General features: G+C 40.9%; 4 protein-coding genes and 1 long non-coding RNA gene across 10 annotated transcripts; 3 read left to right on the forward strand and 2 right to left on the reverse strand.

The window, feature by feature from the left end:
- Nucleotides 1-6,584: 6,584 nt before the first annotated feature.
- Nucleotides 6,585-28,806, forward strand: LOC129864899 (uncharacterized; the record flags this gene model as incomplete). The annotated part of the gene is given in 7 exon segments (XM_055937213.1): nt 6,585-6,644; nt 10,088-10,137; nt 10,609-10,790; nt 11,510-11,623; nt 25,992-26,278; nt 26,404-26,502; nt 28,724-28,806. Coding segments are annotated over 7 exon segments (859 nt in total), but the record flags the coding sequence as incomplete, so codon positions are not given.
- Nucleotides 28,807-37,155: 8,349 nt separating this feature from the next.
- LOC129864905 (uncharacterized) lies at nt 37,156-39,014 on the reverse strand. The gene is made up of 2 exons (XR_008761283.1): nt 38,893-39,014; nt 37,156-37,309 (listed from the first exon to the last, which is right to left on the reverse strand). It is a non-coding gene; the product is annotated as an uncharacterized LOC129864905 (long non-coding RNA).
- Nucleotides 39,015-41,780: 2,766 nt separating this feature from the next.
- LOC129864896 (globoside alpha-1,3-N-acetylgalactosaminyltransferase 1-like) lies at nt 41,781-66,458 on the forward strand. 4 transcript variants are annotated; one of them, XM_055937206.1, is made up of 7 exons: nt 41,783-42,140; nt 51,962-52,000; nt 52,085-52,144; nt 58,334-58,387; nt 61,940-61,972; nt 64,015-64,149; nt 65,414-66,458. In XM_055937206.1, the coding sequence occupies exons 1-7, from the start codon at nt 42,073-42,075 to the stop codon at nt 66,102-66,104; spliced, it is 1,080 nt and encodes a 359-aa protein (XP_055793181.1). In that variant the 5' UTR covers nt 41,783-42,072; the 3' UTR covers nt 66,105-66,458. The 4 variants fall into 4 exon arrangements, with proteins under 4 accessions (XP_055793183.1, XP_055793182.1, XP_055793185.1 ...); XM_055937208.1 differs by lacking the exon at nt 58,334-58,387 and having other exon boundaries at nt 41,781-42,140; XM_055937207.1 differs by lacking the exon at nt 61,940-61,972 and having other exon boundaries at nt 41,782-42,140.
- Nucleotides 66,459-72,199: 5,741 nt separating this feature from the next.
- Nucleotides 72,200-93,022, forward strand: LOC129864894 (uncharacterized). The gene is made up of 14 exons (XM_055937203.1): nt 72,200-73,403; nt 73,672-73,710; nt 73,816-73,877; nt 74,405-74,547; nt 74,737-74,865; nt 75,016-75,127; nt 75,345-75,411; nt 75,509-75,555; nt 81,843-82,024; nt 82,159-82,272; nt 88,375-88,661; nt 88,787-88,885; nt 91,698-91,776; nt 92,099-93,022. The coding sequence occupies exons 2-14, from the start codon at nt 73,682-73,684 to the stop codon at nt 92,108-92,110; spliced, it is 1,362 nt and encodes a 453-aa protein (XP_055793178.1). The 5' UTR covers nt 72,200-73,403; nt 73,672-73,681; the 3' UTR covers nt 92,111-93,022.
- A 35,689-nt stretch (nt 93,023-128,711) lies between these two features.
- On the reverse strand, nt 128,712-141,246 carry LOC129864893 (uncharacterized). 3 transcript variants are annotated; one of them, XM_055937200.1, is made up of 14 exons: nt 141,063-141,246; nt 140,621-140,659; nt 140,454-140,515; nt 139,796-139,938; nt 139,478-139,606; nt 139,217-139,328; nt 139,007-139,073; nt 138,863-138,909; nt 137,308-137,489; nt 137,060-137,173; nt 132,066-132,352; nt 131,836-131,940; nt 129,777-129,855; nt 128,712-128,999 (listed from the first exon to the last, which is right to left on the reverse strand). In XM_055937200.1, exons 2-14 carry the CDS (start codon nt 140,647-140,649, stop codon nt 128,988-128,990), a joined length of 1,368 nt encoding a protein of 455 aa, XP_055793175.1. In that variant the 5' UTR covers nt 140,650-140,659; nt 141,063-141,246; the 3' UTR covers nt 128,712-128,987. The 3 variants fall into 3 exon arrangements, with proteins under 3 accessions (XP_055793175.1, XP_055793177.1, XP_055793176.1); XM_055937202.1 differs by lacking the exon at nt 140,621-140,659 and having other exon boundaries at nt 140,454-140,503; XM_055937201.1 differs by lacking the exon at nt 140,621-140,659.
- Nucleotides 141,247-144,179: the final 2,933 nt, after the last annotated feature.

A 144,179-nucleotide genomic window follows, 5' to 3' on the forward strand; every position in this document is an offset into this window, starting at 1 on the left:
ACAGTTGAAGTCGGAAGTTTACACACACCTTAGCCAAATACATTTAAACTCAGTTTTTAAATAATTCCTGACATTTAATGCTAGTAAAAATGTCCTGTCTTTGGTCAGTTAGGATCACCATTTTATTTTAAGAATGTGAAATGTCAGAAAAATAGTTGAGAGAATTATTTATTTCAGCTTTTATTTATTTCATCACATTCCCAGTGGGTCAGATGTTCACATACACTCAATTAGTATTTGGTAGCATTGCCTTTAAATTATTTAACTTGGGTCAAACGTTTTGGGTAGCCTTCCACAAGCTTCCCACAATAAGTTGGGTGAATTTTGGTCCATTCCTCCTGACAGAGCTGGTGTAACTGAGTCAGGTTTGTAGGCCTCCTTGCTCACACACACTTTTTTCAGTTCTGCCCACAACTTTTCTCTGGGATTGAGGTCAGGGCTTTGTGATGGCCACTCCAATACCTTGACTTTGTTGTCCTTAAGCCATTTTGCCACAACTTTGGAAGTATGCTTGGGGTCATTGTCCATTTGGAAGACCCATTTGCGACCAAGCTTTAACTTCCTGACTGATGTCTTGAGATGTTGCTTCAATATATCCACATCATTTTCCTACCTCATGATGCCATCTATTTTGTGAAGTGTACCGGTTCCTCCTGCAGTAAACCATCCCCACAACATGATGCTGCCACCCCCTTGCTTAACGGTTGGGATGGTGCTCTCCGGCTTGCAAGCATCCCCCTTTTTCCTCCAAACATAACGATGGTCATTATGGACAAACAGTTCTATTTTTGTTTCATCAGACCAGAGGACATTTCTTCAAAAAGTACGATCTTTGTCCCCATGTGCAGTTGCAAACCGTAGTCTGTTTTTTTTATTGCGGTTTTGGAGCAGTGGCTTCTTCCTTGCTGAGCGGCCTTTCAGGTTATGTCGATATAGGACTAGTTTTACTGTGGATATAGATACTTTTCTACCTGTTTCCTCCAGCATCTTCACAAGGTCCTTTGCTGTTGTTCTGGGATTGATTTGCACTTTTCGCACCAAAGTACGTTCATCTCTAGGAGACAGAACGCGTGTCCTTCCTGAGTGGTATTACATTTACATTTAAGTCATTTAGCAGACGCTCTTATCCAGAGCGACTTACAAATTGGTGCATTCACCTTATGACATCCGGCTGTGTGGTTCCATGGTGTTTATACTTGCATACTATTGTTTGTACAGATGAACGTGGTACTTTCAGGCGTTTGGAAATTACTCCCAAGGATGAACTGGATTTGTGGAGGTCTAGATCTTCCTTCCTGAGGTCTTGGCTGATTTCTTTTGATTTTCCCATGATGTCAAGCAAAGAGGCACTGAGTTTGAGGGTAAGCCTTGAAAAACATCCACAGGTGCACCTCGAATTGACTCAAATGATGTCAAATAGCCTATCAGAAGCTTCTAAAGCCATTACATAATTTTCTGGAATGTTCCAAGTTGTTTAAAGGCACAGTCAACTTAGTGTATGTGAACTTCTGACCCACTGGAATTGTGATACACTGAATTATAAGTGAAATAATCTGTCTGTAAACAATTGTTGGAAAAGTTACTTGTGTCATGCACAAAGTAGATGTCCTAACCAACTTGCCAAAACTATAGCCAAGTCATTTGTGGAGTGGTTGAAAAGCGAGTTTTAATGACTCCAACCTAAGTGTATGAAAACTTCTGACTTCAACTATATACATATATATATATATATATATATGGGATGGTGTTCTTCTCCTCCTGATGAGGTATATATATAATATATATATACACTGCTCAAAAAAATTAAGGGAACACTAAAATAACACATCCTAGATCTGAATGAATGAAATATTCTTATTAAATACTTTTTTGTTTACATAATTGAATGTGCTGACAACAAAATCACACAAAAATTATCAATGGAAATCAAATTTATCAACCCATGGAGGTCTGGATTTGGAGTCACACTCAAAATTAAAGTGGAAAACCACACTACAGGCTGATCCAACTTTGATATAATGTCAAGAAAACAATTCAAAATGAGGCTCAGTAGTGTGTGTGGCCTCCACGTGCCTGTATGACCTCCCTACAACGCCTGGGCATGCTCCTGATGAGGTGGCGGATGGTCTCCTGAGGCATCTCCTCCCAGACCTGGACTAAAGCATCCGCCAACTCCTGGACAGTCTGTGGTGCAACGTGGCGTTGGTGGATGGAGCGAGACATGATGTCCCAGATGTGCTCAATTGGATTCAGGTCTGGGGAACGGGCGGGCCAATCCATAGCATCAATGCCTTCCTCTTGCAGGAACTGCTGACACACTCCAGCCACATGAGGTCTAGCATTGTCTTGCATTAGGAGGAACCCAGGGCCAACCGCACCAGTATATGGTCTCACAAGGGGTCTGAGGATCTCATCTCGGTACCTAATGGCAGTCAGGCTACCTCTGGCGAGCACATGGAGGGCTGTGCGGCCCCCCAAAGAAATGCCACCCCACACCATGACTGACCCACCACCAAACTGGTCATGCTGGAGGATGTTGCAGGCAGCAGAACGTTCTCCACGGCGTCTCCAGAATCTGTCACGTCTGTCACGTGCTCAGTGTGAACCTGCTTTCATCTGTGAAGAGCACAGGGCGCCAGTGGCGAATTTACCAATCTTGGTGTTCTCTGGCAAATGCCAAACGTCCTGCACGGTGTTGGGCTGTAAGCACAACCCCCACCTGTGGACGTCGTGCCCTCATACCACCCTCATGGAGTCTGTTTCTGACCGTTTGAGCAGACACATGCACATTTGTGGCCTGCTGGAGGTCATTTTGCAGGGCTCTGGCAGTGCTCCTCCTGCTCAAAGGCGGAGGTAGCGGTCCTGCTGCTGGGTTGTTGCCCTCCTACGGCCTCCTCCACGTCTCCTGATGTACTGGCCTGTCTCCTGGTAGCGCCTCCGTGCTCTGGACACTACGCTGACAGACACAGCAAACCTTCTTGCCACAGCTTGCATTGATGTGCCATCCTGGATGAGTTGCACTACCTGAGCCACTTGTGTGGGTTGTAGACTCCGTCTCATGCTACCACTAGAGTGAAAGCACCGCCAGAATTCAAAAGTGACCAAAACATCAGCCAGGAAGCATAGGAACTGAGAAGTGGTCTTTGGTCACCACCTGCAGAACCACTCCTTTATTGGGGGTGTCTTGCTAATTGCCTTCAATTTCCACCTGTTGTCTATTCCATTTGCACAACAGCATGTGAAATTTATTGTCAATCAGTGTTGCTTGATAAGTGGACAGTTTGATTTCACAGAAGTGTGATTGACTTGGAGTTACATTGTGTTGTTTAAGTGTTCCCTTTATTTTTTTGAGCAGTGTATATAGTACCAGTCAAAAGTTTGGACACACCTACTCATTCATTGGTTTTCCTTTATTTTTACTATTTTCTACATTGTAGAATAATAGTGAAGGCATCAAAATTATAAAATAACACATATGGAATCATGTAGTAACCAAAAAAGCGTTAAACATATCTAAATATATTTTAGATTTTATATTCTTCAAAGTAACCACCCTTTGCCTTGATGACAGCTTTGCACACGCTTGGCATTCTCTCAACCAGCTTCACCTGGAATGCTTTTTCAACAGTCTTGAAAGAGTTCCCACATATGCTGAGCACTTGTTGGCTGCTTTTACATCACTCTGCTGTCAAACTCATCCCAAACCATCTCAATTGGGTTGAGGTTGGGTGATTGTGGAGACCAGGTCATCTGATGCAGTACTCCATCACTCTCCTACTTGGACAAATAGCCCTTACACAGCCTGGAGGTGTGTTGGGATCATTGTCCTGTTGAAAAACAAATGATAGTCCCACTAAGCGCAAACCAGATGGGATGGCGTATCGCTGCAGAATGCTGTGATAGCCATGCTGGTTAAGTGTGTCTTGAATTCTAAATACATCACAGACAGTGTCACCAGCAAAGCACCTCCACACCATCACACTTCCTCCTCCATGCTTCACGGTGGGAACCACACATGCAGAGATCATCCGTTCACCTACTCTCCGTCTCCCAAAGACACGGCGGATGGAACCAAAAATCTCACATTTGGACAAAATAACTGATTTCCACCAGTCTAATGTCCATTGCTCAAGTTTCTTGGCAGAATCAAGTCTCTTCCTCTTATTGGTGTCCTTTATTAGTGGTTTCTTTGCAGCAGTTTGATTATGAAGGCCTGATTCACGCAGTCTCCTCTGAACTGTTGATGTTGAGATGTGTCGATTACTTGAAATCTGTGAAGCATTTTTTGGGGGCTGCAATTTCTGAGGATGGTAACACTAATGAACTTATGCTTATGCTTTGCAGCACTAGTAACTCTGGGTCTTCCTTTCCTGTGGCGGTGCTCATGAGAGCCAGATTCATCATAGCGCTTGATAGTTTTTGTGACTTCAAAAGTTCTTGACATTTTCCACCTTGACAGACCTTCATGGCTTAAAGTAATGAAGAACTGTCGTTTCTTTTTGCTTATTTGAGCTGTTCTTGCCATAATATAGACATGGTATTTTACCAAATAGGGCCATCTTCTGTGTACCACTGCTACCTTGTCACAACACAACTGATTGGCTCAAAGAAATTCCACAAATTAACTTCTAACAAGGCACACCTTTTATTTGAAATGTATTCCTGGTGACTACTTTATGAAGCTGGTTGAGAGAATGCCAAGAATGTGCAAAGCTGTAATCAAGGCAAAGAGTGGCTAATTGGAAGAATCTCAAATATTAAATGTTTTTTGATTTGTTTAACACTTTTTTGGTTACAATTCCATATGTGTTATTTCATCGTTTTGATGTCTTCACTATTATTCTACAATGTACAAAATAGTACAAAAAAATAAAAACCCTGGAATGAGTAGGTGTGTTCAAACTTTTGACTGGTACTGTACATAAACCCCCCTGCCTTTGCTCAAAGCCAGTGGCATGTTGTTAGTAAAGTTTGAAAAAAGTAAGGGGCCTAGACAGCTGCCCTGGGGATTTCTGATTCTACCTTGATTATGTCGGAGAGGCTCCCATTAAAGATCCCCCTCTGTAATCTTATGCTATGAAACCACACACTACCGCAGAGACTTTGATATTACCAGCCACAATTGCTTTGGTGAAAACAATGTGCGGAAAGTCTCTCCCTCCCTGGGGCTCGAGGGCGCCAGGCTGCACAGCATTACGTACTCCTGCCACCATCATTACGCACACCTATTTACCTCATCACACGCATCAGACTGCACCTGCACTCTATCACCTGCTTTCATTACCTCCCCTATATCTGTCTGTTCTCGAGGTTGTTCTCCGCTTCCACATTACTGTCGTTTGTCATTTTGTTAGCTTATTCTGACGCAATTCCTGTCCTGTTCCATGTCCGTTCTTAAATAAATGTTCACTTCCTGTACCTACTTTTCATCATCAGCAGTGATTCTTACAGCCGCCATTTGAAGCATCAGGGAGTGCTGGCTTTTTGGTCTTGGTGGTGACGTCGGGTCCGGGGCCACTGCCTCAGCTGGCTCGTCAGGCTTCCACGCTCTAGCTGGCTCGAGAGATTTCCTTGCCCCAGTTGGCTCGGCAGGCTCCCATCCCACGTCATGCCTCAGCTGGATCGTCAGGGTTTTACGACTCCGCCAGGTCATCAGGCTCCCACGTCTCAGCGGGATCATATGGCTTCACTCCTCAACCGGATCGTCAGTCTCCCATGCCTCAGCCGGTTCGCCAGGCTCCCACGCCTCTGCCGGTTCGTCGGGCTTCTACGCCCCCCAGCCAGCTTGTCCAGCTCCCATGGCTCTGACGGCCCATCAGGCCCCCAGAGGGGGTGGGATACTGTCACGCCTGCCCCCGCTCTCCCTCCCTGGCGCTCGTGGGCATCATAAATAAAGACAATGTCTCTCCGAGGCCACGTGCCCGTGCAATAATTACACGTCATTGTTGTTGTAATAGCTTAAGCAAAAAACCCTTTAATAAAATGTCTTCACACTTTTTAATCATTGCGTTATTCAAGTGTTCAATGGTTTAGTTGAAAAGCTCTTGTATAGTTTAAATATTTTGTCTTCTTTTAAATACTACTATATACAATATGGTTTGCACTGTATGTCAATAGCTGCACACACAAATGCAGCATGAATGTGGCTTTGGCCACACCACATTCAAGGTGATGTAAGGATAGTGTAAAGCCTAATGTATATATATACCCTACGTAATACAATAGGATACGCAAACTTGTAACTCGACTCAACTACGCTGGATCACCATTTTCAGTAGCTAACTGCATTCTTGCGTTGTGTGTGGCCTAATTGTGTAGCGCACAAATTAGGCTTCAAAGACAAGCTGCACATCTGATGTGGAAGAAAAGCAGTGTGTCAGCTTCACATTTTGTGTAAAAAGGACTGAACTGTTTTCATGACAGACTTGAACTGATTCTCTCCTCTCTCCCCAAAGATATGTGGTCTTCAACCACGTCATTGAAAGGCAAAACATGTAAGCTCAAGTTTCTGTTCATTCCATTTTATTACACACTAATGATGCTATGATGTGATGTGGATTTTCTGATTTGATTCTTATTCACAGGGTTTGGTTTGAGGATTCCAACAGAGATATCCCAGTTGATGAGGACCAGAGGAACACCAGGTTAGTTGGCAGCTCTGGTTGACATTCTTGCAGTCAGCATGTAAATTGCACACTCCCTCAAAACTTGAGACATCTGTGGTATTATGTTGTGGGACAAAACTTAACGTTTTAGAGTGGCCTTTTAGTGTCCCCAGCACAAGGTGCACCTGTGTAATGATCATGTTGTTTAAATCAGCTTCTTGATATGCCACACCTGTCAGGTGGATGGAGTATATCTTGGCAAATGAGAAATGATCACCAATAAGGATATAAATGCATTTGAAAGAAATAAGCTTTTTGTGCGTATGGATCATTTCTGGGGAAAACAATTCAACTCATGAAACATGGGACCAACACTTAACATGTTGCGTTTACACACTGAGTGTACAAAACATTAAGGACACCGTGTCTTTCCATGACATAAACTGACAGGTGAATCCAGGTGAAACATATGATACTTTATTGATGTCACTTGCTAAATCCACTTCAATCAATGTAGATGAAGGAGAGGAGACGGGTTAAAGAAGGATTTTGAAGCCTTGAGACAATTGTACATGTATTGCATATGACAGCTTGATGAAAACCAGTCAATATTCAGGTCCCCAAGAAAGTAGATTCTCTGTTTACCGTCACATATACTATCAAGCATCTCACACACATTGTCTAGATACTGACTGTTAGCACTTGGTGACCTATATAAATACCCCTAAAAGGATTTAGATGATGCAAGGTAAACCTGCCACCTCTTCAATAACACTTGACATGAGATCTTATCTAAGCATTACAGGGAAATGGCTGTGAATATATACAGCAACACCTCCCCCATAAGCATTCCTGTCTCTTCTGTAGATGTTATTTCCTTATTGCTACTGCTGTATCATTAAAGGAATTATCTTAGTCTCATAAATGGCTACTATACAGAATATTATCTGATGTTAGCAAGTTATTGATGTAATAAATCTTATTTCTAAAGCTACTTATACAGTGCATTCAGGACGTATTCAGACCCTTTGACTTTAACACATTTTATTACATTACAGCCTCATTCTAAAATGGATTACACCCCCCCTCATCAATCTACACACAATACCCCATAATGACAAAGCAAAAAACAGATTATTGAAATTTGGATAAAAGTTATGCTGCTAGATAATTCACAGTTGTCCTAATGGGGAATCAGCATATAGCCATGGAGGTGAACAGACAACGAATCAGTGACACAGTTGTGTTACATGTTATTCCCAACTGATTGGCTGTTTTTCCGAAAACATCGGACTCCTCTATGCAGTAATATCTAACAATTCACAACAATACACACACATCTAAAAGTAAAATAATGGACTTAAGAAATATATGAATATTATAATTAGCATTATCAGTGGCATTGACTAAAATACAGTAGAATAGAATACAGTATATACATATGAGACGAGTAAAGCAGAATATAAACATTATTCAAGTGACTAGTGTTCCATTATTAAAGTGGCCAGTGATTCCATGTCTATGTATATAGGGCAGCAGCCTCTAAGGTACAGGGTTGAGTAACCGGGTGGTAGCTGGCTAGTGATGGCTATTTAACAGTCTGATGATCTATGTATATAAGGCAGCAGCCTCTAAGGTACAGGGTTGAGTAACCGGGTGGTAGCTGGCTAGTGATGGCTATTTAACCTCTTGGAAATAGGGGGCACCCTTTTCACTTCTGGATAAAATTGTGCCCAATTTAAATGGTCTCGTACTCTTTCCTAGATCATATGATATGCATATTATTATTACTATTGGATAGAAAACACTCTGAAGTTTCTAAAACTGTTTGAATTATATTTGTGAGTAAAACAGAACTCATTTGGCAGGCAAACTTCCAAACAGGAAGTGAAAATTCTGAAATGGGTCTCTGTGAAAGGCATTGCCTATTCAATTGTCTTGTATTTATGGATCTGTATGCACTTCATACGCCTTCCACTAGATGTCAACAAGCAGTAGAACGTGGAATGAAGTGTCCTTCTCTGGGACCGGATGGGAGTCGTTGGAGTGAGAGGTCAGCCATATTGGTAGTACCTGGCTACTAGGCACTTTAGGTTTGTCATATCGTTGTCTACAATGCGTTAGGTAGACACGAAGAAATGCTCCGTCTGGGACGTTATTGGATATATTTGTGAAAAACATCCTAAAGATGGATTCTCAACTGAGTTTGACTAGTTTCTTCAACTTTTATTATCACTTTTTGAATTTTTCGTTCATGCGTAAAATCTTCATGGACACGTGCGCTACACCATGCTAGCTAAAGTTGCTAATTTGACAGAAGAAATGGACATTCTAAAACTAAACAACGATTTATTGTGGAACTAGGATTCCTGGCACTGCATTCTGATGAAAGTTCATCAAAGGTAAGGGAATATTTATGATGTTATTTCGTATTTTTGTGGACTCTTTGGACTCCAACATGGCGGAGAATGGCTGAGCGCTCTCTCAGATTATTGCATGCTGTGCTTTGTACTAAAGTATTTTTTTTTAATCTAACACAGCGGTTGCATTAAGAACCAGTGTATCTTTAATTATATGTGCAACGTGTATTTTTCAGCAAAGTTTATGATGAGTTTTTCTGTTAGATTAACTTGGCTGTCTAAAATTTCTCCGGACATTTTGGTGCCATTTGTGACCATGGCTGCAATGTAAAACCCGATTTGTAGCTATAAATATGCACATTTTCGAACAAAACATAAATGTATTGTATAACATGATGTCATAAGACTGTCATCTGATGAAGTTGTTCAAAGGTTAGTGATTAATTTTATCTCTGTTTGTGGGTTTTATGAAAGCTATCTTTGCGGTGAAAAAATGGCGTTGTGTGTTGGGCTATTGTGATGAGCTAACATAAATATATGTTGTGTTTTCGTTGTAAAACATTTTAAAAATCGGACATGTTGGTTGGATTCACAAGATGTTTATCTTTCATTTGCTGTATTGGACTTGTGATTTCATTAAATTATATTATATGATATCCCTGTGGAGCTAGGCTAGGCTATGCTAGTCAGCTTTTCTGATGAGAATGATCCCGGATCCGGGATGGGTGGTCCGCAGTCTGATGGTCTATGTATATAGGGCAGCAGCCTCTAAGGTACAGGGTTGAGTAACTGGGTGGTATCTGGCTAGTGATGGCTGTTTAACAGTCTGATGGTCTATGTATATAGGGTAGCAGCCTCTAAGGTACAGGGTTGAGTAACCGGGTGGTAGCTGGCTAGTGATGGCTGTTTAACAGTCTGATGGTCTATGTATATAAGGCAGCAGCCTCTAAGGTACAGGGTTGAGTAACCGGGTGGTAGCTGGCTAGTGATGGCTGTTTAACAGTCTGATGGTCTATGTAGCTGGCATAGATAATAGTTACAATAGATACAGTATGTGTACTATGTATACTGTATAGCCATAGTTGTCATTAATCATTTTACTACGTCTTTCTATTCATACAGCATAAGCCCATATTCAGGAGCAGAGTACAGAACATCGTCTCTCCAGAAAGGTGGGTATCTGTATTTTACTGTGCCATCATTCACCATTTGACTGGCTGTCCAAACTCCATGCTCCTGTCCAAACTCCATGCTCCTGGCCAAACTCTACGCCACGCCCATGGACGTTTCTTCACTGCAATGAATCTGTCTCTGAGTACATCAGCAACAATTTCTAGAACAAAATAATTAGTGGAATTTCAATGTAGTTTTTTTATCCACGTGGTTTCATCATGGATGTAAACATGAAGTTTGTGGAGAGCTGATTTGGGGGGGGGGGGGGGGGGGACTGTATGATTGTATGTGTTATAATAGTCAATAAAAAATGTGCTTTGAGTTTTGAAACAACAGTCCTTTTGATTGTTTTGAGTTTTGTACAAAGCATTGGTAAAATGTACCACATACTTGTGAAAACTGCACCACAGCAATAAAACTATATATATTTCTCTCTCTCTCTCTCTCTCTCCCCCCTCTCCCTCCCCCAGAGCTGGTTGAAGAGGTGAGTATTTATGACGTCCTGTGGGAGACTGGTAAGAGAGTAGCAGATGAGACCCTCTACTCAGCCTTCCTCAGAGGGATGTATTCTAGACGTCTGCCTGCCCACTGCTACGCTGACTTCTGCCACCAGGAGGTGCTATACCTGGACAGAGTCATCACCATGCTGCAGGTGAAAAGAAAATACATGAAATAAAACGAATACCGTAAAGATTTACTTACTATGACTGTGATACTGTAGGAGTAATTGATACATATGTAGGTAGATATCACACTATTAAACAATAGACAGGTGTACACTAGAAAATAGGAGAAGAAGGCAGACGTGAGTGCATTTGCCATTCTGGTAAAATACAGGAAACCAAAGATTAGCAGATGGCCAAAGTCATACGTGCTTTAAAGTGCATGTATGGAAAAAGCAGGACACCATTATGAAGATAAAATTGACAGTAACAGCCATAAGTGCTTAAGGTAAAGGTCATAAGTGCTTAGGGCAAGATAGACATATATTCATTTTAGGGGACAAGGGGGTCCTTGCTCCATTATAATCTAATCAAGAGCGGATACAGGCGTTATTGGGTGTAGACAAGCAGGAAGCCTGAAATGAAGGATAATGGTGGCAGATGACCATAGGAGAAGTAATTTAATTAATGTATGTAATGATCTCATGTGTGTGGATGTGTATAAAGAGCGAACCAGTGCTCTGGGAAGAGGTGGGATCCGCGGATCGTTCCGGCTCTTGATACATAGTATTAAAAGTCTATTTGAATTTACAAGTTCTTGTAAGTGTTATGGTTTGAACCGATTTTCCACGACAATACGTGTTTGTCGTGCCTAGCTATCTTAAGATAAGTTGCTCTGTATAACAGTGTAAATGTGTGTGTGAAACAGGTGCTGATCAGAACAGTCCAGGGTCCTCCAGACATCATGCTGTTTCTCCAGAGAACACATCAACGCTACCGGGAGTCTCTGAAGGAGGCCCAGAACCAAACTCCACCACATCTGGTAAGAAGCTGTTATAACAATCACCCTTAAAATACAATTTAAAATAATATATCTAATTATACAATTTAAGATAATTTATCTAATTACACAATTTAAGAAAATATATCTTAATATATAATTTAAGATAATATATCTTCATATACAATTTAAGAAAATATATCTTGAATATATGATTTAAGATAACATATCTTAATATACAGTATTTTATGCAGTAGTGAAAGAGATTTGCGTCATTCCAAATCTGGCATCAGGACAAAATGTGATTCATAGTCACCGAATATATTTTAAGTATTTTAATTAAACTCAAACGATAAATGGTAAATGCAATTTTCGTATATACGGGTTCACTGGATCTCCGCGCAGGGTAGATCAGAGAACTGGCAGGAAGTACGTAAACAGCTGTTCTTATATCGTGATGACGTAGTTTCAACGCGTCTGTTAGCCTATCACAGTAGAGGCTGGGCTTGGTTTAGACTTTGCCCCCCCCTTTGCTGGCCCTTTGTCCAAGCCCCTTGGCGCGTTCCTTTGTCCACATCTGGTTGCTGGGTAGATCAGATCCGTCTTGTGTCTGTCGATTCCACACTGAAACAGTTCCTAATATGGTATTGTCCAGTATTCTAAACTCCTGGTTGGTCGAGAGAGATGCACCCCTCTCCTCTCCAGACTGTCCACAGCTTTTATGGCCTGTGGTGGTCAGTCCTTACACCAGGGGTGTCAAACTCATTTCGCATCGTGGGCCACATACGGCCTAGGGAGATGTCAAGTGGGCCGGACCATTAAAATTATACCATACTCTGCTATAAATAACCAAAATATCATGTCTTTCCTTTGTTTTGGTGTAAAGAAGCACAAGAACATTAGGAAAATATTGAAATTTAATGAACTATCCTTTTACAAAACATTTCATGAAACACCTCATATTTCCTTAGACAAATGTGCAATTTACTTTTATCATTCACAAATATGCATTGCAACTGATCCCACTGATTGTACAAAGGCACAAAACTTTAATTGGTGCTGAAAAATATAGTAATGCACTTTAAGATTAAATGAGACTTTTAAAGAAAGGAATTTTTAAACCACTTACACATACGCATATAAAATCAAAATGTAATCCCTGCGTACACCTTACAAACTAAGGAGAGTGATTTTAAATGTGTAATGAAGAAAGTGTTCGCCTGTCCTGTAAATCTGTAAACTTCATACATGAAACATACATACACATACAATACATACTGAAAATTTATGGAGTTGTATGAACAGTAGAATTCCATCACACAACTTTTGTTTTGAAGCTGCTGACTAACATTAAAGTGCACATTTTTTAAATCACCACAGTAAGGATTCATCTTCACAGAGCTGTATTCTTTCAATGCAAACAGTATCTAAGGCAGCATTTTAAAGGTGTTAGTCTAGTCTGGACTTGTATTTGTTCCTGAAACTTGGCATCTTTTGGCCTGTACAAGTGCATCAACACCAGGTGTCATGTCCTGACTAGCTGTCACTTTCAGAATGTCATTTAAGTGCTTGTTTGTGAGCCTTGAACGCATTTTTGTTTTATTGATATTCATCACTGAGAAAATTTGTTCACAAAGGTAGGTTGTCCCAAACATGCACAAAATTTTAGCAGCCAGGGCTGTTAATTTGGGGTACCCTGGTAGTAGATACTGATAAAATCTGTCCAGACCTACAGAGGCAAATTTGCCCTTCAAATCTGCATCACACTGCAAATCAATTATCTCTAGCTGAATTTCGACCGGCAGATCAGAAGCTTTAACTGTGAAAGGTGAGCGAAAAACTGAAAATTCTGTCTCAAGTTCACCAAATACCTGAAAACGTTTCTCAAACTCCCGCAGTAGTCCTGCAATTTTGTCTTTGTACCGTTTCATGTCCGCATCAGGTCTGGTCACACACACATCTCTCAGACAGGGGAAATGAGCAGGGTTGCCATTTGCCAGTTGCATCTCCCACAAAGTCAGCTTCAACTTAAATGCATGTATGTTGTCAGAAAACTGTGTGACAACTTTTTTGCGGCCTTGCAACATTTTGTTCAGATTGTTCAAGTGTTCAGTAATATCAACCAAGAATGCAAGGTCCCGTAGCCATTCCTGAGATTGTAATTCCAACACCGGTTTTCCTTTTTTCTCCATGAACTGTCCGATTTCCTCTCGTAGATCAAAGAAATGCCTCAGCACAGCGCCTCGGCTTAACCATCTCACTTCAGTGTGGTATGGCAGGCTGTGGGTAATGTTGCTGTCGCTGAGAAGTTTGTCAAACTGACGATGGTTCAGACCTCTGGACCGGATGAAATTTACAGTGCGAACAACCACCTCCATGAAGTGGTCCATTTTCAGCGACTTGCAACACAATGCCTCCTGGTGCAAAATACAGTGAAATGTCCAGAAACGATCTCCTCCATTAAGGGCTTGTACTTTGTCTTTGAACTTTGTCGCGACACCTGCTTTCTTTCCGACCATGGATGGCGCGCCGTCTGTAGCCAGGCTGACAGCGCGGGACCAGTCCACTCCAACTCTGTCCAATGCAGCAACGACAGAGCCGAAAATGTCCTCGGCTGTTGTGGTGTCCATCATTGGCACCAACTCAAGAAACTCTTCAGTAACAGTCAATGTCTCATCAACTCCTCGAATGAATATGGCCAGTTGGGCCACGTCTGTGATGTCAGTGCTCTCGTCAATTGCCACGGAAAATGCAATAAATGACTTGACTCTCTGTTTCAATTGACTGTCTAAATCTGCCGATAGTTCCGAAATCCTCTCTGCTATAGTATTCCTCGTCAGGCTAATATTGGCAAAAGCTTGTCGCTTCTCGGGACATACAAGTTCAGCCGCCTTCATCATGCATCGTTTAACAAAGTCACCGTCGGAATACGGCTTCGATGCTAATGCTATTTCGCTAGCAATTAGGTAGCTGGCTTTTACCGCTGCTTCACTGACTTCTCGGCTCTGGATGAAAGTTGACTGCTGTTTCCTCAGACCCGCCAGCAATTCGTTAATCTTATCTCTTCTCAGTTGTCCTTGCAAGCCGTCATATTTTTCGCTGTGATGAGTCTCGTAGTGGCGTCGAATATTATATTCCTTCAATACCGAAACTTGTTGCAAACACACCAAGCACGAAGGTTTTCCGTGCATCTCTGTAAATAAATAGGACGTGGTCCATTTTTCTTTGAAAATTCTACACTCCTTATCTACTTTTCTCCGTTTGGATAACGACATTTTGGCTAATGAGGGTGTAGCGGAGAGGTAGAGACCAAGGTATTAACCTGTCTAGGATCAGCGTGGCGCTAGCGGCACACCCCCCCCCCCCCCCACTGAAAAACCAGTGCCGCGAAATTCAAAAAAAATATTTTTTTTAAATATTTAACTTTCACACATTAAAGTCCAATACAGCTAATGAAAGACACAGATCTTGTGAATCCAGTCAACTTGTCCGATTTTTAAAATGTTTTACAGGGAAGACACAATATGTAAAGATGTACATCTATTACCTAAAAACACATTAGCATAATCCACCATCTTTTATTTGTCCACCAACACCAGTAGCCATCACCAATTCGGCTAAACTAAGATATTTATAGCCCCTAACCAAGAAAAAAACTCATCAGATGACAGTCTGATAACATATTTATGGTATGGGATAGGTTTTGTTAGAAAAAAGTGCATATTTCAGGTAGATGGCATAGGTTACAATTGCACCCACCGTCACAAATGGAATAGAAAAACTACTTAGAGCAACGTGTTTACCTACTTACTAATCATCAAACATTTCGTAAAAATACACAGCATACACGAATCGAAAGACACAGATCCTGTGAATACAGACAATATTTCAGATTTTCTAAGTGTCTTACAGCGAAAACACAATAAATCGTTATATTAGCATAGCACATAGCACATAGCAGCCCAGCATTGATTCTAGCCAAAGTGAGCGATAAAAGTCAACATCGCCAAAAGATATTAATTTTTTCACTAACCTTCTCAGAATTCTTCCGATGACACTCCTGTAACATCATATTACACAATCCATATAGAGTTTGATCGCAAATGTTTATATTTAGCCACCAAAATCATGGTTAGACAATGTGAAATGTAGACAAGCTGGTCAGAAAATGTCCTTGCGCCACTTAGACAGTGATCTACTCTTATACATAAATACTCATAAACGTGACTAAAAAATATAGGGTGGACAGGGATTGATAGACAATTTAATTCTTAATACAATTGCGGAATTACATTTTTTAATTTATCCTTACTTTTCAATACAGTTTGCGCCAAGCGAAGCTACGTCAAAAAACATGGCGTCCTAAGCCACTAAAATGTTTCGACAGAAACACGATTTATCATAATAAAAATGTCCTACCTTGAGCTGTTCTTCCATCAGTATCTTGGGCAAAGGATCCTTTCTTGGGAGAAATCGTCTTTTGGTGGAAAGCTGTCCTCTTGCCATGTGGAAATGCCAACTGCGTTCGGGATGAACTGAAAAGCGTGCCCAACTATTCACATCGTTTCAAAAATAAATGTCCCAAAATCGCACTAAACGGATATAAATTGCTATAAAACGCTTTAAATTAACTACCTTATGATGTTTTTAACTCCCATAACGAGTAGAAACATGACCCGAGTAATATTACCCCCTTCACTAATGCTTGGAACAGGAGAGGGCCGGTGTCCTCTAGGCGCATGACGCAGCTCCAAAAGAATGACTAGCCTCAGGGTTTTTTCATTTGTAGGGCCTGTGAACGCGCAATCGACCCCATTGGAATCGTCATCACGTAAAGGCATCCAGGGGAAGACGTAAGAAGTGTCCGTACAGTCATAGCAATAAGAATGCCCTTTTTTTTTTTTTTTTTTTTTTTAAATTTTATCCCCTTTTTCTCCCCAATTTTCGTGGTATCCAATCGCTAGTAATTACTATCTTGTCTCATCGCTACAACTCCCGTACGGGCTCGGGAGAGACGAAGGTCGAAAGTCATGCGTCCTCCGAAGCACAACCCAACCAAGCCGCACTGCTTCTTTAACACAGCGCGCCTCCAACCCGGAAGCCAGCCGCACCAATGTGTCGGAGGAAACACCGTGCACCTGGCCCCCTTGGCTAGCACGCACTGCGCCCAGCCCGCCACAGGAGTCGCTGGAGCGCGATGAGACAAGGAAATCCCTACCGGCCAAACCCTCCCTTACCCGGACGACGCTAGCCCAATTGTGCGTCGCCCCACGGACCTCCCGGTCGCGGCCGGCTGCGACAGAGCCTGGGGGCGAACCCAGAGACTCTGGTGGCGCAGTTAGCACTGCGATGCAGTGCTCTAGACCACTGCGCCACCCGGGAGGCTCAAGAGTGCCCTTTTAACTGACTTCAGAACAGTGGCCAACATTTCTGAAATCTGAATCCATGTCAGGGAAATTGCTGTAGAATGGGCTCTGTTCCACTTAGAGACAAAATTTCAACTCCTATAGAAACTATAGACTGTTTTCTATCCAATAATAATAATAATATGCATATTGTACGATCAAGGATTTTGTGGGAAGCCGTTTCAAAAATTACCCAATTAGCATAAATAGTCTAAACAGCGCCCCCATCCCCAACAGGTTAACAACGTCGTAACAAGCAGCAGATGGCGCATTGATACCGTCTGCTGTTTTCAGTCGGTCTCAGTGATGCGGCTTGTCTTCTACTCTGATGGAAAGAGTGCGCCCCTTAGCGGATAATCCATGAATTGCAGCGAATTAAAAATATTAATTCCATGTCTTTTATGCATTTTTTCCACTTTCAAATTATCCTGCGGGCCTGATCGAACCTCCTTGGGGGCCGGTTCCGGCCCGCGGGCCGTATGTTTGACACCCCTGCCTTACACCTACATACACACCCCACTATGTATTGTGTGTGTGTGTGTGTGTAACAAAACACTATTCATTTTCAACCTATATGCTACCCGGCTATAGTGCATAAACATAAATCCTAACAGTAGCTAAAGCTTAAAGCTTAGCCACACCATATCAAACCTTTACAAACGTTTCTTAACTTTATTAGGGTCATATCAAAAGTAAATCAAGCCATTGTTTATAGGGAAAACACGAGCAGAAGAGCGAATGTAAACCAGGGAAAAAACTCACTTCCCTCCCCTGTGCCCAATAAAATACCACACAACTCTTCCCAAAGCAAAAAGAAGTCTGACAACCCTGCCCTATTTTGGACCCCCCCCTCCCAACCAGAAGTAGGTGTTCTACGAATTTGTAGTCTCACTCAACCTCCCCACGTTTCCCACTGCTTTTCATAAACAGTTTCTGTAGCCCAAGTTTCCCTGTTTTCCTCAGAGAAAATGGCTCGATTCTACTGTACAAAAGACATGACCCATAACGCCGGAGCTACGTTTCTTTTTCCTTTTAGCGCTAGTTGCCCGCATTTTACGTTGATAAAGCATATCGCTGGTTCGTTCTAAAACTAGGCTACTTGTGGATCGGACCCGTTAACCATTTGTTTAGGCTACACCTTGTCCAGTCACGTTACCTCATTAGCTAGCTATAGTTCACAACATGGGGGTGCGTTCAGCAGGATCGAGAATAAACATGGCTCTCTGACGGTTGGAATAGGAATAACAGCGGTAATATTCATAGAATTTCTAGAATTCATAGAATTTCTGCAACGTTCCAGAACGTTTTTCAACTGAACGTGACCCTGGTAAATTTACCAGCAGCCTATATTGTTGTCTTAGATCTCTGTTTATGTACTGTCATGTTGTCTCTCTTGTCGTGATGTGTATATACTGTATAAATATGTTATCAGAATGTCATCTGATGAGGTTTTTTCTTGGTTAGTGGCTATCAATATCTTAGTTTAGCCGAATTGGTGATAGCTACTGGTGTTGAGAGAAAATGGTGGACAAGAAAAATGGTGATTTTTGCTAATGTGTTTAGCTAATAGATTTACATATTGTGTCTTCCCTGTAAAATATTTTAAAAATCTGAAATGGTAGCTTTATTCACAGGATCTGTATCTATCATTAGGTGTCTTGGACTTGTGATGTAATGATATTTAGATGCTACTATTTAATTGTGACGCTATGCTAGCGATTGGGGGGGGTGCTCCCGGATCCGGGGTTGAGGCTCGTTAGAGGTTAACGTCTCTTCTGGATTTTGATAATTAGTGGGTATCGGCCTAATTCTGCTCTGCATGCATTATTTGGTGTTCTACGTTGTACACAGAGGATATTTTTGCAGAATTCTGCATGCAGAGTCTCAATTTGGTGTTTGCCCCATTTTGTGAAATCTTGGTTGGTGAGCGGACCCCAGACCTCACAACCATAAAGGGCAATGGGCTCTATGACAGATTCAAGTATTTTTAGCCAGATCCTAATTGGTATGTTGAAATTTATGTTCATTTTGATGGCATAGAATGCCCTTCTTGCCTTGTCTCTCAGATTGTTCACAGCTTTGTGGAAGTTACCTGTGGCGCTGATGTTTAGGCCGAGGTATGTATAGTTTTTTGTGTGCTCTAGGGCAACGGTGTCTAGATGGAATTTGTGGTCCTGGCGACTGGACCTTTTTTGGAACACCATTATTTTGGTCTTACTGAGATTTACTGTCAGGGCCCAGGTCTGACAGAATCTGTGCAGAAGATCTAGGTGCTGCTGTAGGCCCTCCTTGGTTGGTGACAGAAGCACCAGATCATCAGCAAACAGTAGACAGTAGACTGTTCTAGTGCCCGCGCCAATTCGTTGATATATATGTTGAAGAGGGTGGGGCTTAAGCTGCATCCCTGTCTCACCCCACGACCCTGTGTGAAGAAATGTGTGTGTTTTTTGCCAATTTTAACCGCACACTTGTTGTTTGTGTACATGGATTTTATAATGTCGTATGTTTTACCCCCAACACCACTTTCCATCAATTTGTATAGCAGACCCTCATGCCAAATTGAGTCGAAGGCTTTTTTGAAACCAACAAAGCATGAGAAGACTTTGCCTTTGTTTTGGTTTGTTTGGTTGTCAATTAGGGTGTGTAGGGTGAATACATGGTCTGTTGTACGGTAATTTGGTAAAAAGCCAATTTGACATTTGCTCAGTACATTGTGTTCATTGAGGAAATGTACGAGTCTGCTGTTAATGATAATGCAGAGTATTTTACCAAGGTTACTGTTGACGCATATTCCACGGTAGTTATTGGGGTCAAATTTGTCTCCACTTTTGTGGATTGGGTGATTAGTCCTTGGTTCCAAATATTGGGGAAGATGCCAGAGCTAAGGACGATGTTAAAGAGTTTTAGTATAGCCAATTGGAATTTGTTGTCTGTATATTTGATCATTTCATTAAGGATACCATCAACACCACAGGCCTTTTGGGGTTGGAGGGTTTTTATTTTGTCCTGTAACTCATTCAAGGTAATTGGAGAATCCAGTGGGTTCTGGTAGTCTTTAATAGTTGATTCTAGGATTTGTATTTGATCATGTATATGTTTTTGCTCTTTATTCTTTGTTATAGAGCCAAAAAGATTGGAGAAGTGGTTTACCCATACATCTCCATTTTGGATAGATAACTCTTCGTGTTGTTGTTTGTTTAGTGTTTTCCAATTTTCCCAGAATTGGTTAGAGTCTATGGATTCTTCAATTACATTGAGCTGATTTCTGACATGCTGTTCCTTCTTTTTCCGTAGTGTATTTCTGTATTGTTTTAGTGATTCACCATAGTGAAGGCGTAGACTCAGGTTTTCCGGGTCTCTATGTTTTTGGTTGGACAGGTTTCTCAATTTATTTCTTAGATTTTTGCATTCTTCATCAAACCATTTGTCATTGTTGTTCATTTTCCTCGGTTTTCTATTTGAGATTTTTACTGTTAAGATTTTCTACTGCCAAGTTTACACCTTCACTATTGCAGTGGAACGTTTTAACCAGGAAGTTGTCTAAAAGGGATTGGATTTCCTGTTGCCTAATTGTTTTTTGGTAGGTTTCCAAACTGCATTCCTTCCATCTATAGCATTTCTTAATGTTACTCAGTTCCTTTGGCTTTGATGCCTCATGATTGAGTATTGCTCTGTTCAAGTAGACTGTAATTTTGCTGTGATCTGATAGGGGTGTCAGTGGGCTGACTGTGAACGCTCTGAGAGACTCTGGGTTGAGGTCAGTGATAAAGTAGTCTACAGTGCTACTGCCAAGAGATGAGCTATAGGTGTACCTACCATAGGAATCCCCTCGAAGCCTACCATTGACTATGTACATACCCAGCGTGCGACAGAGCTGCAGGAGTTGTGACCCGTTTTTGTTGGTTATGTTGTCATAGTTGTGTCTAGGGGGGCATATGGGGGAGGGAATGCTGTCACCTGCAGGCAGGTGTTTGTCCCCCTGTGTGCTGAGGGTGTCAGGTTCGTGTCCAGTTGTGGCATTTAGGTTGCCACAGACTAATACATGTCCCTGGGCCTGGAAATGATTGATTTCCCCCTCCAGGATGGAGAAACTGTCTTCATTAAAGTATGGGGATTCTAGTGGGGGGATATAGGTAGCACACAGGAGGACATTTTTCTCTGTTAAGATAATTTCCTTTTGAATTTCTAGCCAAATGTAAAATGTTCCTGTTTTGATTAATTTAATGGGGTGAGTTAGGTCTGCTCTATACCAAATTAGCATTCCCCCTGAGTCCCTTCCCTGTTTCACACCTGGTAGTTTGGTGGATGGGACTACCAGCTTTCTGTAACCTAGAGGGCAACCAGTGGGTCCGTCTCCTCTATACCATGTTTCTTGCAGGATGACAATGTCTGCATTACCGATTTCTTTGGTGAAGTTCGGGTTCCTGCTCTTTAGGCCAAAGGGAGATGACCTCAGGCCTTGGATATTCCAGGATGATATAGTGAAGGCTTTTTGTTCCATAAAGTGTCCAATGTTGTTGGTCGTGGTTTGGCCTCAGGCCAGTAAGTGTGAGAAGAGCCTGCTGAGCATCTGGTACATGCCGTTGGCTTGAGCGAGTGTAAGAGTGGGGGTTGGGCCTGTTTGCCCGCTCACTACCTGGGCGTATGTGTGACTTCCATGTTGACGCCCTCTTTGCAGGGGTGGGGTGCATGGGGTGGGCAGGAGTGGCATAGGTCTGATCTGAGGGGGCCTAAATTGGGTGTGGGCATGGTTGATGTGGGGGGGTGTTGATTGGCTGGGGTGGGGGTGTGGATGTGTCTGGGGGTTCTGTGGTCTGGATGTAAGTCCTCTTGGCGTGGGTCCTCTATGTGTAGGTCCAGGGGGGGTTCCTGAAGGTCTTGGAGGGTGTCTTGCTGGTCTGGGTGGGGTGTCTATTGATCTGTTGCTCCTGTGTGAATTGTTGGGGCTGCGTTTGAGAGCGATGTCTTTTAGAGTCCGGGCAAAGGTGGGCACTGCTGCCTTGTAGAGGTGGACCTGGTTATAGAGGCTGTTCAAGTCCAGGGTGGAGTGGTGGGCCAGAAAGACATTTGGTTTTGAGGCACAGTCACGGGAAATGCTTGCGTTTAGCCGCTGTATTGTAGCAGGGTGGAAGTCTTTTCGTGGTAGCAGGGTGGAGATAACCACTTGTGCGTTGAGGAAAGTAGAAGAAGCTTTTTCAATCACTCCCTTTAGTGCTGTGGCCACCCTTTCCTGCTGCGCTCTCAGGTCGTTTGTGCCTGTGTGTATTATTATGTGGCTAGGTGAGCCTAGTTTGTCCTCAGACAGAAGGTCTAGGGCGCGCTGGGTGTTTGGACACCAGAGTTTAGACACACTGTGTTTGGGAAAAAGTTTTATTTCTTCTATATATTTCCCATTTGAGTCCATAAGGAGGACAATCTGTGTCTTGTGTTTGTCCTCAGTGGGTGTGGGGGGGTTGTCAGGAGGGCTATCAGGGTGGCTGACAGGGGGGGTGCTCAGAGGGGGTGAGAGCTGCTGGGCTTAGGGTTTTTCTTTTGTCTCTTCTGCTGTGATGTCGACTCTATGGTCAGGGTCTGGTGTGGACTGTTCTGCTGTGTTATTGAGACTTTTGTCGGGTGCTGAGGTGGGCTGTTCTGCTGGCGTCTCTGTGGGGATGGCCACCTCCCTAGTGGGTTGTTCTCTGTCACATGCCATCCCCCTCCACCTCTCCTCCAGCAGTCTGATCCTCTCCTCCATCCCCCTCTCCCTCTCCTCCAGCAGTCTGATCCTCTCCTCTAGTGCTCTGTTCTGCTCCTGCTCCTGCTTCTGCTCTTTCTCCTGTTGAAGTTGTCTCACCACTGTCCAGAGAGCAGATATGTCTCTCTCCACCTCCAGCACTCTGGGTCTGGTTAAAGGGGTGTTATTGTGCTGGACTGTTGTCTGGGTCTGTGCTGACTGGAGTGTAATCACCTGCTGTTCCAGCTCCACCTGCCTTACCTCCAGCTGGGTGAATTTATCCTTCATTTCAATGAGGGGGAAGTACTCTGTGCTGGGAGGTTGACTGTCTGCTGAGGGTTGCTCGTCTGTGGGTCCTGATGAAGAGGTCTGGTCTGACCCGCTTGGGGTGGGGGTATCTTTATCAAGGGAGAGCTTCTCCTGCTGGGCTAATTCTTTGATTAGGTGAAAGTCCAGCTGAAACTGTTTGGGGTTGCCCTGTACCATTACTGTTCCAGACTTATAAAGATTTATGTTAGCTGACTCCTCGTCCTCGTTGTCAAGAATCCTGAGTTTCCACCCCTCGTTAACCCCCCCTCTCTTAACAGAGGGGTAGTGTGCTAATATAGCACTGTGCCATGCCAGGGGATGGTTTGTGTGGAAGATAAGGTTGCTGATGTTCCCATTTTTGTAATAGTCAGCAAAAAGTGTCTCTTGATTTTCCATAAGGAGCTTCATTTTGTGATCTTTTTTTGCCTTATCATTCTTTACACTCACCGGGTACTGTATTTTAATTACCTCTGAACAGCGGGAGGCAGCTTCTAAGGCCTCTCCATTTGTTTGGGGTAGACTATTCGACTCTCCTGCCATTGTTGGGCTAATGGGCTTTGACACCTCTCACTTGACACGTAAGTGCTAGTTGAAGATGTATCAAGCTTGGCAGAATTATGTTACCATTCAGTCCTTATAAAGTAATGTCATGTATTTTTCTTCTTGGCTTTTGGAAATAGAATATAGTTTCAGACTAAACATTACTCACTCAGTTCCAGGTTGGGTGGTGTTTTCAGGTTTCTGTTGTTTTCCAGAGAATTTATATAGAATTTATATAGAATTATAATCCTTGGTTGTTGTGAACTTTTCAGGTGATTCTGTAATTCCGTCCAAAATCAGGTTGTAGGTTTTGAGTTTTGATTTGAAGTGAGTGTTATGTTTTAGAGGGTAGCATCCTGTATGTGTTCCTGACAAAAAATCCAAGTTTATCTAACTCTAAATCTATATTTTTTAAAGAAAATGCTGAAAAATGCAGGAGCTCATCTGATCGTGACCTCTCTACCCACGTCTCTCTCTCTCTCTCTCTCTCTCTCTCTCTCTCTCTCTCTCTCTCTCTCTCTCTCTCGTGTCTGTTTGTTTTCCATGTAATGTGTAATTTCTATGTATGCTGAATTAGGAATTTACAAATAATTCTTATATATACCTTCTGCTGTTGGGAAGAGAATAGGATGTTATGGAGAAAAATCTGTTGTTAGAACAAGGCTATGTATGTTTGTGCACATGGAAGTCAGTAATGTATGTTTACTGTAGGTTAATGAGGCACAACAAATGTGATGTGATTAAAAAGGGCATTTAGTTGACTAAAAGGGGACACCTTTTTCGTCATTTTGACAATTAGACTAATTCATTATTCAAATGACAAAAATTTGACTTAATTACATTTTATTCAAAATGACTAAGACTAGACTAAATCTAAGAAAAGAGTGCCAAAATGAGCACAGGTAGAGTCCTGGTTATACAGGATGAGCCTGAACAAAGGTAGAGTCCTGGTTATACAGGATGAGCCTGAACAAAGGTAGAGTCCTGGTTATACAGGATGAGCCTGAACACTGGTAGAGTCCTGGTTATACAGGATGAGCCTGAACACAGGTAGAGTCCTGGTTATACAGGATGAGCCTGAACACAGGTAGAGTCCTGGTTATATAGGATGAGCCTGAACACAGGTAGAGTCCTGGTTATATAGGATGAGCCTGAACACAGGTAGAGTCCTGGTTATATAGGATGAGCCTGAACACAGGTAGAGTCCTGGTTATACAGGATGAGCCTGAACACAGGTAGAGTCCTGGTTATATAGGATGAGCCTGAACACAGGTAGAGTCCTGGTTATATAGGATGAGCCTGAACACAGGTAGAGTCCTGGTTATATAGGATGAGCCTGAACACAGGTAGAGTCCTGGTTATATAGGATGAGCCTGAACACAGGTAGAGTCCTGGTTATATAGGATGAGCCTGAACACAGGTAGAGTCCTGGTTATATAGGATGAGTCTTGACTGGAATACAGTCTACACAGAGCATTCAGAAAGTAATCAGACCCCTTGACTTTTCCACATTTTGTTATGTTACAGCCTTATTCTAATATTGATTTGAATATTTTTGGGCCACTCATCAATATAAACATAATGAACCACACACCACACCTGGTAACAAGCTCTGTCTCAGATCCATCAGAACAGAATAAATATCTTATTTACATAAGTGTTCAGACCCTTTCCTCAATACTTTGATGAAGCACAATTTGCAGTGATTCCAGCCTCGAGGCTTCTTGGGTATAACGCTACAAGCTTGGCACACCTTTAATTGGAGAGTTTCTCACATTCTTCTCTGCAGATCCTCTCTAGCTCTGTCTCAGAGCCATCAGTACGGAACCACACACCACCATAACTGTTAACACGCTCTCTCCTCCCAACAGAACCTCCCCATCTCAGCAGGCCACAGACTAAAACACCTGTCTCTCCTCTGAAACCTAATACATGTCTCCTCCTCTTTGTTAATACCAAGATGGCGCCGACGGAGAAGAGCGACATCTTACAAGTTGCAACCCAACTTTGTAGTCACTTTACCCTGCCTTCATGTACATATCTACCTCAAATACCATATTATTATCTATCCTGAGGCCTAGTCACTTTACCCTGCCTTCATGTACATATCTACCTCAAATACCGTATTATTATCTATCCTGATGCCTAGTCACTTTACCCTGCCTTCATGTACATATCTACCTCAAATACCTTATTATTATCTATCCTGATGCCTAGTCACTTTACCCTGCCTTCATGTACATATCTATCTCAAATACCTTATTATTATCTATCCTGATGTCTAGTCACTTTACCCTGCCTTCATGTACATATCTACCTCACATACCTTATTATTATCTATCCTGATGCCTAGTCCCTTCACCCTGCCTTCATGTACATATCTACCTCAAATACCTTATTATTATCTATCCTGATGCCTAGTCACTAGTCCTCCTGCCTACAGAACCGGTCCTCCATCCAGCCCTCGGCAGCCGTGCGTCAGTACCTCCAGAGCTTCCATGACATTGTGAATGAGGAGCCAATCTACTGGTTGGTGTCTCTGCTGCCCAGAGCCCTGCTCAGACCTTACCTGGCAAAGAACCTGCCCCTGGTTGAGAGGACCAGACCAGGCCCCAGCCCCTGCCTCTACCCCTGGCTAAGCCTCTTCCCCTGCCCCTGCTACCAGTGGGGGGGAGAGGACATGCATTCAGACCAGAGGAACCAGAAGGATGAGTCAGGGACATCTTACAGGTATATTGATGATATTGATTGCCTATGGAGGTTTATAGTGTCTCAAGTCCACATTGTTGTGTTTAATCCTGTCAAGTGTGGTGATATTGTGGAGTGACTCTTTTCTAACCTGTCTCTCTCTCCAGGCATCTACTGGAGAAGTACCAGGATGTGATAGACGTCTATAAGGCTGTCAACATCTTCAGAGTCCAGATGATCAATGAGAAGGCTCTCTTCACCTCCAGGTGCAGTTAGGTCTACAGTTAGCCTGACTTAGGTCTACAGTTAGCCTGACTTAGGTCTACAGTTAGCCTGACTTAGGTCTACAGTTAGCCTGACTTAAGTCTACAGTTAGCCTGACTTAGGTCTACAGTTAGCCTGACTTAGGTCTACAGTTAGCCTGACTTAGGTCTACAGTTAGCCTGACTTAGGTCTACAGTTAGCCTGACTTAGGTCTACAGTTAGCCTGACTTAGGTCTACAGTTAGCCTGACTTAGGTCTACAGTTAGCCTGACTTAGGTCTACAGTTAGCCTGACTTAGGTCTACAGTTAGCCTGACTTAGGTCTATAGTTAGCCTGACTTAGGTCTACAGTTAGCCTGGTCCTGCTATCCAAGTCTACAGTTAGCCAGGTCCTGCTATCTAATTCTACAGTTAGCCTGGTCCTGCTATCTAATTCTACAGTTAGCCTGGTCCTGTTATCTAATTCTACAGTTAGCCTGGTCCTGCTATCTAATTCTACAGTTAGCCTGGTCCTGCTATCTAATTCTACAGTTAGCCTGGTCCTGCTATCTAATTCTACAGTTAGCCAGGTCCTGCTATCTAATTCTACAGTTAGCCTGGTCCTGTTAACTAATTCTACAGTTAGCCTGGTCCTGCTATCTAATTCTACAGTTAGCCAGGTCCTGCTATCTAATTCTACAGTTAGCCTGGTCCTGTTAACTAATTCTACAGTTAGCCTGGTCCTGCTATCTAATTCTACAGTTAGCCTGGTCCTGCTATCTAATTCTACAGTTAGCCTGGTCCTGCTATCTAATTCTACAGTTAGCCAGGTCCTGCTATCTAATTCTACAGTTAGCCTGGTCCTGCTTTCTAATTCTACAGTTAGCCTGGTCCTGCTATCTAATTCTACAGTTAGCCTGGTCCTGCTATCTAATTATACAGTTAGCCAGGTCCTGCTATCTAATTCTACAGTTAGCCTGGTCCTGCTAACTAATTCTACAGTTAGCCTGGTCCTGCTAACTAATTCTACAGTTAGCCTGGTCCTGCTATCTAATTCTACAGTTACTCTGGTCCTGCAAACTACGTTTACTGTTAGCCTGGTCCTGCTAACTAAGTTTACTGTTAGCCTGGTCCTGCTAACTAAGTCTACAGTTAGCTAGGTCCTGCTAAACAAGTCTTGCCAGGTCTCCCTCGCAAAACAGGCTCTCAACCCTACGGATCTCCATAGCCTGGGTACCAGTCTATTTTGTGATAACATTCTACTCCTTGTCAACATAATTTGGCATATGACATGGAGTACAGGAAGTGGAATCCCAACTAGCAAATTTGGTTAGTTGAAGTTGTGGGAACGTACATTTTTGGTTTACCATTGGTTCTGGGAAAACTTAGCCTGTTCTGGGAACCTTAAGTTTAAGGTTGCAGGGAGGTTTCTGAGAACGTCTTACTATGCTTCCAGGGAGGTTCTGAGAACGTCTTACTATGGCTCCAGGGAGGTTCTGAGAACGTCTTACTATGGCTCCAGGCAGGTTCTAAGAACGTCTTACTATGGTTCCAGGGAGAGTCTGAGAACATCTAACTATGGCTCCAGGGAGGTTCTGAGAATGTCTTACTATGGTTCCAGGGAGGTTCTAAGAACGTCTTACTATGGCTCCAGGGAGGTTCTGAGAACGTCTTACTATGGTTCCAGGGAGGTTCTGAGAACGTCTTACTATGGTTCCCTGAAAGTTTTCCTGGGAGGTTTTATTAACGCTGAGAGAAATTTTGAGTTTTTTTTTTACTTCCTTAAAACGTTCACTGAATGTTTCAATAATTATTTTATTGAAAGTGTTTTTTTTGGCTTAACTATGATCTCTGTATTAATGTTTAATGTCTCTGTGATATTCATCTCTGTATTAATGTTTCATGTCTCTGTGATGTTCATCTCTGTATTAATGTTTAATGTCTCTGTGATGTTCATCTCTGTATTAATGTTTCATGTCTCTGTGATGTTCATCTCTGTATTAATGTCTCTGTGATGTTCATCTCTGTATTAATGTTTCATGTCTCTGTGATGTTCATCTCTGTATTAATGTTTAATGTCTCTGTGATGTTCATCTCTGTATTACTAGCTGGCAGAGTATTATATCTGAGGTTATATGTAATGTTTTCTCCGGCTGCAGCGTCCTAATACTTTAAATATCAAATAAATTCTATAAATCAATGAATATCTGATGTAATCTAATCCGCCTGTGTAATATTATCCTAGTTGGTTTCCCACTGGTGACGAGGAGGAAGTGGAGTATCAACTCAGCCTGTGGTCTGAGGAGTCTTGACCTGACGTTAGGGTGAGTGATGTATTTATTTATGACATGTTTATCTGGTATTGAAATCAGTCGAGAATTGTGCACATTTAAAAAATATATTTTTCACCTTTATTTAACCTGGTAGGCTAGCTGAGAACAAGTTCTCATTTACAACTGCGACCTGGCTAAGATAAAGCAAAGCAGTTCGACACATACAACACACAGAGTTACACATAAACAAACATACAGTCAATAATGCAGTAGAAAAGTCTATATACAATGTGTGCAAATGAGGTAGGATAAGAGAGGTAAGGCAATAAATAGGCCATGGTGGCGAAGTAATTACAATATAGCAATTAAACACTGGAGTGGTAGATCTGCAGTAGATGAATGTGCAAGTAGAGATCCTTGGGTGCAAAATAGCAAGATAAATAAATAAATACAGTATGGGGATGAGGTAGTTGGATGGGCTATTTACAGATGGGCTATGTACAGGTGCAGTGATCTGTGATGATTGATAATGTGACTGTTTTTCTTTTTAACAATTACATGTGAAAGATTAGTGGAATCTATGTGGGTAGCTGGACAGGTAGGATGACTGACAGTGAAGGTGAACAGGTGGTCACGTGTCAGGTGACAGAAGAATGGATGAGACTGAGGCAGGAATTCCTTTAACCATAAAGTGGTATATTTACTGAGTAGTCTGTGCTGCATAACAAAGGAAACAAAATAACACGTATCCAATCAAATTCATAATCACAAAGATCAAATCATAACAATCATTCATTATTAACATAATTAGGGAATTCATGAATCCAGTTAATTAAGAAGTCAATAGTAATCACCTGTGAGTCATTTAGGCTCTTAACTATTTCGCATAAATCATTAAATAAATACAAACAGTGAATGGTCATTCAATCTATAATCTCCTTTAGTTTGATATCAAAGTCGATCAGTTAGCAAACAATGACATTTCTCATTTCACCCTTTCAATTGATTTTCATGTGTACATGGAATTAATTTAATTACACATTAACCATATCGATTGCATAATTGGGCTATGAGGATCCGTATGATCATTTACAATTCACATTACACAATATGTTTGAAGCGTGCGCTCCAAGCCGCGCTCCGTGATAACAACTATAAACAATAACTGATAGCCCACTCTCCCGATCGCAACAGATAGTTCAGATGAAAGGTAACAGAGTCGGTGGACTTACGTGGATTCATGGACGCACAGAACTTCTGGAGCAGACGGAGTTAAGGAAGACGAAAGCAGCGAGATCAGGCGATGCCGTTTTCCTCCTTTTATGTGGATGAGATCTGTCGGTCATTGCCATCTGACCTAATTAAAGCGCTCTGGCCCAGCTGAGTAAGTGGCCATGAATTAAAGGATTATTCCACCAACTCCATGGGCCTTTTCTACAGCCACCCTGGAAATTTGTTAAATTCCACACTCCTCAAAAAGGCTCATTGCTCCCCGTCCTCTGTCCTCTCAGGGAGAGGAATTAGTCGAGCAACTGGCCTAATATATGTCCGGTTCTTTACCTGGATCTCCACTGATCTAACGCGACCATCGGTCCCAGGCATGGTCTTAGTGATACGTCCCACCGGCCAGGAGGCTCGAGGCAGCTGAGGGTCCACCACCATTACTACTTGGCCAGTTTCCAGGCTGGCCATTTCTCTCCGCCATTTCCCTCTGTGCTGTAGGCTTGGTAGGTAATCCCGAATGAATCGGGCCCAGAAATGGTCAGCCAAGATCTAGCTGTGTCGCCACCGGCGTCTGCCAACGAGGTTGGTATCAGCATACATGGCTTGAGGAAGTGACGCATCTCGGCGTCCCATCAAGAGCATATTCGGTGTAACCGGATCGGGGTCAGCGATATCTGCAGAGAGATATCCCAAGGGTTTGGAGTTCAATATCCCTTCCACCTCTATCAGGACGGTCCGCAAGACCGTTTCAGTGACAGTTTGGTACCCCAGGACGACTTGTAAGGCCGTCTTTACAGATTTCATCTCTCGCTCCCATGTTCCTCCAAAAATGAGGAGCTCCTGGAGGGTTAAATTTGAATAAGATTTGTTGGTCCATCAGCTGATCCTTGAGGCTGGGTTCCATGGCCTGGAAGGCTTCCTCCAACCTGGCTTCTCCTGCCTCATTCTTCCGTTCTCATTTACAACTGTGACCTGGCCAAGATAAAGCAAAGCAGTTCGACACATACAACACAGAGTTACACATGGAATAAACAAACATACAGTCAATAATACAATAGAATAAATGTATATACAGTGTGTGCAAATGAGGTAAGATAAGGGAGGTAAGGCAATAAATAGGCCATGGTGGCGAAGTAATTACAATATAGCAATTAAACACTGGAATGGTAGGATGTGCAGAAGATGAATGTGCAAGTAAAGATCCTTGGGTGCAAATGAGCAAGATAAATAAATAAATACAGTATGGGGATGAGGTAGTTGGATGGGCTATTTACAGATGGGCTATGTACAGGTGCAGTGATCTGTGATGATTGATAATGTGACTGTTTTTCTTTTTAACAATTACATGTATTCTCTAACACCCTGCCCCCCCCTCCCAAAACAGTTATTCTTTGTAAAACCCCCAATTTAGACCGGCCCACTGAGCTTAGAGATGGACCGGCCCACTGAGCTTAGAGATGGACCAGCCCACTGAGCTTAAAGATGGACCGCCCATCTGGCCACAAACTGTCCTATGGCCAGTCAGGTTCTGGTTCATAGTGACTCTATTGGGACAGCTATGTCAGGAGAGTCTTACAGATAAGATGTGTTATCGTTCATTGGTCTTGTTTGTCCTGTGCCTTAAATCTGGTTGTTTCTGTCGCCCCTCTCTAGGTGAAGCTGTAGCAGTGCAGCTGTAGAATACAGGGAGCTGTGTGTGTTGGCTTTCACACTGGGCAGGACTGTTCCTCTTGTCAGACATATTCCAATATTCCACTTTTATGTTTGAAACTTCCTCCCCAACAACTACTGTTTAAACTGTTTTAATGCAATAACACAATGAATGTACACATCTAGTAATTGTCAACAAAGGATCTGTAATGAAATAAAAAAAACAGCCGAAAAAGAAGCAGAAAATCAATGATTCTAGAGTGAATACAGCAGCTCATGCCTGCATTCCATACCAGGTCGGCATCTGTGAGTCATTGTTGGTAGAACATGAGCTCTGAACTCGCTCTAATGATTTATTCTTAGTAGCGCAATCGCCAACTCCAAACGTGTGTGTGAGCGTGCGTAAGCATGTAAGGTTTATGTTTGAATTTGTGTGTGTGTGTGTGTGTTATGTGTGTGTTATGTGTGTGTGTGTGTGTGTGTGTGTGTGTGTGTGTGTGTGTGTGTGTGTGTGTGTGTGTGTGTGTGTGTGTAAGCATGTAAGGTTTATGTTTGAATTTGTGTGTGTGTGTGTAAGCATGTAAGGTTTATGTTTGAATTTGTGTGTGTGTGTGTGAGCATGTAAGGTTTATGTTTGAATTTGTGTGTGTGTGTGTGAGCATGTAAGGTTTATGTTTGAATTTGTGTGTGTGGCTATATCAGTGTCTTCTTACCTTAGCGCTGCTCTGCTCCTGTATTACTGAGTGATAGACAGTTCTCTCTGTTCCCCTCTTTCCCTCTCTCTCTCCAGGACAGGTGATAGTTTTGATATAATTATTATTTATTTTTAAATAATTTTAGTAAAAACATGTTAATGAGTTCATTACACCTGTTCAGTGTTCATTACACCTGTTCAGTGTTCATTACACCTGTTCATTACACCCGTTCAGTGTTCATTACACCTGTTCAGTATTCATTACACCTGTTCAGTCTTCATTACACCTGTTCAGTGTTCATTACACCTGTTCAGTGTTCATTACACCTGTTCAGTGTTTATTACACCTGTTCAGTATTCATTACACCTGTTCAGTGTTCATTACACCCGTTCTGTGTTCATTACACCTGTTCAGTCTCCATTACACCCGTTCATTACACCTGTTCAGTGTTCATTACACCCGTTCATTACACCTGTTCAGTGTTCATTACACCTGTTCAGTGTTTATTACACCCGTTCAGTGTTTATTACACCCGTTCAGTGTTCATTACACCTGTTCATTACACCTGTTCAGTCTCCATTACACCCGTTCATTACACCTGTTCAGTGTTCATTACACCCGTTCATTACACCTGTTCAGTGTTCATTACACCTGTTCAGTCTCCATTACACCCGTTCATTACACCTGTTCAGTGTTCATTACACCCGTTCATTACACCTGTTCAGTGTTCATTACACCTGTTCAGTGTTCATTACACCTGTTCAGTGTTCATTACACCTGTTCAGTGTTCATTACACCTGTTCAGTGTTCATTACACCCGTTCAGTGTTCATTACACCTGTTCAGTGTTCATTACACCCGTTCAGTGTGAATTTACAGGTGATATTAATGCTATAACTTGGAGACTCTGTCTAGTCTCCCTCCAGAGACAGGGGGGACCGACCCCCGAGCACGGGGCCAATCCAGGGAGCCGGAGCCAATCCCCGGACAGGTGGTCCGAACCACGCCCATAGCCCCTTCATCCAGCTCCCTGTTCCAGCTATAAAGAGAAATTGTAATGGCGTATTTTTGTAGGCACTAACTCCACCATGGTTCGTTCCACAGCTTATGGGGTAATAAATGGCGTTTTTGGTAAATACAGGCTTAGGAAATGTTCTACGTTTTGTTCTATGAGATAATCTTCATCTGCTAACGTCACATTTTGTGATTTTTTTTAAGCATTTATTCACATAAAGGCTTCATAATTGATAAAGGTCATGTTACATTTATTTGACCTTTTATTTATTAATTTTATTTATTTATAAATTACTGATATTATCTCAAAGAAGAAAATGTATAAGATCTCCTAAGCCCGTCTTAACCTGATTATTAACAGGATCGGTGGGTCCCCGGCGGGACAGTTGAGCTAACGTCGGCTAATGAGATTAGAAAATATCCCAGGACATTGACATATCTGATATGGGCAGACATATTAAAGTCTTGTTCATCTAACTGCACTGTCAAATTTACGGTAGCTATTACAGTGAAACAATACCGTGCTATTGTTTGAGGAGAGTGCACAGTTATGAACTTGTACATGTATTAATAAACCAACCAGGCACATTTGGGCAGTCTTGATACAACATTTTGAACAGAAATGCAGTGGATGATTGAATCACTCTAAAACTTTGCAGATACACTGCTGCCATCTAGTGGCCATAATCTATATTGTGCCCAGACTCCTAAATTATATAATGGCCTTTCTGTTGCATTTCAATTTTTTTTTTTTTTTAACTTTGTATCATCTTATATTTTACCAGATCTAATGTGTTATATTCTCCTACGTTAATTTCACATTTCCACAAATTTCAAAGTGTTTCCTTTCAAATGGTATCAAGAATATGCATATCCTTGCTTCAGGTCCTGAGCTTCAGGTAGTTAGATTTGGGTATTGCATTTCAGGCGAGCTAAATGTGGTTATCACTGTCATAATCTATGCCCTGAGAAATCTATTCAGTTCCTCCACATTGAAATGAATGGGTCTCCTTGTTCTGTGGGGAGTTTGTTGTAGTTATCATCTATGGTACGATGTGATAATAAAGCACATCCCAATGCTGCCCATTCTGTCTCATCAATATACTCCACAATGCATACAGGTATGACCTATGACCCCCCAAAGTGGACCCATAGAGATGTCACTCCAATTTATTTATACATTATTTCATACCTCAAGGTAATAACATATCAATTGCTTTATTTGGCAAAGATTGTTCCCTGATAATACAAAATTACATTGCATATCCTCAATCCTGTTTGTTCAAATTACCAATGCCAGTGATAACCATATTTAGCTCCCTCCTACAAGTGGTTGTCAAACCAAAACATAACCCACAGACATGGACCTTAATGAAAATTGTCATTAGACTTTGCCACACCAAAGTGGGACAATGTGTGAAATGTGTCCCTCTGGGCCGTGGACTGATTTGGGATCCATACTGTGTCCTCAATCATTGTCCATATTTGGTTCTTATTGTTTATTATGCTGTTTTTGTGTTAATTCATAATGTATATATATATGTTTTACTGTGAGCAATAAAATCAGATTCTGTTGTCATTGATACCAGAAAAGGGTCAAACCGACTGACTGGCGCTACACAGACTCTCTGTGATGACAAACAAATGTCATTCTAGAGCTCAATGCCACAAATACAGTTGATCTTTTTTAATTTCTATACATCAACAATCTATACAATTTTGATGTATATAATTGTTTCTATAAGTCCATGTGAAAACAAATCCCTTCCATCGTTTATTCACTATTTTATAGAAACAATATGTTCCTCCAGCCTCCGTCGTGAATAGTGATTTCCTACTCATTGTAATGACACAATACATCCACTAGATGGGGGTGTTTTGACTAAAGTACCTACTTTTCCAAAACCCCATCTGTTTGATCGTTAGATTCATGTATTAATAGTCACTTCCCTTTTCCAAGACACAAAGCCCGGATGAAAATATTGTTTCTACAAAGGAATTAATAAACTGTTTAGGAAGCTGCAGTGGAGGAAGAACCTCGGTCATTCCATAGGCAATTTATTCTGGAACAGAGTAATTAACCAGATCAGGCTTTATTTATATAGCACATTTCAGACAAGGAATGCAACACAATGCACTTCTTAGGAAAAAACTATGAAAATTAACACGGAAATATGTACTACTCTAGAATCATAAGAGGATAAAAAATAATAATAATAATAAAAATGTTCTAACTAAAAGAGTTAAAAAGCATCCTAAGGTAAATGCACACCTGTTCAGTGTTCATGTACAGGTGATTAGAATGCTTGTTATGGACATTTTTACACCTGTTCATTACACCCGTTCAGCCTGTTGGGTAAGGAATGGCATTTTTGGAGTTGTTTTTGGATTATTGCCAAAAACTATTTATTTGGTAGCTAATGTCACATTTTGTGATTTAAAAAAATAATTGATGTATCGAAAAAAAGCACATAACGGTTCCATAATTCAAAAAGGTATTTTCTTATTTTAATTAGCTATCCATCATCGTTCCTTGTCTGAAGTATCAAGCACTAAGTCCATGTGAAAAAAAACGATGACACTTCCCATCCACAGATGGGATTGTTTTGAGAAAAGTACCTACTTTGTTTGATAAATAAATTAAAGCAATAATAGTCACTATACTTTCCAAACCACAAAGGCTGGATTAAAATGTTTTCTTAAAAGGAATTTATAAACTGTTAAGGAGGCAGCGGAGGAAGGACCAGGGTGAAACATCTGAGAGAAATAAGCTTAATGTGCGCATTGAAAATGTCGGCCATCTTGTATTTTTGGCCATCTTTTATTTCCGGCCATCTTTTACTTCCGGCCATCTTTTATTTATAACACTTTACATGATGATGCATTTATATTTTTGTTCAGTGTATAACTATGTCCATGTGACGATGTGCTGCAAACTGAGATGTCACCGCTCAAGTTGGTAATCCAATCTTTTGAGAATTGTCACGGCCGTTGGTGGAAGAAGGTGAAGACCAAAACGCAGCCTGGTAAGTGTTCGTCATGTTTATTCTAAACTGAACACTAAAATGTAAAAACAAAAAAGGGACAACCGAAAGAGCTCCGTCAGGTGCAACACACACTAAACAGAAATGAACTACCCACACACACAGGTGGGAACAGGTTACCTAAGTATGGTTCTCAATCAGAGACAGCTGCCTCTGATTGGGAACCATACCAGGCCAAACACATAGAAATACACAAACATAGAAAAACGAACATAGAATGCCTACCCTAGTCATACCCTGGCCTAACCAAAATAGAGAATTAAAAGCCTCTCTATGGCCAGGGTGTGACAAGAATAGCTGGCTAGCCGTCTGTCCACTACATAACATGCACATATCTAATGGTATCTTAAGGCTACATCTGCACCGTTTCTTTTGTAATTGATAGGCGGTACATTTACCTACTCATTCCTTTACATTGTCCAAGTTCTGATTTCTCATGAATTCTCCCTTCCTCCTCCAATGTATTCCATATTGCCCATTTCATCTCTAGACAGTAGCAACAAACTATTTAAAACGGTGCTGATTTCAATCAGCATTTTAAAAACGGTAGTAGACATTTACAGTTGACATTTCCTCCATCAGTCTAGCTCAAAGCTATGGAGACTGTTTCACTGTGTCAAAAGTAACAGCACAAAACACACATTATTTTCGCAAAACATAAAATAATAATTGAGTTTTGACTGAATCGGTTATTTATTAAATGTTTCAAAACAATACATTATACTATAGACCTGCTAAATTACTCACATCCAGCATAAAAAAAACATTAGAAACAGAATAAACTAAAATAATTCTGTATTTATTTCTGATGTAACAATTATTCATGAAGTAATCATTGTCTGACTTGGTGAAGGTGTGGTAGAATGAAGCTGTTCGTTTTCCTCCCCCCTCCTTCATCCGTTGTGCCTGTTCTACATGGCATTTGGAGATTCCTGTGAACATCAACAGTCATAAACATGTCATTCTAAGCAGCAACATCTTCCTAGAATTTAGACCAGTTGACAATTCAACAGAATTCAGTCTTGTTCATGTTGATGATAGTTACAACATGAGACACATAGCAAGCCATGGTATATCTGTCACGCCCTGACCTTAGAGATCCTTACGACGATCTATGGTAGGGGGGGGGGTACTGTCTCGCCCTGACCTTAGAGATCCTTATTATTCTCCTTGTTTGGTTAGGTCAGGTTGTGACTCGGGTGGGAAAATCTATGTTTTCTGTTTCTTTGTTTTTGGCAGCGTGTGGTTCCCAATCAGAGGCAGCTGTCTATCGTTGTCTCTGATTAGGAATCATACTTAGGCAGCCTGTATTCCACCTGAGTTTGTGGGATCTTGTTTTCTGTTTAGTTACTTTTCCCTGACAGAACTGTGCGCGTTCGTTTTCGATTTAGTTATTTTGTTTGAGTGTTTTCTAAAATGAAAATCATCAACACTTTCCATGCTGCGCTTTGGTCTACTCTTTCTACCACCAACGAGAGCCGTTACAATATCAGACCGTATACCACGGGTATGAGTCAATATTACTTGTTCACTGTTGTAATAGCAATAGCAATTGTTTTTAATAGCAATAAGGTACCTTGGGGGTTTGTGGTATATCGCCAATATACCACGGCTAAGGGCTGTATCCAGGCACTCCACGCTGTGTCGTGCTAGGAACAGCTCTTAGCCGTGGTATATTATTCATATTATACCACGATATTCATATATCATATACAACAAACCCCTGAGGGGCCTTATTGCTTAAACACAACACAGATACAGATTATGAGCATGTGAGGTTTCAAATAATGTTACGACTACTAGCTTGCTTTTCCCGAACATGTTTATCTGATATAGCTAGTTATTATTCTAGCTTTCTCATTCAAACAAGGCTTTTGTCCTCCTCGTTCCATCAGAACAACTAGACCCACTCTTAGAAAGAAGGGTTCCAAAAGGGTTTTTCAGCTGTCCCCATAGTAGAAGCATTTTTGGTTCCAGGTAGAACCATTTTGGGTTCCATGTAGAACACTCTGTGGAAAGGGTTCCACATGGAACCCAAAATGGTTCAACTTGGAACCCAAAGGGTTCTACTTGGAAACAAAAGGGTTCTTCAGAAAGTTATCCTATGGGGACAGCAGAATAACTTTTGAAGATCTTATTCCCCATTCTCCATTGTCTAGATTCTGCAGGGAATTAGCCCGTTCTACTAAAACATTAGCTAATAGCTAAGATAGCCAACTTGAGCAAATACATCTCAGCTTCCTAACTGGCGAAGCCAACCAATTAAACAACAAAATATACACAAAGTAAACAATGACCTTCTAAACTAATGTTAGTCTCAACCAAATTGAGTACAAAGAACTATTCTGTTCCACAACGTAACAACCATTAGTTAGAAGCTAGACAGTAGACTATTGCTAGCTAGCTAACCAGCCATGCTATTTCAATGAAAAGAAGCTAGTTAGCCAGCGTCAGCTTTGTAGTTCTAACGCTTTGTGGAAAAAGTCGTGTACATTTTTTCCTAAATTTTTCTCACCAAAGCCTTGCTGTAGCGTTTACATTCTGTAAATGTGATAGACTAATTTTAACAATTTGATCCATTGTTAGAAACATCTCCTCCCTCCCTGAGTAAGTGATTCATCGCGACAAGCCTGGGGGTCAAACAAAGTCAATTATTTTGAGGTGGGAGGGGCTACAACGATCAGACTCTTGAGATTGTGCCGGTGCAACACACAGGCGTTGAGAGCGTGTGCGGTGGCACAATTACATGCGTCTGAAAGTTTAAGGAAGGAACACAACTCCATCCAGGTCACCAGGAGGGATCAGCCAATGAATTATACCCGTGAGGAAACATACCATAACAAATACACCATGACAGCGCAATACACAAGGGGTGGAACAGTGGCAAAGGTACCCACAGAACAAACAGAATAATATTAGTCTGAGGAGAGATTAAATAGCATTAATACAACAAAAATAATTCAAAACACACCTTTACTTTACAAAGTTAAACAGATGTATTTTTTCTTTATAATAAGCAGGAGTAATATTCTTAGATCAGAATGACAGCAGACTGTACTTCTATCCATGTCACTAAAGACTAACAGAAACAAAAGACAAATTTAACTAGAATGGAGTTATGGTATGCAAACCTAAAACACAAGACCAAATATACACTGGAGTTGCTTACTAAGATGACATTGAATATTCCTGAGTGGCTTCGTGACAGTTTTGAATTAAAATCGACTTGAAAACCTATGGCAAAACTTGAAAATGGCTGTCCAGTAATGATCAACAACCAACTTGAAAGAGCTTGAAGAATTTTGAAAATAAATCACCATCCTTGTCTTTATGCCTGTTCAGACAACACCCTCCAGGGGGCAGTACATCACCAACATTGTCTTTATACCTGTTCAGACAACACCCTCCAGGGGGCAGTACATCACCAACATTGTCTTTATACCTGTTCAGACAACACCCTCCAGGGGGCAGTAAATCACCTACCTTGTCTTTATACCTGTTCAGACAACTCCCTCCAGGGGGCAGTATGCACCCTTTCTAGTTTGTTTACCAACTCATAGAAGTAGTACAATAACAAAATGCACTATTTCATAATGGAGTTGGCCTCAATGGCACTGCCTGTGCTCTCACAGACCCCTTAATGGGGCCAGTAAAATGATGCAATGTCTATCTAAGTCTCTGTTTCAAACACATACAATAGAATTCAGCCCTGCAGGAAATGCTGTGGGAATCAGAGAGGAAACCCCAGTTGAAGTTGGCAAGCCAACGTGGTTTATAGAGCTTGCGATTAGGATGTTTATAGCCACACTCATTCGTTGGTCAATACCCTCAAAGATTGGGCCTCACATTTCAACAATGGAGCAAATGACATCACATCCCATAACATTTAGGGGCAGCAGGTAGCCTAGTGGTTAGAGCGTTGGACCAGTAACCGAAAGGTTGCTAGATTGAATCCCCGAGCTGACAAGGTAAAAGTCTGTCGTCCTGCCCCTGAACAAGGCAGTTAACCCAATGTTTCTAGGCTGTTATTGTAAATAAGAATTTGTTCTTAACTGACTTGCCTTGTTAAATAAATGTTAAATATCAAGCAAATAGCATTTAATTTACCTGGCGCATCTGTAGTACTGAAGTCATGATGAATCAGTGGCACAATGGGAGTTCATCAGTGCAGCCAGAAGGCTCACTCTGTATCACTCTGACTGGTGTGTGCACCCTTAAATTATTATTATTACTGCTGTTGAACAAATGTCCAAATGGTTTTGTTTTTGAGAGGTTAGGAGGGATGTTCATGTTAAATGGTTGTCTGCCCCTTTAAGGGAGAGAGGGATGGAGACTGGGTTAAGAGACTGGGTTAAGGGAGAGCTGACTAGACAGAGAAACTGCATTTGCAAAAGAAGGACAGAATGTAAACTTGACATCTGACTTAAAACCAGAAGAATCAGTTTTAACTGAGAACAAAAAAACGTTTACTGTGTCCTAAGTTCTCCACAAGGATTTACTTACTGGCGAAAGACACTACCGTTCAAAAGTTTGATGTCACTTAGAAATGTCCTTAATTTTGAAAGAAAAGCAAGTTTTTTGTCCATTAAAAGAACATCAAATTGATCAGAAATACAGTGTAGACATTGTTAATGTTGTAAATGACTATTGTAGCTGGAAACGGCTGATTTTTTTTTATGGAATATCGACATAGTTGTGCATAGGCGTACAAGAGGCCCATTATCAGCAAACATCACTCCTGTGTTCCAATGGCCCGTTATGTTAGCTAATCCAAGTTTATCATTTTAAAAGGCTAATTGATCATAAAAACCCTTTTTCCAATTATATTAGCACAGTTGAAGCTGTTGTGCTGATGTAAAGAAGCAATACATCTGTCCTCTTTAGACTAGTTGAGTATCTGGAGCATCAGCATTTGTGGGTTCGATTACAGGCTCAAAATGGCCAGAAACAAAGAACTTTCTTCTGAAACTCGTCAGTCTATTCCTGTTCTGAGAAATTAAGGCTATTAAATATGATACATTTCTAAGAAACTGAAGATCTCGTACAACGCTGTGTATTACTCCCTTCACAGAACAGCGCAAACTGGCTCTAACCAAAATAGAAAGAGGATTGGGAGGCCCCGGTGCACAACTGAGCAAGAGGGCAAGTACATTAGAGTGTCTGATTTGAGAAACAGATGCCTCACAAGTCCTCAACTGGCAGCTTCATTAAATAGTACCCGCAAAACACCAGTCTCAACATCAACAGTGAAGAGGTGACTCAGGGATGCTGGCCTTCTAGGCAGAGTGGCAAAGAAAAAGCCATATCTCAGACTGGCCAATAAAAAGGAAAGATTAAGATGGGCAAAAGAACACAGACACTGGACAGAGGAACTCTGCCTAGAAGTCGCCTCTTCACTGTTGACGTTGAGACTCATTTTAAATGTTAAATGGGTGTGGGCCCCTTTAAGAGCACATGAGTCAGGGTTAAGGGAGAGCTGACCAGTTAGAGTTAAAGGACAGACAATCAATTTCACGTCTTATTTAAAACCACAAGATCCAGTTTTAACTGACAACAAACAACTTTTACTGGGTCCTAAGTTCTCACAAGGCTTGCAGAAGAGATCCACTGGTTTCATTGGAGAGATCTTCATTTGATTGGATATTGCTTCTAGTGTAGGATAAACTAAATACTTGCTGACACTATTGGAGGAACAATGAGTTTCAGTTCAAATGTAAAGCAGTTGGTTCTCCTTCTCATTGTTGGAATCTTCTTGCTTCTGGGGTATGTATGTTTCTATATTTTATGTAATTACTATGCATGTACTATGTGTGTCTGTAAATGGTGTTATTTTGGAACAACTAAATCTGTACTAAATAAATAGAAGTTGAGTTAAAGTGATGTTATCCTGTCTAGGACTGGGGTACCGCTAGCGGCACTCCTCCCACATCCCACGGTTAAGGCAGAGCACGAAATTCCCCAAAAATATATTTTTTAAATATTTAACTTTCACACATTAACAAGTCCAATACAGCTAATGAAAGACACAGATCGTGTGAATCCAGCCAAAATGTCCGATTTTTAAAATGTTTTACAGGGAAGACACAATATGTAAATATGTAAATCTATTAGCTAAACACATTAGCATAAGACACCATCTTTTCTTTGTCCACCAACACCAGTAGCTATCACCAATTCGGCTAAACTAAGATATTGATAGCCACTAACCAAGAAAAAACCTCATCAGATGACAGTCTGATAACATATTTATGGTATAGGATAGGTTTTGTTAGAAAAATGTGCATATTTCAGGTAGATATCATAGTTTACAATTGCACCCACCGTCACAAATGGACTAGAATAAATACATAGAGCAATGTGTTTACCTAATTACTAATCATCAAACATTTCGTAAAAATACACAGCATACACTAATCGAAAGACACAGATCCTGTGAATACAGACAATATTTCAGATTTTCTAAGTGTCTTACAGCGAAAACACAATAAATCGTTATATTAGCATACCACATATGCAAACGTTACCAGAGCATTGATTCTAGCCAAAGAGAGCGATAACGTAAACATCGCCAAAATATATTAATTTTTTCACTAACCTTCTCAGAATTCTTCAGATGACACTCCTGTAACATCATATTACAACATACATATACAGTTTGTTCGAAAATGTGCATATTTAGCCACCAAAATCATGGTTAGACAATGACAAAAGTTGCCCAGCTGGTCAGACAATGTCGTGTGCCATATTAGACAGTGATCTAGTCGTATACATAAATACTCATAAACTTGACTAAAAAATATAGGGTGGACAGCGATTGATAGACAATTTAATTCTTAATACAATCGCTGATTTACATTTTTTAAATTATCCTTACTTTTCAATACAGTTTGCGCCAAGCGAAGCTACGTCTAACAAAATGGCGTCATAAGCGATTAACATTTTTCGACAGAAACACGATTTATCATAATAAATTGTTCCTACTTTGAGCTGTTCTTCCATCAGAATCTTGGGCAAAGAATCCTTTCTTGGGTCTAATCGTCTTTTGGTCGAAAGCTGTCCTCTTGCCATGTGGAAATGCCCATTGCGTTCGGCATGAACTGGAACCGTGCCCAGAGATTCACAGTGTCTCAGAAATAAATGTCCCAAAATCGCACTAAACAGATATAAATTGCTATAAAACGGTTTAAATTAACTACCTTATGATGTTTTTAACTCCTATAACGAGTACAAACATGACCGGAGAAATATTACTGGCTACACTAATGCTTGGAAAAAGAGCAGGTCGGTGTCCACCGCGTGTCCGGCGCATCTGGAAAAGAGTTCCTACCTACACTTTTTTTTGTTTTACAGTGGCTGTGATTGCGCAATCGACACCATTCAAAGCGTCATCACGTAAAGGCATCCAGGGGAAGACGTAAGCAGTGTCTGTATCCTCATAGCGTTCACAGTGGCCTTTAAACTGACTCCAGATCAGGGGCCAAAATGTGTGAAATCTGACTCCATGTCAGGGAAATTTACATTTACATTTAAGTCATTTAGCAGACGCTCTTATCCAGAGCGACTTACAAATTGGTGCATTCACCTAATGACATCCAGTGGAACAGCCACTTTACAATAGTGCATCTAAATCTTTTAAGGGGGGGGGGGGGGGCAGAAGGATTGCTTTATCCTATCCTAGGTATTCCTTGAAGAGGTGGGGTTTCAGGTGTCTCCGGAAGGTGGTGATTGACTCCGCTGTCCTGGCGTCGTGAGGGAGTTTGTTCCACCATTGGGGTGCCAGAGCAGCGAACAGTTTTGACTGGGCTGAGCGGGAACTGTACTTCCTCAGTGGTAGGGAGGCGAGCAGGCCAGAGGTGGATGAACGCAGTGCCCTTGTTTGGGTGTAGGGCCTGATCAGAGCCTGAAGGTACTGAGGTGCCGTTCCCCTCACAGCTCCGTAGGCAAGCACCATGGTCTTGTAGCGGATGCGAGCTTCAACTGGAAGCCAGTGGAGAGAGCGGAGGAGCGGGGTGACGTGAGAGAACTTGGGAAGGTTGAACACCAGACGGGCTGCGGCGTTCTGGATGAGTTGTAGGGGTTTGATGGCACAGGCAGGGAGCCCAGCCAACAGCGAGTTGCAGTAATCCAGACGGGAGATGACAAGTGCCTGGATTAGGACCTGCGCCGCTTCCTGTGTGAGGCAGGGTCGTACTCTGCGGATGTTGTAGAGCATGAACCTACAGGAACGGGCCACCGCCTTGATGTTAGTTGAGAACGACAGGGTGTTGTCCAGGATCACGCCAAGGTTCTTAGCGCTCTGGGAGGAGGACACAATGGAGTTGTCAACCGTGATGGCGAGATCATGGAACGGGCAGTCCTTCCCCGGGAGGAAGAGCAGCTCCGTCTTGCCGAGGTTCAGCTTGAGGTGGTGATCCGTCATCCACACTGATATGTCTGCCAGACATGCAGAGATGCGATTCGCCACCTGGTCATCAGAAGGGGGAAAGGAGAAGATTAGTTGTGTGTCGTCTGCATAGCAATGATAGGAGAGACCATGTGAGGTTATGACAGAGCCAAGTGACTTGGTGTATAGCGAGAATAGGAGAGGGCCTAGAACAGAGCCCTGGGGGACACCAGTGGTGAGAGCGCGTGGTGAGGAGACAGATTCTCGCCACGCCACCTGGTAGGAGCGACCTGTCAGGTAGGACGCAATCCAAGCGTGGGCCGCGCCGGAGATGCCCAACTCGGAGAGGGTGGAGAGGAGGATCTGATGGTTCACAGTATCGAAGGCAGCCGATAGGTCTAGAAGGATGAGAGCAGAGGAAAGAGAGTTAGCTTTAGCAGTGCGGAGCGCCTCCGTGATACAGAGAAGAGCAGTCTCAGTTGAGTGACTAGTCTTGAAACCTGACTGATTTGGATCAAGAAGGTCATTCTGAGAGAGATAGCAGGAGAGCTGGCCAAGGACGGCACGTTCAAGAGTTTTGGAGAGAAAAGAAAGAAGGGATACTGGTCTGTAGTTGTTGACATCGGAGGGATCGAGTGTAGGTTTTTTCAGAAGGGGTGCAACTCTCGCTCTCTTGAAGACGGAAGGGACGTAGCCAGCGGTCAGGGATGAGTTGATGAGCGAGGTGAGGTAAGGGAGAAGGTCTCCGGAAATGGTCTGGAGAAGAGAGGAGGGGATAGGGTCAAGCGGGCAGGTTGTTGGGCGGCCGGCCGTCACAAGACGCGAGATTTCATCTGGAGAGAGAGGAGAGAAAGAGGTCAAAGCACAGGGTAGGGCAGTGTGAGCAGAACCAGCGGTGTCGTTTGACTTAGCAAACGAGGATCGGATGTCGTCGACCTTCTTTTCAAAATGGTTGACGAAGTCGTCTGCAGAGAGGGAGGAGGGGGGGGGGGGCGGGGCAGGAGGATTCAGGAGGGAGGAGAAGGTGGCAAAGAGCTTCCTAGGGTTAGAGGCAGATGCTTGGAATTTAGAGTGGTAGAAAGTGGCTTTAGCAGCAGAGACAGAAGAGGAAAATGTAGAGAGGAGGGAGTGAAAGGATGCCAGGTCCGCAGGGAGGCGAGTTTTCCTCCATTTCCGCTCGGCTGCCCGGAGCCCTGTTCTGTGAGCTCGCAATGAGTCGTCGAGCCACGGAGCGGGAGGGGAGGACCGAGCCGGCCTGGAGGATAGGGGACATAGAGAGTCAAAGGATGCAGAAAGGGAGGAGAGGAGGGTTGAGGAGGCAGAATCAGGAGATAGGTTGGAGAAGGTTTGGGCAGAGGGAAGAGATGATAGGATGGAAGAGGAGAGAGTAGCGGGGGAGAGAGAGCGAAGGTTGGGACGGCGCGATACCATCCGAGTAGGGGCAGTGTGGGAAGTGTTGGATGAGAGCGAGAGGGAAAAGGATACAAGGTAGTGGTCGGAGACTTGGAGGGGAGTTGCAATGAGGTTAGTGGAAGAACAGCATCTAGTAAAGATGAGGTCAAGCGTATTGCCTGCCTTGTGAGTAGGGGGGGAAGGTGAGAGGGTGAGGTCAAAAGAGGAGAGGAGTGGAAAGAAGGAGGCGGAGAGGAATGAGTCAAAGGTAGACATGGGGAGGTTAAAGTCACCCAGAACTGTGAGAGGTGAGCCGTCCTCAGGAAAGGAGCTTATCAAGGCATCAAGCTCATTGATGAACTCTCCAAGGGAACCTGGAGGGCGATAAATGATAAGGATGTTAAGCTTGAAAGGGCTGGTAACTGTGACAGCATGGAATTCAAAGGAGGCGATAGACAGATGGGTAAGGGGAGAAAGAGAGAATGACCACTTGGGAGAGATGAGGATCCCGGTGCCACCACCCCGCTGACCAGAAGCTCTCGGGGTGTGCGAGAACACGTGGGCAGACGAAGAGAGAGCAGTAGGAGTAGCAGTGTTATCTGTGGTGAGCCATGTTTCCGTCAGTGCCAAGAAGTCGAGGGACTGGAGGGACGCATAGGCTGAGATGAGCTCTGCCTTGTTGGCCGCGGATCGGCAGTTCCAGAGGCTACCGGAGACCTGGAACTCCACGTGGGTCGTGCGGGCTGGGACCACCAGGTTAGGGTGGGCGCGGCCACGCGGTGTGAGGCGTTTGTATGGTCTGTGCAGAGAGGAGAGAACAGGGATAGACAGACACATATTTGACAGGCTACGCTAAAGCAAAGGAGATTAGAATGACAAGTGGGCTACACGTCTCGAATGTTCAGAAAGTTAAGCTTACGTAGCAAAAAATCAATAAAATTAAAAATCTTATTGACTAAAATGATATAGTACTGCTGGCTGGTGAAGTAGCCTGGCTAGCAGTAGCTGCGTTGTTGAAAGTGAAGCTGGCTAGGTGACCTCGACAGTTTCTCTAAACTACACAATTATCATGGATACAAGGACAGCAAAGACAACTAGCTAACACTACGCTAATCAAGTCGTTCCGTTGTAATGTAAGTTTCTACAGTGCTGCTATTCGGTAGAAGTTGGCTAGCTAGCAGTGTTAGCTAGCAGTGTTGGCTAGGTAGGAGGACGGCAGCGCGGCAGGCGAAACTAGCTGGCTAGCTAACCGATAATTACTCAAAGTTACACAATTATCTTAGATACAAAGCTAGCAAAGAAAACTATGTAGCTAGCTAACACTACACAAAACAAGTCGTTCCGTTGTATTGTAATCGTTTCTACAATGCTCTTCGGTGGCAAGCTGGCTAGCTAGCAGTGTTGGCTACGTTGCGTTAATTTCGAACGAAAATAGCTCGCTAGCGAACCTCAATAACGACGCAATTATGTTTGATAAAGGACGGCTATGTAGCTAGCTAAGATCAAACAAATCAAACCGTTGTACTGTAATGAAAATGAAAATCGGACCGTTGTACTATAATGAAATGTAATGAAAAGTTATACTACTATTCGGTAGACGGTGGACGTTTGCTAGCTGCTGGGCAGATAGCAGTGGACAACGAGACGACGAAATACGATAATTACGCAGTTATCTTTGATACACAGACGGCTATGTAGCTAGTTAAGAAGAAATTGCTAAGGTTGGACAAATTAAATCGTTGTACTATAATGAAATGTAATGAAAAGTTATAAAAGTTATACTACCTGCATATACCTGCAGAGCGAATGCAGAGCGAATGCAAATGCGACCGCTCGCCCCAAACCGGATGTCTGTAAATTGCTGTAGAATGAGTTCTGTTCCACTCAGAGACAAAATTTCAACGGCTATAGAAACTAGAGACTGTTTTCTATCCAATAATAATAATAATATGCATATTGTACAATCAAGAATTTAGTAGGAAGCCGTTTAAAAATTACACGTTTTCCAGAAATAGTGACAACAGCACCCCCTAGCCTCAACAGGTTTTAACCTACTATTTCTATTTCATGTCAACTAAGTGTACTAAGGAAAGTATGCTGACCCACCTACAAGTGTTTGTAATACCCACCTTATCTAACCACCTTAAACTGTACTTGTCAGATTATATTTGAGTGTTCTCTATACACTTTCGGTGTACTTGTAGTGACACTGAAAGATAATTGCAAATAGTAACGTCACTAGCATATCCCATGTACACTAAAGGTGCACTTTATCTAGCTTTGGTGTACTTTTTACATTTCACTCATTTAGCAGACACTCTTATCTAGAGAGACTTACAGTCAGTACATTCATCTTCAGATAGCTAGATGGGACAACCACATATCACAGTCATAGTCAGTACATTCATCTTCAGATAGCTAGGTGGGACAACCACATATCACAGTCATAGTCAGTACATTCATCTTCAGATAGCTAGATGGGACAACCACATATCATAGTCAGTACATTCATCTCCAGATAGCTAGATGGGACAACCACATATCACAGTCATAGTCAGTACATTCATCTCCAGATAGCTAGGTTGGACAACCACATATCACAGTCATAGTCAGTACATTCATCTTCAGATAGCTAGGTGGGACAACCACATATCACAGTCAGTACATTCATCTTCAGATAGCTAGATGGGACAACCACATATCACAGTCATAGTCAGTACATTCATCTCCAGATAGCTAGGTGGGACAACCACATATCACAGTCATAGTCAGTACATTCATCTTCAGATAGCTAGGTGAGATAATCACATATCACAGTCATAGTCAGTACATTCATCTCCAGATAGCTAGGTGGGACAACCACATATCACAGTCAGTACATTCATCTTCAGATAGCTAGGTGGGACAACCACATATCACAGTCAGTACATTCATCTTCAGATAGCTAGGTGGGACAACCACATATCACAGTCAGTACATTCATCTTCAGATGGGGATATGGTGCAACAAAAAGGTTAATTCTTCTTCTATCTAACAAAAAATGATTCAACTTAAAGCAGATTAATTGATGTGAAAAATGCATAATATAACCTGTTTGTATGTATGTCTGTATGTATGGTCAAAAGACTATACCTCACCCTCGTCTAGCTAGGACTCCCCTCCCCGAAGGCCCTACTTCCTGGAGAGGATCTGATCTCAACTTGGATGTTGGCCCACCACTTCAAGCTCAACCTCGGCAAGACGGAGGAGCTCTTCCTCTCAGGGCAGGCCTGCACGCTCAAAGACCTCTCCTTCATGGTTGACAAGTCCACAGTGTCACCCTCACAATTGCAGCGACATGAACTGAGGAATTTAAAAAAATATAATGTCAGAGCTCGAAAGACAGGGAAAAGCACCTGCAATTTGTGACTGTTTGATACGTTGAACATTACATTATCGCAGACTTTGACTGACGCTTTCAAGACTTTGCGATCCTGGAACGTCTGGCAACATTTATTGTTCTTTCCGTTTGGTGTGGAAGTTGATGTTGTCGAAATTGCAACAAAAAATGGCGTAATTGTTTCATTAGGAAACATCAGCCGTCGAGAGTGAAAATTTGACACTGCAAAGCGACCTCCAAATCAAATCAAGGCCATCAGGGGGAACACGTCTGGAACCTTATCGTGGACGAGAAATATCCAAACATGAGAAAAGTTGCCATGTAGATGACAGCATATTTTGGATCTAACTAGCTTTGTGAGTCAACACTTTCAGACATGAAGATCAGGTCAAAATAGCAGATGATCACCTGGACACCTACTTGAGGCTAGCAATCACTAGCTACAACCCAGACCATGCTAAGCTAGCTGACAGCATGCAGTGCAAACAATACAATCAATAGGGTGACATTTTATTTAATATTGGGGGGGGGGGGGGGTATACCGCATTAGGAAGAGTGTGGAAAAAGTATATCGTATGTAACTAAAGTCTGGGCCGCCCTGCTCTACAACACCCGTAGAGTACGACCCTCACACTGGAAGCGGCGCAGGTCCTAATCCAGGCCACTTGTCATCTTTTAAAATGATAAACTTGGATTAGCTAACATAACGGGCCATTGGAACACAGGAGTGATGGTTGCTGATAAACCTAACTTTGGTTGGTTTTCAACATTCCCAAGTTCTCTCATGTCACCCCGCTCCTCCACACACTCCACTGGCTTCCAGTTGAAGCTCCACTACAAGACGTGGTGTTTACCTACAGAACAGCAAGAGGAAATGCCCCTCCCTTCCTTCAGGTTATGCTCAAACCCTACACCCCAAACACAGCGCTGTGAAAACAATTAAGAAGTTTGAGTTTTGGGAAACACTGAGATCCTTTGCACAATGTAGCCTAGTCAGATGTCTAATATTTGGCCTAATGTGGAAATGCAACGCATCAACACAACAAATGCAACTAAAGGATCTAAAGATACTGCGTGTTTAAACTTCATCAAAGGGGACAAAACTTAGAACGGGAAGAAATGTTTAAAACACATCTAAAATGCCAAACGTGCACATGTTCAATTCAAAATGGGTCAATATGCTGAAATGGATGACTGTGTTTTAAAAGCATTAAAGGAGGTCTAAAGGGGCATTGCATTTAACAATCAAACCAACAACTGTGTCATTGTAAATTGAGTGAACTAAAAGAGAATGATGGAGGAGGATATCCCAAATAAGACCCCACTGGAGAGGGCAGAGGAGCATCTAAATTCACTCTATGCAGCCCGGAGAGGCAAACTTGGAGAGTATACACACACAATTAATGAAATAATAGTCATTCTTGTTGATGGAGGAAAATTTGAAACTGTGAATGAGGGTCTTGAGGCATTTTATGTTGTTCTCAATGACTTTCAGAATGATCAGGAATCTGTGCTAGAGCTGGTCACAGAGGAGGAACAGGGAAATGACTTTCAGAATGCTCAGGAATCTGTACTAGAGCTGGTCACAGAGGAGGAACAGGGAAATGACTTTCAGAATGCTCATGAATCTGTACTAGAGCTGGTCACAGAGGAGGAACAGGGAAATGACTTTCAGAATGCTCATGAATCTGTACTAGAGCTGGTCACAGAGGAGGAATAGGAAAATGACTTTCAGAATGCTCATGAATCTGTGCTAGAGCTAGTCACAGAGGAGGAACAGGAAAATGACTTTCAGAATGCTCATTAATCTGTATTAGAGCTGGTCACAGAGGAGGAACAGGGAAATGACTTTCAGAATGCTCATGAATCTGTACTAGAGCTGGTCACAGAGGAGGAACAGGGAAATGACTTTCAGAATGCTCATGAATCTGTACTAGAGCTGGTCACAGAGGAGGAACAGGAGAATGACTTTCAGAATGCTCATGAATCTGTACTAGAGCTGGTCACAGAGGAGGAACAGGGAAATGAGAGCATGAAATTCTGCTACGCACAATGGGGCAGGAGAGTTCTACCATGAGCTTTGAGATATCCTTATTAGAAATTGGCAACGTGGAAGGTGACACATTTCTTACATTACCAAGGGTCTACACCCAGAGTAACATCCCAGTGACAAGAGAGAAGGTAATGTAAGGATAGTGTAAGCAAACTTGTGCAGCCCATAATTTGTAACTCGACTCAACTACGCTGGATCACCATTTTCAGTAGCTAACTGCATTACTGCGTTGCCTAATTGTGTAGGATATAAATTAGGCTTCAAAGACAAGCTGCAAATCTGATGTGGATGAAAAGCAGTGTCAGCAGCACATGTTGTGTAATAAATTAAATGTTTTCTTGGCAGACTTGAACTGATTCTCTCCTCTCTTCCGATAGGTATGTTCATTACAGCTTCTTCAATGAAAGGCTCAATGGGTAAGCCCAAGTTTCTGTTCATTTATTACACCCGAATGATGCTATACTGTGCTATGGATTTTCTGATTTGATTCTTATTCACAGGGTTTGGTTTGAGGCTTCCAACAGAGATATCCCAGTTGACGAGGACCAGAGGAACACCAGGTTAGTTGATATAAACTGAGAAATTCTCCCAACAAGTCATGATACTTGGTACTTCTAAACACTCTTTCCTATTTCCTTAATGTTTCCCGTTAAATAATTGACAGAGATGTACTGTACACAGTTACTAGTGGTTCTAATGGCCTATTATGGGATTACATTCAGTCATTCAACACCTTAATGCGCTCCTCAACACTATAGACCTGACAGGACTGGACAAGCTGAGAAACTAATATTTAGAACTTCACAGTCATATCTATCATTTCTCTCAGGGGTATTATTGGCTGTTGATAGATGGAGGCTAACATCTTCATGGCACCAATAAGGATGTGAACGAGTCATATTGTGATGTTGGTTCATCGTTGCTGTTACCCTACACTATTATTAAGAAGAGCATACGACTAATCCTGGAGGATCAAAACCCTCTCGTAGGCCTTCAACGTAGTAAACTTAACGGCCCGCTGATGGGCCATCAACAAGCTTCCCCTTGTATTCAAACTGGTTAGGAGGTACAATTAGAGAAAACCAACTGATTATAGTCCCACTAAGAGCAAACCAACAACCATCAGCTTTGGTTCCAACAAACACAGACCCACCAGAAATACCCAACCCCAGACCCATCAGAAATACCCAACCCCATGACCCACCAGAAATACCCAACCCCATCACCCATCAGAAATACCCAAGCCCATGACCCATCAGTAATACTCAACCCCATGACCCGACTAGCAATGTAAATCAGTATGATGTTGTCCCGATGGTATGCAAAGGGTCTGGGGGGGAATTTTCTCTCAGATTGTTTGCTATAGTTGAATCATGGTTTGATTATTTGTTACAATGTATTTATTCCGTTTGGTTGTTTACTCACTGTAAAAAATTGTCAAACAAACTACAATACTTGAACAAAACCATGTGTGTATCGGATGTCACACCACTTGCTCAGTGAGTACCAGCTCCTCCTAATTCGGCTCACACCGAGGCTGGAGCCTGTTGGACGTACTGCCAGATTCTCTAAAAGGACGTTGGAGGCGGCTTATGGTAGATAAATTAACATTCAATTATCTGGCAACTGCTCTGGTTGACATTGCTGCAGTCAGCATGTAAATTGCACGCTCCATCAACTTGAGACCTTTGTGGTATTGTGTTGTGTGACAAAACTGCACATTTTAGAGTGGCCTTTTAGTGTCCCCAGCAGAAGGTGCACCTGTGTAATGATCATGTTGTTTAAATCAGCTTCTTGATATACCACACCTATCAAGTGGCTGAAATGTCTTGGCAAAAGATAAATTATCACCAACAATGATGTAAAGACATTTGAAAGAAATAAGCTTTTTGTGCGCATAGATCATTTCTGGGGGGAAAAAAAATTCAGCTCATGAAACATGGGACCAACACTTAACATGTTGCATTTACACACTGAGTGTACAAAACATTAAGGACACCGTGTCTTTCCATGACATAAACTGACAGGTGAATCCAGGTGAAACATATGATCCTTTATTGATGTCACTTGCTAAATCCACTTCAATCAATGTAGATGAAGGAGAGGAGACGGGTTAAAGAAGGATTTTGAAGCCTTGACACAATTGTACATGTATTGCATATGACAGCTTGATGAAAAGCAGTCAATATTCAGGTCCCCAAGAAAGTAGATTCTCTGTTTACCGTCACATATACTATCAAGCATCTGACACACATTGTCTAGATACTGACTGTTAGCACTTGGTGACCTATATAAAAAACCCTAAAAGGCTTTAGGTGAGGCAAGGTAAACCTGCCACCTCTTCAATAACACTTGACATGAGATCTTATCTCAGCATTACAGGGAAATGGCTCTGAATATAAACAGCAACACCTCCCCCATAAGCATTACAGGGAAATGGCTCTGAATATATACAGCAACACCTCCCCCATAAGCATTACAGGGAAATGGCTCTGAATATATACAGCAACACCTCCCCCATAAGCATTACAGGGATATGGCTCTGAATATATACAGCAACACCTCCCCCATAAACATTACAGGGATATGGCTCTGAATATATACAGCAACACCTCCCCCATAAGCATTACAGGGAAATGGCTCTGAATATATACAGCAACACCTCCCCCATAAGCATTACAGGGAAATGGCTCTGAATATAAACAGCAACACCTCTCCCATAAGCATTACAGGGAAATGGCTCTGAATATATACAGCAACACCTCCCCCATAAGCATTCCTGTCTCTTCTGTAGATGTTATTTCCTTATAGCTACTGCAGTATCATTAAAGGAATTATCTTAGTGAGTCTCATAAATGGCTAACATACAGAACTTTATCTGATGTTAGCAAGTTATTGATGTAATAAATCTTATTTCTAAGGCTACTTATACAGTGCATTCAGGACGTATTCAGACCCTTTGACTTTGACACATTTTATTACATTACAGCCTCATTCTAAAATGGAGTAAATGGTTTCCCCCCCCCTCATCAATCTACACACAATACCCCATAATGACAAAGCAACAAAACGTTAAAAAAAAAAAAATCAGTTGTCCTAATGGGGAATCAGCAGACAGTTGTCCTAATGGGGAATCAGCAGACAGTTGTCCTAATGGGGAATCAGCAGACAGTTGTCCTAATGGGGAATCAGCAGACAGTTGTCCTAATGGGGAATCAGTATACAGTTGTCCTAATGGGGAATCAGCAGACAGTTGTCCTAATGGGGAATCAGCATAGAGTTGTCCTAATGGGGAATCAGTAGACAGTTGTCCTAATGGGGAATCAGCAGACAGTTGTCCTAATGGGGAATCAGCAGACAGTTGTCCTAATGGGCAATCAGCAGACAGTTGTCCTAATGGGGAATCAGTAGACAGTTGTCCTAATGAGGAATCAGCAGACAGTTGTCCTAATGGGGAATCAGCAGACAGTTGTCCTAATGGGGAATCAGTAGACAGTTGTCCTAATGGGGAATCAGTAGACAGTTGTCCTAATGGGGAATCAGTAGACAGTTGTCCTAATGGGGAATCAGTAGACAGTTGTCCTAATGGGGAATCAGAAGACAGTTGTCCTAATGGGGAATCAGCAGACAGTTGTCCTAATGGGGAATCAGTATATAGTTGTCCTAATGGGGAATCAGCAGACAGTTGTCCTAATGGGGAATCAGTATACAGTTGTCCTAATGGGGAATCAGCAGACAGTTGTCCTAATGGGGAATCAGCAGACAGTTGTCCTAATGGGGAATCAGCAGACAGTTGTCCAAATGGGGAATCAGCAGACAGTTGTCCAAATGGGGAATCAGTAGACAGTTGTCCTAATGGGGAATCAGTATACAGTTGTCCTAATGGGGAATCAGCATAGAGTTGTCCTAATGGGGAATCAGTATTCAGTTGTCCTAATGGGGAATCAGTATACAGTTGTCCTAATGGGGAATCAGTATTCAGTTGTCCTAATGGGGAATCAGTATACAGTTGTCCTAATGGGGAATCACTTTACAGTTGTCCTAATGGGGAATCAGTAGACAGTTTTCCTAATGGGGAATCAGCATACAGTTGTCCTAATGGGGAATCAGCATAGAGTTGTCTTAATGGGGAATCACTTTACAGTTGTCCTAATGGGGAATCAGCAGACAGTTTTCCTAATGGGGAATCAGCATACAGTTTTCCTAATGGGGAATCAGTAGACAGTTGTCCTAATGTCCTAACAGACACCGGTTAGTGAGGCTGATTGAGGTAGTATGTACATGTAGATATGGTTAAAGTGACTATGCATATATGATCAACAGAGAGTAGCAGTAGCGTAAAAGAGGGGTTGGCGGGTGGTGGGTGGCGGGACACAATGCAGATAGCCCGGTTAGCCAATGTACGGGGGCACTGGTTGGTCGGGCCAATTGAGGTAGTATGTACATGAATGTATAGTTATTAAAGTGACTATGCATGTATGATAAACAGAGAGTAGCAGCAGTGTAAATGAGGGGTTGGGGGGGGGGGGGGGGGGGGAGAATGCAAATAGTCCAGGTAGACATTTGATTACCTGTTCAGGAGTCTTATGGCTTGGGGGTAAAAACTGTTGAGAAGCCTTTTTGTCCTAGACTTGGCACTCTGGTACCGCTTGCCATGAGGTAGTAGAGAGAACAGTCTATGACAGGGGTGGCTTGGGTCTTTGACAATTTTTAGGGCCTTCCTCTGACATCGCCTGGTGAAGAGGTGCTGGATGGCAGGCAGCTTAGCCCCAGTGATGTACTGGGCCGTTCGCACTACCCTCTGTAGTGCCTTGCGGTCGGAGGCCGAGCAATTGCCGTACCAGGCAGTGATGCAACCAGTCAGGATGCTCTCGATGGTGCAGCTGTAGAACCTTTTGAGGATCTGATGACCCATGCCACATTTTTTTTTGTTTCTTGAAGGGGAATAGGCTTTGTCATGCCCTCTTAGCGATTGTCTTGGTGTGTTTGGACCTTTCTAGTTTATTTGTGATGTGGACACCAAGCTGAGCACCCACCCCTGGCGGGCTCCAGTGTTGAGGATCAGCGTGGCAGATGTGTTGCTACCTACCCTCACCACCTGGGGGCGGCCCGTCAGGAAGTCCAGGATCCAGTTGCAGAGGGAGGTGTTTAGTCCCAGGGTCCTTAGCTTAGTGATGAGCTTTGAGGGCACTATGGTGTTGAACGCTGAGCTGTAGTCAATGAACAGCATTCTCACATAGGTGTTCCTCTTGTCCAGCTGGGAAAGACCAGTGTGGAGTGCAATAGAGATTGCATCATCTGTGGATCTGTTTGGGTGGTATGTAAATTGGAGTGGATCTAGGGTTTCTGGGATAATGGTGTTGATGTGAGCCATTACCAGCATTTCAAAGCACCTCATGGCTACGGACGTGAGTGCTATGAGTCTGTAGTCATTTAGACAGGTTGCCTTCGTGTTCTTGGGCACAGTGGTCTGCTTGAAGCATGTTGGTATTACAGACTCAATCAGGGACATGTTGAAAATGTCAGTGAAGAAACCTTCCAGTTGGTCAGCACATGCCCGGAGCACACGTCCTGGTAATCCGTCTGGCCCTGCAGCCTTGTGTATTTTGATCTGTTTGAAGGTCTTACTCACGTCGGCTACGGAGAGCCTGATCACACAGCCGTCCGGAACAGAGAGCTAAGTGTTCAGGATTAATTTTGTTTTATAATTTTTTAGATACAATGTTTTTACTATTATAATTATCATAAAGGCTGCTATTCTACTTGGAATGAAAAAAAAAAAACTTGGAAGGAAAACGTTTGTCAACGACAGTCTTTGATCTTGTCTCTGTAACATCATTTGTTGTTTAGCTCCAGGGAAAAGGCTTCTTATTCGCTAGCACAGCCTCAAGTTATTCATAAAACCAATATGATATTTTAATTGGTTATTCATAAAACCAATATGATGTATAAATAGGTTATTCATAAAACCAATATGATATATAAATTGGTTATTCATAAAACCAATATGATATATAAATTGGTTATTCATAAAACCAATATGATATTTAAATAGGTTATTCATAAAACTAATATGATATATAAATAGGTTATTCATAAAACCAATATGATATTTAAATTGGTTATTCATAAAACCAATATGATTTATAAATTGCTTATTCATAAAATCAATATGATATTGATATCAGCTTAGAAAAAATGTAGCTGACATCGATATAGAGTTTCCATATCGGTGCCCATCACTAATAATCAAATCAAATGTTATTGGTCACAAACACATATTTAGCAGATGTTATTGTGGGTGTAGTGAAATGCTTGTGTTCCTAGCTCCAACAATGCAGTAACATCTAACAATTCACAACAGTACACACACATCTAAAAGTAAAATAATGGAATTAAGAAATATATGAATATTATAATTAGTATTGTTGGAGTGGCATTGACTAAAATACAGTAGAATAGAATACAGTATATACATATGAGATGAGTAAAGCAGAATATAAACATTATTCAAGTGACTAGTGTTCCATTATTAAAGTGGCCAGTGATTCCATGTCTATGTATATAGGGCAGCAGCCTCTAAGGTACAGGGTTGAGTAACCGGGTGGTAGCTGGCTAGTGATGGCTATTTAACAGTCTGATGGTCTATGTAGCTGCTATAGATAATAGTTACAATAGATTCAGTATGTGTATTATGTATACTGTACAGCCATTGTTAATCATTTTACTACGTCTTTCTATTCATACAGTCTGAGTAAGCCCATATTCAGGAGCAGAGTACAGAACCTCGTCTCTCCAGAAAGGTGTGTATCAGTATTTTACTGTACCATCGTTCACTATTTTGGCTGGCTACCCAAACTCCATGCTCCTGGCCAAACTCTACGCCACGCCCATGGACGTTCGTTTCTTCATTGCAATGAATCTGGCTCTGAGTACGTCCGCGACAATTTCTCTAACAAAAACACATTTGAACTTTTTTAAATTAGTGGAATTACCATGTCGTTTTTTTATCCACATGGTTTAACCCATGGATGTAATCATGAGGTTTGTGGAGAACTGATTTGGGGGGGGGTAATTAGGGGTGTGTCCTCCAGTGGCTGTGGGCTTTAGTTATGTTAATTACGACTAAGTTAGAGGTTGTATGTGATTGATGTCGCTTTACAACAGATTATGTAATGTCAGGTAAAACATTACACAAGTCGTGATCTATCACCGCAGATGTGAAATTACACATATGTAATGTTGATATTATTATTAAACCAGATTTTGTATAGATCATTGAAGATCTATTACACGTATGAACATAATGATTTCCCCCTGATGCTGAAGACATCAGTTTTGTAAGAATGGAAAATGTCTGATGAGCAACGATACATCACAAACACAATCCATTCTCATTGTGGTCAGGGAAGATTACATTAGCGACTTAGTCCGGTCAGTGATCAATTGACAAGTCTTAATAATGCTACATGGCTACCTGTTACCAGCATGTAAATATATCACTTTATCCCCCAAAGTGTTGGAGAGTAAGTTGAAGAGGGCATGGGGCTGAGAGGATGGGATACTTTTCACTCATTGGGTACAATAGATCCCACCTCTCCCCCAACACAATGACACAGACCAACTACAAATGCCATCTCCATCCAACAACAGCCAGCCCAGACCCAACCCCTTCCCCTTCCCCAACACAAGGAAACAGACAAACAGTTAACTATTCCACCAGACCCAACCCCTTCCCCAACACAAGGACACAGACAAACAGTTAACTATTCCACTAGACCCTTCCCCTTCCCCAACACAAGGACACAGACAAACAGTTAACTATTCCACCAGACCCTTCTCCTTCCCCTTCCCCAACACAAGGATACAGACAAACAGTTAACTATTCCACCAGACCCTTCTCCTTCCCCAACACAAGGACACAGACAGTTAACTATTCCACCAGACCCTTCCCCTTCCCCTTCCCCAACACAAGGACACAGACAGTTAACTATTCCACCAGACCCAACCCCTTCCCCTTCCCCAACACAAGGACACAGACAAACAGTTAACTATTCCACCAGACCCTTCCCCTTCCCCAACACAAGGACACAGACAAACAGTTAACTATTCCACTAGACCCTTCCCCTTCCCCAACACAAGGACACAGACAGTTAACTATTCCACCAGACCCTTCCCCAACACAAGGACACAGACAAACAGTTAACTATTCCACCAGACCCAACCCCTTCCCCAACACAAGGACACAGACAAACCGTTAACTATTCCACCAGACCAGCCATCAAACCGCAGACTCCAATCTCAAGCAGACAAAATACATTTATCAACAGACAAGCAAAAACTAAAAACAGGAAGTACTAGCGATGCGCTCAATACGGAAATGTGCCGATGAAGCAGACACTAAGTTTCAGGACTGTTTTGCTAGCACCGATTGGAATATGCATCGACGACGTAGTCCCCACAGTGACTGTACGTACATATCCTAAACGAAAGCCATGAATTACAGGCAACATCTGCACCGAGCTAAAGGCTAGAGCTGCCGCTTTCAAGGAGAAGAACACAAATGCAGACACCTATAAGAAGCCTCACGAAGCCCTCCAACGAACCATCAAACAGGCAAAGCATCAATACAGGATTAAGATTGAATCCTACTACACCGTCAGATGTGGCAGGGCTTGCTAACTATTACGGATTACAAAGGGAAACCCAGCCGCAAGCTGCACGAGGGACGCGAGCCTACCAGATGAGCTAAATGCCTTCATGCTCGCGTCGAGGCAAGCAACACTGAACCATGCATGAGAGCACCAGCTGTTCCCGGACGACTGTGTGATCACACTCTCCGTAGCCATTGTGAGTAAGACCTTTAAACAGGTTAACATTCACAAGGCTGCAGGGCCGGGATGGATTACCACGACGTGTACGCAGAGCATGCGCTGACCAGCTAGCAAGTATCTTCACTGACATTTTCAACCTCTCCCTGGCCCAGTCTGTAATATCCAGATGTTTCAAGCGGACCACCATCCCCGTACCCTAGAACGCCAAGTTAACCTGTCTGTCGTTCTGCTCCTGAGCAAGGCAGTTAACCCACTGTTCCCCGGGTGCCGATGATGTGGATGTTGATTAACTTCTCTAGGGTAGGGGGCAGCATTCGGAATTTTGGATGAAAAGCATGCCCAAATTAAACTGCAAGCTACTCATCCCCAGAAGATAAGATATGCATATTAGTAGTAGATTTGGATAGAAAACACTCTGAAGTTTCTAAAACTGTTTGAATCATGTCTGTGAGTATAACATAACTTATTTATCAGGCGAAACCCCGAGGACAAACCATTCAGATTTTTTTTTTGAGGTCACTCTCTTTACAATGATTTTCATTGGGGAACCAGATTTCTAAGGGACCTGCTTGCAGTTCCTACCGCTTCCACTGGATGTCAACAGTCTTGAGACATTGGTTGAGGTTATTCCTTTGTGTAATGAAGAAGTACGGCCATCTTGAACGAGAGTCAATTGAAGTGTCCTGTTAGATAGAAGCGCATGACCAGAAAGCTAGCTATTGTTGGTTTTAATCCTGTATTGAACACAGATCATCCCGTCTTCAATTTTATCGATTATTAACGTAAAAAAATACCTAAAGTTGTATTACAAAAGTAGTTTGACATTTTTTGGGATATTTTGTAGTCACGTTTGAGCAAGTTGGAACCGGTGTTTTTCTGGATTAAACGCGCCAAATAAATGGACATTTTGGATATATATCGATGGAATTAATCGAACAAAAGGACAATTTGTGATGTTTATGAGACATATTGGAGTGCCAACAACAGAAGCTCGTCAAAGGTAAGGCATGAATCACTTTTCACAGTGTCGCGCCTGCAGGGTTGAAATATGCTTCTCTGTATTTGTTTACTATTGTGCTATCCTCAGATAATAGCATCGTTTGCCGAAAAGCCTTTTTGAATTCTGACATGTTGGCTGAATTCACAACCAGTGTTTCTTTAATTTGGTAGCTTTCATGTGTGATTTAATGAAAGTTAGATTTTTATAGTAATTTTCATAGTAATTAATTTGAATTTGGCGCTCTGCATTTTCTCTGGCTTTTTGCCAAGTGAGACAGTAGCGTCCCTCCTAAACTCAGATTTTTGTATATAAATATGAACTTTAACGAACAAAACATATATGTATTGTGTAACATGAAGTCCTATGAGTGTCATCTGATGAAGATCATCAAAGGTTAGTGATTAATTTTATCTCTATTTCTGCTTTTTGTTACTCCTCTCTTTGGCTGGAAAAATGGCTGCGCTACCGTCCCACATACCCTAGAGAGGTTTTAACTAATGAATTGCATTTTGTTCTCCCAGGCTATTGTACAAGCAGCCCAGTGTCTTGGTGGGGTGAGTATTATTGTTACCTTATGTTAGTTACATATCATTGTTATCTTCCACATCAGCATGTAGCCTAGTATACCACACGTCTTTTCATGGACCTTAATAACACCTCCCAAACCCGGATCCGGGTTCCCCCCATCAAAAAAGCTGACTAGCATAGCCTAGCCTAAAGCCACAGGGATATCATATAATAAAATGTTCATGAAATCACAAGTCCAAGACACCAAATGAAAGATACGCATCTTGTGAATAAAGCCATCATTTCTGATTTTTAAAATGTTTTACAGGGAGGACATAATATGTAAATCTATTAGCTAACCACGTTAGCAAAAGACACCACTTTTCTTACTCCACCATTTTTTTACTCCATCAGTAGCTATCACAAATTCGGCCAAATAAAGATATAAATAGCCACTAACCAAGAAACAACCTCATCAGATGACAGTCTGGTAACATATTTATTGTATAGCATATGTTTTGTTAGAAAAATGTGCATATTTCAGGTATAAATCATAGTTTACCATTGCAGCCACCATCCCAACTCTCACCAAAGCGACTAGAATAACTACAGAGAGCAACGTGTATTAGCTAATTACTCATCATCAAACATTTCTTAAAAATACACAGCGTGCAGCAGATGAAAGACACAGATCTTGTGAATTAAGACAATATTTCAGATTTTCTAAGTGTTTTACAGCGAAAACACAATATAGCGTTATATTAGATTACCACAATAGCAAACATCACAACAGCATTGATTCAAGGCAAAAATAGCTATAACGTATAAACCACCAAAATATATTAATTTTTTCACTGACCTTCTCAGAATTCTTCAGATGACAGTCCTGTAACATCATATTACACAATTCATATAGAGTTTGTTCGAAAATGTGCATATTTAGCAGCACAAATCGTGCTTATACAATGAGAATAGTGTCCATAACGTCAAGCAATCTGTCCGGCGCCATCTTGGAAAGGCACCTATTCTTATCGAAAACTATTCATAAACTTGACTAAAAAAATACAGGTTGGACAGCAATTGAAAGACAAATTAGTTCTTAATGCAATCGCTGAATTACATTTTTAAAATTAACGTTACTGTGCAATACAGGGTGCGATAACGCAAGGCTACACTGCAAGAAATGGCGTCTTATGCATTTGACATTTTTCAACAGAACAATGAATTATCAGCATAAATAGTTCTTACTTTTCGATGAACTCTCATCAGAATCTTGGGATAGGTGTCCTTTGTCCAAAAGAATCGTTGCTAGGTTGGAGAACGTCGTCTTCCACGTTACAATTAGCAGTAAACATTAGCTTGAGAGAGAGAGATACCCAACTTCCTACAGCGCCAAGAAAATAAATACCCGAAAATCGCAATATACTGACATAAACTGATATAATTCGGTTCAAAATAACAAGATTATGATGTCTTTAAAGCCTGTATCGAATAAAAACACAGCCGGAAATGTATAAGATCTATAACCGATGTTTCCAAAAGAACATTCCAAGGTCCTCAGTGCGTCAGAGCGAAGGGGAAAAGAACGATACACCTCGTTTCCAATCAATTTATAGACTTTCAGCTCTGCCTAGAGACTCCATTTCAAGGCCCTCTATTCGCTGACACCCAGAGGAAGGCGTATGCAGTGCATCTCAACCAATAGAAGACAGGCAGATTTATAAACAGGTCTGAAAACAGGTTGGAAAATTCTGCATTCTCAACTCCACATAGGGAAATTGCTCTAAGTCCAGTTCTGTTTCACCCACAGACATAATTCAAACGGTTTTAGAAACTAGAGAGTGTTTTCTATCCAATAGTAATAATAATTTGCATATTGTACGAGCAAGAATTGAGTACGAGGCAGTTTAATTTGGAAACGAATTTGTATTATGTCGAAATGTCACCCCCCTAGTGGCAAGAAGTTAAATTGCAAAAATATTAAGATAATAATCAGTACAATACAGTCCGGCTTGATCTGTATATCTGTAAACATTGAGGTAATAATCAGTACAATACAGCAAGGCTTGATCTTGTTTTGTTTCTTTAGTCGTACTGATGTGATGGCAGTCACCCCATGGTTGGCACCCATCATCTGGGAAGGAACCTTTGACCCTGACCTCATCGACATAATCTACAAGTCCATGAACCTCACCATAGCAACCACAGTGTTTGCCGTTGGAAAGTGAGTAGCCTACAACTTTTCCCAAATGTTCAAAAGGGAAGTTAAATTATCAATATTTTGACAACATTGAAACTACACTGAGTGTACAAAACAGTATGAACACGTGCTTTCTCCATAACAGACTGACCAGGTGAATCCAGGTGGAAGCCATGATCCCTTATTGATGTCACTTGTTAAATCCACTTCAATCAGTTGTAGACAGAGGGAAGGAGACAGGTTAAAGAAGGATTGTTAGACCTCGACACATTTAAGACATGGATTGTGTATGTGTGCCATTCCGATTGGTGAATGGGCAAGACAAAAAAAAACACTCTGTGTATGAGGACATAACCAGCTATGGGAAGCATTGGAGTCAACATGGGCCAGCATCCCTGTGGAACACTTTAGGTGAAGCAACTCAATATTAATGTGTTGTTAATGTTTTGTACACTCAGTGTATAAGGACATAACTAGCTCATGTCACATGGCAGGTAATACAATATCATGATGTCATGATTCATGGCTTGGCTAAGATTTGAATAACTGTACTGCTTTGTATATTTTCTGGTAGACTGTAATTTCTGGTCAGAAACTGTTGAGAATGTCCTATACAGTCCTATGAGAATGACCATACAGTTACAGAGGGTTGCTGGCATCATAATCTCAGGTGCCTGATACTGCCGTTGTGCCCTTGAGCAAGGCATCTTAAACCCTTATGTTATGTACAGGTAACTGACAAAATAATGGAAAACACTAGTGAATGAGGGATACAAAGTATATTGAATGCAGGTGCTTCCACACAGGTGTGGATTCTGAGTTAATTAAGCAATTAGCATCCCATTATGCTTACGGTCATGTGTAAAAAGGCTGGGATAGCCATTTATTTTGGTCATTCTTTTAGCTACCATGGCTCTGCCCCCAGAACAACAATGCCCCTATTTAAAGGGCACAAGTGGTCAATAAATGGTTTGATGAGCATGAAAACCATGTGAACCATACGACAGTCACTAGATCTCAATCCAATTGAGGCGGTGTCTGAGAGAGCGTTGTCTACCACCATCAACAAAACACCAAATGGTCCCTCCGATAGAGTTTCAGACACTTGTAGAATCTTTGCCAAGGTGCATTAGAGCTGTGGCTGATGGTGGCCCAAGGATGCTAGTGGTGGCCCAAGGTGGCTCGTGGTGGCCCAAGGTGACTCGTGGTGGCCCAAGGTGACTCGTGGTGGCTCATCTCTCTATTTCCTATATTTTGGCAGTTACCTGTTTGTTTTAAATTCTGACAGATACGTCCGCTTTCTCCGAGATTTCCTGGAGACAGCAGAGAAGCACTTCATGGTCGACTTCAACGTGCGCTACTACGTTTTCACAGATCGTCCCGACGATGTTCCATCAGTCAACATGTCCCAGGGGAGACATTTGAGTGTGATCCAGGTCCCAGGTTCAAACCGCTGGCAGGAGATATCAGCCCGGAGGATGGAGATCATCCAGACAGCCATCGAACGTCAGATCAGCAGGGAGGCTGACTACATCTTCTGTCTGGACGTGGACAGCAAGTTCCACGCTCGCTGGGGGGCCGAGTCTCTGGGCAGGCTGGTTGCTGTGATTCATCCATGGTTTTACCAGGCGACCCGTGACCACTTCACATACGAACGGCGTCCAGCCTCGACAGCCTACATCCCCATGGATGAGGGAGACTACTACTACGCCGGGGCTGTGTTCGGAGGGTTCGTGGAGGATGTGTACACACTAGCAAAGGTATGTCGTAACCAGCTTGAAGAGGACGCGAGGAATTCCATCGAGGCTGCCTGGCAGGAGGAGAGTCACCTCAACAGGTACCTGCTTTACAACAAGCCCAGCAAGCTGTTGTCTCCAGAGTACCAGTGGGACGACACGAAGACCAAAACCAACGAGGTCAAAGTCATTCGCTTCTCTACTGTCATTAAAAACTATGCTGAAATTCGTCCCAATGTATAGGACTAGGAATTGGATATTCGACCGGCAGAAGAAAAACTTAATTGGTTATGGTTAATGTTAGGTTAAGTTCAGGTATAGTTTCCCTGAGGTTTGGGTTATGGTTAGGGAAAGGCATAAAAGGTCACATTGGATATACAGCTGTCCGGCGCCATTCATTTTCTGTTGGTGAAATATATACACTGACATAAAACTACTATTTTAAATGTACTGTATATCAGTCACTGCTGTAGTTTGTGGATAATAACGTTCTCCACTTAGAGGAAATTACAACCTTATTCATCCTGTATTCTGTAGCCTATCTACTGTGTATGTTGATTACTGGGAACAATCTCAATAAATATGTCTCATAAAATATTACGATTATTATTATATTTTTCTTTAAAATAAAGTTTAAGCCGCTTTCAGAATGTTTGTGTTATTTCACTATTTGTTATATTTTCTAAAGTCTAACTAAAAACTACATCTATCCATGTGACAACCATATGCGGTGTATGAGTAACAAACCAGTGGGAATATAGGGAATATTGGAATATTGCATTATTAGAATAATAGGGAATATTGCACCGGTTCTATCTATAGATGTGTAGATCAGACAAGACCCAGTGGTGGACTGAATTTCCGTTAAGAATAACATTCCTGTTCAGAAACAACCTCTGACCACTAGATATATACTGTAAACAGCATGAAAACAAACATGAAAACAAACATGAAAACAAACATGAAAACAAACATGAAAACAAAGAAAAATACCCCTTTAAATAAGGTATTATGGAGGATTCACTTCCTTGTGTAAAAGCATCCTGCCAATGGCAAGGCAAAAGGGGAAATCCTTCAATTCAAGTTGTACCATCTAATCAATATTATGTAAGGGATAATCAATGTTATGTTATGTAAAAAATGAAAAGAAACTGCAACTTAAAATCTTAACCGTCATTTGGATTGAAGGGCTCCAGGGCCAAGAACAAGTCTTTCAAGAGGAAGGGAAGGAATCATAGGACACTTCAGTATCAACTCTTACATAAATACCAGTAAAAGATAAAACAAAAATAGACTGATGCCAAGTGATGCTAGTACAATTTAACATACAATTTAAAAGATTTTACTGATTTACAGTTCATATCAGGGAATCAGTCAATGTAAATAAATTCACCAGGCACTAATCTATGGATTCAACATGACTGGAAATACAGATATGCATCTGTTGGTCAAAGAAAACTTTAAAAAAGGTAGAGGGGCATCGACCAGACAACGAGTCAGTATCCGGTGTGACCATCGTTTTCCTCACACATCTCCTTCGCCTACAGTTGATCAGGCTGTGGCCTGTGGATTGCTGCTCTTTTTAAAAGTGCATTTGTATTTTATTTCACCTTTATTTAACCAGGTAGGCCAGTTGAGAACAAGTTCTCATTTACAACTGTGACCTGGCCAAGATAAAGAAAAGCAGTGCGACAAAAACAACACAGAGTTACACATAAACAAACGTACAGTCTATAACACAATAGAAATACAGTGTGTGCAAATGAAGTAAGATTAGGGAGGTAAGGCAATAAATCGGCCAGAGTGGTGAAATAATTACAATTTTGCAATTTGCTGTTGATCCAGAGCTTATAAAAAATGCTCAATGAGTGACATATCCGGTGATTGTGCAGGCCATGAAAGAACTGGGACATTTAGCTTCCAGAAATTGTGTACAGATCCTTCAGGGCTGTGCATTATCATGCTGAAACATGAGGTGGTGGAGGAGGATGAATGGCATAACAATGGGCCTCAGGATCTCGTCACAATATCTCTGTGCATTCAAATGGCCATCAATAAAATTAGATTGTGCTTGTTGTTCGTAGTTTGTGCCTGCCCATACCATAACCCCACCGCCACCATGAGGCACTCTGTTCACAACGTTGACGTCAGCAAACCGCTCGCCCACATGACACCATACACGCTGTCTGCCGTCTGCCCGGTACAGTTGAAACCGGGATTCATCCATGAAGAGCACACTCCTCCAGGGTGTTGAGACGACAAGCACGCAGATGAGCTCCCCTGAGACGGCTTCTGACAGTTTGAGCACAAATTCTCTGGTTGTGCAAACCCACAGTTTCATCAGCTTCCCGGGTGGCTGGTCTCAGACCCACAGTTTCATCAGCTGTCCGGGTGGCTGGTCTCAGACCCACAGTTTCATCAGCTGTCCGGGTGGCTGGTCTCAGACCCACAGTTTCATCAGCTGTCCGGGTGGCTGGTCTCAGACCCACAGTTTCATCAGCTGTCCGGGTGGCTGGTCTCAGACCCACAGTTTCATCAGCTGTCCGGGTGGCTGGTCTCAGACCCACAGTTTCATCAGCTGTCCGGGTGGCTGGTCTCAGACCCACAGTTTCATCAGCTGTCCGGGTGGCTGGTCTCAGACCCACAGTTTCATCAGCTGTCTGGGTGGCTGGTCTCAGGCTGTCCGGGTGGCTAGTCTCAGACCCACAGTTTCATCAGCTGTCCGGGTGGCTGGTCTCAGACCCACAGTTTCATCATCTGTCTGGGTGGCTGGTCTCAGACCCACAGTTTCATCAGCTGTCCGGGTGGCTGGTCTCAGACCCACAGTTTCATCAGCTGTCCGGGTGGCTGGTCTCAGACCCACAGTTTCATCAGCTGTCTGGGTGGCTGGTCTCAGACCCACAGTTTCATCAGCTGTCTGGGTGGTTTGTCTCAGATCCACAGTTTCATCAGCTGTCTGGGTGGCTGGTCTCAGACCCACAGTTTCATCAGCTGTCTGGGTGGCTGGTCTCAGACCCACAGTTTCATCAGCTGTCTGGGTGGCTGGTCTCAGACCCACAGTTTCATCAGCTGTCCGGGTGGCTGGTCTCAGACCCACAGTTTCATCAGCTGTCTGGGTGGCTGGTCTCAGACCCACAGTTTCATCAGCTGTCTGGTTGGCTGGTCTCAGACCCACAGTTTCATCAGCTGTCCGGGTGGTTTGTCTCAGATGATCCAGCAGGTGAACTAGTCGGATGTGGAGCTCCTGTGCTGGTGTGGTCACAAATGGTCTACGGTTGTGAGGCTGTCGATGTACTGCCAAATTCTCTAAAACGACATTGGATGCAGCTTATGGTAGAGAAATTAACATACAATTATTTGGCAACAGCTCTGGTGGACATTCCTGCAGTCACAGTGCCAACTGCATGCTCCCTCAAAAATTAAGACTGTTGTGTGACAAATATGCACATTTTAGAGTGGCCTTTTATTGATCCCCAGCACAAGGTGCACCTGTGTAATGATCATGCTGTTTAATCAGCTTCTTGATATGCCACACCTGTCAGGTGGATGAATTATCTTGTTAAAGGGGAAATGCTCACTAAAAGGGATGTAAACAAATATGTGTACAACATGTTGAGAGAAATATGCTTTTCGTGTGTATGGAACATTTCTGGGATCTTTGACTTTACATGTTGTGTTTCTATTATTGTTCAGTATATTATACTTTCTCTTTGCCTGTTATGTTTAAAACAGTTAGTACATGAACCATTTTAAACCATTTAAAAAAAAATTAAACTCCCTAGTGTAGGGACGGTTTTGATTTGGTTTGGTACACAACTCCATTCCTCTGTTAAGGACATTTCTTCAGCCTTCTGAGGTTGAAGAGGCGCAGTTGCGATTTCTTTACCACACTGTCCGTGTGGGTGGACCATTTCAGTTCATCCGTGATGTGTACGCCGAGGAACTTAAAACTTTCCACCTTCTCCACTGCTGTCCCATCAATTTGGATAGGAGCCCTCTGCTGTTTCCTGAAGTCCACGATCATTTCCTTTGTTTTGTTGATGTTGAGTGAGAGGTTGTTTTCCTGACACCACACTCCGAGTGTCCTCACCTCCTAGTTGGGCCTGAATACGACAGGTGCAAGATGATTTACACGCAAGAGGAAGGAGAAAGGGTGAAACTGATCGATGACCCGGGGGATAATCTGCCCTAAATTTCAGGAGGAGATTCTCGGGATGCTAGCTCAGTTGCGGCAGCTTGAACCGGTTCACCACTCCCCTGAAACTCTCCTGCCTTAGGGAGAACTACACCCTATTTGGGTCCACCTCTGTGAGGCACTAGAGGAGCCAAGCCCTCACACAGTATCTGGAACAAAATAAGAATCTGTTAGCTCGGTCTTTCAGCTAAAAACACTCAACAATCTTGAGGAATCTGTTATTCATTGGTGTTGTTGCATTACTGGACAATTTCAATGCAAAATCTGCCAGTAAAGCATCAGTAGCCTATTGATAGGTAGCTTACATAGGTATACGGTGCAGCGTATCTTTAAAACTTCTTCTTAATAGGGGGCGCTGTTTTCACTTTGGGAAAATATCGTGCTCAAATTAAACGGCCTCGTACTCTGTTCTAGATCATACAATATGCATATTATTACTATTGGATAGAAACCACTCTGAAGTTTCTAAAACTGTTTGAATTATATCTGTGAGTAAAACAGAACTCATTTGGCAGCAAACTTCCAAACAGGAAGTGAAAATTCTGAAAATGGGGCTCTGTGTCAGGGCCTGCCTATTCAACTGGCTTATATTTATGGATCTGTATGCACTTCATACGCCTTCCACTAGATGTCAACAGGCAGTCGAATGTTGAATAGGGTGTCTAGCTTGATCTGAGACCGAATGAGAGCTTTTGGAGTGACAGGTCCGCTCTTTTGTCGGTTTTCAACTGCGCGCCGGGGAACCTCACATTGTCTTCTGAAATGCGTTCGGTTTACACGATGAAATGCTCCGGCTCTGATTTTATTGGATACATATGAGAAGAACATCATAAAGTAGGATTTTCAACCGAGTTTGACCAGTTTATTCGACGTTTATTGGGAATTTTGGAATTTTTCGTTCCAGGCGCAAAGATTTTTTGGACATGTGCCCTACACATGGCTAGCCAAAGTTGCTAATTCGACAGAATAAATTGACATTCTAAAACAAAACAATGATTTATTCTGGAACTAGGACTCCTGATGGAAGATCATCAAAAGTAAGAGAATATTTATGATGTTATTTCGTTTTTTTGTGGAATATGTTGGCTCCAACAAGGCGGAGAATAGGAGAGCGCTGTCTCACAATATTGCATGCTGTATGTTGTACTAATGTTATTTTAAAAAAATCTAACACAGCGGTTGCATTAAGAACCAGTGTATCTTTCATTTGCTGTACAACATGTATTTTTAGTAAAGTTTATGATGAGTTCTTTGGTTAGATTACGTGACTGTCCAAAATATCTCCGGACAATTTGGTGCATCATTGCTACATATTCACAATGTAAAACCAGGATTCGTACCTCTAAATATGCACATTTTCGAACAAAACATAAATGTATTGTATAACATGATGTTCTAAGACTGTCATCTGATGAAGTTATTCAAGGTTAGTGATTAATTTTATCTCTATTTGTGGGTTTTGTGAAGCTACCTTTGCGGTGGAAACATGGTGAAAACATGGCGTTGTGTGTTTGGCTATTGTGGTGAGCTAAAATAAATATATATTGTGTTTTTGCTGTAAAACATTTAAAAAATCGGAAATGATGGCTGGATTCACAAGATGTTTATCTTTCATTTGCTGTATTGGACTTGTGATTTCATGAAAATTATATTATATGATATCCCTGTCGCGTTAGGCTAGGCTATGCTAGTCAGCTTTTTTGATGAGGAGGATCCCGGATCCGGGAGTGTGACTCGTTAGATATAGTATCATTTATGAGGATGGTGTTACTAAATTAATGAATTATTGGTAAATTATTGGTAAATCATAACTTTGTACATCTGGACATTGAAATATGTATTTACCTTTATTTTCATACACACTACCATTCAAAAGTTTGGGTCACTTAAAAATGTCCTTGTTTTTGGAAGAAAAGCACATTTTTGGTCCATTACAATAACGTGAAATTGATCAGAAATACAGTGTAGACATTGTTAATGTTGTAAATGACTATTGTAGCTGGAAACATGTTATTTTTAATGGGATATCTACATAGGCGAACTGAGGCCCATTATCTGCAACCATCACTCCTGTGATGGCATGTTGTGTTAGCTAATTCAAGTTAATAATTTTAAAAGGGTAATTGATCATTAGAAAACCCTATTGCAATTATGTTAGCACAGCTGAAAAACTGTCGTGTTGATTAAAGAAGAAATTAAACTGGCCTTCTTTAGACTAGTTGAGTATCTGGAGCATCAGCATTTGTGGGATGGATTACAGGCTCAACAAGGCCAGAAACAAATAACTTTCTTCTGAAATTCGTCAGTCTTTTCTTGTTCTGAGAAATGAAGGCTGTTCCATGCGAGAAATTGCCAAGAAACTGAGGGGTACGCTCTGTGTCTTCTGTCAGAACAGGAGATGTGTTGCTAGAACTAGCAGGTTGTTGATGTGATTCTAGTCTGTCAGAACAGGAGATGTGTTGTTGATGTGATTCTAGTCTGTCAGAACAGGAGATGTGTTGTTGATGTGATTCTAGTCTGTCAGAACAGGAGATGTGTTGTTGATGTGATTCTAGTCTGTCAGAGCAGGAGATGTGTTGATGATGTGATTCTAGTCTGTCACAACAGGAGATGTGTTGTTGATGTGATTCTAGTCTGTCAGAGCAGGAGATGTGTTGATGATGTGATTCTAGTCTGTCAGAGCAGGAGATGTGTTGTTTGAACTAGCAGGTTGTTGATGTGATTCTAGTCTGTCAGAACAGGAGATGTGTTGTTGATGTGACTCTAGTCTGTCAGAGCAGGAGATGTGTTGTTGATGTGACTCTAGTCTGTCAGAGCAGGAGATGTGTTGTTGATGTGATTCTAGTCTGTCAGAGCAGGAGATGTGTTGTTGATGTGATTCTAGTCTGTCAGAACAGGAGATGTGTTGTTGATGTGATTCTAGTCTGTCAGAACAGGAGATGTGTTGTTGATGTGGTTCTAGTCTGTCAGAACAGGAGATGTGTTGTTGATGTGATTCTAGTCTGTCAGAACAGGAGATGTGTTGTTGGAACAAGCAGGCTGTTGATGTGATTCTCATCTGACTGATAATGAGATTGGGTAGGCCTGAGGCCTTTAGGACACACCCACTAGTGTAGAGCGGAGGACATGCCTGGTTGCTGTGCTTTAGTACCTTATCATTTCCTCATTTCTTCCCCTCACTGCATCTGAATTCACTCCTCCTCCTCCTCAACAGTGACTAATCCAAGCCAGAAGCAGGTAGAAAAGAGCAGACGTTCTGAGCTATCCTACCAAGACCAAGCTACTACTCCTGTCACTGTGTTACTAGCCAGCTCAGGTACTCTCAACATTCTCTGATTCACGTACAGGTAATGTACTACATTACAGATGAAGCTGCTCTGTTATGTTATGTTACGTTATGTCTTATTATGTCACTTAAAAGTTCATTTGTTTTTTTGTTATGCGATGTCATTTTAAATGAAGTTATGTTGAAGGAATCATTTAAGATTCTAGCACAATGACTTGAAGTCTACAGGTACATTAGCAATGCTACCGTACCTGTAGACTTCCAGTCATTGCGCTAATACTAGTTAGCATTGGCTCACAAAATAACCACTTCCTTCCTTCATACTGCAGAGACATTAAAATGGCATCCAGGAGTTCATCTGACTCTGAGTAAGTAGAACCAGGATGCCAGAATCTCTCATGATCCCTTCAACACTTTATTAAAAGTTATTCATTACGAAGTTATGTTATGTAATGTCATGGTTACCTCCGTAGATCGGTTGGCAGGATGTCTCTGCTGCTGGGTTGTGTAGTGATGGCTCTGCACCTCGCAACAGGTAAATATGAAACTTGAAATCAAACTTGAAATCAAACTGTGTGTGTAAACAGTTGAATTCAATGATTTGTCAAACCGATTAAAGAATTCCATCTTTGCTTTGTTAGACAGGTATCTCTTTATCCACATTATAGCAGGTGGTGTAAAGCCATAACACATAGGTTTTTCCAGCATCAGACTACGATTGATAATGTCAAAAGCCGCACTGAAGTCTAACAAAACAGCTCCAACAATCTTTTTATTATCAATTTCACTCAGCCAAAAATCTATCATTTGTGTTAGTGCCGTGCTTTTTGAATGTCCTTCCCAATAAGCGTGATGAAAGTCTGTCGTCAATTTGTTTACTGTAAAATTGCATTGTATCTGCTCAAACACAGCTCAAAATGCTATAAAGTATTTGAGGTGCTACTTGATCCAGCTTAGTTTGCACTTTCGGGATTATTCCATTAATTGCTTCCAATGTACCAGGTAAACTAAGTCAAGCACAGCTCTTGAACAGTACATACTGTCGGTGTGTTGTTGTTCCAGGGCTGGATGCTGCCTCGGGGGTGGAGAACACTACAGAGGATGAAGGGGTGGACTCCCAGTCACCATGCCCAGCTGGTTGGCATCAGAATGAGCATCGCTGCTTCTCCTTCTACCCCGTCTGGGCCACCTGGGCCACTGCAGAGGTAACACTTGTAATTGGGAGAGACTAATTACTAATTACTACTACTATTTCACAACCATTGATACTTCAAGACTAGCAAGCAGACATTTACTTCAGGAAATGTCCATTTCTAGCTAGCATTGATCTTTGCTCCCTGAGGTACTGGGCTTTAGCTCAGCGGGCTAACAGTGTTCTCTGGCTGTCCCTACAGCTGTACTGCTCCCAGCACAGAGGGAACCTGGTGTCGGTTCACAGCCCGGGTCAACAGGTGTTTGTCCAGGATCTGGTCAGGAGACACACAGACCAGCCGGTCTGGATAGGAGGCTACGATGCAGCTGAGGTAAACTGGGTCAATAATTCATCAGTCAGTCAGTCTGTCAATCAATCTGTCAAATGTCTACAGGTTACAGAGGCAAAAGCTCAACGTACTTTCTGTTTAAAAAACAATGAAGTGTTTTCAATCCATTAATGAATGTTTTTTTGTGAAAAGGAGGGGATGTGGCTGTGGAGTGACGGCTCAGCTGTTGATGGTTTTTACTGGGAGGAGGAGGAGCCCAGTAACTCTGGACAGGGGGAGAACTGTATGGAGCTACACACTGGAGGTACACACACACACACACACACACACACACACACACACACACACACACACACACACACACACACACACACACACACACACACACACACACACACACACACACACACACACACACACACACACACACACACACACACACACACACACACACACACACACACACTCACTCTGAGCACATTGAAATAACTGAAGTGTGATTGTTGTTGCCTTGACAACAGGTGGTCGGGGCTGGAATGACATGTCTTGTGGAGAGCTGAGGTTCTATGTGTGTTCTATGGAGACCAGGTAGCAGGCTAACACTGTCTTGTATCTGGACATGTTTATACAGAGACCATATTAACACTTAATTACATTCATGTATTTTTATTCCATTTTCTTGTAGATCTGGTTCAGCAGTAATGCCAAGTCAGAATCAAACACACGAGAGAGGTAGGAACGTCTTGGCCCATTGTCTCGGCTGGACAATAAGTTAATGTTGTTACAGGTGCAGCTTCTTGTTGAATGGCACTCTGATATTTAGAAAAAGACAGATTCTGATCATTATTGACACTTGTGAACGCATTGCCCTTTCAAACTTTAAAATGTGTTGACAGGTCTGGAATTTTTTTAAACTATTAAACTTTTTGTCTTCCTAGAAAACCATTTCCTATTTAATGGGATATCTTCAACATTCTAAATCTCCCTTTATTCAAATCTCCCATTTTAAAACTGACTTCCAACATTCTATTCACTCTAAACAATGTGACTTTGACACGAATCAGCTATCAGCTATTTCGACCACTTTCCCATTAGCTTCGACAAAAACAGAGCATATTATTAGTCTACTCTGCTATTTAAATCTAAAATTAGAACAGAAATAACTTCTACCAATCAAACTATACAGCTATTTTGGAAACTGCATCAACTAGTTTAATGTAGCTAACTTCCCACTGTTGAATTAACTGCCATAGAACTAGTTTAATGTAGCTAACTTCCCACTGCTGAATTAACTACCATAGAACTAGTTTAATGTAGCTAACTTCCCAATTCTGAATTAACTACCATATAACTAGTTTAATGTAGCTAACTTCCCACTGTTGAATGAACTACCATATAACTAGTTTAAGGTAGCTAACTTCCCACTGTTGAATTAACTACCATATAACTAGTTTAATGTAGCTAACTTCCCACTGTTGAATTAACTGCCATATAACTAGTTTAATGTAGCTAACTTCCCACTGTTGAATTAACTACCATATAACTAGTTAATGTAGCTAACTTCCCACTGTTGAATTAACTACCATATAACTAGTTAATGTAGCTAACTTCCCACTGTTGAATTAACTACCATAGAACTAGTTAATGTAGCTAACATCCCACTGTTGAATTAACTACCATAGAACTAATTAATGTAGCTAACATCCCACTGTTGAATTACCTGCAATAGAACTAGTTTAATGTAGCTAAGTTCCCACTGTTGAATTAACTACCATAGAACTAGTTTAATGTAGCTAACTTCCCACTGTTGAATTAACTACCATAGAACTAGTTTAATGTAGCTAACTTCCCACTGTTGAATTAACTGCCATAGAACTAGTTTAATGTAGCTAACTTCCCACTGTTGAATTAACTACCATAGAACTAGTTAATGTAGCTAACTTCCCACTGTTGAATTAACTACCATAGAACTAGTTTAATGTAGCTAACTACCCACTGTTGAATTAACTACCATAGAACTAGTTTAAGTAGCTAACTTCCCACTGTTGAATACTCTACCATAGAACTATTTTAATGTAGCTAACTTCCTACTGTTGAATTAACTGCCATAGAACTAGTTTAATGTAGCTAACTACCCACTGTTGAATACTCTACCATAGAACTAGTTTAATGTAGCTAACTTCCCACTGTTGAATTAACTACCATAGAACTAGTTAATGTAGCTAACTTCCGACTGTTGAATTAACTACCATAGAACTAGTTTAATGTAGCTAACTACCCACTGTTGAATTAACTACCATAGAACTAGTTTAAGTAGCTAACTTCCCACTGTTGAATACTCTACCATAGAACTAGTTTAATGTAGCTAACTACCCACTGTTGAATTAACTACCATAGAACTAGTTTATAGTAGCTAACTTCCCTCTGTTGAATTAACTACCATAGAACTAGTTAATGTAGCTAACTTCCCACTGTTGAATTAACTACCATAGAACTAATTAATGTAGCTAACTTCCCACTGTTGAATTAACTACCATAGAACTAGTTTAATGTAGCTAACTTCCCACTGTTGAATTAACTACCATAGAACTAGTTTAATGTAGCTAACTTCCCACTGTTGAATTAACTACCATAGAACTAGTTTAATGTAGCTAACTTCCCAATTGCTGAATTAACTACCATATAACTAGTTTAATGTAGCTGACTTCCCACTGTTGAATGAACTACCATATAACTAGTTTAAGGTAGCTAACTTCCCACTGTTGAATTAACTACCATATAACTAGTTTAATGTAGCTAACTTCCCACTGTTGAATTAACTGCCATATAACTAATTTAATGTAGCTAACTTCCCACTGTTGAATTAACTACCATATAACTAGTTAATGTAGCTAACTTCCCACTGTTGAATTAACTACCATATAACTAGTTAATGTAGCTAACTTCCCACTGTTGAATTAACTACCATAGAACTAGTTAATGTAGCTAACATCCCACTGTTGAATTAACTACCATAGAACTAATTAATGTAGCTAACATCCCACTGTTGAATTACCTGCAATAGAACTAGTTTAATGTAGCTAAGTTCCCACTGTTGAATTAACTACCATAGAACTAGTTTAATGTAGCTAACTTCCCACTGTTGAATTAACTACCATAGAACTAGTTTAATGTAGCTAACTTCCCACTGTTGAATTAACTGCCATAGAACTAGTTTATAGTAGCTAACTTCCCACTGTTGAATTAACTACCATAGAACTAGTTAATGTAGCTAACTTCCCACTGTTGAATTAACTACCATAGAACTAGTTTAATGTAGCTAACTACCCACTGTTGAATTAACTACCATAGAACTAGTTTAAGTAGCTAACTTCCCACTGTTGAATACTCTACCATAGAACTAGTTTAATGTAGCTAACTTCCTACTGTTGAATTAACTGCCATAGAACTAGTTTAATGTAGCTAACTACCCACTGTTGAATACTCTACCATAGAACTAGTTTAATGTAGCTAACTACCCACTGTTGAATTAACTACCATAGAACTAGTTTATAGTAGCTAACTTCCCTCTGTTGAATTAACTACCATAGAACTAGTTAATGTAGCTAACTACCCACTGTTGAATTAACTACCATAGAACTAGTTTAAGTAGCTAACTTCCCACTGTTGAATACTCTACCATAGAACTAGTTTAATGTAGCTAACTACCCACTGTTGAATTAACTACCATAGAACTAGTTTATAGTAGCTAACTTCCCTCTGTTGAATTAACTACCATAGAACTAGTTAATGTAGCTAACTTCCCACTGTTGAATTAACTACCATAGAACTAATTAATGTAGCTAACTTCCCACTGTTGAATTAACTACCATAGAACTAGTTTAATGTAGCTAACTTCCCACTGTTGAATTAACTACCATAGAACTAGTTTAATGTAGCTAACTTCCCACTGTTGAATTAACTACCATAGAACTAGTTTAATGTAGCTAACTACCCACTGTTGAATTAACTACCATAGAACTAGTTTAATGTAGCTGACTTCCCACTGTTGAATGAACTACCATATAACTAGTTTAAGGTAGCTAACTTCCCACTGTTGAATTAACTACCATATAACTAGTTTAATGTAGCTAACTTCCCACTGTTGAATTAACTGCTTTATAACTAGTTTAATGTAGCTAACTTCCCACTGTTGAATTAACTACCATATAACTAGTTAATGTAGCTAACTTCCCACTGTTGAATTAACTACCATATAACTAGTTAATGTAGCTAACTTCCCACTGTTGAATTAACTACCATAGAACTAGTTAATGTAGCTAACATCCCACTGTTGAATTAACTACCATAGAACTAATTAATGTAGCTAACATCCCACTGTTGAATTACCTGCAATAGAACTAGTTTAATGTAGCTAAGTTCCCACTGTTGAATTAACTACCATAGAACTAGTTTAATGTAGCTAACTTCCCACTGTTGAATTAACTACCATAGAACTAGTTTAATGTAGCTAACTTCCCACTGTTGAATTAACTGCCATAGAACTAGTTTAATGTAGCTAACTTCCCACTGTTGAATTAACTACCATAGAACTAGTTAATGTAGCTAACTTCCCACTGTTGAATTAACTACCATAGAACTAGTTTAATGTAGCTAACTACCCACTGTTGAATTAACTACCATAGAACTAGTTTAAGTAGCTAACTTCCCACTGTTGAATACTCTACCATAGAACTAGTTTAATGTAGCTAACTTCCTACTGTTGAATTAACTGCCATAGAACTAGTTTAATGTAGCTAACTACCCACTGTTGAATACTCTACCATAGAACTAGTTTAATGTAGCTAACTTCCCACTGTTGAATTAACTACCATAGAACTAGTTAATGTAGCTAACTTCCGACTGTTGAATTAACTACCATAGAACTAGTTTAATGTAGCTAACTACCCACTGTTGAATTAACTACCATAGAACTAGTTTAAGTAGCTAACTTCCCACTGTTGAATACTCTACCATAGAACTAGTTTAATGTAGCTAACTACCCACTGTTGAATTAACTACCATAGAACTAGTTTATAGTAGCTAACTTCCCTCTGTTGAATTAACTACCATAGAACTAGTTAATGTAGCTAACTTCCCACTGTTGAATTAACTACCATAGAACTAATTAATGTAGCTAACTTCCCACTGTTGAATTACCTACCATAGAACTAGTTTAATGTAGCTAACTTCCCACTGTTGAATTAACTACCATAGAACTAGTTTAATGTAGCTAACTTCCCACTGTTGAATTAACTACCATAGAACTAGTTTAATGTAGCTAACTTCCCAATTGCTGAATTAACTACCATATAACTAGTTTAATGTAGCTGACTTCCCACTATTGAATTAACTACCATACAACTTTTATAATGCTCTAATTAAGACTGATTATCCCTGCAGAAGGATGTCGTAGCCATGCTGGTTTAGTGTGCTTTGAATTCAAAATAAATCCCTGATATTGTCACCAGTAAAGCACCCCCACACCAACACACCTCCTCTTGCATGATTCACGGTGGGAACCACACATGCAGAGATCATACATTCACAAAAAAATCTCTAGTTTGGACTCATCAGAACAAAGGACAGATTTCCAAAGGTCTGTTGTCCATTGCTCTTGTTTCCAAGCAAGTCTCTTCTTATTGGTGTCCTTTAGTAGTGGTTTCTTTGCAGCAATTCGACCATGGAGGCCTGATTCACACAGTCTCCTCTGAACAGTTGATGTTACTTGAACTCTGTGAAACATTTATTTGGGCTGCAGTTTCTGAGGATGGTATCTCTAATGAACCTATCCTCTGCAGCAGAGGTAACTCTGGGTCTTCCTTTCCTGTGGCGGCCCTCATGAGAGACAGTTTCATCATAGCACTTGATGGTTTTTGCGACTGCACTTGAAGAAACTTTCAAAGGTCTTGAAAAGTTCCACATTGACTGACCTTCATGTCTGAAAGTTATGACTGACTATCGTTTCTCTTTGCTTATTTGAGCTGTTTTCGCCCTAATATGGACTTGGTCTTTTACCAAATAGGGCTATCTTCTGTATACCACCCCTACCTTGTCACAACACAACTGATTGGCTCAAACGCATTAAGAAGGAAAGAAATTCCACAAATTAACTTTTAACAAGGTACACCTGTTAATTGAAATGCATTCCCGGTGACTACCTCATGAAGCTGAATGCCAAGAGTGTGAAAACCTGTCATCGAGACAAAGGGTGGCTTCTTTGAAGAATCTCAAATATATTTTGATTTGTTCAACACTTTTTTGGTTACTACATGATTCAATATGTGTTATTTCTTAGTTTTGATGTCTTCACTATTATTATACAATGTATAAAAGAGTAAAAATAAATAAAAACCCTGGAATGAGTAGGTGTGTCTAACCGTTTGACTGGTACTGTAGTTCTGGATTGATGTCAGTGCATGTCTCATTCATGGCCTGGGGGACGGCGGTATGCTCACGGGGATGGCCATCTTACATCGCCCACCTGTATTGGAATCATTACATGTATTTATGTATTGTAGTATCTTGTGTGGCTTAATTGGTATGAGCATGGCACTAGCAACACCAGAGTTGTGGGTTTTGTTTCACACTGCGGTCACATACCATAACTTTGGATTAAAGCACCTTCTACATAAATGACATATATTAGAGTGATAGTAAAATGTATTTTATCAAACGAGAAGAGAATCATATCTAAAGTGAGGGTTGCATTGTGAAAAGCATTTACGTTATATGAACACGTATTGCAATGTAAAACATGTATTTCTAGATGAAACACTGAGTAGGTTTGGTGAAAAAGTGACTATATGATTTTGTGTTGTAAAAGTCAATAGAAAATGTACTCAGTGTTGAAACAACTGTTTTTTTGATGATCTGTTTTGGGTTTTGTACAAAGCGTTGCTAAAATGTACCACATAGTTGTGAACACTGCACTAAAGCGATATTTAAAAAAAAACTCCCTCCCTCCCTCCCTCCCGCAGAGCTGGTTGAAGAGGTGAGTATTTATGACGTCCTGTGGGAGACTGGTAAGAGAGTAGCAGATGAGACCCTCTACTCAGCCTTCCTCAGAGGGATGTATTCTAGACGTCTGCCTGCCCGCTGCTACGCTGACTTCTGCCACCAGGAGGTGCTATACCTGGACAGAGTCATCACCATGCTGCAGGTGAAAAGAAAATACATGAAATAAAACGAATACCGTAAAGTTTTACTTACTATGACTGTGATACGTGGTTGTCGTGCCTAGCTATCTTAAGATAAGTTGCTTTGTATAACAGTGTAAATGTGTGTGTGAAACAGGTGCTGATCAGAACAGTCCAGGGTCCTCCAGACATCATGCTGTTTCTCCAGAGAACACATCAACGCTACCAGGAGTCTCTGAAGGAGGCCCAGAACCAAACTCCACCACATCTGGTAAGAAGCTGTTAAAACAATCACCCTTAAAGTCCAATGTAAGATAATATATATCTTAATATACAATTTAAAATAATATCTAATCATACAATTTAAAATAATATATATTAATATATAATTTCAGATAATATATATTATATAATTTAAGATAATATATATATAATATATCTTAATATACAATTTAAGATAATATATCTTAATATACAATTTAAGATAATATATCTTAATATACAAGTTAATATAATATATCTTAATATACACTTTAAGATAATATATATTTATATACAATTTAAGATTATATATCTTAATATACAATTTAAGATAATATATCTTAATATACAATTTAAGATAATATATCTTAATATACAAGTTAATATAATATATCTTAATATACACTTTAAGATAATATATATTTATATACAATTTAAGATTATATATCTTAATATACAATTTAAGATAATATATCTTAATATACAATTTAAGATTATATATCTTAATATACAATTTAAGATAATATATATTATATAATTTAAGATAATATACAGTGATCCCTCGCCACTTCGCGGTTCACTTATCGCGGATTCGCTATTTCGCGGATTTTCATAATGCATTTTTTTTTTTTTTTTGGTGCATTGTGCTCTGCATTCTGATTCGCTAAAAACTCACTCCCGCTTCTTGTATCAAAACATGCTACGAATTGGACACGAGAGATGAGGAGGAAGGACTAACGCTTGGTCGCTTAGCAACCATGGTGCGAATGGCCACTGAACTTAAGCGAGTAGCTGAGGAATGGGACCCTTTGATGAGCCGTTCATTACAGTTCTCCAACGTAATCGATGGTTGCATGTCGGTGTACAAGGATCTTTTTGCAAAGAAGAAAAAAGAGCGACAACAGCTGCCTATCACTATGTTCTTCTCCCGAACAAACACACCTGCACCGCGGGCTTCAGAAGAAGAGAACACTGCAGAGCGCAGTCAGGATGCAGCGGCCCAGTCTGAAGAGCAGTGAAACGGCCTACACGTGAGTCACTGTATTTGTATACATGTAATAGTTGCTAATTGTAAAAAAAAAAAAAAATTCTATTTCGCGGATTTCACTTATCGTGGGTCATTTTCGGAACGTAACCCCCGCGATAAACGAGGGATTACTGTATATATATAATATATCTTAATATACCATTTAAGATAATATATCTTAATATACAATTTAAGATAATATATCTTAATATACAATTTAAGATAATATATCTTAATATACAAGTTAATATAATATATCTTAATATACACTTTAAGATAATATATATTTATATACAATTTAAGATTATATATCTTAATATACAATTTAAGATAATATATCTTAATATACAATTTAAGATAATATATCTTAATATACAAGTTAATATAATATATCTGTCACGTTCCTGACCTGTTTTCTGTTGTTTTGTATGTGTTTAGTTGGTCAGGACGTGAGCTGGGTGGGAATTCTATGTTGTGTGTCTAGTTTGTCTGTTTCTATGTTAGCCTAGTGTGGGTTCTCAATCAGAGACAGATGGTAGTCGTTGTCTCTGATTGAGACTCATATATAGGAGGCTTGTTTTGTGTTGGGATTTTGTGGGTGTTTGTTACCTGTCTCTGTGTTTGTGTTCTGCACCAGATAGGTCTGTATCGGTTTTGCACATTTGTTATTTTGTATGTTGTTTGTAGTGTTTCACTTGTGTTTGTATTAAACATGTTTAACACTAGCCGCGCTGCATTTTGGTCGTCTCCTTCACCCCTGGAAGAAAGCCGTTACAATATCTTAATATACACTTTAAGATAATATATATTATATAATTTAAGATAATAGATATATATAATATATCTTAATATATAATTTCAGATAATATATATTATATAATTTAAGATAATATATATATATATACTATATCTTAATATACAATTTAAGATAATATATCTTAATATACAATTTAAGATAATATATCTTAATATACAATTTAAGATAATATATCTTAATATACAATTTAAGATAATATATCTTAATATACAATTTAAGATAATATATCTTAATATATAATTTCAGATAATATATATTATATAATTTAAGATAATATATATATACTATATCTTAATATACAATTTAAGATAATATATCTTAATATACAATTTAAGATAATATATCTTAATATACAATTTAAGATAATATATCTTAATATACAATTTAAGATTATATATCTTAATATACAATTTAAGATAATATATATTAATATACAATTTAAGAGGACTTATAGCAAGAAAAAGCAACTGGAACGTAGTAGGTGATTTATTAATTCAATAAACCTTCCATAAACCTTTTCAATGACCCTTTTTTCACATTTTTCACCTTTTTCAACCTTTTTTAACCTTTAACCTTTTAACCTTTTTTGTTTTGGTTAAATTCAATTTCAATTTCGGTTACCCAAGTTTTGGTGTATTTAGACACAAAAAGGTAAATCAATAATATCTTCTATCTTTTCCCTTTTTGACTCCCTTTAGTTCATTCAGTTCAGTTCATAGTCTTTTAGCATTACAATTATATTTCCTTATATTGGTTTTTAGTGTGTTTATAGCTGGTTTCCAGCCAATTGGTGACAGATTTTCATGGGAATATTAAAACATCTTCATATAATCAATATGCCATTTCAGAGATTCCTTTGAAGACAGTTTGGTGCCAGACAACATGACAGGGCAGATTTTAATTACCGGATATTTGAGAAACCCATATGCATTCAGATACAACCTGGTGCAGCCAGAGGGATGTTGGCTAAATGAGCCACATTTACGGAGCCTAAAAAACAGCTATAATAAATTACAAAACACTATTACATGTGTTTCGATGTGTAGCACACACACAACTTCATAGACAATTTCTTTATTGGGGTTTAGGCTACATCCCTAAAACAACAATTGTCAACTATAGGGTTAAGTGTTCACTGCATACTACAGTTGAAGTCGGAAGTTTACATACACTTAGGTTGGAGTCATTAAAACTCGTTTTTCAACCACTCCACAAATTACTTGTTCACAAACTATAGTTTTGGCAAGTCGGTTAGGACATCTACTTTGTACATGATACAATTAATTTTTCCAACAATTGTTTACAGACAGATTATTTCACTTATAATTCACTGTATTACAATTCCAGTGGGTCAGAAGTTTACATACACTAAGTTGACTGTGCCTTTAAACAGCTTGGAAAATTCCAGAAAAGGATGTCATGGCTTTAGAAGCTTCTGATAGGCTAATTGACATCAATTGAGTAAATTGAGGTGTACCTGTGGATGTATTTCAAGGCCTACCTTCAAACTCAGTGCATCTTTGCTTGACATCATGGGAAAATCAAAACAAATCAGCCGAGACCTCAGAAAATAAATTGTAGACCTCCACAAGTCTGGTTCAACCCTGGGAGCAATTTCCAAACATCTGACGGTACCACGTTCATCTGTACAAACAATTGTATGCAAGTATAAACACCATGGGACAATGCAGCCATCATACTGCTCACGAAGGAGACGCGTTCTGTCTCCTAGAGATGAACGTACTTTGGTGCGAAAAGTGCAAATCAATCCCAGAACAACAGCAAAGGACCTTGTGAAGATGCTGGAGGAAACAGGTACAAAAGTATCTATATCGACAGTAAAACGAGTCCTATATTGACATAACCTGAAATGCTGCTCAGTAAGCAAGATGCCACTGCTCCTAAACCGTCATAAATAGCCAGACTGCGGTTTGCAACTGGACATGGGGACAAAGATTGTACTTTTTGGAGAAATATCCTCTGGTCTGACGAAACAAAAATATAACTGTTTGGCCAGAATGACCATCATTATGTTTGGAGGAAAAAGGGGGATGCTAGCAAGCCGAAGAACACCATCCCGGCCGTGAGGCACGGGGGTGGCAGCATCATGTTGTGGGGGTGCTTTGCTGCAGGAGGGACTGGTGCACTTCACAAAATACATGGCATCACGAGGAAGGAGAATTATGTGGATATATTGAAGCAACATCTCAAGACATCAGTCAGGAAGTTAAAGCTTGGTCGCAAATGGGTCTTCCAAATGGACAATGACTCCAAACATACTTCCAAAGTATGTCAAGGTATTGGAGTGGCCATCACAAAGCCCTGACCTCAATCTCATAGAAAATGTGTGGTCAGAACTGAAAAAGCGTGTGCGAGCAAGGAGGCCTACAAACCTGACTCAATTACACAAGCTCTGTCAGGAGGAATGGGCCAAAATTCACCCAAGTTATTGTGGGAAGCTTGTGGAAGTCTACCTGAAATGTTTGACCCAAGTTAAATAATTTAAAGGCAATGTTACAAAATACTAATTGGGTCTATGTAAACTTCTGACCCACTGGGAGTGTGATGAAGGAAATAAAAGCTGAAATAAATCATTCTGTCTACTATTATTCTGACATTTCACATTCTTAAAATAAAGTGGTGATCCAAACTGACCTAAGACAGGGAATTTTTACGAGGATTAAATGTCAGGAATTGTGAAACACTGAGTTTAAATGTATTTGGCAAGGTGTATGTAAACATCTAAAACTTTATTTTAGGAACGTGAAATGTCAGAATAATGAGAGAATAAATATCAGAGAATGATTTATGAGAGAATCAGAGAATGATTTATTTCAGCTTTTATTTCTCCTCTGAACAGTTCATATTCTGATTTGTCTGTTATTTGAACTCTGTGAAGAATTTATTTGGGCTGCAAACTGAGGCTGGTAAATCTAATAAAGTTATCCTCTGCAGCAGAGGTATATCTGGGTCTGTATATAGCTCCACACTGATCTGGTACTTCCTGTATATAGCTCCAAACTGATCTGGTACAGGTACTTCCTGTATATAGCTCCACACTGATCTGGTACTGGTACTTCCTGTATATAGCTCCACACTGATCTGGTACTGGTACTTCCTGTATATAGCTCCAAACTGATCTGGTACTGGTACTTGCTGTATATAGCTCCACACTGATCTGGTACTTCCTGTATATAGCTACACACTGATCTGGTACAGGTACTTCCTGTATATAGCTCCACACTGATCTGGTACTTCCTGTATATAGCTCCACACTGATCTGGTACTGGTCCTTCCTGTATATAGCTCCACACTGATCTGGTACTTCCTGTATATAGCTCCACACTGATCTGGTACTGGTACTTCCTGTATATAGCTCCACACTGATCTGGTACTTCCTGTATATAGCTCCACAATGATCTGGTACTGGTACTTCCTGTATATAGCTCCACACTGATCTGGTACTGGTACTTCCTGTATATAGCTCCACACTGATCTGGTACTTCCTGTATATAGCTCCACACTGATATGGTACTGGTACTTGCTGTATATAGCTCCACACTGATCTGGTACTTCCTGTATATAGCTCCACACTGATCTGGTACTGGTACTTCCTGTATATAGCTCCACACTGATCTGGTACTGGTACTTCCTGTATATAGCTCCACACTGATCTGGTACTTCCTGTATATAGCTCCACACTGATCTGGTACTGGTACTTCCTGTATATAGCTCCACACTGATATGGTACTGGTACTTCCTGTATATAGCTCCACACTGATCTGGTACTTCCTGTATATAGCTCCACACTGATATGGTACTGGTACTTCCTGTATATAGCTCCACATTGATCTGGTACTTCCTGTATATAGATCTATTCTTGTGTATTGTATTTTAATCCTCCTGTTTTATTTGTGTTATTATGTTTTAACTGTGAATCGTTGGGAAGGGCTCGTAAGCATAAAGTCAACACCTGTTGAATTCAGAATATGTGACAATATAATGTAAATTAGATTTTGCTTCTCCTTTTAATCCTCCTCCTCCTCCTCCATATCATTACATTTACATTTACATTTAAGTCATTTAGCAGACGCTCTTATCCAGAGCGACTTACAAATTGGTGCATTCACCTTATATCATCCTCCTCCTAATTCTTCTCCTCTACCTCCATCTCCTCCTCCTCCTCCTCCTCCTCCATATCCTCCTCCTCATTCTTCTCCTCTACCTCCATCTCCTCCATGTCCTCCTCTTCCTCCTCCTGCCTACAGAATCTGTCCTCCATCCAGCCCTCTGCAGCCGTGCGTCAGTACCTCCAGAGCTTCCATGACATTGTGAATGAGGAGCCCATCTACTGGCTGGTGTCTCTGCTGCCCAGAGCCCTGCTCAGACCTTACCTGGCAAAGAACCTGCCCCTGGATGAGAGGACCAGACCAGGCCCCAGCCCCTGCCTCTACCCCTGGCTAAACCTCTTCCCCTGCCCCTGCTACCAGTGGGGGGGAGAGGACATGCAGTCAGACCAGAGGAACCAGAAGGATGAGTCAGGGACATCTTACAGGTATATTGATGATATTGATTGCCTATGGAGGTTTATAGTGTCTCAAGTCCACATTGTTGTGTTTAATCTTGTCAAGTGTGGTGATATTGTGGAATGACTCTTTTCTAACCTGTCTCTCTCTCCAGGCATCTACTGGAGAAGTACCAGGATGTGATAGACGTCTATAAGGCTGTCAACATCTTCAGAGTCCAGATGATCAACGAGAAGGCTCTCTTCACCTCCAGGTGCAGTTAGGTCTACAGTTAGTCTAACCAAGTAAGATGGTCAGTTAGCCTGGTCCTGCTTACTAAGTTTACAGTTAGTCTGGTCCTGCTTACTAAGTTTACAGTTAGCCTGGTCCTGCTAACTAAGTTTACAGTTAGCCTGGTCCTGCTAACTAAGTTTACAGTTAGCCTGGTCCTGCTAACTAAGTTTACAGTTAGCCTGGTTCTGCTAACTAAGTTTACTGTTAGCCTGGTCCTGCTAACTAAGTTTACTGTTAGCCTGGTTCTGCTAACTAAGTTTACTGTTAGCCTGGTTCTGCTAAATAAGTTTACTGTTAGCCTGGTATGCTAACTGAGTTTACTGTTAGCCTGGTCCTGCTAACTGAGTTTACTGTTAGCCTGGTCCTGCTAAACAAGTCTTGTCAGGTCTCCCTCTCAAAACAGGCCCTCAACCATACGGATCTCCTTAGCCTGGATAACAGTCTATTTTGTGATAACATTCTACTCCTTGTCAACATAATTTTGCATATGACATGGAGTACAGGAAGTGGAATCCCAACTAGCGCATTTGATTTGCTGAAAGTTGTGGGAACATACATTTTTGGTTTACCATTGGTTCTGGGGAGGAAGCCATAACTTTACTGACTGTTAAAGCGGAGGGTTTTTAAACGTTCTGAAAACGGAAGTGAAAAGTTAGCCTGTTCTGGGAACTTTAAGTTTTAGGTTGCAGGGAGGTTTCTGAGAACGTCTTACTATGGCTCCAGGGAGGTTCTGAGAAAGTCTTACTGTGGTTCCAGGCAGGTTCTGAGAACGTCTTACTATGGTACGAGGGAGGTTCTGAGAACGTCTTACTATGGTTCGAGGGAGGTTCTGAGAACGTCTTACTATGGTTCGAGGGAGGTTCTGAGAACGTCTTACTATGGTTCGAGGGAGGTTCTGAGAATGTCTTACTATGGTGCGAGGGAGGTTCTGAGAACGTCTTACTGTGGTTCCAGGGAGGTTCTGAGAATGTCTTACTATGGTACGAGGGAGGTTCTGAGAACGTCTTACTATGGTTCGAGGGAGGTTCTGAGAACGTCTTACTATGGTTCGAGGGAGGTTCTGAGAACGTCTTACTATGGTTCGAGGGAGGTTCTGAGAATGTCTTACTATGGTTCCAGGGCGGTTCTGAGAACGTCTTACTATGGTTCCAGGGAGGTTCTGAGAACGTCTAACTATAGCTCCAGGGAGGTTCTGAGAACGTCGTACTATGGTTCCCTGAAAGTCTTTCTGGGAGGTTTTATTAACGCTCAGAGAAACGGAATTATAGGTGATTTAAAGTTTTTTTTTTTTTACTTCCTTAAAACATTCACTGAATGTTTCAATACAACTTTTAATAACAGTGTTAGCATATTTTGGGTAAGTCCAAGCACAAATAGGAGAAGGGGCTCAACTTTATGAACTAGCTGGGATGTTAGCACAAAACAGGTTTAGATTTCAGGCTCTCAGACATTACAGTAGAAAATGTGTATCACATTAACCAGGTGATCTCTGTATTAATGTGTAATGTCTCTGTGATGTTCATCTCTGTATTAATGTTTCATGTCTCTGTGATGTTCGTCTTTTTATTAATGTTAAATGTCTCTGTGATGTTCATCTCTGTATTAATGTTTAATGTCTCTGTGATGTTCGTCTCTGTATTAATGTTTAATGTCTGTGATGTTCATCTCTGTATTACTGTTTAATGTCTCTGTGATGTTCATCTCTGTATTAATGTTTAATGTCTGTGATGTTCATCTCTGTATTAATGTGTAACGTCTCTGTGATGTTCATCTCTGTATTAATGTTTAATGTCTCTGTGATGTTTATCTCTGTATTAATGTCTAATGTCTCTGTGATATTCATCTCTTTATTAATGTTTAATGTTTCTGTGATATTCATCTCTGTATTAATGTGTCATGTCTCTGTGATGTTCATCTCTGTATTAATGTGTCATGTCTCTGTGATATTCATCTCTGTATTAATGTTTAATGTCTCTGTGATGTTCATCTCTGTATTAATGGTTAACGTCTCTGTGATATTCATCTCTGTATTAATGCCTCTGTGATGTTCATCTCTGTATTAATGTCTCTGTGATGTTCATCTCTGTATTAATGTTAATGTCTCTGTGATGTTCATATCTGTATTAATGTTTAATGTCTCTGTGATATTCATCTCTGTATTAATGTTTAATGTCTTTGTGAGCATCTCTGTATTAATGTTTAATGTCTCTGTGATGTTCATCTCTGTATTAATGTTTAATGTCTCTGTGATGTTCATCTCTGTATTAATGTTTAATGTCTCTGTGATGTTCATCTCTGTATTAATGTCTCTGTGATATTCATCTCTGTATTAATGTTTAATGTCTCTGTGATATTCATCTCTGTATTAATGTTTAATGTCTCTGTGATATTCATCTCTGTATTAATGTTTAATGTCTCTGTGATGTTCATCTCTGTATTAATGTTTAATGTCTCTGTGATGTTCATCTCTGTATTAATGTCTCTGTGATATTCATCTCTGTATTAATGTTTAATGTCTCTGTGATATTCATCTCTGTATTAATGTTTAATGTCTCTGTGATATTCATCTCTGTATTAATGTTTCATGTCTCTGTGATGTTCATCTCTGTATTAAAATGTTTAATGTCTCTGTGATGTTCATCTCTGTATTACTAGCTGGCAGAGTATTATATCTGAGGTCATATGTTATGTTGTCTCCGTCTGCAGCATCCTAATACTTTAAATATCAAATCAATTAATTAAATCAATGAATATCTGATGTAATCTAATCCGTCTGTGTAATATTATTCTAGTTGGTTTCCCACTGGTGACGAGGAGGAAGTGGAGGACCAACTCAGCCTGTCGTCTGAGGAGTCTGGACCTGACGTTAGGGTGAGTGATGTATTTATTTATGACATGTTTATCTTGTATTGAAATCAGTCGAGGATTGTGTACGACTGATAATGAGACTGTTTTTCTTTTCAACATTTACATGTATTTTCTAACACACTGCCCCCCCCCCCCCCCCCCCCTCCCAAAAAGATGGACCGGCCCTGATCTGGCCCCAAACTGTCCTATGACCAGTCAGGTTCTGGTTCATAGTGACTCTATTGGGACAGCTATGTCAGGAGAGACTTACAGATAAGATGTGTTATCATTCATTGGTCTTGTTTGTCCCTTATTAAATGTGGTTGTTTCTGTCGCCCCTCTCTAGGTGAAGCTGTAGCAGTGCAGCTGTAGAATACAGGGAGCTGTGTGTGTGTGTGTGGCTGTGTGTGTGTGTGTGTGTGTGTGTGTGTGTGTGTGTGTGTGTGTGTGTGTGTGTGTGTGTGTGTGTGTGTGTGTGTGTGTGTGTGTGTGTGTGTGTGGCTGTGTGTGGCTGTGTGTGGCTGTGTGTGTGTGGCTGTGTGTGTGTGGCTGTGTGTGTGTGGCTGTGTGTGGCTGTGTGTGTACGGCTGTGTGTGTACGGCTGTGTGTGTACGGCTGTGTGTGTACGGCTGTGTGTGGCTGTGTGTGGCTGTGTGTGTACGGCTGTGTTTATGGGTTTTCACATGGGGCAGGACTTTTCCTCTTGTCAGACATATTCAACTTATGTTGGACACTTCTCCAAAATAACTACTATTCAGACTCTATTAATGCAATAACATAATGAATGTAAAAATCTAATAATTGTCAACAAAGGGGCTACAATAAAATAAAAAACATTTAGGTAATAAAATCAAAGAATAAAACTGAACTGTACTGTAAAATTGTATTTTCTCATGGGTGTTGCAATACGAATATTACACAGCCAATGTCACGTTCTGACCATAGTTCTTGTGTGTTTTACTTGTTTTAGTGTTGGTCAGGACGTGAGCTGGGTGGGCATTCTATGTTGTGGGTCTAGTTTGTCTGTTTCTATGTTTGGCCTAATATGGTTCTCAATCAGAGGCAGGTGTTTTGTGTTGTCTCTGATTGGGAATCATATTTAGGTGGCTTGTTTTGTGTTGGGGTTTGTGGGTGGTTGTTTCCTGTCTTTGTGTTCATTTCACCAGAGAGGACTGTTTCGGTTTGCCACGTTTGTTATTTTTGTATTTTGTAAGTGTCCACGTTATTGTCTTTTTGTCATTAATCATGTTGAGCACAAACTACGCTGCATCTTGGCCCGATCCCTTTTACACCTCCTCTTCAGACGAAGAAAAATTGCACTTCCTGGATGGATTTTTCTCAAGTTTTTGCCTGCCAAATCAGTTCTATTATACTCACAGACATACAGCAGGTGTAGACCTTACAGTGAAATGCTTACTTACAGGCACTAACCAATGGTGCGACAAACAGGTTCTTGGTGCTATGATGAAACAGCAGGTCCAGGGAAGAGGGAGACAGAGTGTAGGCACACAGCAAACATTTGTTTAATTTTTAATTGTTTACACACACACACACACACACACACACACACACACACACACACACACACACACACACACACACACACACACACACACACACACACACACACACACACACACACACACACACACACACACACACACACACACACACACACACACACACATTTTCACACTTGTATTACCTTCTGGTCAAGACCCAAACACCACATATGTAATATAAAAGAGCAGGTGGGAATGTTTAATTTAATTGAATTAAAATGATTTATTTGTCACAGAAAATGACAACAAAAAAAAAAAAATATCAATTGTATAATTTTTTTCCCTTTTAGTAAACATTGAAAATGGGTCCGACAGAGCCGAACACCACACAAGGGTTAAGCATCCTCATCACCAGCTCTACACTCCCTGCTGTCTTGTTAACTGTGTTCTCAACCACATGGAATGTAGCCAAGCAGAACCTGTTGTGGGGATCTACCTCTACGTTGGTATTAGAAGAGCAGTAAAGTCTCTCCCTACTATTATAAGTGAGATTTAAAGACCTAGCAGGGTGCAACGTATTTCAATGTCTTTACATAATATTATAATTGAGATATAAATGCCTGGGAGGGGTGTTCAACTTGTCAAGAAGATAAAAGCCTGTGGGCAACACCCTATCATGCAGTGGCATGCAAAATAAAACGCTGGCTTGCCAACTTCTACATGCCAACTTCAAACTGAAGAGGAGCAGAGGATTAGTTATGGTACTTTAAACACTGTTTCCTGTTATTCATGATAGCATGTTACAGCGATGACATTATATTACAGAGATGTTACTAGTGGGAACCGATACAGATTCTTCTGTACGATATGGATATCGTTTGATATCGATAGGAACAAGGCATATCGTCATGTCGGCTTCTCCTTGCTGTTAACCTACAATGTTATCAAAAAGAGCAAACACGACTGTTCCTGCAGGTTATATCATATGTATTCTGGCATGTACTGACAGCATGGCTAAGCCATTATTGAAAACATGATCATATTTGATTTAACCGTTGGTACTGTACTCCATAGGCCCTGGGTGGATGTAAACTTACATCATATTGGATTTAGCCGTTGGTTCTCCATAGGCACTGGGTGGATGTAAACTTACATCATATTGGATTAAGCCGTTGGTTCTCCATAGGCACTGGGTGGATGTAAACTTACATCATGTTGGATTTAGCCATTGGTTCTCCATAGGCACTGGGTGGATGTAAACTTACATCATATTGGATTTAGCCGTTGGTTCTCCATAGGCCCTGGGTGGATGTAAACTTACATCATATTGGATTTAACCGTTGGTTCTCCATAGGCACTGGGTGGATGTAAACTTAAATCATATTGGATTTAGTCGTTGGTTCTCTACTCCATAGGCACTGGGTGGATGTAAACTTAAATCATATTTGATTTAGCCATTGGTTCTCCATAGGCACTGGGTGGATGTAAACTTACATCATATTTGATTTAACCGTTGGTTCTCCATAGGCCCTGGGTGGATGTAAACTTACATCATATTGGATTTAACCGTTGGTTCTCCATAGGCCCTGGGTGGATGTAAACTTACATCATATTGGATTTAGCCGTTGGTTCTCCATAGGCCCTGGGTGGATGTAAACTTACATCATATTTGATGCTGATTCTTCAAGGACCTTAATAAACAACCGAATCAGAATCAGTTAAGTAAATGTAGTGTCATTCATTCTCTCAAGAATGTCCCAACTGTCCTCCTTTCATTGATTCATATCTGTTCTACCAACCAGCCTAAACTGGTGCTTCATGGTGAATTGAGGAACATTATTATGGGACAGGCTGTGTCCCAAATGGCACCCTATCACCTATGGACCCTGGTCAAAGATAGTGGACTGCACTATGTAGGGAATAGGGTACCATTTGGAACGCAGAGGGAGTCCCCTGACCACCCACTCACTGCTCTTTCTCTCAATCAGCATTTTTACCAGCTAGGAGAGAGTGTCTATGAGGAGCTGAGGCACGCATGGGTGAATTAATGCAGTCCGACTGCTATTATCAACGTTTCTTTATATTTGGCGCCCTCATGTGGTAGTCAGGGTGCATTTCAGGTATAAATATTAATGATAGATCTTTGTGATTTGGACAGTTCTAATCTTACCGTCATCAAGTACAGAGGAAAACACACATTATAACTTTAAATGGAGGGGATATATTGTATAACATAAATACAATGTAACTTCAATATCCTTGTTGTATGAAGTGCATGACTTTGGGAGAGGGAATACCGCACAACAACATGTAATGTACACCGTCGAACAGTGCATTCGCAAAGTATTCAGACCACTTGAATTTTTACACATTTTGTTACATTACAGACTTATTCTAAAATGGATAAAATTAATGTTTTCCTCATCAATCTACACACTATACCCCATAATGACATCACAGACCCCATAATGACATCACTATACCCCATAATGATATCACAATACCCCATAATGACAAATGGAAAACTGTTTTTTAGAAATGTTTGCAAATGTAAATAATATATATGTACTTACATACAGTACCAGTCAACAGTTTGGAAAGAAAATGTAGCAAATATATATTTTTATTCATATATTTTTTTATTCATGTATTTACATACTGTTCCAGTCAAAATGTTTGGAATCATCTACACATTCAAGCGTATTTCTTTATTTGTACTTTTGTATACATTGTATAATAATAGTGAAGATGTCAAAACTATGAAATAACGCATATAGAATCATGTAGGAACCAAACAATTGTTAAACAAATCAAAATATATTTAATATTTGAGATTATTCAAAGTAGCCACCCTTTGCCTTGATGACAGCTTTGATCAGTCTTGCCATTTTCTCAACCAGCTTCACCTGTAACACTTTTCCAACAGTCTTGAAGGAGTTCCCATATACGCTGATAACTTGTTGGCTGATTTTACTTCACTCTGCCTTCCAACTCATCCCAAATCATCTCAATTGGGTTGAGGTTGGGTGATTGTGGAGGCCAGGTCATCTGATGCAGCACTCCATCACTCTTCTTCTTCACTCTTCTTCACATCACTCTTCCTTACACCACCTGGAGTTGTGTTGGGTCACTGTCCTGTTGAAAAACAAATTATAGACCCACTACGCACAAACCAGATGGGATGGCGTATCGCTGCAGAATGTTGTGGTAGCCATGCTGGTTAAGTGTGCTTTGAATTCTAAATAAATCACCACAGTGTCCCCAGCAAAGCACCATCACACCTCCTCCTCCATGCTTCACGGTGGGAACCACACATCGGAGATCATCATCCATTCACCTACTCTGCGTTTCACCAAGACACGGCGTTTGCAACCAAAAGGACAGATTTCCACTGATCTGATGTCCATTGCTCGTGTTTCTTGGCCCAAGCAAGTCTCTTCTTATTATTGGTATCCTTTAGTTAAATTAATTAATTAAATAAATAAAAAATGTAATTGATGTCCTTTAGTAGTGGTTTCTTTGCAGCAATTCGACCATGAAGGCCTGATTCACACAGTCTCCTCTGAACAGTTGATGTTGAGATGTGTCTGTTACTTGAACTATGTGAAGCATTTATTTGGGCTGCAATTTCTGAGGCTGGTAACTCTAATGAACTTATCCTCTGCAGCAGCGGTAACTCTGGGTCTTCATTTCCTGTGGCGGCCCTCATGAGATCCAGTTTCATCATAGCGCTTGATGGTTTTTGCGACTGCACTTTCAACGTTTTTGAAATTGTCCACATTGACTGACCTTCATTTCTTAAAGTAACAATACCCTCCTATCATGTCACAACACAACTGATTGGCTAAAAAGCATTCATTATTGGTAGCACAACCTCAACCTCTAAATGTGTGTGTGTGTGTGTGTGTGTGTGTGTGTGTGTGTGTGTGTGTGTGTGCGTGTGCGTGTGTGTGTGTGAGTGAGCGTGCGTAAGCATGTAAGGTTTATGTTTGAATTTGTGTGTGAGTGTATGTGTGTGTGTGTGTGTGTGTGTGTGTGTGTGTGTGTGTGTGTGTGTGTGTGTGTGTGTGTGTGAGTGAGTGAGTGAGTGAGTGAGTGAGTGAGTGAGTGAGTGAGTGAGTGAGTGAGTGAGTGAGTGAGTGAGTGAGTGAGTGAGTGAGCGTGCGTGCGTGCGTAAGCATGTAAGGTTTATGTTTGAATGTGTGTGTGTGGCTATACTAGTGTCTTCTTACCTTAGCACTGCTCTGCTCCTGTATTACTGAATGGTAAATGGACAGTTCTCTCTGTTCCCCTCTCTCCAAGACTGGTGATAGTTTTCATATAACCAAATATACAGTTGAAGTCAGAAGTTTACATACACTTAGGTTGAAGTCATTCAAACTCGTTTTTCAACCACTCCACACATTTGTTGTTAACAAACTATAGTTTTGGCTAGTCTGTTAGGACATCTACTTCGTGTATGACACAAGTCATTTTTCCAACAATTGTTAACAGACAGATTATTTCACTTATAGTTCACTGTATCACTTTAAACAGCTTGAAAAATCCAGAAAACTATGTCATTGCTTTAGAAGCTTCTAAAAGGCTAATTGACATCATTTGAGTCAAATGGAGGTGTACCTGTGGATGTATTTCAAGGTCTACCTTCAAATGCAGTGCCTCTTTTCTTGACATCATGAGAAAATCAAAATAAATCAGCCAAGACCTCAGAAAAACAATTGTAGACCTCCACAAGTCTGGTTCATCCTTGGGAGCAATTTCCAAACGCCTGAAGTTACCAGGTTCAACTGTACAAACAATAGTACGCAAGTATAAACACCATGGAACCACGCAGCCGCCATACTGTTCAGGAAGGAGAAGCGTTCTGTCTCCTAGAGATGAACGTACTTTGGTGCGAAAAGTACAAATCAATCACAGAACAACAGCAAAGGACCTTGTGAAGATGCTGGAGGAAACAGGTACAAAAGTATCTCTATCCACAGTAAAAAGAGTCCTATATCGACATAACCTGAAAGGCCGCTCAGCAAGGAAGAAGACACTGCTCCAAAACCGCCATAAAAATGCCAGACTACGGTTTGCAACTGCACATGGGGACAAAGATCGTACTTTTTGGAGTAACGTCCTCTGGTCTGATGAAACAAAAATAGAACTGTCTGGCCATAATGACCATCGTTATGTTTGGAGGAAAAAGGGGGATGCTTGCAAGCCGAAGAACACCATCCCAACCGTGAAACACGGGGGTGGCAGCATCATGTTGTGGGGGTGCTTTGCTGCAGGAGGGACTGGTGCACTTCAGAAAATACACGGCATCGCGAGGAAGGAGAATTATGTGGATATATTGAAGCAACATCTCAAAATTTCAGTCAGGAAGTTAAACTTCTTGCAACTATAGGGGGTGCTGTTTCGCATTAGCATAATTTGCTCTACACATTAAACGGCTTCCTACTCAATTCTTGCTCGTACAATATGCATATTATTATAATTATTGGATAGAAAACACTCTCTAGTTTCTATAGCCGTTGGAATTTTGTCTCTGAGTGAAACAGAACTCAATCTACAGCATTTTTCATGATAGGGAGTCAGATTTCAAACATTTTGGCCACTGATCTGGAGTCAGTTTAAAGGTCACTGTAAATACTATGGAGAAACAGACACTGCTTACGTCTTCCCCTGGGTGTCAGTGCGTGATGACGCTTTGAATGGAGTCGATTGCGCAATCAGGGGCTGAATAAAACACTAAATACCGGAAGTAACTTCCTTTGGCTGCCTGCGCGTGGCGCGCTAAAGACATCCGACTCGTCTCCTTCCAACCTGTTGTTTAGCCAGTAATATTTCTCCGGTCATGTTTTTACTCGTTATAGGTGTTAACAACATCATAAGGTAGTTAATTTGAACCGTTTTATAGCAATTTATATCCGTTTAGTGCGATTTTGAGGCATTTCTATGTGATGCTATTTGGAGAGCCGGGAACGTTTCGGGGTCCCGGTCGAACGTTAGTGGGCATTTCGACAGACAAGAGGACATCTTTCAACCAAAAGAAGATTAGACCCAAGAAAGGATACATTGCCCAAGATTCTGATGGAAGATCGCCTCATAGTAAGAAATATTTAAGATGATAAATCGTTGTTCTGTAGAAAAATGTTAAACGCACGTTCCGCCATTTTGTTAGGTATAGCTTTGCTTGGCGCAACCTGTATTGAAAAGTAAGGATAATTTAAAAAATGTAATTCCGCGATTGTATTAAGAATTAAATTGTCTATCAATCGCTGTCCACCCTATATTTTTTTGTCAAGTATATGAGTATTTATGTATAAGACTAGATCACTGTCTAATATGGTGCACGACATTTTCTGACCAGCTGGGCTACTTTTGTCATTGTCTAACCATGATTTTGGTGGCTAAATATGCACATTTTCGAACAAACTCTATATGTATGTTGTAATATGATGTTACAGGAGTGTCATCTGAAGAATTCTGAGAAGGTTAGTGAAAAAATTAATATATTTTGGCGATGATAACGATATCGCTCTCTTTGGCTTGAATCAGTGCTCGGGTAACGTTTGCATATGTGGTATGCTAATATAACGATTTATTGTGTTTTCGCCGTAAAACACTTAGAAAATCTGAAATGTTGTCTGAATTCACAAGATCTGTGTCTTTCCATTGCTATGTGCTGTGTATTTTTAATAAATGTTTTATGATGAGTAAATTGGTAATACAAGTTGCTCTCTGTAGTAATTCTAGTCGCTTTGGTGAGATTTGTGATGGTGGCTTCAATGGCAAACTATGATTTATACCTGAAATATGCACATTTTTCTAACAAAACCTATCCTATACCATAAATATGTTATCAGACTGTCATCTGATGAGGTTTTGTCTTGGTTAGTGGCTATCAATATCTTAGTTTAGTCAAATTGGTGATAGCTACTGGTGTTGAGAAAAAATGGTGGACAAAGAAAAATGGTGTCTTTTGCTAACGTGTTTAGCTAATAGATTTACATATTGTGTCTTCCCTGTAAAACATTTAAAAAATCTGAAATGGTGGCTTTATTCACAAGATCTGTATCTTTCATTAGGTGTCTTGGACTTGTGATTTAATGATATTTAGATGCTACTATTTAATTGTGACGCTATGCTAGCGATGCTAATCAGTGTGGGGGAGGGGTGGGGGGTGCTCCCGGACCCGGGGTAGAGGCTCGTGAAAGGTTAAAGCTTGGTCGTAAATGGGTCTTCCAAATGGACAACGACCCCAAGCATACTTTCAAAGTTGTCGAAAAATGGCTTAAGGACAACAAAGTCAAGGTATTGGAGTGGCCATCACAAAGCCCTGACCTCAATCCTATTCTGTAGAGAATTTGTCGGCAGAACTGAAAATGCGTGTACCAACAAGGAGGCCTACAAACCTGACTCAGTTACACCAGCTCTGTCCGGAGGAATGGGCCAAAATTCCCCCAACCTATTGTGGGAATTTTGTGGAAGGCTACCCTAAATATTTGACCCAAGTTAAATAATTTAAAGGCAATGCTACCAAATACTAATTGAGTGGATGTAATCTTCTGACCCACTGGGAATGTGATGAAAGAAATAAAAGCTGAAATAAATCATTCTCTTTACTATAATTAATGCAAATGAATTACTTAAAAATCATACAATGTGAATTCTGGATTTTTGTTTTAGATTCTGTCTCTCACAGTTGAAGTGTAGCTATGATAAAAATTAGACCTCTACATGCTTTGTAAGTAGGAAAACCTGCAAAATCGTCAGTGTATCAAATACTTGTTCTCCCCACTGTATATGTATATATATGTATATATAAATAATATCTATCTATCTATACATACAGTACCAGTCAAAATTTGACACACCTACTCGTTCAAGGGTTTTTCTTTATTTGTACTATTTTCTACATTGTGGAATAATAGTGGAGACATCAAGACTTTGAAATAACACATATGGAATCATTTAGTAACCAAAGAAGTGTTAAACAAATCAAAATTAAAATTATATTTGAGATTCTTCCAAGTAGCCACCCTTAGCCATGATGACAGCTTGAGACAGTGGAGACATGGATTGTGTATGTGTGCCATTCAGAGGTTGAATGGACAAGACCACATTTTTAAGTGCCTTTGAACGGGGTTTGATAGAAGGTGCCAGGCGCACCAGTTTGTGTCAAGAACTGCAACGCTGCTGGGTTTTTCACGCTCAACAGTTTCCCGTGTGTATCAAGAATGGTCCACGACCCAAGGAACATCCAGCCAACTTGACACAACTGTGGGAAGCACTGGACTCAACATGGGCCAGCATCCCTTTGGATCGCTTTTGAAACCTTGTAGAGTCCACGCCCCGACGAATGTAGGCTGTTCTGATGGCAAAAGGGGGTGCAACTCAACATTAGTAAGGTGTTCCTAATGTTTTGTAGAATCAATGTATGATCTGGTGGAAGGATGAAATAAATGAATTTACTCATTAAAACTTCTTCGGGCTGGGCGTTCCGCTAGCGGGACAACTTCCGGTGAAGCTGGAGGGCACACAATTCAAATAAAAAATCAAAAAAATTATGAAAATCAAACATTTAGGAACATACAAGTGTCTTATATCGGCTGAAAGCAACATCTCTAGGATAGGTGGGACGATAGCGTACCACTTGGCCAAAATCCAGAAAAATGTAGCGCCAAATTCAAAAAGGCTTTTCGGCGAAAGCATAAGATGCTATTATCTGATGATAGCACAACAGCAAACAAAGAGAGTGTAGCATATTCCAACCCAGCAAGCACAACACAAAACACAGAAATAAAATTTAAATCATGCCTTACCTTTGACGAGCTTCTTTTGTTGGCACTCCAATATGTCCCATAAACATCACAAATGGTCCTTTTGTTCAATTCATTCTGTCCATATAAATCCAAAATGTCCATTTATTTGGCGCGTTTGATCCAGAAAAAAACAGCTTCCAATTTGCGCAACGTCACTACAAAATATCTCAATAGTTACGTGTAAACTTTGCCAAAACATTTCAAACTACTTTTGTAAAACGAACTGTAGGTATTTTTAAATGTTAATAATCGATCAAATTGAAGATGGGACTGTCTGTGTTCAATACAGGAAGACAACAAACTGACGCTACTTTTCGAGTCATGCGCCTATCTCAAAAAGTATACTTCAAGTGACACTCATTCAAGATGTCCGTACTTCTTCATTACACAAAGGAATAACCTCAACCAATTTCCAAAGACTGGTGACATCCAGTGGAAGCGGTAGGAACTGCAAACAAGTCACTTAGAAATCTAGTATCCCAATGAAATCTCATTGAACAGTGACCTCAAAAAAACACAAATCTGAATGGTTTGTCCTCGGGGTTTTGCCTGCTACATAAGTTCTGTTATACTCACAGACATGATTCAAACAGTTTTAGAAACTTCAGAGTGTGTTCTACCCAAATCTACTAATAATATGCATATCTTATATTCTGGGGATGAGTAGAAGGAAGTTGAAATTGGGCACGCTATTTATCCGAAAGTGAAAATGCTGCCCCCTACCCTGGAGAAGTTAAATTCCTGTTAATCTAACTGCACTGTCCGGTTTACAATAGCTATTACAGCGAAAGCATGCCATGCGATTGTTTGAGGACGGCGCCCAACATCAAAATATTATTCCACCAGCAAAGGTTTAATAAATGTACAAATAGCGATTAAATAAATATTCACTTACTTTTTGAAAATGTTCCTCTGATTTGTCATCCAAAGGGTCCCAGCTACAACATGTAGTGTAGTTTTGTTAGATAAAATCATTCTTTATATCCCAAAAAGTCAGTTTTGTTGGCGGCATTGATTTGAGTAATCCACTATTTCAACATGCAGAGAAAGGAATCCAAAAAGCTACCGCTAAACTTTGTTAAAACAAGTCAAAATAAATTTCAATTTAATCCTCAGATACCCTAAAATGTAATTAAACTATAATATTTCATACGGAAAGAAGTATGTTCAATAGGAAAGCGATTTTAGCAGGTGTGCTTAGTCGCATGCGCATACATGAATTTCCAAGATTGTATCCCTGTCACGACTTCTGCCGAAGTCGTTGCCTCTCCTTGTCCGGGCGGTGTTCGGCGGTCGACTTCACCGGTCTTCTAGCCATCATCGATCCATTTTTCATTTTCCATTGGTTTTGTCTTGTCTTTCCACACACCTGTTGTCAAACCCATTCATTACCTGTTGTGTATTTAACCCTCTGTTTCCCTTCATGTGTTTGTCAGAGATTGTTGTATGTCAAGTGTTGTTTTATTAGTGTATAGGTGTGCGACGGGTCCTTGTACCCATTTTATTTTGATATATGTATATTACTCGTGTTTGGAGCATTTCATGGACGTTTATTAAAAGTCTCCATATACACTTCGTTTACTCTCCTGCGTCTGACTTCCCTGCCACCTATACACACGACGTTGACAGAATCTCTGACCTTAAAAAATGAGGTCAGCAGGAGGAGGCACTTCGCTAATGGAGGTTGAGGAACGCGTCCTGAAACAAGCGGAGGAGATTGACAGTCTGTGCGCTGCCATGGATCGCATTGTCCAGAGTATGGACCGCTGGGAGAGACAGGGAGCTTTTCCAGTACCTCCACCACCACCTGGAATTCCTTTGAACGTTTTTTCTCCTCCGGAACAGAACAGGATCCAGTTATCCCTACCCACGGGATACAATGGAGATACTGCCAGCTGCCAGGGTTTTCTCCTAAAACTGAACTTGTATCTGGCCACGGTCTCTCCAGTACCATCAGACCGTGAGAAAAGCTCCGCCCTCGTCTCATGCCTTACCGGGAAAGCCCTGGAGTGGGCCAACGCTGTGTGTGGAGAGGATAAGGCGTTGGACCATTTTGAGGAGCTCATCTGCCATTTCCGGAAGGTATTCGACCACCCATCCGAAGGCAGAGCAGCAGGTGAGCTCCTCTATCATCTGAGGCAGGGGACGAGGAGTACTCAGGAGTTCGCTTTGGAGTTTAGGACTTTGGCTGCCGGCGCTGGATGGAGCGACAGGGCCCTGATCGACCACTACCATTGTAGTCTACGCGAGGACGTCCGTCGGGAGCTGGCCTGTAGAGACACCACCCTCAACTTCGACCAGCTGGTGGATATGTCCATCAGGCTGGACAACATGCTGGCTACTCGGGGACGTCTAGATCGGGGTCTGGTTGTTCCATCCTCCCGCACTCTCTCTCCCGAACCTATGGAATTGGGAGGGATGGTGCGCAGGGAGACCGGAGGGGGTACCCGCTCGAGCACCATCTATGATCGCAGAGATCACACTGCTGATCGGTGCCGGGTTGGTTCCTCTGGGAATAGAGAAGGCAGGCAGGGCACTCTGGCATCACCCCAGGTGAGTAGGCACCATACTCATCCAGAGCCCTCTGCTGCACTTATGTTTGTCTCTGTCACCTTTCCGGATTTTTCCCTGCATTCCCAGTATAAGGCGCTAGTAGATTCAGGCGCGGCTGGGAATTTCATTAATAAAAATTTTGCTCATAGTTTAGGGATTCCTGTTGTTTCTGTGGATATGCCTTTCCCTATTCATGCCTTAGATAGTCGACCAATAGGGTCAGGGTTTATCAGGGAGGTCACCGCACCTTTGTCTATGATAACGCAGGAGGGTCACAAGGAGAAGATTAGTCTTTTCCTTATTGATTCCCCTGCGTATTCTGTGGTGTTAGGCCTACCCTGGTTAACTACTCATAACCCCACTGTTTCTTGGCCACAGAGGGCTCTCACGGGGTGGTCGCGAGAGTGCTCAGGTAGGTGTGTAGGGGTTTCCGTTGGTGCTACTACGGTGGAAAGTCCAGACCAGGTTTCCACCGTGCGCATTCCCCCAGAATATGCCGATTTGGCACTCGCCTTCTGTAAAAAGAAGGCGACTCAATTACCACCCCATCGACAGGGGGATTGTGCGATAGATCTCCTGGTAGACGCTGCATATCCCAGGAGTCACGTGTATCCTCTGTCGCAAGCGGAGACAGTGGCTATGGATAATTATATCTCTGAATCCCTGCGTCAGGGGTTCATTCAGCCATCCATTTCACCCGCCTCTTCGAGTTTCTTTTTTGTGAAGAAGAAGGATGGCGGTTTACGCCCGTGCATTGATTATCGAGACCTTAATAAAATCACGGTAAAATATAGTTACCCGCTACCTTTGATCAATACAGTAATGGAGTCAATGCGCGGGGCCCGCTTCTTCACAAAATTGGATCTCAGGAGTGCGTACAATCTGGTGCGTATTAGGAGGGGTGATGAGTGGAAGACGGCATTTAGCACCACCTCAGGTCATTATGAGTACCTGGTCATGCCATATGGGTTGATGAATGCTCCATCAGTCTTCCAATCGTTTGTAGATGAGATCTTCAGGGACCTGAACGGGCAGGGTGTAGTGGTGTATATCGATGATATTTTGATATACTCTGCTACACGCGCTGAGCATGTGTCCTTGGTGCGCAGGGTGCTTGGTCGCCTGTTGGAGCATGATTTATATGTCAAGGCTGAGAAATGCTTGTTCTTCCAACAATCCATCTCCTTCCTAGGGCATCAGATTTCCACTTCAGGAGTGGAGATGGAGAGCGACCGCATTACAGCCGTGCGTAATTGGCCGACTCCAACCACGGTAAAGGAGGTGCAGCGTTTTTTAGGGTTTGCCAATTACTACCGGAGATTTATCCGGGGTTTTGGTCAGGTTGCAGCTCCCATTACCTCACTGCTAAGGGGGGGACCGGTGCGCTTGCAGTGGTCGGCCGAGGCGAATAGGGCTTTTGGTAAACTGAAGGCTCTGTTTACCTCGGCGCCTGTGTTGGCTCATCCGGATCCCTCTTTGCCATTCATAGTAGAGGTGGACGCATCCAAAGCTGGGATAGGAGCAGTGCTCTCTCAGCGTTCGGGTGTGCCACCGAAGCTTCGCCCCTGTGCTTTCTTTTCGAAGAAGCTCAGCCCGGCGGAGCGTAACTATGATGTGGGGGACCGAGAGCTGTTAGCTGTCGTAAAAGCCTTGAAGGTGTGGAGGCATTGGCTTGAGGGGGCTAATCACCCTTTTCTCATCTGGACTGACCACCGCAATCTGGAGTACATCCGGCAGGCGAAGAGACTAAATCCTCGCCAGGCAAGGTGGGCCATGTTTTTCACTCGTTTTGTGTTTACTCTTACTTACAGACCAGGCTCCCAGAACGTCAAGGCAGACGCATTGTCTCGGCTGTATGACACAGAGGAGCGACCCGTGGATCCCACTCCCATACTCCCAGAGTCGTGTTTGGTGGCGCCAGTAGTGTGGGAGCTGGACGCGGACATTGAGCGGGCGTCACGTGCAGAGCCCTCTCCTGAGGGTCCAGCTGGTCGTCTGTACGTTCCGTCTGCTGTCCGCGACCGATTGATCTATTGGGCTCACACATCACCCTCCTCTGGTCATCCTGGGATAGGTCGGACGATGCGCTGTCTTGATGGGAGGTACTGGTGGCCCACTTTAGCTAAGGACGTGAGGATTTATGTTTCCTCCTGTTCGGTGTGCGCCCAGTGCAAGGCTCCTAGACACCTGCCTAGAGGTAAGCTTTTACCTTTACCCGTTCCTCAACGGCCGTGGTCGCACCTGTCAGTGGATTTTGTGACTGATCTTCCACCTTCACAGGGTTACACCACGATCCTGGTCGTTGTGGATCGGTTCTCTAAGTCCTGTCGTCTTCTCCCTTTGCCCGGTCTCCCTACGGCCTTACAAACTGCGGAGGCTCTGTTTACACATGTTTTCCGGCATTATGGGGTGCCTGAGGATATAGTGTCTGATCGGGGTCCCCAGTTTACGTCAAGGGTCTGGAAGGCGTTCATGGAACGTCTGGGGATCTCGGTTAGTCTTACCTCAGGTTTTCACCCCGAGAGTAATGGGCAGGTGGAGAGAGTTAACCAGGATGTGGGCAGGTTTCTGCGGTCCTATTGCCAGGACCGGCCAGGGGAGTGGGCGAAGTTCGTGCCCTGGGCAGAGATAGCCCAGAACTCGCTACGTCACTCCTCCACTAACCTTACCCCTTTTCAATGTGTATTAGGGTATCAGCCGGTTCTGGCTCCTTGGCATCAGAGTCAGACCGAAGCTCCTGCGGTGGACAATTGGTTTCGGCACGCTGAGGAGACTTGGGAGGCAGCCCACGTCCACCTTCAGCGTGCCATAAGGCGCCAGAAAATTGGCGCAGACCGTCGCCGCAGTGAGGCCCCGGTGTTCGTACCAGGGGACAGGGTCTGGCTCTCGACCCGAAACCTGCCCCTCCGCCTGCTCTGTCGGAAGCTGTGTCCGCAATTTGTGGGGCCGTTTAAAGTCCTGAGGAGAGTGAACGAGGTATGTTATAGATTACAACTGCCCACTAATTACCGTATTAACCCCTCGTTCCATGTGTCTCTCCTCAGGCCGGTGGTGGCTGGCCCGCTCCAGGAGGCTGAAGTGTGTGAAGTTCCTCCGCCTCCTCTAGACATCGAGGGGGTCCCGGCGTACGCTATTCGATCCATTTTGGATTCGAGACGTCGGGCGAGGGGCCTTCAGTACCTCGTGGACTGGGAGGGGTACGGGCCGGAGGAGAGATGCTGGGTTCCGGTGGAGGACGTTTTAGATCCTTCCATGTTAAAAGAATTCCACCGCCTCCATCCGGATCGCCCTGCACCTCGCCCTCCGGGTCGTCCCCGAGGCCGGTGTCGACGCGCTGCTGGAGCCGCGCGTCAGGGGGGGGGTAATGTCACGACTTCTGCCGAAGTCGTTGCCTCTCCTTGTCCGGGCGGTGTTCGGCGGTCGACTTCACCGGTCTTCTAGCCATCATCGATCCATTTTTCATTTTCCATTGGTTTTGTCTTGTCTTTCCACACACCTGTTGTCAAACCCATTCATTACCTGTTGTGTATTTAACCCTCTGTTTCCCTTCATGTGTTTGTCAGAGATTGTTTTATGTCAAGTGTTGTTTTATTAGTGTATAGGTGTGCGACGGGTCCTTGTACCCATTTTATTTTGATATATGTATATTACTCGTGTTTGGAGCATTTCATGGACGTTTATTAAAAGTCTCCATATACACTTCGTTTACTCTCCTGCGTCTGACTTCCCTGCCACCTATACACACGACGTTGACAATCCCAATACTAAAACTAAAATTCTTCCTCATTTTGGAAGAAAAAAGCCTGAAATCTTCAACAAATACTTTTGACATATAGTGGAAGCCATATGAATTAAAATCTGGGATGGTTTTTCTTTGGATTTTCTCCTACCTTATCTATTGTGTTATAGTCTCAGACATCATTTAAAAATGGCTACAAACTTCAGTGTTTTCTATCCAATGGTTCTAATTATGTGCATATCCTGGCTTCTGGGCCTGAGTAACAGGCAGTTTACTTTGGGCACGCCAGTCAGGCGGAAATTGAGAAAAAAGGAACCTGAAATTGACATGTTTTTATGAAAGAAATTATATCTATCACCAGTCCTGGAGAGAGAGAGAGAGATAGGGAAAACAGAGAGAAATGTCCATCTACCAATCAGTAAAACAGGAGAAGGTAAGAAGACACTGGTATAGACACACATAAGCACAAATTCAAACATAAACCTTACATGCTTACACACGTGCACACATACACGTTTGGAGGTAGTGGTTACGGAACCAATAATTAATAATCGGAGCGAATTCGGGGCTCATGTTCTACCTAACATGTCACACTCACAGACGCCGACCCGGTATGGAATCCTGACATCAGCTGCTATATTCACTCTAGAATCATTGATTTTATGCTTCTTTTATCTTACCATGTAAATCTGACAGGAGGAAACATCAGGTTTCTATCTATCCTCGCTCCTCAACATGTAAATCTGACAGGAGGAAAGATCAGGTTTCTATCTATCCGCAACATGTAAATCTGACAGGAGAAAACATCAGGTTTCTAACTATCCTCAACATGTAAATCTGACAGGAGAAAACATCAGGTTTCTAACTATCCTCAACATGTAAATCTGACAGGAGAAATCATCAGGTTTCTAACTATCCTCAACATGTAAATCTGACAGGAGAAAACATCAGGTTTCTAACTATCCTCAACATGTAAATCTGACAGGAGGAAACATCAGGTTTCTAACTATCCTCAACATGTAAATCTGACAGGAGAAAACATCAGGTTTCTAACTATCCTCAACATGTAAATCTGACAGGAGAAAACATCAGGTTTCTAACTATCCTCAACTTGTAAATCTGACAGGAGGAAACATCAGGTTTCTAACTATCCTCAACATGTAAATCTGACAGGAGAAAACATCAGGTTTCTAACTATCCTCAACATGTAAATCTGACAGGAGGAAGCATCAGGTTTCTAACTATCCTCAACATGTAAATCTGACAGGAGGAAACATCAGGTTTCTAACTATCCTCAACATGTAAATCTGACAGGAGGAAACATCAGGTTTCTATCTATCCTCGCTCCTCAACATGAAAATCTGACAGGAGGAAACATCAGGTTTCTAACTATCCTCAACATGTAAATCTGACAGGAGGAAACATCAGGTTTCTATCTATCCTCAACATGTAAATCTGACAGGAGGAAACATCAGGTTTCTAACTATCCTCGCTCCTCAACATGTAAATCTGACAGGATGAAACATCAGGTTTCTAACTATCCTCGCTCCTCAACATGTAAATCTGACAGGAGGAAACATCAGGTTTCTAACTATCCTCAACATGTAAATCTGACAGGAGGAAACATCAGGTTTCTAACTATCCTCGCTCCTCAACATGTAAATCTGACAGGATGAAACATCAGGTTTCTAACTATCCTCGCTCCTCAACATGTAAATCTGACAGGAGGAAACATCAGGTTTCTAACTATCCTCGCTCCTCAACATGTAAATCTGACAGGAGGAAACATCAGGTTTCTATCTATCCTCGCTCCTCAACATGTAAATCTGACAGGAGGAAACATCAGGTTTCTAACTATCCTCAACATGTAAATCTGACAGGAGAAAACATCAGGTTTCTAACTATCCTCAACATGTAAATCTGACAAGAGGAAACATCAGGTTTCTAACTATCCTCAACATGTAAATCTGACAGGAGGAAACATCAGGTTTTTAACTATCCTCAACATGTAAATCTGACAGGAGAAAACATCAGGTTTCTTTCTATCCTCAACATGTAAATCTGACAGGAGGAAACATCAGGTTTCTAACTATCCTCAACATGTAAATCTGACAGGAGGAAACATCAGGTTTCTAACTATCCTCAACATGTAAATCTGACAGGAGGAAACATCAGGTTTCTAACTATCCTCAACATGTAAATCTGACAGGAGAAAACATCAGGTTTCTATCTATCCTCAACATGTAAATCTGACAGGAGGAAACATCAGGTTTCTAACTATCCTCAACATGTAAATCTGACAGGAGAAAACATCAGGTTTCTATCTATCCTCAACATGTAAATCTGACAGGAGGAAACATCAGGTTTCTAACTATCCTCAACATGTAAATCTGACAGGAGAAAACATCAGGTTTCTAACTATCCTCGCTCCTCAACATGTAAATCTGACAGGAGGAAACATCAGGTTTCTATCTATCCTCGCTCCTCAACATGTAAATCTGACAGGAGGAAACATCAGGTTTCTAACTATCCTCAACATGTAAATCTGACAGGAGAAAACATCAGGTTTCTATCTATCCTCAACATGTAAATCTGACAGGAGGAAACATCAGGTTTCTATCTATCCTCGCTCCTCAACATGTAAATCTGACAGGAGGAAACATCAGGTTTCTAACTATCCTCAACATGTAAATCTGACAGGAGGAAACATCAGGTTTCTATCTATCCTCAACATGTAAATCTGACAGGAGAAAACATCAGGTTTCTATCTATCCTCGCTCCTCAACATGTAAATCTGACAGGAGGAAACATCAGGTTTCTATCTATCCTCGCTCCTCAACATGTAAATCTGACAGGAGGAAACATCAGGTTTCTATCTATCCTCGCTCCTCAACATGTAAATCTGACAGGAGGAAACATCAGGTTTCTATCTATCCTCGCTCCTCAACATGTAAATCTGACAGGAGGAAACATCAGGTTTCTAACTATCCTCGCTCCTCAACATGTAAATCTGACAGGAGGAAACATCAGGTTTCTATCTATCCTCAACATGTAAATCTGACAGGAGGAAACATCAGGTTTCTAACTATCCTCAACATGTAAATCTGACAGGAGGAAACATCAGGTTTCTAACGATCCTCAACATGTAAATCTGACAGGAGAAAACATCAGGTTTCTAACTATCCTCAACATGTAAATCTGACAGGAGGAAACATCAGGTTTCTAACTATCCTCAACATGTAAATCTGACAGGAGGAAACATCAGGTTTCTATCTATCCTCGCTCCTCAACATGTAAATCTGACAGGAGAAAACATCAGGTTTCTAACTATCCTCAACATGTAAATCTGACAGGAGGAAACATCAGGTTTCTAACTATCCTCAACATGTAAATCTGACAGGAGGAAACATCAGGTTTCTATCTATCCTCGCTCCTCAACATGTAAATCTGACAGGAGGAAACATCAGGTTTCTAACTATCCTCAACATGTAAATCTGACAGGAGAAAACATCAGGTTTCTATCTATCCTCAACATGTAAATCTGACAGGAGGAAACATCAGGTTTCTATCTATCCTCAACATGTAAATCTGACAGGAGAAAACATCAGGTTTCTAACTATCCTCAACATGTAAATCTGACAGGAGAAAACATCAGGTTTCTAACTATCCTCAACATGTAAATCTGACAGGAGAAAACATCAGGTTTCTATCTATCCTCAACATGTAAATCTGACAGGAGAAAACATCAGGTTTCTATCTATCCTCAACATGTAAATCTGACAGGAGAAAACATCAGGTTTCTATCTATCCTCAACATGTAAATCTGACAGGAGGAAACATCAGGTTTCTATCTATCCTCGCTCCTCAACATGTAAATCTGACAGGAGAAAACATCAGGTTTCTAACTATCCTCAACATGTAAATCTGACAGGAGAAAACATCAGGTTTCTATCTATCCTCGCTCCTCAACATGTAAATCTGACAGGAGGAAACATCAGGTTTCTAACTATCCTCGCTCCTCAACATGTAAATCTGACAGGAGAAAACATCAGGTTTCTAACTATCCTCAACATGTAAATCTGACAGGAGGAAAAATCAGGTTTCTATCTATCCTCGCTCCTCAACATGTAAATCTGACAGGAGAAAACATCAGGTTTCTAACTATCCTCAACATGTAAATCTGACAGGAGGAAACATCAGGTTTCTAACTATCCTCAACATGTAAATCTGACAGGAGAAAACATCAGGTTTCTAACTATCCTCAACATGTAAATCTGACAGGAGGAAACATCAGGTTTCTATCTATCCTCGCTCCTCAACATGTAAATCTGACAGGAGAAAACATCAGGTTTCTAACTATCCTCAACGTGTAAATCTGACAGGAGGAAACATCAGGTTTCTAACTATCCTCAACATGTAAATCTGACAGGAGGAAACATCAGGTTTCTAACTATCCTCAACATGTAAATCTGACAGGAGGAAACATCAGGTTTCTAACTATCCTCAACATGTAAATCTGACAGGAGGAAACATCAGGTTTCTAACTATCCTCAACATGTAAATCTGACAGGAGGAAACATCAGGTTTCTAACTATCCTCAACATGTAAATCTGACAGGAGGAAACATCAGGTTTCTATCTATCCTCAACATGTAAATCTGACAGGAGAAAACATCAGGTTTCTAACTATCCTCAACATGTAAATCTGACAGGAGGAAACATCAGGTTTCTATCTATCCTCAACATGTAAATCTGACAGGAGGAAACATCAGGTTTCTATCTATCCTCAACATGTAAATCTGACAGGAGGAAACATCAGGTTTCTAACTATCCTCAACATGTAAATCTGACAGGAGGAAACATCAGGTTTCTAACTATCCTCAACATGTAAATCTGACAGGAGGAAACATCAGGTTTCTAACTATCCTCAACATGTAAATCTGACAAGAGGAAACATCAGGTTTCTATCTATCCTCGCTCCTCAACATGTAAATCTGACAGGAGGAAACATCAGGTTTCTATCTATCCTCGCTCCTCAACATGTAAATCTGACAGGAGAAAACATCAGGTTTCTAACTATCCTCAACATGTAAATCTGACAGGAGAAAACATCAGGTTTCTAACTATCCTCAACATGTAAATCTGACAGGAGAAAACATCAGGTTTCTAACTATCCTCAACATGTAAATCTGACAGGAGGAAACATCAGGTTTCTAACTATCCTCAACATGTAAATCTGACAGGAGAAAACATCAGGTTTCTAACTATCCTCAACATGTAAATCTGACAGGAGGAAACATCAGGTTTCTAACTATCCTCAACATGTAAATCTGACAGGAGGAAACATCAGGTTTCTAACTATCCTCAACATGTAAATTTGACAGGAGGAAACATCAGGTTTCTATCTATCCTCAACATGTAAATCTGACAGGAGGAAACATCAGGTTTCTATCTATCCTCGCTCCTCAACATGTAAATCTGACAGGAGGAAACATCAGGTTTCTAACTATCCTCGCTCCTCAACATGTAAATCTGACAGGAGGAAACATCAGGTTTCTAACTATCCTCAACATGTAAATCTGACAGGAGGCAACATCAGGTTTCTAACTATCCTCAACATGTAAATCTGACAGGAGGAAACATCAGGTTTCTAACTATCCTCGCTCCTCAACATGTAAATCTGACATTAGAAAACATCAGGTTTCTATCTATCCTCAACATGTAAATCTGACAGGAGGAAACATCAGGTTTCTAACTATCCTCAACATGTAAATCTGACAGGAGGAAACATCAGGTTTCTAACTATCCTCAACATGTAAATCTGACAGGAGGAAACATCAGGTTTCTATCTATCCTCGCTCCTCAACATGTAAATCTGACAGGAGAAAACATCAGGTTTCTAACTATCCTCAACATGTAAATCTGACAGGAGGAAACATCAGGTTTCTAACTATCCTCGCTCCTCAACATGTAAATCTGACAGGAGGAAACATCAGGTTTCTAACTATCCTCGCTCCTCAACATGTAAATCTGACAGGAGGAAACATCAGGTTTCTAACTATCCTCGCTCCTCAACATGTAAATCTGACAGGAGGAAACATCAGGTTTCTAACTATCCTCAACATGTAAATCTGACAGGAGGAAACATCAGGTTTCTATCTATCCTCAACATGTAAATCTGACAGGAGGAAACATCAGGTTTCTAACTATCCTCAACATGTAAATCTGACAGGAGAAAACATCAGGTTTCTAACTATCCTCAACATGTAAATCTGACAGGAGGAAACATCAGGTTTCTAACTATCCTCAACATGTAAATCTGACAGGAGGAAACATCAGGTTTCTATCTATCCTCAACATGTAAATCTGACAGGATGAAACATCAGGTTTCTATCTATCCTCGCTCCTCAACATGTAAATCTGACAGGAGAAAACATCAGGTTTCTAACTATCCTCAACATGTAAATCTGACAGGAGAAAACATCAGGTTTCTAACTATCCTCAACATGTAAATCTGACAGGAGGAAACATCAGGTTTCTAACTATCCTCGCTCCTCAACATGTAAATCTGACAGGAGGAAACATCAGGTTTCTAACTATCCTCAACATGTAAATCTGACAGGAGGAAACATCAGGTTTCTAACTATCCTCAACATGTAAATTTGACAGGAGGAAACATCAGGTTTCTATCTATCCTCAACATGTAAATCTGACAGGAGGAAACATCAGGTTTCTATCTATCCTCGCTCCTCAACATGTAAATCTGACAGGAGGAAACATCAGGTTTCTAACTATCCTCGCTCCTCAACATGTAAATCTGACAGGAGGAAACATCAGGTTTCTAACTATCCTCAACATGTAAATCTGACAGGAGGCAACATCAGGTTTCTAACTATCCTCAACATGTAAATCTGACAGGAGGAAACATCAGGTTTCTAACTATCCTCGCTCCTCAACATGTAAATCTGACATTAGAAAACATCAGGTTTCTATCTATCCTCAACATGTAAATCTGACAGGAGGAAACATCAGGTTTCTAACTATCCTCAACATGTAAATCTGACAGGAGGAAACATCAGGTTTCTAACTATCCTCAACATGTAAATCTGACAGGAGGAAACATCAGGTTTCTATCTATCCTCGCTCCTCAACATGTAAATCTGACAGGAGAAAACATCAGGTTTCTAACTATCCTCAACATGTAAATCTGACAGGAGGAAACATCAGGTTTCTAACTATCCTCGCTCCTCAACATGTAAATCTGACAGGAGGAAACATCAGGTTTCTAACTATCCTCGCTCCTCAACATGTAAATCTGACAGGAGGAAACATCAGGTTTCTAACTATCCTCGCTCCTCAACATGTAAATCTGACAGGAGGAAACATCAGGTTTCTAACTATCCTCAACATGTAAATCTGACAGGAGGAAACATCAGGTTTCTATCTATCCTCAACATGTAAATCTGACAGGAGGAAACATCAGGTTTCTAACTATCCTCAACATGTAAATCTGACAGGAGAAAACATCAGGTTTCTAACTATCCTCAACATGTAAATCTGACAGGAGGAAACATCAGGTTTCTAACTATCCTCAACATGTAAATCTGACAGGAGGAAACATCAGGTTTCTATCTATCCTCAACATGTAAATCTGACAGGATGAAACATCAGGTTTCTATCTATCCTCGCTCCTCAACATGTAAATCTGACAGGAGAAAACATCAGGTTTCTAACTATCCTCAACATGTAAATCTGACAGGAGAAAACATCAGGTTTCTAACTATCCTCAACATGTAAATCTGACAGGAGGAAACATCAGGTTTCTAACTATCCTCGCTCCTCAACATGTAAATCTGACAGGAGAAAACATCAGGTTTCTAACTATCCTCAACATGTAAATCTAACAGGAGAAAACATCAGGTTTCTAACTATCCTCAACATGTAAATCTGACAGGAGAAGACATCAGGTTTCTATCTATCCTCAACATGTAAATCTGACAGGAGGAAACATCAGGTTTCTAACTATCCTCAACATGTAAATCTGACAGGAGGAAACATCAGGTTTCTAACTATCCTCAACATGTAAATCTGACAGGAGGCAACATCAGGTTTCTAACTATCCTCAACATGTAAATCTGACAGGAGAAAACATCAGGTTTCTATCTATCCTCAACATGTAAATCTGACAGGAGGAAACATCAGGTTTCTAACTATCCTCGCTCCTCAACATGTAAATCTGACATTAGAAAACATCAGGTTTCTATCTATCCTCAACATGTAAATCTGACAGGAGGAAACATCAGGTTTCTAACTATCCTCAACATGTAAATCTGACAGGAGGAAACATCAGGTTTCTAACTATCCTCAACATGTAAATCTGACAGGAGGAAACATCAGGTTTCTATCTATCCTCGCTCCTCAACATGTAAATCTGACAGGAGAAAACATCAGGTTTCTAACTATCCTCAACATGTAAATCTGACAGGAGAAAACATCAGGTTTCTATCTATCCTCAACATGTAAATCTGACAGGAGGAAACATCAGGTTTCTAACTATCCTCAACATGTAAATCTGACAGGAGAAAACATCAGGTTTCTAACTATCCTCAACATGTAAATCTGACAGGAGGAAACATCAGGTTTCTAACTATCCTCAACATGTAAATCTGACAGGAGGAAACATCAGGTTTCTAACTATCCTCAACATGTAAATCTGACAGGAGGAAACATCAGGTTTCTAACTATCCTCAACATGTAAATCTGACAGGAGGAAACATCAGGTTTCTAACTATCCTCAACATGTAAATCTGACAGGAGGAAACATCAGGTTTCTAACTATCCTCAACATGTAAATCTGACAGGAGGAAACATCAGGTTTCTATCTATCCTCGCTCCTCAACATGTAAATCTGACAGGAGAAAACATCAGGTTTCTATCTATCCTCAACATGTAAATCTGACAGGAGGAAACATCAGGTTTCTAACTATCCTCAACATGTAAATCTGACAGGAGGAAACATCAGGTTTCTATCTATCCTCAACATGTAAATCTGACAGGAGGAAACATCAGGTTTCTAACTATCCTCAACATGTAAATCTGACAGGAGGAAACATCAGGTTTCTAACTATCCTCAACATGTAAATCTGACAGGAGGAAACATCAGGTTTCTATCTATCCTCAACATGTAAATCTGACAGGAGGAAACATCAGGTTTCTAACTATCCTCAACATGTAAATCTGACAGGAGGAAACATCAGGTTTCTATCTATCCTCAACATGTAAATCTGACAGGAGGAAACATCAGGTTTCTAACTATCCTCAACATGTAAATCTGACAGGAGGAAACATCAGGTTTCTAACTATCCTCAACATGTAAATCTGACAGGAGGAAACATCAGGTTTCTATCTATCCTCAACATGTAAATCTGACAGGAGGAAACATCAGGTTTCTAACTATCCTCAACATGTAAATCTGACAGGAGGAAACATCAGGTTTCTAACTATCCTCGCTCCTCAACATGTAAATCTGACAGGAGAAAACATCAGGTTTCTATCTATCCTCGCTCCTCAACATGTAAATCTGACAGGAGGAAACATCAGGTTTCTAACTATCCTCAACATGTAAATCTGACAGGAGGAAACATCAGGTTTCTAACTATCTTCGCTCCTCAACATGTAAATCTGACAGGAGAAAACATCAGGTTTCTATCTATCCTCAACATGTAAATCTGACAGGAGAAATCATCAGGTTTCTAACTATCCTCAACATGTAAATCTGACAGGAGGAAACATCAGGTTTCTATCTATCGTCAACATGTAAATCTGACAGGAGGAAACATCAGGTTTCTAACTATCCTCAACATGTAAATCTAACAGGAGAAAACATCAGGTTTCTATCTATCCTCAACATGTAAATCTGACAGGAGGAAACATCAGGTTTCTAACTATCCTCAACATGTAAATCTGACAGGAGGAAACATCAGGTTTCTAACTGTCCTCAACATGTAAATCTGACAGGAGGAAACATCAGGTTTCTATCTATCCTCAACATGTAAATCTGACAGGAGGAAACATCAGGTTTCTAACTATCCTCAACATGTAAATCTGACAGGAGGAAACATCAGGTTTCTAACTATCCTCAACATGTAAATCTGACAGGAGAAAACATCAGGTTTCTAACTATCCTCAACATGTAAATCTGACAGGAGAAAACATCAGGTTTCTAACTATCCTCGCTCCTCAACATGTAAATCTGACAGGAGGAAACATCAGGTTTCTATCTATCCTCGCTCCTCAACATGTAAATCTGACAGGAGGAAACATCAGGTTTCTAACTATCCTCAACATGTAAATCTGACAGGAGAAAACATCAGGTTTCTATCTATCCTCGCTCCTCAACATGTAAATCTGACAGGAGAAAACATCAGGTTTCTATCTATCCTCAACATGTAAATCTGACAGGAGAAAACATCAGGTTTCTATCTATCCTCGCTCCTCAACATGTAAATCTGACAGGAGGAAACATCAGGTTTCTAACTATCCTCAACATGTAAATCTGACAGGAGAAAACATCAGGTTTCTAACTATCCTCGACATGTAAATCTGACAGGAGAAAACATCAGGTTTCTAACTATCCTCAACATGTAAATCTGACAGGAGAAAACATCAGGTTTCTAACTATCCTCAACATGTAAATCTGACAGGAGGAAACATCAGGTTTCTAACTATCCTCAACATGTAAATCTGACAGGAGAAAACATCAGGTTTCTAACTATCCTCAACATGTAAATCTGACAGGAGAAAACATCAGGTTTCTAACTATCCTCAACATGTAAATCTGACAGGAGAAAACATCAGGTTTCTAACTATCCTCGCTCCTCAACATGTAAATCTGACAGACTGAAACATCAGGTTTCTAACTATCCTCGCTCCTCAACATGTAAATCTGACAGGAGAAAACATCAGGTTTCTATCTATCCTCGCTCCTCAACATGTAAATCTGACAGGAGAAAACATCAGGTTTCTAACTATCCTCAACATGTAAATCTGACAGGAGAAAACATCAGGTTTCTAACTATCCTCAACATGTAAATCTGACAGGAGGAAACATCAGGTTTCTAACTATCCTCAACATGTAAATCTGACAGGAGAAAACATCAGGTTTCTAACTATCCTCAACATGTAAATCTGACAGTAGGAAACATCAGGTTTCTAACTATCCTCAACATGTAAATCTGACAGGAGGAAACATCAGGTTTCTAACTATCCTCAACATGTAAATCTGACAGGAGAAAACATCAGGTTTCTATCTATCCTCGCTCCTCAACATGTAAATCTGACAGGAGGAAACATCAGGTTTCTAACTATCCTCAACATGTAAATCTGACAGGAGGAAACATCAGGTTTCTATCTATCCTCGCTCCTCAACATGTAAATCTGACAGGAGGAAACATCAGGTTTCTAACTATCCTCAACATGTAAATCTGACAGGAGGAAACATCAGGTTTCTAACTATCCTCAACATGTAAATCTAACAGGAGAAAACATCAGGTTTCTATCTATCCTCAACATGTAAATCTGACAGGAGGAAACATCAGGTATCTAACTATCCTCGCTCCTCAACATGTAAATCTGACAGGAGGAAACATCAGGTTTCTATCTATCCTCGCTCCTCAACATGTAAATCTGACAGGAGAAAACATCAGGTTTCTATCTATCCTCAACATGTAAATCTGACAGGAGGAAACATCAGGTTTCTATCTATCCTCAACATGTAAATCTGACAGGAGGAAACATCAGGTTTCTAACTATCCTCAACATGTAAATCTGACAGGAGAAAACATCAGGTTTCTAACTATCCTCAACATGTAAATCTGACAGGAGGAAACATCAGGTTTCTATCTATCCTCAACATGTAAATCTGACAGGAGGAAACATCAGGTTTCTATCTATCCTCAACATGTAAATCTGACAGGAGGAAACATCAGGTTTCTAACTATCCTCAACATGTAAATCTGACAGGAGGAAACATCAGGTTTCTATCTATCCTCAACATGTAAATCTGACAGGATGAAACATCAGGTTTCTATCTATCCTCAACATGTAAATCTGACAGGAGGAAACATCAGGTTTCTAACTATCCTCGCTCCTCAACATGTAAATCTAACAGCAGAAAACATCAGGTTTCTAACTATCCTCAACATGTAAATCTGACAGGAGAAAACATCAGGTTTCTATCTATCCTCAACATGTAAATCTGACAGGAGGAAACATCAGGTTTCTAACTATCCTCAACATGTAAATCTGACAGGAGGAAACATCAGGTTTCTAACTATCCTCGCTCCTCAACATGTAAATCTGACAGGAGGAAACATCAGGTTTCTAACTATCCTCAACATGTAAATCTGACAGGAGAAAACATCAGGTTTCTAACTATCCTCAACATGTAAATCTGACAGGAAACATCAGGTTTCTAACTCTCCTCAACATGTAAATCTGACAGGAGGAACATCAGGTTTCTATCTATCCTCAACATGTAAATCTGACAGGAGGAAACATCAGGTTTCTAACTATCCTCAACATGTAAATCTGACAGGAGAAAACATCAGGTTTCTAACTATCCTCAACATGTAAATCTGACAGGAAACATCAGGTTTCTAACTCTCCTCAACATGTAAATCTGACAGGAGGAAACATCAGGTTTCTAACTATCCTCAACATGTAAATCTGACAGGAGGAAACATCAGGTTTCTAACTATCCTCAACATGTAAATCTGACAGGAGAAAACATCAGGTTTCTAACTATCCTCAACATGTAAATCTGACAGGAGGAAACATCAGGTTTCTAACTATCCTCAACATGTAAATCTGACAGGAGGAAACATCAGGTTTCTATCTATATTCAACATGTAAATCTGACAGGAGAAAACATCAGGTTTCTAACTATCCTCAACATGTAAATCTGACAGGAGGAAACATCAGGTTTCTAACTATCCTCAACATGTAAATCTGACAGGAGAAAACATCAGGTTTCTAACTATCCTCAACATGTAAATCTGACAGGAAACATCAGGTTTCTAACTCTCCTCAACATGTAAATCTGACAGGAGGAAACATCAGGTTTCTAACTATCCTCAACATGTAAATCTGACAGGAGGAAACATCAGGTTTCTAACTATCCTCAACATGTAAATCTGACAGGAGGAAACATCAGGTTTCTAACTATCCTCAACATGTAAATCTGACAGGAGGAAACATCAGGTTTCTAACTATCCTCAACATGTAAATCTGACAGGAGGAAACATCAGGTTTCTAACTATCCTCTACATGTAAATCTGACAGGAGAAAACATCAGGTTTCTAACTATCCTCAACATGTAAATCTGACAGGAGGAAACATCAGGTTTCTAACTATCCTCAACATGTAATTCTGACAGGAGGAAACATCAGGTTTCTAACTATCCTCAACATGTAAATCTGACAGGAAAAAACATCAGGTTTCTAACTATCCTCAACATGTAAATCTGACAGGAGGAAACATCAGGTTTCTAACTATCCTCAACATGTAAATCTGACAGGAGAAGACATCAGGTTTCTAACTATCCTCAACATGTAAATCTGACAGGAGGAAACATCAGGTTTCTAACTATCCTCAACATGTAAATCTGACAGGAGGAAACATCAGGTTTCTAACTATCCTCAACATGTAAATCTGACAGGAGGAAACATCAGGTTTCTATCTATCCTCGCTCCTCAACATGTAAATCTGACAGGAGAAAACATCAGGTTTCTATCTATCCTCGCTCCTCAACATGTAAATCTGACAGGAGGAAACATCAGGTTTCTATCTATCCTCGCTCCTCAACATGTAAATCTGACAGTAGGAAACATCAGGTTTCTATCTATCCTCAACATGTAAATCTGACAGGAGGAAACATCAGGTTTCTAACTATCCTCGCTCCTCAACATGTAAATCTGACAGGAGGAAACATCAGGTTTCTAACTATCCTCAACATGTAAATCTGACAGGAGGAAACATCAGGTTTCTAACTATCCTCAACATGTAAATCTGACAGGAGGAAACATCAGGTTTCTAACTATCCTCAACATGTAAATCTGACAGGAGGAAACATCAGGTTTCTAACTATCCTCAACATGTAAATCTGACAGGAGGAAACATCAGGTTTCTAACTATCCTCAACATGTAAATCTGACAGGAGAAAACATCAGGTTTCTAACTATCCCCAACATGTAAATCTGACAGGAGAAAACATCAGGTTTCTATCTATCCTCGCTCCTCAACATGTAAATCTGACAGGAGGAAACATCAGGTTTCTATCTATCCTCGCTCCTCAACATGTAAATCTGACAGGAGGAAACATCAGGTTTCTAACTATCCTCAACATGTAAATCTGACAGGAGGAAACATCAGGTTTCTAACTATCCTCAACATGTAAATCTGACAGGAGAAAACATCAGGTTTCTATCTATCCTCAACATGTAAATCTGACAGGAGGAAACATCAGGTTTCTAACTATCCTCAACATGTAAATCTGACAGGAGGAAACATCAGGTTTCTAACTATCCTCAACATGTAAATCTGACAAGAGGAAACATCAGGTTTCTATCTATCCTCGCTCCTCAACATGTAAATCTGACAGGAGGGAACATCAGGTTTCTATCTATCCTCGCTCCTCAACATGTAAATCTGACAGGAGGAAACATCAGGTTTCTATCTATCCTCGCTCCTCAACATGTAAATCTGACAGGAGGAAACATCAGGTTTCTAACTATCCTCAACATGTAAATCTGACAGGAGGAAACATCAGGTTTCTAACTATCCTCAACATGTAAATCTGACAGGAGGAAACATCAGGTTTCTAACTATCCTCAACATGTAAATCTGACAGGAGAAGACATCAGGTTTCTAACCATCCTCAACATGTAAATCTGACAGGAGAAAACATCAGGTTTCTATCTATCCTCAACATGTAAATCTGACAGGAGGAAACATCAGGTTTCTAACTATCCTCAACATGTAAATCTGACAGGAGGAAACATCAGGTTTCTAACTATCCTCAACATGTAAATCTGACAAGAGGAAACATCAGGTTTCTATCTATCCTCGCTCCTCAACATGTAAATCTGACAGGAGGGAACATCAGGTTTCTATCTATCCTCGCTCCTCAACATGTAAATCTGACAGGAGGAAACATCAGGTTTCTATCTATCCTCGCTCCTCAACATGTAAATCTGACAGGAGGAAACATCAGGTTTCTAACTATCCTCAACATGTAAATCTGACAGGAGGAAACATCAGGTTTCTAACTATCCTCAACATGTAAATCTGACAGGAGGAAACATCAGGTTTCTAACTATCCTCAACATGTAAATCTGACAGGAGAAGACATCAGGTTTCTATCCATCCTCAACATGTAAATCTGACAAGAGGAAACATCAGGTTTCTATCTATCCTCAACATGTAAATCTGACAGGAGGAAACATCAGGTTTCTAACTATCCTCAACATGTAAATCTGACAGGAGGAAACATCAGGTTTCTAACTATCCTCAACATGTAAATCTGACAGGAGGAAACATCAGGTTTCTATCTATCCTCAACATGTAAATCTGACAGGAGAAAACATCAGGTTTCTAACTATCCTCGCTCCTCAACATGTAAATCTGACAGGAGGAAACATCAGGTTTCTAACTATCCTCGCTCCTCAACATGTAAATCTGACAGGAGGAAACATCAGGTTTCTAACTATCCTCAACATGTAAATCTGACAGGAGGAAACATCAGGTTTCTAACTATCCTCAACATGTAATTCTGACAGGAGGAAACATCAGGTTTCTATCTATCCTCAACATGTAAATCTGACAGGAGGAAACATCAGGTTTCTATCTATCCTCAACATGTAAATCTGACAGGAGGAAACATCAGGTTTCTATCTATCCTCAACATGTAAATCTGACAGGAGGAAACATCAGGTTTCTAACTATCCTCAACATGTAAATCTGACAGGAGGAAACATCAGGTTTCTATCTATCCTCAACATGTAAATCTGACAGGAGGAAACATCAGGTTTCTATCTATCCTCAACATGTAAATCTGACAGGAGGAAACATCAGGTTTCTAACTATCCTCAACATGTAAATCTGACAGGAGGAAACATCATGTTTCTAACTCTCCTCAACATGTAAATCTGACAGGAGAAAACATCAGGTTTCTATCTATCCTCAACATGTAAATCTGACAGGAGGAAACATCAGGTTTCTAACTATCCTCAACATGTAAATCTGACAGGAGGAAACATCAGGTTTCTATCTATCCTCGCTCCTCAACATGTAAATCTGACAGGAGGAAACATCAGGTTTCTATCTATCCTCAACATGTAAATCTGACAGGAGGAAACATCAGGTTTCTAACTATCCTCAACATGTAAATCTGACAGGAGGAAACATCAGGTTTCTAACTATCCTCAACATGTAAATCTGACAGGAGGAATCATCAGGTTTCTATCTATCCTCAACATGTAAATCTGACAGGAGAAAACATCAGGTTTCTATCTATCCTCAACATGTAAATCTGACAGGAGAAAACATCAGGTTTCTATCTATCCTCGCTCCTCAACATGTAAATCTGACAGGAGGAAACATCAGGTTTCTAACTATCCTCAACATGTAAATCTGACAGGAGAAAACATCAGGTTTCTAACTATCCTCAACATGTAAATCTGACAGGAGAAAACATCAGGTTTCTAACTATCCTCAACATGTAAATCTGACAGGAGAAAACATCAGGTTTCTAACTATCCTCAACATGTAAATCTGACAGGAGGAAACATCAGGTTTCTAACTATCCTCAACATGTAAATCTGACAGGAGGAAACATCAGGTTTCTAACTATCCTCAACATGTAAATCTGACAGGAGAAAACATAAGGTTTCTAACTATCCTCAACATGTAAATCTGACAGGAGGAAACATCAGGTTTCTATCTATCCTCGCTCCTCAACATGTAAATCTGACAGGAGGAAACATCAGGTTTCTATCTATCCTCAACATGTAAATCTGACAGGAGGAAACATCAGGTTTCTTTCTATCCTCGCTCCTCAAAATGTAAATCTAACAGGAGAAAACATCAGGTTTCTATCTATCCTCAACATGTAAATCTAACAGGAGAAAACATCAGGTTTCTATCTATCCTCGCTCCTCAACATGTAAATCTAACAGGAGAAAACATCAGGTTTCTATCTATCCTCAACATGTAAATCTGACAGGAGGAAACATCAGGTTTCTATCTATCCTCAACATGTAAATCTGACAGGAGGAAACATCAGGTTTCTAACTATCCTCAACATGTAAATCTAACAGGAGAAAACATCAGGTTTCTATCTATCCTCGCTCCTCAACATGTAAATCTGACAGGAGGAAACATCAGGTTTCTAACTATCCTCGCTCCTCAACATGTAAATCTGACAGGAGGAAACATCAGGTTTCTATCTATCCTCAACATGTAAATCTGACAGGAGGAAACATCAGGTTTCTATCTATCCTCGCTCCTCAACATGTAAATCTGACAGGAGGAAACATCAGGTTTCTATCTATCCTCGCTCCTCAACATGTAAATCTGACAGGAGGAAACATCAGGTTTCTATCTATCCTCAACATGTAAATCTGACAGGAGGAAACATCAGGTTTCTATCTATCCTCAACATGTAAATCTGACAGGAGGAAACATCAGGTTTCTAACTATCCTCAACATGTAAATCTGACAGGAGGAAACATCAGGTTTCTATCTATCCTCAACATGTAAATCTGACAAGAGAAAACATCAGGTTTCTATCTATCCTCAACATGTAAATCTGACAGGAGGAAACATCAGGTTTCTAACTATCCTCAACATGTAAATCTAACAGGAGAAAACATCAGGTTTCTAACTATCCTCGCTCCTCAACATGTAAATCTGACAGGAGAAAACATCAGGTCTCCATCTATCCTCGCTCCTCAACATGTAAATCTGACAGGAGGAAACATCAGGTTTCTATCTATCCTCAACATGTAAATCTGACAGGAGGAAACATCAGGTTTCTATCTATCCTCGCTCCTCAACATGTAAATCTAACAGGAGGAAACATCAGGTTTCTATCTATCCTCAACATGTAAATCTGACAGGAGGAAACATCAGGTTTCTAACTATCCTCAACATGTAAATCTGACAGGAGGAAACATCAGGTTTCTAACTATCCTCAACATGTAAATCTGACAGGAGAAAACATCAGGTTTCTAACTATCCTCAACATGTAAATCTGACAGGAGGAAACATCAGGTTTCTATCTATCCTCGCTCCTCAACATGTAAATCTGACAGGAGGAAACATCAGGTTTCTATCTATCCTCGCTCCTCAACATGTAAATCTGACAGGAGGAAACATCAGGTTTCTATCTATCCTCGCTCCTCAACATGTAAATCTGACAGGAGGAAACATCAGGTTTCTATCTATCCTCGCTCCTCAACATGTAAATCTGACAGGAGGAAACATCAGGTTTCTATCTATCCTCAACATGTAAATCTGACAGGAGGAAACATCAGGTTTCTAACTATCCTCAACATGTAAATCTGACAGGAGGAAACATCAGGTTTCTATCTATCCTCAACATGTAAATCTGACAGGAGAAAACATCAGGTTTCTATCTATCCTCAACATGTAAATCTGACAGGAGGAAACATCAGGTTTCTAACTATCCTCAACATGTAAATCTGACAGGAGAAAACATCAGGTTTCTAACTATCCTCAACATGTAAATCTGACAGGAGGAAACATCAGGTTTCTATCTATCCTCAACATGTAAATCTGACAGGAGGAAACATCAGGTTTCTAACTATCCTCAACATGTAAATCTGACAGGAGGAAACATCAGGTTTCTATCTATCCTCGCTCCTCAACATGTAAATCTAACAGGAGAAAACATCAGGTTTCTATCTATCCTCAACATGTAAATCTGACAGGAGGAAACATCAGGTTTCTATCTATCCTCAACATGTAAATCTGACAGGAGGAAACATCAGGTTTCTATCTATCCTCAACATGTAAATCTGACAGGAGGAAACATCAGGTTTCTAACTATCCTCAACATGTAAATCTGACAGGAGAAAACATCAGGTTTCTAACTATCCTCAACATGTAAATCTGACAGGAGGAAACATCAGGTTTCTATCTATCCTCGCTCCTCAACATGTAAATCTGACAGGAGAAAACATCAGGTTTCTATCTATCCTCAACATGTAAATCTGACAGGAGGAAACATCAGGTTTCTAACTATCCTCAACATGTAAATCTGACAGGAGGAAACATCAGGTTTCTAACTATCCTCAACATGTAAATCTGACAGGAGGAAACATCAGGTTTCTAACTATCCTCGCTCCTCAACATGTAAATCTGACAGGAGAAAACATCAGGTTTCTAACTATCCTCAACATGTAAATCTGACAGGAGGAAACAACAGGTTTCTATCTATCCTCGCTCCTCAACATGTAAATCTGACAGGAGGAAACATCAGGTTTCTAACTATCCTCGCTCCTCAACATGTAAATCTGGCAGGAGGAAACATCAGGTTTCTATCTATCCTCAACATGTAAATCTGACAGGAGGAAACATCAGGTTTCTAACTATCCTCAACATGTAGATCTGACAGGAGGAAACATCAGGTTTCTAACTATCCTCGCTCCTCAACATGTAAATCTGACAGGAGGAAACATCAGGTTTCTATCTATCCTCGCTCCTCAACATGTAAATCTGACAGGAGGAAACATAAGGTTTCTATCTATCCTCAACATGTAAATCTGACAGGAGAAAACATCAGGTTTCTAACTATCCTCAACATGTAAATCTGACAGGAGGAAACATCAGGTTTCTATCTATCCTCGCTCCTCAACATGTAAATCTGACAGCAGAAAACATCAGGTTTCTAACTATCCTCAACATGTAAATCTGACAGGAGGAAACATCAGGTTTCTAACTATCCTCAACATGTAAATCTGACAGGAGGAAACATCAGGTTTCTATCTATCCTCGCTCCTCAACATGTAAATCTGACATTGTCATCCAGACCCTCAATTCTGATTTAAAAAAAAAGATATTTTTCTCAATCCACTCGTCAGGATTGGAACTTCATAACGTTCCACGCAGAAGGGTGAAAGTGTTAACAGGAGTTACGTTTGGTACTTCCCAAAGAGAAAGGGTTTCATCTATTCATCAGGTTTACATACCATCTGTTTATTGGCTAGCCAGAGCAATAATTCAGATTGCGTTAGAGCACAGCAATGTGATTGGCTGTGTAATATTTGTATTGCAACACCCATGAGAAAATACAGTTTTACAGTTCACACAGTTTTATTCTTTGATTTTATTACCTACATTTTTTATTTTATTGTAGCTCCTTTGTAGACAATTATTAGATGTGTACATTCATTGTGTTTTTTTTGCGTTAATACAGTTTAAACATTAGTGTTTGGGGAGGAAGTTTCAAACATAAAAGTGGAATATTGGAATATGTCTGACAAGAGGAACAGTCCTGCCCAGTGTGAAAGCCAACACACACAGCTCCCTGTATTCTACAGCTGCACTGCTACAGCTTCACCTAGAGAGGGGCGACAGAAACAACCACATTTAATAAGGGACAAACAACCCCAATGAACCATAACACATCTTATCTGTAAGACTCTCCTGACATAGCTGTCCCAATAGAGTCACTATAAACCAGAAACTGACTGGTCATAGGACAGTTTGGGGCCAGATGGGCCGGTCCATCTCTAAGCTCAGTGGGCTGGTCTAAATTGGGGGTTTTGCAAAGAATAACTGTTTTGGGAGGGGGGGGGGGGTGTGTGTTAGAAAATACATGTAATTGTTAAAAAGAAAAACAGTCACATTATTAATCATCACAGATCACTGCACCTGTACATAGCCCATCTGTAAATAGCCCATCCAACTACCTCATCCCCATACTGTATTTATTTATTTATCTTGATCCTTCCACCCCAGTATCTCCACTTGCACATTCATCTTTTGCCAATCTATCACTCCAGTGTTTAATTGCTATATTGTAATTCATTCGCCACCATGGCCTATTTATTGCCTTATCTCTCTTATCCTACCTCATTTGCACACACTGTATATAGACTTTTCTACTGTATTATTGACTGTATGTTTGTTTATGTGTAACTCTGTGTTGTTGTATGTGTCGAACTGCTTTGCTTTATCTTGGCCAGGTCACAGTTGTAAATGAGAACTTGTTCTCAGCTAGCCTACCAGGTTAAATAGGTGAAATAGGTGAAAGGTGAAATAAAAAATTACTAAATGTGCACAATTCTCGACTGATTTCAATACAAGATAAACATGGCATAAATACATCACTCACCCTAACGTCAGGTCCAGACTCCACAGACCACAGGTTGAGTTGGTCCTCCACTTCCTCCTCGTCACCAGTGGGAAACCAACTAGGATAATATTACACAGGCGGATTTGATTACATCAGATATTCATTGATTTAATGAATTTATTTGATATTTATTTGATATTTAAACTATTATCTGCAGCAAGAGACAACATTACATTTTTTTTAACCTTTATTTAACTAGGCAAGTCAGTTAAGAACAAATCCTTGGAACAGTGGGTGAACTGCCTTGTTCAGGGGCAGAACGACAGATTTGTACCTTGTCAGCTCGGAGATTCGAACTTGCAACCTTTCGGTTACTAGTCCAACGCTCTAACCACTAGGTTACCGTGCCGCCCCATATGACCACAGTGATTATGTGCTGCCAGAGATTAATATCATAGAGACATTAAACATTAATACAGAGATGAACATCACAGAGACATTAATACAGAGATGAACATCACAGAGACATTACACATTAATACAGAGATGGACAACACAGAGACATTAATACAGAGATGAACATCACAGACACATTAAACATTAGTACAGAGATCAGAGTTAAGCCAAAAAAAACTCACACTTTCAATAAAATAATTATTGAAACATTCAGTGAACGTTTTAAGGAAGTAAAAAAAAAAATCCAAATCCCCTTTAATTTCGTTTCTCTCAGCGTTAATAAAACCTCCCAGGAAAACTTTCAGGGAACCATAGTAAGACGTTCTCAGAACCTCCTGGAACCATAGTAAGACGTTCTCAGAACCTCCGTGGAGCCATAGTAAGACGTTCTCAGAACCTCCTGGAACCATAGTAAGACGTTCTCAGAACCTCCGTGGAGCCATAGTAAGACGTTCTCAGAACCTCCCTGGAACCATAGTAAGACGTTCTCAGAACCTCCCTGCTACCTTAAACTTAAGGTTCCCAAAACAGGCTAAGTTTTCCCAGAACCAATGGTAAACCAAAAATGTACATTCCCACAACTTTCAACAAACCAAATTTGCTAGTTGGGATTCCACTTCCTGTACTCCATGTCATATGCCAAATTATGTTGACGAGGAGTAGAATGTTATCACAAAATAGACTGTTACCCAGGCTATAGAGATCCGTAGGGTTGAGAGCCTGTTTTGCGAGGGAGACCTGGCAAGACTTGTTTAGCAGGATCTAGCTAACTGTAGACTTAGTTAGCAGGACCAGGCTAACAGTAAACTTAGTTAGCAGGACCAGGCTAACAGTAAACTTAGTTAGCAGGACCAGGCTAACTGTAGAATTAGATAGCAGGACCAGGCTAACTGTTGAATTAGATAGCAGGACCAGAGTAACTGTAGAATTAGATAGCAGGACCAGGCTAACTGTAGAATTAGATAGCAGGACCTGGCTAACTGTAGACCTAAGTCAGGCTAACTGTAGAATTAGATAGCAGGACCAGGCTAACTGTTGAATTAGATAGCAGGACCAGAGTAACTGTAGAATTAGATAGCAGGACCAGGCTAACTGTAGAATTAGATAGCAGGACCTGGCTAACTGTAGACCTAAGTCAGGCTAACTGTAGAATTAGATAGCAGGACCAGGCTAACTGTAGAATTAGATAGCAGGACCAGAGTAACTGTAGAATTAGAAAGCAGGACCTGGCTAACTGTATAATTAGATAGCAGGACCTGGCTAACTGTAGACCTAAGTCAGGCTAACTGTAGAATTAGATAGCAGGACCAGGCTAACTGTAGAATTAGATAACAGGACCAGGCTAACTGTAGAATTAGATAGCAGGACCTGGCTAACTGTAGAATTAGATAGCAGGACCTGGCTAACTGTAGAATTAGATAGCAGGACCAGGCTAACTGTTGAATTAGATAGCAGGACCTGGCTAACTGTAGAATTAGATAACAGGACCATGCTAACTGTAGAATTAGATAGCAGGACCAGGGTAACTGTAGACCTAAGTCAGGCTAACTGTAGAATTAGATAGCAGGACCAGGCTAACTGTAGAATTAGACAGCAGGACCAGGGTAACTGTAGACCTAAGTCAGGCTAACTGTAGACCTACCTGCACCTGGAGGTGAAGAGAGCCTTCTCGTTGATCATCTGGACTCTGAAGATGTTGACAGCCTTATAGACGTCCATCACATCCTGGTACATCTCCAGTAGATGCCTGGAGAGAGAGACAGGTTAGAAAAGAGTCACTCCACAATATCACCACACTTGACAAGATTAAACACAACAATGTGGACTTGAGACACTATAAACCTCCATAGGCAATCAATATCAACAATATACCTGTAAGATGTCCCTGACTCATCCTTCTGGTTTCTCTGGTCTGACTGCATGTCCTCTCCCCCCCACTGGTAGCAGGGGCAGGGGAAGAGGTTTAGCCAGGGGTAGAGGCAGGGGCTGGGGCCTGGTCTGGTCCTCTCAACCAGGGGCAGGTTCTGTGCCAGGTAAGGTCTGAGCAGGGCTCTGGGCAGTAGAGACACCAGCCAGTAGATGGGCTCCTCATTCACAATGTCATGGAAGCTCTGGAGGTACTGACGCACGGCTGCAGAGGGCTGGATGGAGGACAGGTTCTGTAGGCAGGAGGAGGAGGAGGAGGAAGAGGAGGAGGTGATGAAGGTAGAGGAGAAGAATGAGGAGGAGGATATGGAGGGGGAGGAGGAGGAGGAGGAAGAGGAGATGGAGATAGAGGAGGAGGAAGAGGAGGAGGAGGAGGAGCAGGAGATGGAGGTAGAGGAGGAGGAAGAGGAGGAGGAGATGGAGGTAGAGGAGAATAATGAGGAGGAGGAGGAAGAGGAGTAGGCGCAGGAGATGAAGGTAGAGGAGGAGGAAGAGGAGGAGGAGATGGAGGTAGAGGAGAGGAATGAGGATTAGGAGGATATGGAGGAGGAGGAGGAGTAAAAGGAGAAGCAAAATCTAATTTACATTTTATTTGTCACATATTCTGAATTCAACAGGTGTTGACTTTATGCTTTCGAGCCCTTCCCAACGATCCACAGTTAAAACATAATAAAACAAATAAAACAGGAGGATTTAAATACAATACACAAGAATGGATCTATATACAGGAAGTACCAGTACCAGATCAGTGTGGAGCTATATACAGGAAGTACCAGATCAATGTGGAGCTATATACAGGAAGTACCCGTACCAGATCAATGTGGAGCTATATACAGGAAGTACCAGTACCAGATCAGTGTGGAGCTATATACAGGAAGTACCAGTACCAGATCAGTGTGGAGCTATATACAGCAAGTACCAGTACCAAATCAATGTGGAGCTATATACAGGAAGTACCAGTACCAGATCAATGTGGAGCTATATACAGGGAGTATCAGTACCAGATCAATGTGCAGCTATATGCAGGGATATATGCAAACAAATGCAAATAATTACTTAACTTCTTGCGACTACAGGGGGTGCTGTTTTCTCATTAGCATAATTGCATTACAGATTAAACGGCTTCCTACTCAATTATTGCTCGTACAATATGCATATTATTACTATTATTGGATAGAAAACACTCTAGTTTCTATAGGCGTTGGAATTTTGTCTCTGAGTGGAACAGAACTCATTCTACAGCAATTTCCCTCACATGGAGTCAGGTTTCACACATTTTGGCCCCTGATCTGGAGTCAGTTTAAAGGCCACTGTGAACGCTATCAGGATACGGACACTGCTTACGTCTTCCCCTGGATGCCTTTACGTGATGACGCTTTGAATGGTATCGATTGCGCAATCACAGCCACTATAAATGAAAAAAACCTGTAGGTAGGAACTCTTTTCCAGATGCGCCGGACGCGCGGAGAACACCGACCTGCTCTTTTTCCAAGCATTAGTGTAGCCAGTAATATTTCTCAGGTCATGTTTTTACTCGTTATAGGAGTTAAAAACATCATAAGGTAGTTCATTTAAACCGTTTTATAGCAATTTATATCCGGTTAGTGCGCATTTTGGGTCATTTATTTCTGAGACACTTTGAAGCGCCGGGCAGGTTTCCAGTTCATGCCGAACGCAGTTGGCATTTCCACATGGCAAGAGGACAGCGTTCGACCAAAAGACGATTAGACCCAAGAAAGGATTCTTTGCCCAAGATTCTGATGGAAGAACAGCTTAAAGTAGGAACAATTTATTATGATAAATCGTGTTTCTGTCGAAAAATGTTAATCGCTTATGACGCCATCTTGTTAGACGTAGCTTCGCTTGGCGCAAACTGTATTGAAAAGTAAGGATAATTTAAAAAATGTAAATCAGCGATTGTATTAAGAATTAAATTGTCTATCAATCGTTGTCCACCCTATATTTTTTAGTCACGTTTATGAGTATTTATGTATACGACTAGATCACTGTCTAATATGGCGCACGACATTGTCTGACCAGCTGGGCAACTTTTGTCATTGTCTAACCATGATTTTGGTGGCTAAATATGCACATTTTCGAACAAACTGTATATGTATGTTGTAATGTGATGTTACAGGAGTGTCATCTGAAGAATTCTGAGAAGGTTAGTGAAAAAATTAATATATTTTGGCGATGTTTACGTTATCGCTCTCTTTGGCTAGAATCAATGCTCTGGTAACGTTTGCATATGTGGTATACTAATATAACGATTTATTGTGTTTTCGCTGTAAGACACTTAGAAAATCTGAAATATTGTCTGTATTCACAGGATCTGTGTCTTTCGATTAGTGTATGCTGTGTATTTTTACGAAATGTTTGATGATTAGTAATTAGGTAAACACGTTGCTCTATGTATTTATTCTAGTCCATTTGTGACGGTGGGTGCAATTGTAAACTATGATATCTACCTGAAATATGCACAATTTTCTAACAAAACCTATCCTATACCATAAATATGTTATCAGACTGTCATCTGATGAGTTTTTTTTTTTTTTTTTTCATTAAATCACAAGTCCAAGACACCAGATGAAAGATACACATCTTTTGAATCCAGCCATCATTTCAGATTTTTAAAATGTTTTACAGGGAAGACACAATATGTAAATCTATTAGCTAACCACGATAGCAAAAGACACAACTTTTTTGTCCACCATTTTTCCCCTCATAGGTGGCTATCACAATTTCGACCAAATAAAGATATAAATAGCCACTAACCAAGAAACAACTTCATCAGATGACAGTCTGATAACATATTTATTGTATAGCATGTGTTTTGTTAGGAAAATGTGCATATTTCAGGTATAAATCATAGTTTACCATTGCAGCCACCATCACAACTCTCACCAAAGCAACTAGAATAACTACAGAGACCATTGTGTATTACCTAATTACTCATCATAAAACATTTCTTAAAAATACACAGCGTACAGCAAATGAAAGACAAACATCTTGTGAATCCAGCCAATATTTCAGATTTTCTAAGTGTTTTACAGCGAAAACACAATATAGCGTTATATTAGCTTACCACAATAGCAAACATCACAACAGCATTGATTCAAGCCAAAAATAGCGCTAACGTATAAACCACCAAAATATATTAATTTTTTCACTGACTTGCTCAGAATTCTTCAGATGACAGTCCTATAACAGCATATTACACAATGCATATAGAGTTTGTTCAAAAATGTGCATAGTTAGCGGCACAATCGTGGTTATACAATGAGAAAAGTAGCCAAGCTGCCCAGAAAATGTCGGGAGAAATCTTTGGAGAGGCACCTAATCTAATCAGTAACTAAATTTAAACTTGACTAAAAAATACAGGTTGGACAGCAAATGAAAGAAAAATTAGTTCTTAATGCAATCGCTGTGTTACATTTTTAAAATTAACGTTACTACGCATACAGCGTGCGCTAAAGCGAGACCACACCGAAATTCATGGCGGAATTATTATTTGACATTTGTCAACATAAATATGAATTAACAACATAAAGACTGCTTACTATTTGCTGAGCTTCCATCAGAATCTTGGGCAAGGTGTCCTTTCTCCAGAACAATCGTCTTTTGGTTGAAAGATGTCCTCTTCTCCTGTAGAAATATCAGCTAACGCTAGCCACCCACCTGAGAGGTGTCCAACTCGCGATAGAGCAACACAAAGAAATCCCAGAAAATCGCAATAAACTGATATAAACTGCTATAAGTCGGTTTAAATTAACTACCTTATGAAGTTTTTAAGACAAAAATCTAATTAAATCATAGCCGGAGATATAGAACTGCTAAAACGAAAGCTTTTCAGGATGCCATTGTGATGTCCCTCTTGCGCCAGGCGCCCCGTTGAAAAGAACGGTACTTCCGTTCCATGAGCCTTTATAGTGCCCCAGATGGTGCAATCCAGTCCATTCAAATTCTCACCGCTTACTGACATGTAGAGGAAGGCGTATGCAGTGCATGTAGCCCCATAGCTTGCATGGGACTTATAAACTGACCCTAGAACAGGGACCTCGATTTCAGAAATCTCACTTCCTGACAGGAAATGTGCTGCAGAATGAGTTCTGTTTCACTCAGAGAAATAATTCAAACGGTTTTAGAAACTAGAGAGTGTATTCTATCCAATAGTAATAATAATATGCATATTGTACGAGCAAGAATTGAGTACGAGGCAGTTTAATTTGGGAACGAAATTATTACAAAGTGCAAACAGCACCCCCTATTGTTAAAGGTTCAAAAAGGGTAATTGAAAAGGTTTATGGAAGGTTTCTAGAATTGATAAATCACCTACTACGTTCCAGTTGCTTTTTCTTGCTATAAGTCCTCTTAAATTATATATTAATATATATATTATCTTAAATTATATATTAATATATATATTATCTTAAATTATATATTAATATATATATATATTATCTTAAATTATATATTAACATATATTATCTTAAATTATATATTAATATATATATTATCTTAAATTATATATTAATATATATATTATCTTAAATTATATATTAACATATATTATCTTAAATTATATATTAACATATATTATCTTAAATTATATATTAATATATATTATCTTAAATTATATATTAATATATATTATCTTAAATGGTATATTAAGATATATTATCTTAAATTATATATTAAGATATATTACCTTAAATTGTATATTACGATATAGTATCTTAAATTATATATTAATATATATTATCTTAAATGGTATATTAAGATATATTATCTTAAATTATATATTAATATATATTATCTTTAATGGTATATTAAGATATATTATCTTAAATTATATATTAATATATATTATCTTAAATTGTATATTAAGATATATTATCTTACATTGGATTTTAAGGGTGATTGTTGTAAGAGCTTCTTACCAGGTGTGGTGGAGTTTGGTTCTGAGCCTCCTTCAGAGACTCCTGGTAGCGTTGATGTGTTCTCTGGAGAAACAGCATGATGTCTGGAGGACCCTGGACTGTTCTGATCAGCACCTGTTTCACACACACATTTACACTGTTATACAGAGCAACTTATCTTAAGATAGCTAGGCACGACAACCACGTATCACAGTCATAGTAAGTAAAACTTTACGGTATTCGTTTTATTTCATGTATTTTCTTTTCACCTGCAGCATGGTGATGACTCTGTCCAGGTATAGCACCTCCTGGTGGCAGAAGTCAGCGTAGCAGTGGGCAGGCAGACGTCTGGAATACATTCCTCTGAGGAAGGCTGAGTCGAGGGTCTCATCTGCTACTTTCTCACTGGTCTCCCACAGGACGTCATAAATACTCACCTCTTCAACCAGCTCTGGGGGAGGGAGGGAGTTAGTTTCATATGTGACCCCAATGGGAATCAAACTCACAACTCTGGTGTTGCTAGTGCCATGTTCATACCAATTAAGCCACACAAGATACTACAATACATAAATAGATGTAATGATTCCAATAGAGGTGGGAGATGTAAGAAGGCCATCCCCGTGAGCATACCGCCGTCCCCCAGGCCATGGATGAGACATGCATTGACATCAATCCAGAACTACAGTACCAGTCAAACCTTTAGACACACCTACTCATTCAAGGGTTTTTATTTATGTTTACTCTTTTATACATTGTATAATAATAGTGAAGACATCAAAACTAAGAAATAACACATATTGAATCATGTAGTAACCAAAAAAGTGTTAAACAAATCAAAATATATTTTATATTTGAGATTCTTCAAAGAAGCCACCCTTTGTCTTGATGACAGTTTTTCACACTCTTGGCATTCAGCTTCATGAGGTAGTCACCGGGAATGCTAGTCACCGGGAAAGTTAATTTGTGGAATTTCTTTCCTTCTTAATGGATTTGAGCCAAATAAGCCCAAATAAATATTTCACAGAGTTCAAGTAACAGAGGAGACTGCGTGAATCAGGCCTCCATGGTCGAATTGCTGCAAAGAAACCACTACTAAAGGACACCAATAAGAAGAGATTTGCTTGGAAACACGAGCAATGGACCTTTGGAAATCTGTCCTTTGGTCTGATGAGTTCAAATATGAGATTTTTGGTTCCAACCGCAGTGTATCTGTGAGACGCAGAGCAGGTAAACAGATGATCTCTGCATGTGTGGTTCCCACCGTGAAGCATGGAGGAGGAGGTGTGAAGGTGTGGGGGTGCTTTGCTGGTGACACTGTCAGTGATTTATTTAGAATTCAAGGCACACTCAACCAGCATATACTACCACATCATTCTGCAGCGATACGCCATCCCTGGTTTGCACTTAGTGGGACTATAATGACCCAACACACCTCCAGGCTGTGTAAGAGCTATTTGACCAAGAAAGAGAGTGATGGAGTGCTGCATCAGATGACCTGACCTCAACCCAGTTGAGATGGTTTGGGATGAGTTTGACATTGCTTTTGGGCCTGAGCTACAGGCAGTTAGATTTGTGTATGTCATTACAGGCGAAATTGAAAAAAAGGGGAGAATCCAAGAGGATGAGGTTTTCTAGGAGGACAAAAAGCTTAATTCCAGACCGGTCAACATGTTTTAAATTTTGAAATGGCATAGCGTTCGCAAGTGCCACCATCATCAGACAGCTGTCTTCTTCTAAATATCAGAGTCCCATTCAACAAGAAGCTGCACCTGTAACAACATTAACTTATTGTCTAGTCGAGGCAATGGGCCAAAACGTTCCTACCTCTCTCGTGTGTTTGATTATGACTTGGCATGGCTGCTGAACCAGATCTACAAGAAAATGGAATAAAAATACATGAATGTAATTAGGTGTTAATATGGTCTCTGTATAAACATGTGCAGATACAAGACAGTGTTAGCCTGCTACCTGGTCTCCATAGAACACACATAGAACCTCAGCTCTCCACAGGACACGTCATTCCAGCCCCGACCACCTGTTGTCAAGGCAACAACAATCACACTTCAGTTATTTCAATGTGCTCAGAGTGTGTGTGTGTGTGTGTGTGTGTGTGTGTGTGTGTGTGTGTGTGTGTGTGTGTGTGTGTGTGTGTGTGTGTGTGTGTGTGTGTGTGTGTACCTCCAGTGTGTAGCTCCATACAGTTCTCCCCCTGTCCAGAGTTACTGGGCTCCTCCTCCTCCCAGTAAAAACCATCAATAGCTGAGCCGTCACTCCACAGCCACATCCCCTCCTTTTCACAGAAAAACATTCATTAATGGATTGAAAACACTTCATTGTTTTTAAACAGAAAGTACGTTGAGCTTTTGCCTCTGTAACCTGTAGACATTTGACAGATTGATTGACAGACTGACTGACTGATGAATTATTGACCCAGTTCACCTCAGCTGCATCGTAGCCTCCTATCCAGACCGGCTGGTCTGTGTGTCTCCTCACCAGATCCTGGACAAACACCTGTTGACCCGGGCTGTGAACCGACACCAGGTTCCCTCTGTGCTGGGAGCAGTACAACTAGAGGGACAGCCAGAGAACACTGTTAGCCCGCTGAGCTAAAGCCCAGTACCTCAGGGAGCAAAGATCAATGCTAGCTAGAAATGGACATTTCCTGAAGTAAATGTGTGCTTGCTAGTCTTGAAATATCAATGGTTGTGAAATAGTAGTAGTAATTAGAAATTAGTCTCTCCCAATTACAAGTGTTACCTCTGCAGTGGCCCAGGTGGCCCAGACGGGGTAGAAGGAGAAGCAGCGATGCTCATTCTGATGCCACCCGGCTGGGCATGGTGACTGGGAGTCCACCCCTTCATCCTCTGTAGTGTTCACCACCCCCGAGGCAGCATCCAGCCCTGGAACAACAACACACCGACAGTATGTACTGTTCAAGAGCTGTGCTTGACTTAGTTTACCTGGTACATTGGAAGCAATTAATGGAATAATCCCGAAAGTGCAAACTAAGCTGGATCAAGTAGCACCTCAAATACTTTATAGCATTTTGAGCTGTGTTTGAGCAGATACAATGCAATTTTACAGTAAACAAATTGACGACAGACTTTCATCACGCTTATAGGGAAGGACATTCAACAAGCACGGCACTAACACAAATTATAGATTTTTGGCTGAGTGAAATTGATAATAAAAAGATTGTTGGAGCTGTTTTGTTAGACTTCAGTGCGGCTTTTGACATTATCAATCGTAGTCTGATGCTGGAAAAACCTATGTGTTATGGCTTTACACCACCTGCTATAATGTGGATAAAGAGATACCTGTCTAACAAAGCAAAGATGGAATTCTTTAATCGGTTTGACAAATCATTGAATTCAACTGTTTACAAACACAGTTTGATTTCAAGTTTCATATTTACCTGTTGCGAGGTGCAGAGCCATCACTGCCCAACAAAGCAGCAGAGACATTCTGCCAACCGATCTACGGAGGTAACCATGACATTACATAACATAACTTCGTAATGAATAACTTTTAATAAAGTGTTGAAGGGATCATGAGAGATTCTGGCATCCTGGTTCTACTTACTCAGAGTCAGATGAACTGCTGGATGCCATTTTAATGTCTCTGCAGTATGAAGGAAGGAAGTGGTTATTTTGTGAGCCAATGCTAACTAGTATTAGCGCAATGACTGGAAGTCTACAGGTACGGTAGCATTGCTAATGTACCTGTAGACTTCAAGTCATTGTGCTAGAATCTTAAATGATTCCTTCAACATAACTTCATTTAAAATGACATTGCGTAATAAAAAAACAAATTAACTTTTAAGTGACATAAGTTAACATGACATAACATGACGTAACATGACGTAACATGACGTAACATGACATGACATAACATAACATGACATAACATGACATATTATGACATAACATGACGTAATATGGCATAACATAACATGACATGACATAACATAACATTACATAACATGACATAACAGAGCAGCTCCATCTATAACGTAGTACATTACCTGTACGTGAATCAGAGAATGTTGAGAGTACCTGAGCTGGCTAGTAACACAGTGACAGTAGTAGTAGCTTGGTCTTGGTAGGATAGCTCAAAACGTCTGCTCTTTTCTACCTGCTTCTGGCTTGGATTAGTCACTGTTGAGGAGGAGGAGTGAAATGAGATGCAGTGAGGGGAAGAAATGAGGAAATGATAAGGTACTGCAGCACAGCAACCAGCCCATATCATCCTCTCTACACTAGTGGGTGTGTCCTAAAGGCCTCAGCCCTGCCCACTCTCATTATCAGTCAGATGAGAATCACATCAACAAACTGCTAGTTCAAACAACACATCTCCTGTTCTGACAGACTAGAATCACATCAACAACACATCTCCTGTACTGACAGACTAGAATCACATCAACAACAAATCTCCTGTTCTGACAGACTAGAATCACATCAACAACACATCTCCTGCTCTGACAGACTAGAATCACATCAACAACACATCTCCTGTTCTGACAGACTAGAATCACATCAACAACACATCTCCTGTTCTGACAGACTAGAATCACATCAACAACACATCTGCTGCTCTGACAGACTAGAATCACATCAACAACACATCTCCTGTTCTGACAGACTAGAATCACATCAACAACACATCTCCTGTTCTGACAGACTAGAATCACATCAACAACACATCTCCTGTTCTGACAGACTAGAATCACATCAACAACACATCTCCTGTTCTGACAGACTAGAATCACATCAACAACACATCTCCTGTTCTGACAGACTAGAATCCCATCATCAACACATCTCCTGCTCTGACAGACTAGAATCACATCAACAACACATCTCCTGTTCTGACAGACTAGAATCACATCAACAACACATCTCCTGCTCTGACAGACTAGAATCACATCAACAACACATCTCCTGTTCTGACAGACTAGAATCACATCAACAACACATCTCCTGTTCTGACAGACTAGAATCACATCAACAACACATCTCCTGTTCTGACAGACTAGAATCACATCAACAACACATCTGCTGCTCTGACAGACTAGAATCACATCAACAACCTGCTAGTTCTAACAACACATCTCCTGTTCTGACAGACTAGAATCACATCAACAACACATCTCCTGTTCTGACAGACTAGAATCACATCAACTACCTGCTAGTTCTAACAACACATCTCCTGTTCTGACAGACTAGAATCACATCAACAACACATCTCCTGCTCTGACAGACTAGAATCACATCAACAACACATCTCCTGTTCTGACAGACTAGAATCACATCAACAACACATCTCCTGCTCTGACAGACTAGAATCACATCAACAACACATCTCCTGTTCTGACAGACTAGAATCACATCAACAACACATCTCCTGTTCTGACAGACTAGAATCACATCAACAAAACATCTCCTGTTCTGACAGACTAGAATCACATCAACAACACATCTCCTGCTCTGACAGACTAGAATCACATCAACAACACATCTCCTGCTCTGACAGACTAGAATCACATCAACAACACATCTCCTGTTCTGACAGACTAGAATCACATCAACAAAACATCTCCTGTTCTGACAGACTAGAATCACATCAACAACACATCTCCTGTTCTGACAGACTAGAATCACATCAACAACACATCTCCTGTTCTGACAGACTAGAATCACATCAACAACACATCTCCTGTTCTGACAGACTAGAATCACATCAACAACACATCTCCTGTTCTGACAGACTAGAATCACATCAACAACACATCTCCTGTTCTGACAGACTAGAATCACATCAACAACACATCTCCTGCTCTGACAGTGTCAGGATCGTGTGGCGGATTAACGGACCAAAATGCAGCTTTTGGAAAATAAGCCATCTTCTTTTATTATACAACACGAAGATGAACACGACACAAAAACACTTTAACAAAACAACCGTGAAGCTACAAACGTTGTGCACAAACATACAGGCTACTAACGTTCTTACATAGACAATTACCCACACCCAATGAGAGCCTATGGCTACCCTAAATAAGGCTCCCAATCAGAGACAACCGAAATCAGCTGTCTCTAATTGGGAACTCATTCAGGTAACCATAGACTCTCCTAGATAACTAACCAACATAGACAACGCTAGACATATACACTCAACACAAAACCATCTACTACACCCCATAACCCCTTTACCAAATAAACACCCAAAACCAACAGAACATAAACATTCCCCATGTCACACCCTGACCTAACTAAAATAATAAAGAAAACAAAGAATAATAAGGCCAGGGCGTGACAGACAGACTAGAATCACATCAACAACACATCTCCTGCTCTGACAGACTAGAATCACATCAACAACACATCTCCTGTTCTGACAGACTAGAATCACATCAACAACACATCTCCTGTTCTGACAGACTAGAATCACATCAACAACACATCTCCTGCTCTGACAGACTAGAATCACATCAACAACACATCTCCTGTTCTGACAGACTAGAGTCACATCAACAACACATCTCCTGTTCTGACAGACTAGAATCACATCAACAACACATCTCCTGTTCTGACAGACTAGAATCACATCAACAACACATCTCCTGCTCTGACAGACTAGAATCACATCAACAACACATCTCCTGTTCTGACAGACTAGAATCACATCAACAACACATCTCCTGTTCTGACAGACTAGAATCACATCAACAACACATCTCCTGTTCTGACAGACTAGAATCACATCAACAACACATCTCCTGTTCTGACAGACTAGAATCACATCAACAACACATCTCCTGTTCTGACAGACTAGAATCACATCAACAACACATCTCCTGTTCTGACAGACTAGAATCACATCAACAACACATCTCCTGTTCTGACAGACTAGAATCACATCAACAACACATCTCCTGTTCTGACAGACTAGAATCACATCAACAACACATCTCCTGTTCTGACAGACTAGAATCACATCAACAACACATCTCCTGCTCTGACAGACTAGAATCACATCAACAACACATCTCCTGTTCTGACAGACTAGAATCACATCAACAACACATCTCCTGTTCTGACAGACTAGAATCACATCAACAACACATCTCCTGTTCTGACAG

Source organism: Salvelinus fontinalis, chromosome 11 (genome assembly GCF_029448725.1).
Source record: "Salvelinus fontinalis isolate EN_2023a chromosome 11, ASM2944872v1, whole genome shotgun sequence".
In the NCBI taxonomy this organism is placed as follows: domain Eukaryota; kingdom Metazoa; phylum Chordata; class Actinopteri; order Salmoniformes; family Salmonidae; genus Salvelinus; species Salvelinus fontinalis.

Excerpts from the sequence above, each read along its gene's own strand:
- LOC129864893 (XM_055937200.1), bottom strand. The coding sequence starts at position 140,649 with ATGGCATCCAGCAGTTCATCTGACTCTGA. Across the intron at positions 139,074-139,216 it reads TATGGAGCTACACACTGGAG|GTGGTCGGGGCTGGAATGAC; the intron begins GTACACACACAC and ends CCTTGACAACAG. Across the intron at positions 131,941-132,065 it reads GAGTCAGGGACATCTTACAG|GCATCTACTGGAGATGTACC; the intron begins GTATATTGTTGA and ends CTCTCTCTCCAG.
- LOC129864896 (XM_055937206.1), top strand. The coding sequence starts at position 42,073 with ATGAGTTTCAGTTCAAATGTAAAGCAGTTGGTTCTCCTTCTCATTGTT. Across the intron at positions 52,145-58,333 it reads GAGGACCAGAGGAACACCAG|TCTGAGTAAGCCCATATTCA; the intron begins GTTAGTTGATAT and ends CTATTCATACAG. Across the intron at positions 64,150-65,413 it reads ACAGTGTTTGCCGTTGGAAA|ATACGTCCGCTTTCTCCGAG; the intron begins GTGAGTAGCCTA and ends AAATTCTGACAG.
- LOC129864894 (XM_055937203.1), top strand. The coding sequence starts at position 73,682 with ATGGCATCCAGGAGTTCATCTGACTCTGA. Across the intron at positions 73,711-73,815 it reads AGGAGTTCATCTGACTCTGA|ATCGGTTGGCAGGATGTCTC; the intron begins GTAAGTAGAACC and ends TTACCTCCGTAG. Across the intron at positions 74,866-75,015 it reads GAGGCTACGATGCAGCTGAG|GAGGGGATGTGGCTGTGGAG; the intron begins GTAAACTGGGTC and ends TTTTGTGAAAAG.